At 45.9% G+C, this 137934-nt stretch overlaps 36 protein-coding genes across 36 annotated transcripts; 17 read left to right on the top strand and 19 right to left on the bottom strand.

Moving 5' to 3' along the window:
• Positions 1–1152: 1152 nt before the first annotated feature.
• AOL_s00117g36 (uncharacterized protein) lies at positions 1153–6683 on the top strand (the record flags this gene model as incomplete). Its single annotated transcript, XM_011127199.1, has 2 exons — positions 1153–5178; positions 5265–6683. 2 exons carry the CDS (start codon positions 1153–1155, stop codon positions 6681–6683), a joined length of 5445 nt encoding a protein of 1814 aa, XP_011125501.1.
• A 2417-nt stretch (positions 6684–9100) lies between these two features.
• On the top strand, positions 9101–13832 carry AOL_s00117g35 (uncharacterized protein; the record flags this gene model as incomplete). Its single annotated transcript, XM_011127198.1, has 3 exons — positions 9101–12668; positions 12752–12873; positions 12954–13832. The coding sequence occupies 3 exons, from the start codon at positions 9101–9103 to the stop codon at positions 13830–13832; spliced, it is 4569 nt and encodes a 1522-aa protein (XP_011125500.1).
• A 771-nt stretch (positions 13833–14603) lies between these two features.
• AOL_s00117g34 (uncharacterized protein) lies at positions 14604–15152 on the bottom strand (the record flags this gene model as incomplete). The annotated part of the gene is made up of 1 exon (XM_011127197.1): positions 14604–15152. One exon carries the CDS (start codon positions 15150–15152, stop codon positions 14604–14606), a length of 549 nt encoding a protein of 182 aa, XP_011125499.1.
• Positions 15153–18106: 2954 nt separating this feature from the next.
• Positions 18107–19976, bottom strand: AOL_s00117g33 (uncharacterized protein; the record flags this gene model as incomplete). Its single annotated transcript, XM_011127196.1, has 2 exons — positions 18107–18655; positions 18726–19976. 2 exons carry the CDS (start codon positions 19974–19976, stop codon positions 18107–18109), a joined length of 1800 nt encoding a protein of 599 aa, XP_011125498.1.
• A 972-nt stretch (positions 19977–20948) lies between these two features.
• Positions 20949–21855, bottom strand: AOL_s00117g32 (uncharacterized protein; the record flags this gene model as incomplete). Its single annotated transcript, XM_011127195.1, has 4 exons — positions 20949–21128; positions 21190–21485; positions 21554–21639; positions 21845–21855. 4 exons carry the CDS (start codon positions 21853–21855, stop codon positions 20949–20951), a joined length of 573 nt encoding a protein of 190 aa, XP_011125497.1.
• Positions 21856–23986: 2131 nt separating this feature from the next.
• Positions 23987–24960, top strand: AOL_s00117g31 (uncharacterized protein; the record flags this gene model as incomplete). Its single annotated transcript, XM_011127194.1, has 2 exons — positions 23987–24134; positions 24215–24960. 2 exons carry the CDS (start codon positions 23987–23989, stop codon positions 24958–24960), a joined length of 894 nt encoding a protein of 297 aa, XP_011125496.1.
• Positions 24961–26316: 1356 nt separating this feature from the next.
• AOL_s00117g30 (uncharacterized protein) lies at positions 26317–27190 on the top strand (the record flags this gene model as incomplete). The annotated part of the gene is made up of 4 exons (XM_011127193.1): positions 26317–26511; positions 26600–26722; positions 26782–26907; positions 26993–27190. 4 exons carry the CDS (start codon positions 26317–26319, stop codon positions 27188–27190), a joined length of 642 nt encoding a protein of 213 aa, XP_011125495.1.
• A 1381-nt stretch (positions 27191–28571) lies between these two features.
• On the bottom strand, positions 28572–30005 carry AOL_s00117g29 (uncharacterized protein; the record flags this gene model as incomplete). The annotated part of the gene is made up of 1 exon (XM_011127192.1): positions 28572–30005. The coding sequence occupies one exon, from the start codon at positions 30003–30005 to the stop codon at positions 28572–28574; it is 1434 nt and encodes a 477-aa protein (XP_011125494.1).
• A 3851-nt stretch (positions 30006–33856) lies between these two features.
• On the top strand, positions 33857–40036 carry AOL_s00117g28 (uncharacterized protein; the record flags this gene model as incomplete). Its single annotated transcript, XM_011127191.1, has 3 exons — positions 33857–34428; positions 34786–39397; positions 39455–40036. 3 exons carry the CDS (start codon positions 33857–33859, stop codon positions 40034–40036), a joined length of 5766 nt encoding a protein of 1921 aa, XP_011125493.1.
• Positions 40037–41184: 1148 nt separating this feature from the next.
• Positions 41185–43669, bottom strand: AOL_s00117g27 (uncharacterized protein; the record flags this gene model as incomplete). The annotated part of the gene is made up of 8 exons (XM_011127190.1): positions 41185–41855; positions 41941–42535; positions 42601–42684; positions 42741–43050; positions 43119–43146; positions 43201–43281; positions 43358–43506; positions 43581–43669. The coding sequence occupies 8 exons, from the start codon at positions 43667–43669 to the stop codon at positions 41185–41187; spliced, it is 2007 nt and encodes a 668-aa protein (XP_011125492.1).
• A 358-nt stretch (positions 43670–44027) lies between these two features.
• On the bottom strand, positions 44028–45917 carry AOL_s00117g26 (uncharacterized protein; the record flags this gene model as incomplete). The annotated part of the gene is made up of 5 exons (XM_011127189.1): positions 44028–44696; positions 44748–44820; positions 44877–44995; positions 45063–45604; positions 45680–45917. 5 exons carry the CDS (start codon positions 45915–45917, stop codon positions 44028–44030), a joined length of 1641 nt encoding a protein of 546 aa, XP_011125491.1.
• A 1231-nt stretch (positions 45918–47148) lies between these two features.
• AOL_s00117g25 (uncharacterized protein) lies at positions 47149–47967 on the bottom strand (the record flags this gene model as incomplete). Its single annotated transcript, XM_011127188.1, has 1 exon — positions 47149–47967. One exon carries the CDS (start codon positions 47965–47967, stop codon positions 47149–47151), a length of 819 nt encoding a protein of 272 aa, XP_011125490.1.
• Positions 47968–48529: 562 nt separating this feature from the next.
• AOL_s00117g24 (uncharacterized protein) lies at positions 48530–49834 on the bottom strand (the record flags this gene model as incomplete). Its single annotated transcript, XM_011127187.1, has 1 exon — positions 48530–49834. One exon carries the CDS (start codon positions 49832–49834, stop codon positions 48530–48532), a length of 1305 nt encoding a protein of 434 aa, XP_011125489.1.
• Positions 49835–49993: 159 nt separating this feature from the next.
• Positions 49994–50269, top strand: AOL_s00117g23 (uncharacterized protein; the record flags this gene model as incomplete). The annotated part of the gene is made up of 2 exons (XM_011127186.1): positions 49994–50059; positions 50147–50269. The coding sequence occupies 2 exons, from the start codon at positions 49994–49996 to the stop codon at positions 50267–50269; spliced, it is 189 nt and encodes a 62-aa protein (XP_011125488.1).
• A 229-nt stretch (positions 50270–50498) lies between these two features.
• AOL_s00117g22 (uncharacterized protein) lies at positions 50499–53763 on the bottom strand (the record flags this gene model as incomplete). Its single annotated transcript, XM_011127185.1, has 2 exons — positions 50499–53267; positions 53332–53763. 2 exons carry the CDS (start codon positions 53761–53763, stop codon positions 50499–50501), a joined length of 3201 nt encoding a protein of 1066 aa, XP_011125487.1.
• Positions 53764–54797: 1034 nt separating this feature from the next.
• On the bottom strand, positions 54798–56207 carry AOL_s00117g21 (uncharacterized protein; the record flags this gene model as incomplete). Its single annotated transcript, XM_011127184.1, has 1 exon — positions 54798–56207. One exon carries the CDS (start codon positions 56205–56207, stop codon positions 54798–54800), a length of 1410 nt encoding a protein of 469 aa, XP_011125486.1.
• Positions 56208–57599: 1392 nt separating this feature from the next.
• Positions 57600–59178, bottom strand: AOL_s00117g20 (uncharacterized protein; the record flags this gene model as incomplete). The annotated part of the gene is made up of 5 exons (XM_011127183.1): positions 57600–57626; positions 57708–57863; positions 57948–58781; positions 58976–59078; positions 59135–59178. 5 exons carry the CDS (start codon positions 59176–59178, stop codon positions 57600–57602), a joined length of 1164 nt encoding a protein of 387 aa, XP_011125485.1.
• A 768-nt stretch (positions 59179–59946) lies between these two features.
• AOL_s00117g19 (uncharacterized protein) lies at positions 59947–63494 on the top strand (the record flags this gene model as incomplete). The annotated part of the gene is made up of 8 exons (XM_011127182.1): positions 59947–60222; positions 60437–60529; positions 60614–60699; positions 60784–61409; positions 61486–61826; positions 61888–61973; positions 62032–62140; positions 62199–63494. 8 exons carry the CDS (start codon positions 59947–59949, stop codon positions 63492–63494), a joined length of 2913 nt encoding a protein of 970 aa, XP_011125484.1.
• A 1044-nt stretch (positions 63495–64538) lies between these two features.
• Positions 64539–66966, top strand: AOL_s00117g18 (uncharacterized protein; the record flags this gene model as incomplete). The annotated part of the gene is made up of 4 exons (XM_011127181.1): positions 64539–64889; positions 64951–65591; positions 65646–66192; positions 66256–66966. 4 exons carry the CDS (start codon positions 64539–64541, stop codon positions 66964–66966), a joined length of 2250 nt encoding a protein of 749 aa, XP_011125483.1.
• Positions 66967–67525: 559 nt separating this feature from the next.
• AOL_s00117g17 (uncharacterized protein) lies at positions 67526–73311 on the top strand (the record flags this gene model as incomplete). Its single annotated transcript, XM_011127180.1, has 11 exons — positions 67526–67828; positions 67943–68336; positions 68425–68583; positions 68648–68764; positions 68824–70306; positions 70364–71256; positions 71309–71577; positions 71640–71829; positions 71887–72344; positions 72412–72999; positions 73075–73311. 11 exons carry the CDS (start codon positions 67526–67528, stop codon positions 73309–73311), a joined length of 5091 nt encoding a protein of 1696 aa, XP_011125482.1.
• Positions 73312–73783: 472 nt separating this feature from the next.
• On the top strand, positions 73784–74591 carry AOL_s00117g16 (uncharacterized protein; the record flags this gene model as incomplete). Its single annotated transcript, XM_011127179.1, has 6 exons — positions 73784–73801; positions 73842–73865; positions 73994–74023; positions 74093–74146; positions 74231–74387; positions 74473–74591. The coding sequence occupies 6 exons, from the start codon at positions 73784–73786 to the stop codon at positions 74589–74591; spliced, it is 402 nt and encodes a 133-aa protein (XP_011125481.1).
• A 182-nt stretch (positions 74592–74773) lies between these two features.
• AOL_s00117g15 (uncharacterized protein) lies at positions 74774–79415 on the bottom strand (the record flags this gene model as incomplete). The annotated part of the gene is made up of 15 exons (XM_011127178.1): positions 74774–75505; positions 75564–75593; positions 75643–75735; positions 75788–75855; positions 75913–76488; positions 76549–77111; positions 77173–77411; positions 77471–77552; positions 77619–78313; positions 78379–78556; positions 78655–78738; positions 78801–78859; positions 78928–78941; positions 79040–79090; positions 79208–79415. The coding sequence occupies 15 exons, from the start codon at positions 79413–79415 to the stop codon at positions 74774–74776; spliced, it is 3672 nt and encodes a 1223-aa protein (XP_011125480.1).
• A 523-nt stretch (positions 79416–79938) lies between these two features.
• AOL_s00117g14 (uncharacterized protein) lies at positions 79939–81407 on the top strand (the record flags this gene model as incomplete). Its single annotated transcript, XM_011127177.1, has 3 exons — positions 79939–80164; positions 80270–80394; positions 80505–81407. 3 exons carry the CDS (start codon positions 79939–79941, stop codon positions 81405–81407), a joined length of 1254 nt encoding a protein of 417 aa, XP_011125479.1.
• Positions 81408–81750: 343 nt separating this feature from the next.
• On the bottom strand, positions 81751–83274 carry AOL_s00117g13 (uncharacterized protein; the record flags this gene model as incomplete). The annotated part of the gene is made up of 2 exons (XM_011127176.1): positions 81751–82443; positions 82510–83274. 2 exons carry the CDS (start codon positions 83272–83274, stop codon positions 81751–81753), a joined length of 1458 nt encoding a protein of 485 aa, XP_011125478.1.
• Positions 83275–85000: 1726 nt separating this feature from the next.
• AOL_s00117g12 (uncharacterized protein) lies at positions 85001–86806 on the bottom strand (the record flags this gene model as incomplete). The annotated part of the gene is made up of 3 exons (XM_011127175.1): positions 85001–85979; positions 86110–86348; positions 86417–86806. The coding sequence occupies 3 exons, from the start codon at positions 86804–86806 to the stop codon at positions 85001–85003; spliced, it is 1608 nt and encodes a 535-aa protein (XP_011125477.1).
• A 1220-nt stretch (positions 86807–88026) lies between these two features.
• Positions 88027–100090, top strand: AOL_s00117g11 (uncharacterized protein; the record flags this gene model as incomplete). The annotated part of the gene is made up of 14 exons (XM_011127174.1): positions 88027–88345; positions 88701–89155; positions 89246–89412; positions 89481–89962; positions 90057–90676; positions 91896–92030; positions 92134–94983; positions 95051–95699; positions 95756–96333; positions 96395–96778; positions 96842–96928; positions 96982–99680; positions 99752–99998; positions 100076–100090. 14 exons carry the CDS (start codon positions 88027–88029, stop codon positions 100088–100090), a joined length of 9687 nt encoding a protein of 3228 aa, XP_011125476.1.
• A 934-nt stretch (positions 100091–101024) lies between these two features.
• On the bottom strand, positions 101025–105127 carry AOL_s00117g10 (uncharacterized protein; the record flags this gene model as incomplete). The annotated part of the gene is made up of 5 exons (XM_011127173.1): positions 101025–101781; positions 101837–103683; positions 103745–104176; positions 104239–104371; positions 104988–105127. 5 exons carry the CDS (start codon positions 105125–105127, stop codon positions 101025–101027), a joined length of 3309 nt encoding a protein of 1102 aa, XP_011125475.1.
• A 422-nt stretch (positions 105128–105549) lies between these two features.
• AOL_s00117g9 (uncharacterized protein) lies at positions 105550–109329 on the top strand (the record flags this gene model as incomplete). The annotated part of the gene is made up of 12 exons (XM_011127172.1): positions 105550–105828; positions 105895–105945; positions 106014–106209; positions 106296–106648; positions 106706–106789; positions 106879–107106; positions 107172–107247; positions 107336–107753; positions 107807–107991; positions 108115–108159; positions 108269–109188; positions 109255–109329. The coding sequence occupies 12 exons, from the start codon at positions 105550–105552 to the stop codon at positions 109327–109329; spliced, it is 2910 nt and encodes a 969-aa protein (XP_011125474.1).
• A 605-nt stretch (positions 109330–109934) lies between these two features.
• AOL_s00117g8 (uncharacterized protein) lies at positions 109935–114870 on the top strand (the record flags this gene model as incomplete). The annotated part of the gene is made up of 4 exons (XM_011127171.1): positions 109935–110528; positions 110589–110682; positions 110734–114701; positions 114778–114870. 4 exons carry the CDS (start codon positions 109935–109937, stop codon positions 114868–114870), a joined length of 4749 nt encoding a protein of 1582 aa, XP_011125473.1.
• A 1259-nt stretch (positions 114871–116129) lies between these two features.
• AOL_s00117g7 (uncharacterized protein) lies at positions 116130–118203 on the bottom strand (the record flags this gene model as incomplete). Its single annotated transcript, XM_011127170.1, has 2 exons — positions 116130–116150; positions 116215–118203. 2 exons carry the CDS (start codon positions 118201–118203, stop codon positions 116130–116132), a joined length of 2010 nt encoding a protein of 669 aa, XP_011125472.1.
• Positions 118204–120525: 2322 nt separating this feature from the next.
• On the bottom strand, positions 120526–126192 carry AOL_s00117g6 (uncharacterized protein; the record flags this gene model as incomplete). The annotated part of the gene is made up of 9 exons (XM_011127169.1): positions 120526–120796; positions 120886–121178; positions 121277–122284; positions 122349–122630; positions 122683–124332; positions 124439–125249; positions 125310–125610; positions 125701–125804; positions 126008–126192. The coding sequence occupies 9 exons, from the start codon at positions 126190–126192 to the stop codon at positions 120526–120528; spliced, it is 4905 nt and encodes a 1634-aa protein (XP_011125471.1).
• Positions 126193–126524: 332 nt separating this feature from the next.
• AOL_s00117g5 (uncharacterized protein) lies at positions 126525–128327 on the top strand (the record flags this gene model as incomplete). The annotated part of the gene is made up of 1 exon (XM_011127168.1): positions 126525–128327. One exon carries the CDS (start codon positions 126525–126527, stop codon positions 128325–128327), a length of 1803 nt encoding a protein of 600 aa, XP_011125470.1.
• Positions 128328–128449: 122 nt separating this feature from the next.
• Positions 128450–130629, bottom strand: AOL_s00117g4 (uncharacterized protein; the record flags this gene model as incomplete). The annotated part of the gene is made up of 7 exons (XM_011127167.1): positions 128450–128701; positions 128770–129333; positions 129395–129595; positions 129653–130060; positions 130127–130281; positions 130371–130483; positions 130574–130629. 7 exons carry the CDS (start codon positions 130627–130629, stop codon positions 128450–128452), a joined length of 1749 nt encoding a protein of 582 aa, XP_011125469.1.
• A 384-nt stretch (positions 130630–131013) lies between these two features.
• Positions 131014–132975, top strand: AOL_s00117g3 (uncharacterized protein; the record flags this gene model as incomplete). Its single annotated transcript, XM_011127166.1, has 1 exon — positions 131014–132975. The coding sequence occupies one exon, from the start codon at positions 131014–131016 to the stop codon at positions 132973–132975; it is 1962 nt and encodes a 653-aa protein (XP_011125468.1).
• A 565-nt stretch (positions 132976–133540) lies between these two features.
• AOL_s00117g2 (uncharacterized protein) lies at positions 133541–134106 on the bottom strand (the record flags this gene model as incomplete). Its single annotated transcript, XM_011127165.1, has 3 exons — positions 133541–133669; positions 133739–133887; positions 133974–134106. 3 exons carry the CDS (start codon positions 134104–134106, stop codon positions 133541–133543), a joined length of 411 nt encoding a protein of 136 aa, XP_011125467.1.
• A 1077-nt stretch (positions 134107–135183) lies between these two features.
• On the top strand, positions 135184–135652 carry AOL_s00117g1 (uncharacterized protein; the record flags this gene model as incomplete). The annotated part of the gene is made up of 3 exons (XM_011127164.1): positions 135184–135331; positions 135425–135573; positions 135638–135652. The coding sequence occupies 3 exons, from the start codon at positions 135184–135186 to the stop codon at positions 135650–135652; spliced, it is 312 nt and encodes a 103-aa protein (XP_011125466.1).
• Positions 135653–137934: the final 2282 nt, after the last annotated feature.

Below are 137934 nucleotides of genomic sequence, written 5' to 3'. Positions count from 1 at the left end.
TACTCAGCTCCATATCGGCGCAAGGCTATGTTTAATTAGCTCGCGAAGTGCAGGATACAAAAAGTACCAAGAACTTTCTGTTAAAGCCGTCGCTGACTGGTCAATGTCAATGTAAACCCGGAATGTGTTGCCCGTGGTTGCTGTCCCTGTTCGCAATCATAGCGTGATGTTTGGACCTGTGACGTCATCGGGAACCACCAGCTCCAAACAAGATTTTTAGCGTGGAGGCCGGATGGCGATTCGGGAAAATGCCCACTCCCTGTTATGTTACCTATCCCGCCACCGCCAACCTCCATTCCATACTAACACCACCACCATCTACATCCTTACTCATCCCACTTAATTCGCAGCCATTATAGTTCACAAACAAGCGTCGATATACATACCCACAACCCCGTATCGGCATATAGATGTGAGGGTATACAGATACAAAAGAAATAACCGGGTCGGGCTTGGGACGGACGATCAGCGCCGGACTGGGTCTAGCAGCAATCCATTACCGCTGGCAGTCTCCACTTCTTTTCTATTTCTACTTCTATTCTCTTCTTTTCCCTTCGGCTTCAACTTTGCCCTAACTACTACATACTATGTACCTACGACTTGCCCACTTGCTTAACCTGGCTTGACCTGACCCGACTCCACCTCACCTGACCCGACCTGACCTGATCTGACCTCACCTACACTCGGCTCTACCCGGTCACAAAGTAACTATCCGGCGACGTTTATATATACCTCTCACGTGGATGCATCAACATTGTTCGCAATGGTCCACTCAGACCCCATAACCAATCCTCTTTCTGCTGTCAACGGCCATACGGTCGAGTCTCTACGCGAGGTAAGATACTTATCCATTCACTCACTCGCTCGCTCACTCTGTCACCATTTAGATCTTTGGTAGTATACCCTGTTTCTACTTACCATCCGATCATCTCCAACTGTTTTTTTTAATCTTGTCTCAAAAAATATTAATATTGTCTTCGTTACAAATTGTAGGCGTATAATTCTCACCTTCACTCCCAGATGTCTAGGCAACTCCCCTCCCGGCGCAAATCCCGCCTCGACCGCCAAGTTTCCCAGGACTCCCCACCTTCATCTACTCCTCCCAACCACCGATCCGATCCTATCAAGACCCCTTCCTATCCCTTTCCCAACATGGGCCGCTTCAATATATCATCTCCGATTACCAGTGTTGCCGCTGTTGCCTCCCCCTCCCCGTCCCTCCACGACAGAGCTATCCCCTCTGGTACCAACACCCCTGCCTCTGTCGCTTTTTTCCCCCCAGAGACCAATCCGCCAACTCCGTCCGCCTACGAAAACCCGGACTACCCTTCTCCCAATTTATACGAATTGGCCCTTCTCCTTCACTCCGAGCCGGGTATCGATGGCTTCTGGGACACGGTCGTCCGTATCATGAAAGAGTTTTACAAGGTTGAAAGGCTCTCTTTAACCATTCCCACAGACCTCACAGACCTCTCCAACTCTCCATGGGGCCAGAGAGCGACTTATAACGATGTCGATGACGAGGAAGAGGAGGAAACTTCCCTTTTGTTAACATATCCCGAAGAAGAAGAAGCCGAAGCTGGATTCCGCGAAGCAGGACGCAGAAGGAGAGAATCTAATACTACTAACCTTACCGCTACAAATGGCAATAGTTATAGTAACGGCAATCTTGAAGGACTTGATCTACCATCAGGACCTCACAGGGGTTTATCTCAGGAATCTGTGGAGACGGTCGTCATTCCCTCGGACACCGGGGGTCCCGTTTTCTCGCCTGTTACTGTCAACCTTACACAACAATCTCTTTCTCAATGGGACACTAATGACGCCGGACATCAATCTGATCTTCACCCAAATTACCCTCTGGACCCTTTGTTGCATATTGAAGATGACGACTCCAAAGGAAAGGTGTTCTTGAACCTACAACCTTTGACCTACGAAAGTGAACCTTTAATCGATGGTGCTGGAGTAAGCAGAGTATTAGAAAGAGGGAAGACAGTCGTTTTATCTCGAGAATACAAGGATATGCAAACAAAATGGGAACGATTGGCTGCCAGAAAGGAAGAGAAAGCTCGACTGCAAGATCAAAAGAAGGCAACCGAGCCCGTTTCAGAAGCCCAGCCGCCTCTCAAATCGAAAAGGAAAAGATTTCCCTTTCCGTGCGTCGAGGATTTCCAGCTCAGATATAAAGATACAATGCGACCTCGATCGCCAACGGGGACGGGAGGAGGGGGGGAAAGAGGAGCTCCTGCTTTTGAAGAATTTGAGCAAGCTGTTTCCTCTCCCTGGTCTCAATCGCCAGCCCCTTCACCTGCTATACGTGCCGACCCCACCGAAAACCCCTTCTTCGCACCTGCAAAAGTAGATGAGGAATGTTTCAATCCGTCAGCCGAGAGCCCCCAGTATTCAAGCGCCGAGCCCATCCATGCTATTGGTCTAGAAAACGCCTCCACGGTGATACACATCCCATTAGTACATCCATCTACTTCAATTATAAAATTTGGTAGGAGGAAGTCTGCTGGAACCGCTCTATCCGATGTTATTACTGAAAAAAGAACCCCAATTGCCATTCTTTCGATATTGTCATCTGTGATTCCATACCCTAAAAACTTAGTCCATTCGCTCACACACCTGTCCCCACTGATGGCTACTGCTTTCGCACTCTCGCAGGCTCATTCAAATGCTGCCCTTCAACTTTCACATCTACAGTTCCAAGGATCGGAAGTTGCAGCACAACGGAAACGGGGTGATGTCGGATCTTCTATTATGAGTGTTACCAGTCCGAGCGACTATACTAAATCCTCATCGAACACAAATTCTTTAGCAGGAACTCCCAACCAAGATCTAATCGCATCATTTGGAGATCCCAGCGGTAAGAGCCCCATGGGTTCACCTAGCCCCAGAGCCTTCAATGGCGAGGAATACTTTTCAGCGAGCCAAAGACCGCCGAATCCAAAAAGACGGACGAGCACAGGAGTTTACCATGTTCCCATGAGTCCTGGAGAACAACCTATACCGACAGTTACGAAACCACATCAATATAGGATTGGCCATCTGATCGAGGAAGCTACAGGAAGGCCAACACGGCCTCCCATGCCCAGAACTATTTCAGAAGTCATGGAACCAAGTCCTAAGAAAAAGAGAGACAAGCAAGCTAATACATCCGGATCGGACAAAACTTCGGATTCCGAAAGAGAGGGTAGTGTAGATATGCCGTCATCTGAGGATATGCAGACCCCCAAGGCTATCCTAACACCTAGAACAGAAGCAGGAAAACAGACTACTGGTTTCTTCGGGACACCAAAAACCGCTGAACTTAGCATGGACGCTATCTTAAATACCCCATCTGGAAAACCGCATTATATTTCTATTCCTACTGCGGACATGCTCCCCCTTACTTCTGTGCCTGAGACCCCGAGCAGCGTACCTTTGCCCGAGACTCCATTACACGGACCACCCATGGATTCAAGGGAGTTCAAAATACGACCTGGAACGCTTAGCAGCCCAGTCCCAGACCGCGGCGGCGCATCTACACCCGTCATGCCCAGCGCTACACACGACCTACAAGCGATTGAATCAGCCCTCGAGTCTGCGATTTATCCTCTCCCATCACCAAGTACAGAAGGTCTTAAAGTGGAGTCCTCGGAAAGTAAGAATGACTCAAAAAAGAGGATACCGCTGAGACGACACTCATCGCTAGCTAGTTCTTACAAACACCATACGAGGTTACATTCCCGCGGTGCGGATTTTGGAGCATCATTCCCTACGATTGCTAGTTCTTCAAACGTTCCGATGAGCCCTGGATTTGGAGATAAAAACCCGCTGAAGACGCCGCTCCCAAATCAACAATTTGAAGGAAGCCAAAAGAATATGCCGCCACCATCGAATAAACTTCTACGCACTATTATCGATGCGATACCCGTTCACGTATTCACTGCTGCACCGCAGACGGGGGAGACGACGTGGGTCAACTCGCGAATGTTAAGTTATCGAGGGGCTACTGCAGAGGAGTTCATGGCCGACCCATACGAACCTTTCCATCCCGACGATCGGACGAACTATGTACGATTATGGCTCGCGGCAGTTAGGAAGGGAGAACCATTTTCCTATCAGATACGAATCAGAAGATTTGATGGACATTACCGATGGTTTATGATCCGTGCTGTGCCCTTAAGGGATAATCGAGGAATGATAGTACACTGGTTCGGCACAAATATGGATATTCACGACCAAAGGATTGCAGAGGTGAATGCGGCACGACAAGCTGAGATGGCAGAGTCTGAAGCGAAGTATCGAAGTCTAGCGAATAGTAGCCCGCAGATAGTCTTTGCGGCTACTCTAAGCGCTGGGATTACCTTTGCAAATAATCAGTGGCTTGAGTATTCAGGACAGACGCTAGATCAGGCTTTACAGCTAGGGTTCATGGAGTTTGTACATCCAGCAGATCGGTTCAAATGTGCTCTACCGGGATTTAGAGTGGAGCAGATGACTGCGAAGGAGAAGGCACTCGGGGCGTGGTTTAAAGCGGTTAGTGGGGATGTAGGGAGGGATAAAATTCCTGAGATGATGGGGGTGAAGAAGAAAGCGGAGGAAGAAGCATCATCATCACCACCATTTTCGACAGAGTTGAGACTTAGAAGGAAAGATGGGGAATACAGATGGCATCTTGTGAGATGTGTATCTGTTGAGGCTTCGAATGTTGAAGGGTTGTGGTTTGGGACTTGCACGGATATCAACGATCATAAACTTCTCGAGCAACGGCTTAAGGATGCGAATGATGCGGCGAAAAAAGCGATGGAGAGTAAGACTCGTTTTTTGAGTAACATGTCGCATGAGATCCGGACGCCGTTGATAGGAATTAGCGGGATGGTCAACTTTTTGTTGGATACGCCGCTGAATGGGGAGCAGCTCGATTACTGCCATACGATTAGTAGTAGCAGTGATGGGCTGTTGATGGTTATTAATGATATTTTGGATCTGAGTAAAGTTGAGGCGGGGATGATGAGGCTTGGAGAGGAGTGGTTTGGGGTAAGGGCTCTTGTGGAGGACGCCCAGGAGCTGTTGAGTACGATGGCAATTTCGAAGGAGTTGGAGTTGAATTACTTGGTGGAAAATGGGGTGCCAGATGTTGTCCGCGGGGATAGAATCAGGTTGAGGCAGGTTCTTTTGAATATTGTCGGGGTAGGTATTCCCTTTTTTTTAAAGCCCATTTGTACTTGTTACCCATGTTTTGATAGACGTGGTGCTAATTCTGGGGGCGGGTTTAGAATGCGATCAAATTCACAAGTAAAGGGGAAGTATTTACCCGCTGCTTTGTGATCACGGATCAAGAAGTTCCGGCAGATAGGGTGGTTCTTGGGTTTGAATGCTACGACACTGGACCAGGGTTCGATAAAAAAGATGAAGAGCTAATGTTCAAACCCTTCAGCCAGATCGACGGATCCAGCACCCGAGCCCATGGAGGAAGCGGATTGGGGTTAGTTATCTCGAGACAGTTGGTTGAATTACATGGCGGCAAGATGATGGCTACCAGTAAGAAAGGGGAAGGATCCAAGTTTTGGTTTTCGGCAGTTTGCAAGGTCCACAAGAGAGGGGATGAACTAACGGCACTTACGACACCCACTACGGTACAGACACCAGTGACTACACCGCCTTCGCTTGTTGTCTCTTCTACATCTTCATTGGAGACGGAAGCGTCAGTTGGGACGAGTTGTGCAGGTGATGGGTTGGGAATTGTCGGCATTGGAGTGCAGCCTTTGAGTACAATTAGTCAAAGGGCGTTGGCGCACCCGGTGCCCTCGGCGCAAGACCCGAGTTCTATGCGATTTTCATTGCCTGCCGAAGTTCAGGAGAAGGTTGAGAAGGCTGAGAAGGCAGCCAGGGAGAAAGAAACAGAAGTAGTCGTTGCAAAAGAGGATAAGGGTAAAAAGGGTTGTTATGTGGAGAAGTTTGGCATATTGATTATTTCATTCATGCCATTCAGTCGGCTTGCAATCGAAAGTCATATCCGTACCGTCTTACCTAAAAGGATCCCTGCGGAGATTAAGGTTGTCAAAGACGTCGAAGAAGCGAGGAAGATGCTTCTCGATAGGAAAAACGGAGTACAGGGAATCTTTTTTTCGCATATCGTGATAAATGTTCCCGACTATGCGCAAATTGCGAGGATCACGAGCATCATATGCGAAAGAGAAAGATTTTCATCTACAACCATGGTTATTCTTACGACGCCCATTCATCGAACGGGGATTATCGAAGAGAACCCGAAATTATACGACAATATGGGGGCCAGGGTACAATTCATCTACAAGCCGATAAAGCCATCACGACTCAGTGTCATTTTTGATCCGGAGAAACAGTGTGATGCGTCAATGGATCGGTACAGACATACAGCTCAGCAGGTTGTTGAAAGTCAAAAAGCGGTGTTTAGAAGGATGGAGGAGGAAGTCGGGAACAAAGGGCATAAGGTGTTACTTGTGGAGGATAACCCTGTCAATCAAAAGGTGCTCCTGAGGTTTTTAGGAAGGGTCGGAGTTGATGTCGAGACTGCGACTGATGGGGAGGAGTGTGTGGCGAAGGTTTTGGAGAAAGGGGTTGGATGGTATAGCTTGATTCTTGTGAGTATCTCCCCACCATTACTGCCTGAGTATTTTAAGGGGGTGTGTATACACAATTTGATTGGAGACTAACGTACGAGTGGATAGTGCGATCTACACATGCCGCGTAAAGACGGGTTTGCGACATGTAGTGAAGTTCGAGCCTGGGAAAGGGAGAACGGAATTGGACGTACGCCGATTATTGCACTTTCAGCGAACGTTATGAGTGATGTTGCGGAACGGTGTAAAGCAGCGGGGTTCTCGAGGTACGTTAGCAAACCTGTTGATTTCAGGGTGCTCGGGGATACTATTAAGGAGCTTTTGGAAGAAGGGGAAGGGAAAGGGTGGGTTTGAAGATCCTCCCTTTTTTTCTTCTTGTTTTGTTATTTGCATGAAGATTTGCCCTACCCTTTTTTTTATTTTAAAATTCCCTTTTTTTTCTTTGGGTTATATATAAGGAGGGCACTATGCATTGCATTGAGCATGGCGTTTTATACGGGTAGGGGTTCTTTTTAAGGGTTGCTTTTTATAATTTAGCAGTTGTATCATGTTTTATGGGTTTAACTATGGGGCGTGCGACGGATAACTGGTTTCCCGGTTTCATTTTCTTTATTTTATTGTTTTATTTTATTTCCTTTTTTCTTCTTCTTCTTTCACTAGATTACCTTGTTTCATTATTTTTCTAGAAGGATCTTACTTAATCGTCGGAATGTTTGGATTACGGGATGTGAGATGCGGAACCGGGTACAGGAACGATTCGGAAGCAGGAAAGCAGATTGAGTGGCTCGGGAAGTTATAACTTCAGGAAGAGATCGGTATTATACGTATGTATGTCTGCATGCATACGTACGTACGTATTCTCAGATGGGGACTACAATAGTGGCTGTAACATTAACAAGGCGCCCTGCCCGTTTGTACAACTAGCCTATTTTAGAAAATAAAATAATATAAAATAAAATAAAAATAAAAATAACAGTAGAAATGACCAAGTCTAAAATAGTAAGACAGACTACTGCCTAGGTACTAGCTTAGTCAACCGAGAGACTGGGGATAGATTACACCGACGGAGTAACCGATTGAACGATAATGATGATGATATCTGTAGTCATGCTGTCGATAGAAGCTTTTTTTTTCCTAGTTAGGTTCCGGTGAAGAGGATGACAGGGATAAGGGGATACGGGAATACGAAGGAAAGCCCTTTGGTTCAATGTTCGGAAGCAACCGAATCCGAGATGGCGTTTAAAGGTGTTGCTATTGTTGGGATTTTTTAGGTTGTGAGACGTCATTAAGGCTGATGTTTCTTGGCGAGGTCTAGATTTGAGTGATATCGGACTTCGGAGGATAGATCTTGCGAGATCTCCGAAGAAGAAGAAGAAGAAGAAGAAGCTTACCAGTGATAAAGGCTGCTTTGTCACTAGCAATTAAGCTAGTTAGGTACTTACTTAGTCATATACATGTAGGTAAGAAGTAGTATGCATGGTTTTTTTCCTGGTGCTTCGGAATTTTCCTTTTCCTTAGGGGGCTTTTTGCCCACTAGCTTCGCCTAGCTGGGCTGGATTGGGAAATCGTTTCTTCTTTTTGCTCGGAGGAGAGGGGTCCCGGAGTATGTTGATGTACTCCATACTTGCTGACTTTACAACGTACGTATTTGTCTGCGGCCGTATTGGATTGTGCATATTATTCGTATCTTACGGACTTTTGAAGGGGACCTAAAAGACGAACTCGGGAGGAGACGTTTCCGAAAGACTCTGCATTATTCGCATTTGATACGTACCTTTTATTCTTATTACACTCTCTTATTGGATGATGTTCTTGACAAAACAAAAAAACAAAAGATGTGACTATTCTAAATTTGATTTCCTTCTTCCATTGAGATCCGAGAAGGCAATTGAATTGAAGTTGTATTGTATTTACCGTATCATGTATATCGACTTGGAGGACTGAGATTGGGTAACGGAATGTAGGAAATGCCGGGTGCGGGTTTCTTGGCCCCCGGTAAGATGAAGCCATTTCCTAATGCGAAAATACCACACGCCCTTTTTCTGCCATACATGCATGTACATTGCATTGCACGTTCTCTTTCGTGTCGATTCGTCCTGGACGAAAAAGCTACATGCGGGCGATCCTTTGCTGGAATTAATTAGGCACACACACTTGCATCCTACCCCACATGGGTTAGGGGCGGAAAGGAATTAACGCGGATTATGGGTGCGGCGATAGTTTAAATTCGAGGGAATGAGAGGATGTTGGGTGTGATGTTTATTTAAGCAAGAGGATCTCTCTCCTCTTTCTATCCTGGTTGTTTCTTTTTTTTTATTATTATGCTACTTATATAAGATAAGTTCTTGAATTTGAGGAAAGTCAATGGAGTTATAGTCTCTCTCTCTTGTTACTCTTTTTTTTACCTTTTTTTCTGAGAGAGACGTCTATATATACTTCAATTCATAAGAGTCTATTCTATAAGAAGTAGTAGTAGATACTTACCCACAGAGGAGAAAGACAAAAAAACCATGGCTTCGCAATCTGCGAAACCTACACCCCCGAAACTGGGATCAACAAGTACTACCGCAAATTCCGGTCTATCCTCACCTACAACGGCCACAAACATGGCCGAAAAACATTTCGAAATCGGTCCTACATCACCTACATCCCCGCGTTCGGAAAGCCACGCCCCATGGAGCGGCGACCAAGATGATAAATATGGTGTCTCAGAAGAAGAAGAAGAAGACCAAGATCTCGACCGAATTATTCGACAGATCTCACGGGTTCAATCTCGAGCCGGTGGACAAGATGGTGGTCCTGGAGGGTTAAAACGGGTTAATACCGTTGAAACCGTTAGTGGAGTTGGATTCGATGATCCGCGATTGGACCCTGAGAATCCTTCGTTTAATCGTCGGTTGTTTATTAAACGTTTCATCAGGGGTCTTGAGGAAGAAGGATTGAAGCATTCGAGGTGTGGGTTTATGTTTAGGAATCTTAATGTTTCTGGTGTCGGTGCGGAGATACAATATCAAGAAACCGTCCTGTCAGCGATATACGCCGGGCTTAGAGGAGGCAGTGGTGGGAAGGAGAAGGTTATTTTACAGAATTTCGACGGATTGGTGGAGGAAGGAGAGATGTTGATTGTACTCGGACGACCTGGTTCTGGATGTTCTACCTTTTTGAAAACAATCTGTGGTGAAGACCACGGATTGAATATTTCGGAACAGACAGAAGTGAAATACAACGGGCTTGACAGAAAGACCTTCTTGAAGGAGTTTCGAGGAGAAGCTGTATACAATCAAGAACAAGACCAACATTTCCCCCATCTCACAGTCCAGCAAACTCTCGAATTCGCTGCGGCAGCTAGAACCCCCAGTGCCCGTGTCGGAGGCTTCGGAAGGGACGAACACGCCAGGATGATGACGGGAATCATCATGTCCATCCTAGGCCTCTCACATACCAAAAACACCAAAGTTGGAAACGATTTCGTCAGAGGTGTCAGCGGTGGAGAAAGGAAAAGAGTCAGTCTTGCGGAGATGGCACTCGCGGGTGCCCCCATCGCTGCTTGGGATAACTCCTCCCGTGGATTGGATTCCGCTACCGCCTTGGAGTTCGTGAAGAGTTTGAAGGGTGCTGCTACTTTCTTCGGAGTTACTCAGGCTGTGGCTATCTATCAGGCCAGTCAGAGTATTTACGATTTATTCGACAAAGTTATAGTTCTGTATAAAGGTCGCCAGATTTTCTTCGGAACCACGGGTAGAGCAAAAGCTTACTTCGAGGAGATGGGATGGGAGTGTCCTGTCCGTCAGACTACCGGAGATTTCCTCACCAGTGTCACAAACCCAAGTGAGAGGAAACCTAGACCCGGGTTCGAGAGTAAAGTCCCCAGGACCCCCGAAGAGTTCGAAGCCTACTGGATCGCTAGTCCGGAGAGGAAACAGTTATTACGAGACATGAACGACTGGGATGCTGTGCATAACAGCGACGAGACCTACGGCGACCTTCGAGAAGCCAGGAACATGGCCAAAGCCGATCACGTTCGCCCAAAATCCCCTTATACGCTTTCAATTGCCATGCAAATCGGACTTTGTACGAAACGAGCTTACCAACGAATGTGGATGGATCTAACGTCGACTATCACACATGCTTTGGGGAATATGGTTATGGCACTTATCGTCGGTAGCATCTTTTACGGAGCACCATTATCCACCGCCAGCTTCTTCTCAAAAACCGGTTTACTCTTCTTTGCCATCTTGCTGAACGCCCTCGGATCTATCACGGAAATCAACATGTTATACGACCAACGACCTATTGTACACAAACATAATAGTTACGCATTCTACCACCCCTGGACCGAAGCCGCCGCAGGTATCGTATCAGATATCCCGGTCAAATTCGTTGCAGCCGTGGCATTCAACATAGTCATCTACTTCCTCGGTGGTCTATCCTACGAAGCATCCAAATTCTTCATCTTCTTCCTCTTCAGTTTCATCACAACTCTAGCCATGAGTGCCATCTTCAGGACCATGGCTGCCGCAACGAAGACAATTTCTCAGGCTATGGCTTTCGCCGGTATCATGGTTCTTGCAATCGTTATCTATACGGGTTATACGATCACGCCCCCTTATCAGAGGAAATGGTTTTTCTGGATTTCATATATTAATCCTATTCGATATGCCTACGAAGCTTTACTTGTCAACGAAGTTCACGGTCTAGTCTACGAGTGCGCGAATCTGGTACCACCCTACGGAACTGGTGATAACTTTGCTTGTGCGGTACCCGGTGCCACACCTGGTAGTCGAGTTGTCAGCGGTGAAGCCTGGGCGTCTGCGAGTTTCGAGTATAGTTATTCCCACTTATGGAGGAACTTTGGAATCGTGGTTGCCTTCTTGATCTTCTTCTGGGTTACTTACTTTGCGGCTACCGAGTGGAATTCTAAGAGCGGTGGTACTGCTGAGTTTTTGGTTTACAGGAGAGGACATGCACCCGTTTCCAACGGAGATGAAGAAGGAAGTGGAAAGGAAGGAGAAGTTGGAGATACTGGAGATAAGGTTGTTTTGGCGGAGCAGAAGGATGTTTTCACCTGGAGAGATGTTACCCTGGATATCATGATCGCGAATGAAAAGAGAAGATTACTGGACGGAGTATCCGGATGGGTTAAACCAGGAACTTTGACGGCATTGATGGGTGTTTCCGGCGCTGGTAAAACGACTTTACTGGATTGTCTCGCTCAGAGGATGAAGGTTGGGGTTTTGACCGGTGATATGTTGGTCAATGGTAGACCTCTCGCCCCAAGCTTCCAGCGAAGCACAGGGTACGTTCAACAGCAAGATTTACACTTGGAAACAGCAACTGTGAGGGAGAGTTTACGGTTCTCTGCGATTTTGAGACAACCCGAGAGCGTCAGCATTGAGGAAAAGCATGCTCATGTCGAGGATGTCATTAAGATGCTTGGAATGGAAGACTTTGCTGAAGCAGTAGTCGGAAATCCTGGAGAAGGTTTGAACGTCGAACAAAGGAAGCTATTGACAATTGGAGTTGAACTGGCCGCGAAACCCGACTTACTACTGTTTTTGGACGAACCAACCTCTGGATTGGATTCTCAGAGTTCGTGGAGTATTGTCAATTTCCTCAGGAAACTTGCGGATTCGGGACAGGCCGTTTTGTCAACTATCCATCAACCTTCGGCTATTCTCTTCCAAGAGTTCGACAGACTTTTGTTTTTGGCAAGAGGTGGAAAGACAGTCTACTTCGGTGATATCGGCCACAATTCTCTAACTTTACTCAACTACTTCGAAGGCCACGGAGCTAGGAAGTGCGGTGGCGATGAGAACCCAGCGGAATACATGTTAGAGATCATTAACGGTGGAGCTCAAGACTGGCCAGCGGTTTGGAAAACAAGTCAAGAAGCTAAGGATGTTCAAACCGAATTGAACCGGATCCACGAGACAATGGGACATCAAGAACCCAAGGCGTCCGGTGGATCAAGGGAGTTCGCAATGCCCTTGGGACCACAGATCAAGCATGTCACAGTCAGAGTTTTCCAGCAATATTGGCGGACGCCGTCTTATATCTACGGAAAGCTCTTGTTGGGTGGTAAGTTCTCCTCTTTCTTTTCTCCTCTCATATATTTGTTTCTTGAATATACAATTCTAATTATCATTATGATGATATTATAGTGGCATCGGCGCTGTTTATTGGATTCTCGTTCTTCCTTCCAAAGAGTTCGCAAGCAGGGACACAAAGTCTCATCTTCGCAGTCTTTATGGTAATGTCGATTTTCAGTACCATAGTCCAACAGGTATGCATTACCCCCTCTCCAATACTCAAATCAAGTAAACAATAGTTATGGATGGACATTAACATATTTATATAATCTAGATCATGCCACGCTTCGTAATCCAAAGATCTCTATACGAAGTCCGCGAACGTCCTTCAAAAGCCTACTCCTGGATCGCCTTCATCATCGCCCAAATCGTCGTCGAAATCCCCTACCAAATCCTTCTCGGCATCCTAGTCTGGGCAGCCTGGTACTGGCCCGTCTTCGGCCGCCACAACCCAGCCGAAGTCGTCGTCCTCGTTCTCCTCTATCTGATCCAATTCTTCGTCTTCGCCAGTACCTTCGCTCAAATGCTCGTCGCCGGTCTCCCCGACGCCGCTACAGCCGGAACACTCGCCACCTTGATGTTCTCTCTCATGTTGACGTTCAACGGTGTCATCGCCCCTCCGGATACTTTGCCGGGATTTTGGATCTTTATGTATCGTGTTTCACCGCTTACTTATCTCGTCGGAGGGGTTACGGGTGCTTCTATGCATGATCGAAAAATCACTTGTACGACCGAGGAATTAGCCATCTTCCCTCCTCCTTCCGGTCAAACCTGTGCTTCCTATCTTGCGGCTTACTTTGAAGCCGGAGCACCGGGTTACCTTCAACAAGATGATCCCAATTCCACGGTCCAGTGTAGTTACTGCCCTGTCACTGTTTCGGACCAGTTCTTGGCTGCGAGTGGTATTGAGTATAGTTACCGTTGGAGGAACTTTGGGATCGTGTGGGCGTATGTTGGGTTTAATATCTTTGCTACCGTGGTGCTTTATTATCTAGCTAGGGTGAAGGTGTGGAATAGTCCTGAGGCGAAGAAGAAGAGTGTTAAGGTTGCTTTGAGGAGGTTGAGGGATGGGAGGAGGATCGGGAAGAGGTTTTTTACGGATAAGGAGGAGTGTCCGTTGGAGAAGAAGAAGACTAATGATAGAGTCTTTTGATTTAATCTAGGAGAGGGGGACGGAGAGTATATTTGGTTATAATTGCGGCCAGCGACTGTTTTATGAGTCTCAGCACATTTAGTTATTATTTCACTTAATTATTTTTTAGTATTAGAAAGCTTGTAATCTGACAGTCTATACAAATTTATATTTCACTTCGAATTCGAACTTGATTTTTATTTTCACTTTACCGTACTACCTATTAGGCAGACCATGTTTACAGTGACAGGCTACTTAAGTAGTTACTTTGATCAAGTTCTTATTTTGAACTACGTATACATTTGACTCTATATTTAATGTACATATACATATACACCACCAGACAGCCATCACCATCCCCGGACTGAATAATATTATAGTCCTAATTAAGACGGTATCATGAGCTGACAACCTTCTAGTACACTACTTTTGGATGCGCCAGGACACGGCATCATCGAGGGGGGCTCAACAGGCCTTCCGTTATCCGTAATCGACGTTCCGTCGGGGGGCAGTTGCACCGGAGTCGTTGTGTAACGCCCATGTGATACCAAAATGGTCGAGACCCCTAATCGAGCCCGGTATGTGCGTGTGTGTTCATGGATTTCCGTCTTTGGGAAGAGGGGACACTCGTAGAGTCCCCCACAAACGAGTTATTTCTCCTCATATCGATACACGAGAGCCATACTGCCTAATAGCTCCAAGTTTGATTTTGATTTTATGTTGACCCCCCCATCCCAATCTCGTCTCGTCCTGAAGAATGTTCCGCTTCGTCGTATATGACACGCCATTAGATCATAGCAATGCCTTAGGTCCAACCATCGAAACCACATAAGGATTATATTCCCTATCTCTATCCCCATGGCCGTGACCATGGGTATGGGCGTGAGGATGTCTATAAGCCTGCGGTGGTGGCAGTCTATTACCATTCACCGGCTTAAACCTCACAATCTTCTTCGCCCTCTGTCCGGACAGCCAAATATCCACATTGTGACTAAGTCCCTGGTAATCCCTTTGCATACCCAGTACCCTAAGGTAGAGGGCTTCTGTGAATTCCGGTTTGAAGTAGCCGGCCGCAGGTCTTAGATTTTTAAGGAATCCGACGAGTTTTGTGGTGGCATCTGGGATGTTGACCAACTCTTGAGGTACTGGGAGACCTTCCTTCGAGGCTTTGCGGATTCTTTGGGCGACTTCGGTGGCGTAGGGGCAGAATTTATCGATGAGGACGTTTAATTGGGCGGTTGTGATTTGAGGTTGCTGCTGCTGCTGATGATGGTGATGATAATGGCCTCCGTCTGTGCTCTTTTCGGATACAGAGTATTCTGACATCGCGAGTGGTGCCATTGTGTCTTTTGTGATATAAGTAGTCGGAGGGAGTACTTGGGAAGGGGGGTTTGATGAGGCTTGAAGTTTTAATAAAAAAAGAATTCAAATCGAGATAGATACTATCTCCAGGAAAAAAAATTCGAATGATCCGTGGTTCTGGAATATTTTCAATCATGAGGGACGCGACTTACCATATATACTTATCATCTTACCTCCTCATCAGGTCATCAAGGGGGGGGGATGGGACCGGGAACCCAGCCGCTTTGTTTAGAACTTTGTACACTTGTTCAACCGTGAGTGAAGTGTTCGACAAAATTCCCCACAATCCTTTTTTTATTTTTCCTTTCCTTCGCCAGATGGGGACGCGCTTCGCTGGCCTCGTACAGCATTGTGACCAATCCCATTGAGAAGCCGTCCAAAAGTTGACCATCACATTACATCACGACCAGCGCATCCTTGCATAGAAAGTCGCAGTGGGTGTCTCACATCTCGGGGGGGCCCTGGGGTGCAACACGACGGCGGGTTCAAATTACCACAAACGATCCCTCGTGCCGACCGACCGACTTAGCTTTTCGGGTAGCTGCATTTAATTTCCCTGTCAACTTTATTTCACAAACTATCCATAAATATTCCATTTCAGTATTATTTATTTACTTTAAAATAACTCGAATTGAATGAATGAAGGATATCGACACTTACGGAGTTTACACTCGATCTTCGTCCTGGTCGTACTATGTAAGTGAGAACGAAGGACTTTGGGCACCGGCACCTGAAAATAGGGGCGATCCAACTAGACCAATTTGGGGATTTCCAAATCCTCTCTCCCAATTGAAATCCAGCAGCCCACACACACCCCTCAGTATCCTTTCCTCTCAATAACGCTGAATTCCCACGAATAGTTGATCCTCGAGAGCTCTCTCCACAATCTTGATGTTCTACTGGGGAGTGGAGAGCAATCAGCATGCCCCTCAAAGCGCCGGGTATCCTTGATTCAATGCCGAAGTCCCGTTCCCAAAAAGCGTGTCCGTCTCGTGTGCGATGGTTGTATCCACATCATGATCACAAAAAAAACCCCCCCATTGGATGCCAAGAACACAGAGTAGACCCAAGAAGGGTTTTTCTTGATATTTCCACTTTCGTCGCGTACGGATAATCCGTTTGCTCTCTCTGAATCCGATTGGAGAGTGTTTTCGAAAAATCTTAGGTCAGAGCGATGCCGAGGCTGAAATGTCGATGAAATTAACATGTTGTACAAAATCAATTCTGATATCGTAAACAAATTAATTAACCAATTGGCTCTAGCCTTAACGCCGGTACTAAAGTCACTGACATGCAATTAGCACAAGGTTTTAGGGTCCAGACCGAGGCTCTTACCGTAGTATATAAAATGACGATCAACCTATGGAAATGCATTTCGTAAAAGACACAGGTCCACCTTCTGCCAACTGTAATAATCGATTGGTGAAGAAGTATAGTTTTAGATTATGCTTCCCTTAAACGAAAGGCTAGCATCATCAAATAGTAACCAACCACAAAGTCAGTCCAAGCATAGACCCGGGTTCAAGCTGTTAATAATATATTCGTCAGGAAAGCAATCTACTACGTACATGATGAATGTGGGTTTCGAGGTTGATTGATACTGAGTATACGTACCTGAATACCTCTTACCAGGTACTGAGTAGATGCCAATAGCAAGCCTTAAGAATAATAACCTACCAGTAGTTGTCATCGTCATCACCGCCGAGCCCACATATATACACCCTTAAACGTCCCCCCACCCTTAAATACTTCAACTGCTCCTCTCAAATTCCGAGCTTGTTAGTAGCCCAATGGTACAAACCTCGACAGTTCGAGTAGGAACCTCCCGAGTTAGAGGAGGGATCCGGGGTGGTCCCGAGACCACCCCTATAATTGACGACGTGTGTGTTATGCCATTGCACGCTGAGGTAGGGGTTCGATTCATAGCTATACCGTTAAAGCTAGAACTTCCGGCCCGAGCTCCCCTTTTTTTTGCATTTTAATTAGTTCTTTTTTTGGGTCTTTGATGATAATAATACATCTTTTGAAGCTTTAGGAAGAGAGGGTTGGTGATGATTGAGAGGGGGGGAGGGGGGTTGTAGATGGTTGTGTGTTCGAAACATCTGTTGGGAGACATTCTCGGGATAATCTTTTTTATCTAATTTTTCCTGTAGTTACAACCCCCCCTTCCCATCTGCTAGGCACACCCACAGTCAAACAGCAGCAAAGACTTGTACCCCGCCAACCGATACTTACCAGACAGACTTATCAGCGCCCATCCCGAATGCATCCACTATTAGGTGGTACCCGCTCTAAAACTTACTTGGAGATATATATACTATTACACCTTTCACTACCAAGTATAAACTATACGACATATTGTATCATCGGGATCTGCTTGATGTACCTAAGTAAGTATATATCTTCCCCCACCATCCAAGCCGCAATATCTCGATGACTGTCCCGCGTTGTTATTGTTGTAACTTGTCAACATCTCGCTGAGTCAGCCTAGATATAAATATGCATATACAATATGTAAGTAGGTATTCTTCGAGGTCCAGCTAGATATAGGCCTAAGCTTCTGGCTAGATCTAACTAGGTAGTCCAGCTTGATATCTGGAGATAGCACAATATCAAAACCAGGACTATTTATAGATTAAAGCTGCGAAATATATAAGAACCCAAATTTACAGTATATGTACTTCTAGTCAAATGCCTCCCATATTTGCAAATTCTTGAACTATGGGTATATTTTCATTGGCGACTAGACTTCATATAACTAGCGGGTCTAGAAACACTATCATTGACCAGCTCAGACCCTTACACTACAGATCATGAATAGTAATCAACTCCTTCATTCTTTGCCTTTTATAATTAGTTGAGTCGGCTCGTAGACATCTCCATCCTTATAGACGCATTCATAATCTTAAGATTCAATCCCCTTATTTCTTCACTCAACGCTCAATCCATGCCTTCCTAGTATTCCCCACAATTACCTTCAAACAATCCTCCACAATCTCAATAACCTTCTCTCTAAACTCCCTATCCCCCTCTCCGTCGATAGGTACATACCACCCACCCCCCTTAGGAACTTTCCCAGTCCACCCTTCTTTATAAATCCTCTCCGCATGAAACCCATTAATGCAGTGGGCCAACATTGTTTTATGTACAATATTAGCGTATAAATCACACGCCCAGCAACATACTCCGGAGACACCATAAACAACATACGGCGTGTTGAAATTGTAGATACCATAGTTGTAGATGAAATTTATGATTGCGACTTCCGGGTGGACGCAGTGTTTGTCCGGTGGAGGATTGGGGGTCCATATGGTCCGTGGATCCGCATTCGGGTATTTTAATTTGATAGACGGCGGGCTGATTAGTAGTCTATACGGGGGACCCGCATATTTTCTTTCTATCCATTCTAGAATTTCGAGGACGGTTGTTTGTGGTGGTGGTAATGATTGATCGGGGGGGTCAGGCGCCTTCGGTATAAGCTCCTACTCATGCGCAGCCATTTAGTATACCCTCTGATAGTACTAGAAGGGGAAATATGTATAGATAACTCACATGAATTTCCAAATTCGATAGCATCTTCTGATATTGCGGTGTATATGCCCTCCTGATTATGAACTCCGCAGCCCTCGGATACCGTGCAATTTTGTTCACCCATTCCATTTGTTCATCCGTGAATTTAACCAGTGGTTCAAGTTCCGTCCTCTTTTTGTATATCAGATCGGCCACTCTCATATACTCCCACAGTTTGTCGTTATCTGTCTCACGAAAGTCTTTAGATCTTATAGCTCCAAGAAACGAGATAAGTCCCTGTCTGAGCGCCCTGAAGAACCTTCCTCGCTCCGCACTGCTCATTTTAGTTGGCATCAAACGTTTTAGGGCAGATGTTAACGCCCACGGCGGTGCTTCATCGTTGCTTATATATTCCCAGTCCATGTTTTCGTTTCGTACGTCTTCCTGGACCGGTTCGTTCCTAAATTCCGATGGCGAATGTTGAAATTGTCGATTGAACGGTAGCATATCATCCTCAGGAAAGCAATATATACGTCTCCTCCTATTCACCTCGACTCTAACCCACTCCCCCGGTTCATCCACCACTTCAACCTCCATATCTTCATATCCTTTTCTCGAATCCACAAACTCTGTCAACTTCGTATTCCCAGCCGCCAAATCAGCAATCTTCTCCCACCCAACCCCTTCACCATCCTCTTCGCACCGATCCAAAAGACTAACCCCACTATCCCACACCTCTGCAGCAAGCCCCTCAAATAACCACAAAATCCTATCTCTACACCTACCAACCACAATTATCATCATCTCTTCATAAACCCTCGTATGCATTACCTCCCGCCTCCTTCTCCTACCCCTAACTCTTATCCTTCCATATTCCCCTCTAGCAATACTTCTCACCATCTCTCCAATAACACACACATACCCTTCCTCTATAACTCTCAGCACCTCAGACGCAGCAAAAAATACAACCACCTTATTATATAGTGTATACATCGTCACAGCTACCTCGGAGTTTCCGGTGGTGGCGAAGAGTTGAGAGATCACGGTTAAGATCTGGAGGGTTTCTCGAGGGATGGCATGCCATTGGGACTGGTCGTAGGCCTTTTGGCGGGCACGGGAGGTTTGAGGATTGGGTTCTAGGTGGTATAGAGCGTGAAGAAGGAATGGAAGGTCGGTACAGCGTTTATCGAGGGATGGAGGTGGGTTAGATGATTGGTTTTGGTCCTGTTGTTCTTGATCTCGGTCTTGTCTTGGTCCTTGTCCTTGGTCTTGGTCTTGGGAATGGTATTCCATGACTGCAGTGGAGGGGTCTCGTTCGATACAGGAGGGGTGGGTGATCTATGTCAAGAACATAATTTGAGAGATACAACCATAAGATACGTTAGGGAGGAAGGGGGAGAGGAGGGTACCCGGGTATAGATTCGATATGCAAGATCCGCATTTTTGACTGGTTGTAGTTCAAATGCTGCATAATTCCCCCAACTTTGATTCGCGTGTCGTGGGGGTGTCGATAAAATGGATAGAAGCTTGTTAGTAAATGATACATATCCTCATACTTGTCCGGCAGATATCACAAAAAATATAATAGAATAGGTAGAGAAAGGTTCTGGGGTATATCCAATGTTCCTTGCATTTGAATTCTCTATGATCATTTCCTCGATAGCAGCGTGCATGCAACGAAATAAAAAGATAAAAGGTGTCAAAGGAGAAAACAGGGAAGAAAAACTAGCAATTTTGTTATAAGGCCCATCTAACACACGCAAGAAAACGATGGAAGACATGATAGTCTCGGGGAATCTCTTTTTTTTCCTCCTTTGCTGCCCTCCTCAAATTTCCTTATTTCTCTTAACCTTCAAAAATGAAAAGAACGACAATAATAATACGCATAGCACATACAACTGCTAAGTAAAAGGCTCCCGGGGAATAACTCTGGACTCCGGCCCAAGGGCTTTGATTCAAGTTTTTGCCAATTTTTTTTTCTCCTCAAGTTTTTTGCGCTTTCAATCCATATTCTCAGTACGGCATTTAAAAAGGAAAAAAAAAGAAAAAGAGAAGACGTGGCTCTGTCAAAAAAAGTTCGGGCAAAATAGATATAAAGGGAAGAAAACAAACAGCAACAAACCGCTGTTTAAATGCACTTTACGGTTACGACGGAGGTCGAAGCGGTCGATGGATCTCATAGGCGGTAATGCGGACGGGGCCGTTGCCGTATAGACGTTTCCTGATGGGCTTCGAGAAGTCAAACCGAAAGATCATGATCGGCTCCTAGACTAATCCATCATAAAGCGACAGCGCCGAGACGATAGTCTGATCCCTCTGGCTGCCTTCACGGAACTCCTCTAGTGTGAGACTGTTACTCTCATCTTTGTCCATCATGCGGAAGATCTTTCGAACACGCTTTTCTGGGGTGTCTTCATCTTCTGGTAATTTTACCATCGTGCCGACCTATAATTGCCAATTAGTTAGGTTTTTTTTATAGAAGCTGTGAATCTTTCCGAAAATATACCATCTTATAAATCGCTTCGACGATCTTGAGCATTTCATCGTACGAAATCTCACCGTTACCATCGATGTCGTACAGCTGGAAAGCCCATTGTAACTTGTCTTCCAGGGTCCCTCGCGAAGTAACGCTCAAAGCACAGATAAACTCCTTGAAGTCAATAGTTCCGGAATGATCGGAGTCGAAGACATTGAAGACGTAATCAGCGAAATTAGTCGGGTCGCCAAACGGAAAGAACTGTTTGTAAATTTTCTGGAACTCTTGTTTGTTAAGGGAGCCTGACGGGCAATCCTTCAAGAAACCTAGATTACGAGCCATAGGTTATTATCATTGGTCCTTAATGATACCTTGAGAAACAGCTGATATTCACCTTTGTACCATTGCTGAAGCTCCTTTCTATCGAAATGTGTATTTTTCTGGAGATCATCAATCTCCTGTTGGGAGAGTTTAGACTGACTGATAGGTGAAAACGGTTAGTAAATTACATATGTAAATGCTATGGGTACCTCTCCTCGGCCTTTGTCGGGATCGCGTGAGAGGAACCTGAGGCTGAATTGTGTCGGTGTTAAGGGAGAACCGAGGCCGTAGGCACAGCTGAAAGGAATGCCAAGGCGCAAAAAAAACCGGGGGGAAAGTCGATGGATTGAGGGGCAACACTCACTTCTTTCCCATATTTTACGGTCGGAGGACCCGAGCGAACGTTCCGTAGAGTGACAGTGACAGTGGACAGCGGAGGAAGTTTAAGTGGTGTTTGTATCGAGTGCGAGCGTGGAGATAGTCTTTTGGTGGTTTGGTGGTTGTGGGAGTTGTGGTCGTGGAAAGGGAAGCAGAAGAGAGAAGGAAGGAGTGGGATATGACCAGAGATATGGCGGGGGTCTGTTAGCTTAGCTAGCAAAAGTCACTTAATTAAACGGCTCGGTCGACTCGGTCTTTCGTCACTGCCCGACAAAACGATTATCTTTTCCCCAATTTCTTTCAAATTTTAATTTTTTTAAATAAAATAAAATAAAATAAAGCAAATACGTCGGAAAAGAGGCGGTTGATGATTGATCCAAGGGAGGTATTATATTGTATGTCAATATTGCCGCTGAGAAGGAACGAGCCGTCGCACGATCTGAGGATCGATGGATGAGAGGGGGATATATACGCCACACTGCACCTACGATGCGCACGTTTTTTTCTTCCTTTCTGTTCTATTCCAGAGCTAGATCGCACTAGTTTGGGATCGAGAGTATACTATAATAAGAACGTTGTAAGGGAGTAAGTTAGGGGACTGAAGTAGCGGGATGGTCGGGTTATATATATAAAGTTGTCAAGCTTGCAAGCTTGGGGACTTAAGCTTAGCTTAGCCTTTTTGTTACCATCGAACTGTGACGAAAGAGCTCGATCAGTCAATTCTAGTTCAAGATCCGCCACTGATATCAGATATGTTCCTCAAAAGTGGAGACAAACTGCGAATTTTCCTCTCGTCACGGAACATGCACAGCCTCAATGCACAGGGGTCCCTCAGCACATAGAACATTAGCTCCCCCATCCCTTCGGTGGTGCCCCGCTCAGCTGTTTCCTGACATACGAGCTACGGAGCACCCTCAGATTCCTTTGCATTCCATCCAACTATCGCATTTAAGGTTGACCGGGGTATCTATTTATTAGTCTAGACCGAATGAGGTAATTTTGGATTTTACAAATTTGCAACATCCAATGATATTGATTTGAGTTACAATATCAAGCAATTCGAACCCGTTATTATAAATCAAATTGAAATCATAACTGTTGCACTTACATAAAGCGTATACATACTCAAAGCGTGTATATCTATTCAGGCAGTATCGATACGTATCGATATATTGTATTGGCTTGGGTACGGCTCTGAGCTGAGCTTATCTTGATCGACATTTACTATATCGATTCGTCAAATGCGAAGGGTGCAAACGAAGGCTGGCATATAATACTAATCAAAGGTTCGGCCGGGTTTCATTTGTTGAGGTTGTTTGGCGAACATTTCCACCAGCATCATGATCTATGGCCATCGTCTCATAGACAAATATGCGAAACATCAGCTTCTCCTCGTATCTCTAATAAACCGATTTCTGAATTTGAAATCAAAATCTGTTCCCAAGGCCCTGCCAATTGGGAATTAAGTCCGTCGGGCAGACTTGGCATCCTTGTGCCATTGTGGCTTTCTTTTTCGAGCATCCGTGGCCAAATGATACTTTATGTGATATCATGATGTGAACCAGGTTTCCGGCAAGAACCCTAAATTCATGACGCAGATAGTTAGCCCCTGAAACTTGCTTTTGCCTCTGCAGTCTTCCCTGTGTCCAGAACTTGAGGTATAGTTATAGCTTGTAGTTTGTATAGGCACAAAAGCACATGCATTATTTACCAGATGTTCAAACTCACCACAGGTGCTGGAAACCCCAACGAGACCAGGAAACCCCCTTATTTGAGTTTAAACAAAAGAAAGAAAGAAAGAAAGAAAAACAAAAAGAAGATATATACTTATCTCGCGATCACCAAGTAGCCTTGTAGTCTTGTACAATATATGCACCTAGGTCCTAAGTTACCGGTATCGTTTGCTTTGGTTGCACGTGGATGAATAGAATGGATGTGCCAAGGCTGATGCTTGAACTGCAGTTCGGTGGAAATAGGCGAGGATCCAGAGCCCTGGGGAGCTTAGCTTCGAGACCCACAATCGCGACTTCTCAGATCCACCACAACTTCACTCTTCAATCCACCAGCTCCTCCATCATGAAAAGGCTCCGATAGCCTATTAATCCCCACTTATATTATACTTCTCCCAATGGATGCTGTTCTCAAGAAGTCACTCGAAGCAATCGAGTCCTCTCTCGCATCACTTCTCGAATCCGTCACTGTTGATGACCCATCCAGTGATGCCGCACTCGCCCTCGTCGCCGCCGATGACGACCTCTCCTCCAGTCTAGAGCAACGTACAGTACACAATCCTCCACCTCACCCACCCAAGCAAAGTTTATAAAGCTAAACTGTTCATTCTTTGATATCAATATAGTGGTAGTACACCAAACGAATCACCAAAAACTCCTGCATCTACGCGCCCTCTCCTCCGCTCTGGACTCTGAACTTTCAACCCTCCTAACCACCCTTTCCCAAGCACGTATAGAGCTACAATCGACCACCACAACCGTATTCCCTGCTCACGCTCGACAAGTAGAGTACGATGCTCTCCTCTCATATGCTACCAAAATTTCCAAATTCACGCGACCGCCAACACATCTCAAATCACAACCACAGCCGGCCGATCCTACTGCTTCCACAGAAGCATCTTCTTCAACGGCTTTGGTATTAAAATCTGCGGATGTGAATGGGAACAATGCAACCAAAGATGGTGGTGTAGACGGTTCAAGTGCGAATAATGCAGCCGGTGCCGGTGCTGGTGAAACCACCGGGAATGCTGCGACACGACCAACAGCAGAAGACATCGCCATGCTAGACCCGACGGCAGGAATGCCCTTCGTACCATGGCCGACCGAGGAGATCATGAGAAGAGGTATTCTAGCCAACATGGGTTCTATGGAAACTATGCCTGACGCTGCAGCTGGACAAGAGGCGGAACCAGGGGCAGCCGAACCAGACACGACAGGAGAAGTTGCACCCCCTACTGGTGGGAGCAGGCAAATGTCTGATGCAGACAGGGAAAGAGCAAGAGAAGAAGCTGCGAGAAGGGAAGCCGAGAGAAAACAGAAGGAACAGGAGGTATTTCAGGGATTGGACCTCTACGACCCCGACTCTGATTAGGAATCAACAGAGGGTTGAGTGTGTCGAGAAACGGATATTTAGGGAGGTCTGGCTATACTTGAGTATAGCCCGGTTCAGAAGTAGCATGGGCATGTCTCTTTTGTGTACTTAGAGCGTTAGCCTCCAGGCAGAAGAGGGTATGATAGTGCTATCCGCGTATGTTGGATCAGGGCACCACTCCCCAGACCATGCACCATTGTAATACTTTATTGTATATTGGCTCGATTTATATCTACCTTCTGTTTTCTTGGAAGATAGTTTCAATTCACGAACTCAATTTGATCTTTACATATCTCAAAGTTCTATAACCCCGGGCCTATAGTCCGCGCAGCCGAAGATTGATGGCCCGCCAAACATCACGACTCCACCATCAACATCCTGAATGTACAAAGTTCTGCTTGTATATCTGCTTCCTCTACTCTCACGGAAGAATAACTGAAATGGAGAATAGTGTTAGAAACTCGACGAAAGAGGATACAGTCTAGTCTGTACCTCAGAGTCCTCCAAAAGCCCAGTTCCTTTCAGATCCGATCTTGTGTAACATCGCTTTAAGCGAGCCAGGGGCCAGTCAGCAGTCTCAAAGCTGCCGATCCGGCTTCAAAGGCCAGGGCATCCGTCTTAAGTAAGTACATACTTAGGTATCTGCATACGACCTTGCATAGCACTGCAACATTGGTGGATACTTCTCATGTTCTAAGTCATCTAAGAAACTAAGTACTTCCTTCCTTCCTTCCTTTCACCTTCTCGCTCTTGTCGAGTGAGAAGATCTTCGTCCACAGGAAAAGCTGTTCTCTAAGGCTTTGGTTTGACGTTTGGATATACGCAAAGCTTAACTACAGGATCTATGCTATATCGACAGGCATATGACAGGCAAATAGGCCCTATACATCCATGCAAACTGGAGATGGCACTTGAAAACACATTAACTCAGGGAGATGAGACTGACGAGACCGAAACCCTGCATATCCCACATTCCAATGCAATATGCAACACGGCTCGAGACGACGCGCGCAATCGATCTATTGCGCGCCCATTGGCTAGATGCGTGATACAAGTCGTTGCCCTTGTGGAATGCGACACAAAGTCAAAGAGTTCCAGACCTATCCCAACCACCTGCTATACGATCGACATTCTATTGCCGGATGAGTTATCGATATCGTTGGTAGGATCCCCAGGTTTTCGAGTATATAAACTGTGTTCGGCCCTGATATAATATTAAGAGTCCACCAATTCGCATCCGAGTCTGTATTTTCAATTCCTACTCTGTAGAATAAACAGTTCCCAGTCGACATACATAAGACTTTCGTGGTCAACCCATCGACGAAGTTGGACGGTTGATATCCAGAATATACCACAATGCATTTCATCAAACAAGCCGTCGCTGCTACCATCTTTGTTTTCTCATTTCAAACAACCTTGGTAGCCGGTCAATCTGCATCTTTGGTTCGGTCGTACATCAAAACCGAGAAGAAGCTGGCGGAAAATCTCAGCCCGTTAGTGGATAACTTAGACTACCATCTTCAAGGCGAAGAATGGACCCCGGTTTTTAATGTAAGATCTCTACATAAATGCATTCATATCAATTATGCGACATATAAGTGGGAGGAAATCATAGTACTAACTATTATATGTCTTACAGAGAGTAGTAGCTGGCTTGGATGCCCTCACACGCGGGGTCAGGCTCGCCGAGAGGAGGTTTAGCCCAAAACTCCCGACGTTTAATGAGAAGGATACAAAGGATATAGAGAAGGATTTCCTATCTGTGGGTTCCCCGTCATATACTTTATTTTGATAAACTTAAAGTGCTGATAATATATTTAGTTCGCTGACGAAGCCATTGATGCCCTTGCTACTTTCACGAGAAAAACTCGACCGGCCGTGGACACTAAAGACGAGCGCTTTGAGACTGCATTGAAACCCCTCACTGGTCTCGAAAAATCTTTGAAGGTATCCCATCTATCTATTTTAATCTGCTAGTGAAAATAACTAGCTCTAACCGTTATTTATTCTAACTTTCTTCGTGTCTATATAGACTTATCTGCCCAAACTTTTGGAGACTATCCCATCCGCTTCCGAATCCGTTCTAGTCAGCATGCAATTGCTTCAAGATAGCGTTGGTGGGTTGGTACTTATCTTTGACGAACTCAATACTTCTGAACATGAAGAGGCTATTATTGTTGATAGTCATCGATATCGGGGTTCTGGCTCCGTTAGAATCATTATCAAATAAATAACATATCGATTTTGTTCTAATGGCCTGGGGAAGGAAGACTGATAGACTATATAGTACAATATACCCCAGACAAAGTGTAGTATTTATAATTTAGAGAAATTCAACTTAAGTGATTTATCCCAATCGGTTAAAATAATTAATTCGAGACCGTGATCGATTCCATACATGAATTCATGAAGTATTCATTCGCACATTTTGTACTCTTGCCCCGCGCTCGATCGAGCGCTGTTGTATGGTGCCGTGTGAGATTAGGGATCTACGCTTGCAATTATATTATGCCACAGCAAGGGCCTAGGTAGGCGCCCAAACACTTAAAAGAGAACATGCACAACCCTCCTCTTTATAAATTTACAACAACGTTGGTCTAAACCGCAAGGCAGCCTACACAAGATTGAAGGCAGCCATGGCCTCTAAGAGTGTGTCCCACGACCATCATTTTGGGTTATTCGAATATAAAACCCCCAGGATTTCTCCATAATGTATACCCTATTACCTATACACAATCCTTCAATCCTCGCTCTGAATACCTAAGTAATCAACTTGGGCTTCAACTTTTCAAAAGCATCTACCCCCGTCTCAAAAATACAAACTTAACCATGCGACTCTTCAAATTAATTTCGAATATGACCTTTCTAGCGGCCTTTTCCGTAATACAGACGACAATCGGAGCGCCCGCGTCTATCCCAAGCGTAGATGATGATATCGATGCAGCCCTCAATCACGAAAGTAAGGAGAAAGTCAACATATACACTCTGATCGATAAGATCAATGAATTTTTGGGAGTAAGTCGATATTCTTCTCATCCCCTGACCTTATACTCGCGTGCTTTCAGAATATAATATTAGAGCAATCACTAATAGCGATTTTTGATCTATGTTTCAGATTGAGATGTTAGAACCACCTCCAACGAGAAGATTTTAGCATTTGAAGCCCGGTTGCTTAAAATTCGAGCCTGGATATCGATAGTGTACGAAGTATATATTTTTTTTATCCAAACCTAAACAAAAACTCGAGATGCAATTAAGTTTTAGTGAACTGTATTTCTCGGTACATGGGTCCAGGGATGTCATACTAGGCTGTCTTTGCATGAAGGAATCGAAGAGAGTAGGCTACAGGGCCTAGCCATTTCCCGGGAATGAGGTCAAGACGTAAATTTGTAAACTACATGTCTTCCCGAGCTGCAGACAGATTGAACAATTCTGAGGAACTAAAATCAATATAATCGATCCTTCAAATGGATACAGAACTTAACATTTTGATACCACATGTGCGACTACCAACCTGCTATTCACAACATTTAGTGAGAACAACTACAAGCGTACGTACCTCTATCAGATCTAGAACAAAACGTTACAGTGAAGTAACCATACTATGAATTTCAAGTAAACATGCAAGTTTTCTCGTCATGAGAACCCGGGGGCGCTATCACTCCAGCCATGTGTCCTGCCGCCTTCCAATATAGTGTGAGAACCGGGCCCTCCCACATCCAAGACATACCGCTTTGAAAGAATTTTATTCCTTCAATCGGTGGCAGTTGCTGAATTGAGCCTGTTAGATGATCCGATACCTTCAAAGCACACCCATAGCAAACAGCCGGATCGAATATGCATAGGAAAGCTGCTTCCGTCATTTTAGCCACTTCATCATAACTCTTCGGCCATGATCCGATTTCTACACACGGTCCACGACAAACTTCTAATCCAGAAACCGGGTCGGGGTTTTGTAATATATCGTAGACCACGGGGTGTGATGGGAATCCAGTCCAAGGGCAATCCGTTGGTGTCGGAATTTTACAATGCCGGACGGCATAGCAGAGTTTCGGCATAATGTGGTATCGGCCCATTGAAAGTTGCCACCAAAAGGCTGCGCTCACATAGAGATTTACCAGAGGTCGTCCAAAATATGCGTCGATGCGAGCCGTCAAGCGATTGATCTCAGACCATATACATCCGGTTAGAGAGCAAGATAGGTCATGCTGTATCCGGGTGTTTGCACATTCGCTGTGGATTACGTCCGCGGCATAATCTGTAATATCATGTAGAAGTCGCAGATGATTTGAAAAGATTCCACTGATGCCGCCGGGTTTGATATTCCATTCCAAACTTGCAACCTGCGGGACAATCTTCGCATCCATGAGTGCGACTGTTGTCCAATCTGAGTAGTCCCATTTAGAGCAACTATGCCTTCTGAAGATTGTCTCAAACCCCAATTCGCAAAGTGAGAATGGGACGGTTCGCGCAATATCATACCCGTTACAGAAAGACCTTCGCGCCGATTCCAAGATTTCTTGATCATTGTGAAACATAGGTGGGTTGAATTTCTTCAAAAGGGTAGGTGTATGCCCCCAGTCTGAGAGTCCATAGACAGCAAACTTTGGAACAAACTCAGGGTCACATTGTGGAAAGAGAGGGGATACCACAAGGTACCATCCGTACCATACCCATATCCCCAGAATATGGTCGTTGCAATGCCATCTACGGTCTTCGGGGACGGGAATACAGCCATTGTGCAGCCTTTTGTTGCATAGCCAGAGCGGTGTACTATCTGACCGGGGAATTTCCTCCAGATTGGCCGGAACGGCCCTTTCAAAGCATTCGCCTAGGCGTTCCAGAAACTCATCTAGTGGGGCATTTGATATTTTGGGCCAAAGGGAATTATTGTTCAAGCGATCCGAAAGGGAGATACTACTGTAGTCTGTCTCGGTTTTGTTCTGAACGGTAGTGTTGAGGCTTTTCAGGTAATCTGCGAAAGTTTTTATCCATTGCTCGAATTCGGCTCCCGCTTTCGATACGGGCTCTTCAGCGGAAACCATTGTGGCAATCTATCTCGTAGACTATGAAATTTATATATGTAGTTGTAAGATTTGTATTGAAGTTGCAATGATTGACAGCCTTTCATCGCTGCTAGAGGGCAAATTTATAGATTTCCTTCCCCTCCCCCTTCTTTTTCCTTCCCCTCTTCTTTTTTTTGAACCCCCCTAAAAAACCGCCGCGCAGAGTCCACAATTGTACAAAGTTACCTATAGTTTCCGAATTGTTCCACAGACTAGAGAATCGATCAGTCGGCCGCCTGGTTGCAGGGAAGCTCATGTGCTACGACAGATTGATTGATGGCAGGCCGATTACTATCTTAAGATTTTCATGCATAAACTTACAATAAATGCTTAAGTAAGTAGTTAGATAGATAGACTCCGTGGGGTTGCGCAGGAGTCAAAATCCTTTGTAAACATGCGGATTGATTGATATTCTTCAAGAGACGGTTAACGGCTCTACCCCCATATGATATACCTGCCCAAACCCATCCAGCGCAAGTCGAAACCGATTCAAGATCGGAAAATGTCGGAAGAAGTTTCAAATTCTCAAGATCTTGCACTACGTCGAATTTGATCCTGCATGCGTTAATTTATGCAATGCTCGTATATACGTATGTCGTGAGATCCGTCTAATTGGATCTGATTGGAAGTGGACAAATTTAAGGTTTAGCTCGTTCTGCAGATAGGCGACGAAGGAATGTGAGTACAGGTGTTAAATGTGCCAGCAGTGTTTTTTTTTGATGTAACATGTACATGCTAACGAGCCCGCATAGAAACTTATGGATGGGCGCTATTGTTTCGATATATAGACATCTATTACACCGGTTTTTTTTTTTCAGATAGTAAGGGTAAGTTTAATTCATATCGGCGTCCGAATATATCCGCGAGAACAATAGTGTCTAATTTGAATATGTAAGAAATCCATGCTTTTGATTTGAATATTTCCATTCGATTAATGATACTAAGAGGATTCTTTTGTGGTTTAATAGTACCTGATTCGTATATAATTAAGTATCTAGGTATATATACTTACTTAATATTATGTAAGTACTTACCTATATAGATAGTGTCAGCCAATTCATATCATTCAGTAGTCTCGGAGCCAGAGCTGCCCCGTCATGGGCTCCAAATATGTGTTGTTTGTGTGGTGTTTTGCGCCTCGTCTTTCTTTGAGCTGTATCACCCACCGCTGGTAGGACCGCGCAGCTGCTAGGCATCTGCAGATACGAGAAAATGGGTCGAGACGGGCTTCGAATCATCTCCGGCTGCAGGGGTACTCGGGCCGTTGAAAATCCAGTGACCTTGGAGGCGCCAGGAAGGCTTTTTTTTCAGCGATCAGGGACCCTGGTTTGCTGCATCCCAATGCATCCGATGCAGTCATCCTGGCGACGCATTGGGGCCAGCAGTGCGTGCTGCCAGCCTGTCTGCGCTGCTTCGAATTCTCTTCTTGTCAATGCAACTTAACGACAAGCTACTCCGTACATGACATTGCATTGCGAGGTTTTATAATTACCTCTGCATGACTGCGAATAAAGATGACGCGACACCCGCCGCAATAACGATATATCATCTTGATCCTCATCATCCTGATCTGACGGACTAATTGATGGTTTCTGGTAAAGGTCAATTGATCCGGTCGGCCCCCAGCAAACCTCGAAGAGCTAGGACTTTCTGGAAATGATACTATGTGGTGGGGAGGCAGCATCACCCCAGCCGGCTCCTGCAGCGGGGGAACTTCAGCCGATAGGCAAACCGGAACTCTCACCAGGAAGACTCCTCTTGTTTCGAATCTCTTCTTTGGCAAATGGCAAAAAAAGAGACACACATCTGCAGATATGCAGCTGCTTTACAGCGTATCCGTCTCGTCGGTAACCTTTTTCTCATGATCGACAATCTCTGACGACCCGTGCCCGTGCCGTTGGTTTCAAAAGATCCCTCTCATGGTATATCTCATCTGCGACTTCATCCATTCACGCTTACCTTGCCTGGGGTGAGTGACGAGCCTCGGACGACAGCACTTTCATCTGATTGAGCAACGGGCATTGGCTGTTTTTTTTTGTCATATGCATCCCATCTGTCATCCACTACGATGTCGAGTTCTATGCACGGATCTCTGACAGGAGAGAAGGAGGCATGCACGTCAAAGGCTAAAATGACCGCCTCTCGTCTAGCAGTTCTCCTTCGAGGACTAGTCTCGTCTATCGACCGATGCCTACGCTGGACGGCTTGAACACTGCACCTGCGTAGACGATACTCCAGTGCTGCCTGAAGTGAGGCAATTGTCCGTTTTTTATGCACAATCCTGCAGAGCCTTGCTGTCCATACACAATCGCATTGGACAATCACGGGCAGCCCCCTCCACCCACAATCGCTGCCATTGCATCGTCTGTGCTATTGGGTTCAGAGCTTGGGATGTCGGTATTTATATCCTCATGTATGTTCACGTATGTATGTGTACTTGTGTACATACATACATTTGTCTGAACACCCCCAATGGCGCCCGGGCGGTTCCTTATTTCTACCCGATTCGTCGCAGCCATCATCGTCGGTGGAGGAGCATGTCATGAGGATGGGCGAGAACAAGTGCTAAAAAGCCATCCCTGTCCGGACCTGCCTGCTTTCTCCCAAGTCTCTTTTATACATGACATGGGATGCCGGCTGCTCACGAACAAGCGTGAGTGTTCCACGTCGCCCTGAAGAGCGTGATTGGCTCTTGCCTACAATACTTAAAGTAGCGTTACCCAAAACTCCGGTTCCTCCAAAATTTGTCTCTCTTTTTGCATTCTTCCGCTGGGGATCTCACGATATCTGTTGTCGGCGGACCAATAGTTTGCCTTGCTCTAGTCTGCTGGCCCGATTGTTTTGGTCATCTTCAGCTCACCACCACTACATTTCTCCTCCCTTACGATTGTCTCGAAGCCCCCTCTCAACCTCGCGCATAAGACTCCAAGACTCTCTGAGATCTCGAGAAACACACCGTAGGGGAACGGATCCTAAAACCATCCGCCCACTCAAGCGACGGCTCACCAGCTTTTCCCGTCCGTCGTCTATACTGCGTACTATTAGGCTAGGGAACTGGCCGTCCCCGTGCCTCGTACTCCAAATACCTTCGAAACGCGCTACACCGAGACACCAACATCTTAGCATCTCGTCAAAAGTACCGTGCCATATCGATACCTCATCCCATCTGCTAGCATCTTTATCACCACTCCCTCCCACAATGCGTCTATGATCGGTCCCTTTGGATCTTTCCTCCAATGGAGATCAAGGAGAGCCTGAGAGATCTCACGACCTGTTCGTCGGATCCCCCACCCTCTCCACCACGTGCCAACGGAAGTTCTCTCCTCGAATTGCCCAACTCGAACACTTTGTCACAGGTTTTGTCAGTTCACCGCAGATAGCCCGGTTTACCGAACACACAACCACCATTCTCCTTCCTAGTATAGAGGTCTTCGGCGCGATACTTTCGATTACATCCCTACCCTTTTTGATCGAACCTGGGAAACAAAATAGACTTCGGGGCTAGTTTAGGGTTACCATTGGTTGTTCCGGGGCTAGCAATTGGTCGAGTCGGAATATATCAGCATTGACGACTGTACGCCCTTTGCATAACCATTCGGGGGGCCACAGTCGAGCTTTGCCTCATACGTCGGGATTGCTGTGCATTGGAACCTCCAAAAATATATTTTATTTCGTCACGTTTTTTTTCTATCCGTCCATGAATTCTTTCTACCCTCGCGCCCTCGGAACTGGTCAACTAAGTTAAATAACACGCAGCGGAGGAATCAATTGCCTTGGACGGACGTGATATCACCGTCGATATCGACACCGACATTGATAAAGACATCGATATGACATCCCTCGATCAACCGCAGCGGCAGCCGCCGCCTATCCCTTCAAACAATGCACAGCTGCCAACCACAACAAGATCGCGGCAGGGGTCTTCTGCAACCGAGAAGTTCTACTATCCAGCTCCACGACGGCGACGGGGTAATTCAAATGCTTCAACAGTTATGACGACGACAAACGCTTCGTTACATTCCCATTCGAATACCAACATCCCATTGTCCTATGCTCCCTCGATACAGTCCCACGCCTCGACATCTTCCCAGGCTGGCGGGCCAACTCCTACCGGACAAAATAGACCTTTTCCTTTGACACCTCCTCGAAGACGGAAAAAGACAGTCACAGAGCCACCGGTGGTCTTGAATAATGTCGTACACAACATGACCAGCCTAGAACGCCTTCGTATGATGACACAATCGCTAAATAACGCTGCCGGGCCGCCAGACTTTGTACCTCCTCCTCCACCATCTTCATCGGGCTCGGTCTACAGCACAGCTCCGTCGTCTAGGAGTGGGAGTGGACATGGGCAACAGTTTACTGTAGCAAGCGTTGGAAGTAATGGAATGATGTACCTGAGGTAATCTAAAAACTTTCCAACATTTTCTATTCCTGCATATTTTAAAACCCTTTTATTTTCCCGTCGAGAAATTAGTAAAATGATAAAACCTATTCCTTTCGCCTGTCCCTCCCCCCCAATGTTGCGGTATCCTAGCAAATATATCTTGTATTCCATAGCTGCCTGTTTGGTTGGCACCGACGGTGTGTCGATTTCGCAGACCCGGTCCAGCAATCTGACTGCCTGCCCAAAACTGAACAAGGTTCTTGTACAACCGAAATGATATTATTCCAACATGTACAAGCATCTAGGAAGAAGGAAGTCAAGCTAACTGCTGGAGTGCAATTTCCTCTGCACATTCGATCCACCACCTCACAGGCCCGTTAATCGTCAGTTCCAAGACCCTTTCGTCGTCGCACCGGCAACTCCTCCAAAAACCGCTGATCAGAAACAGTCTCTGTCGGAACTCCGAGAAGCACCAGAAGAAGGTCTTCAAAGCCCAGCGATTCCAAACGTCGAGATTACAAACACCTATCCTCCCGTTCCGCCAATTCCCTTGACTATAGACACATCCTCGATACATACTCCGAAAACCCCCAAAACTGCATCTCCGCCTGAATCACCCACTTGGCAGGCGCCGTTAAAAGCGCCGCCGTCTTCGCCTCCCTTACCGAAAGTAACACAGCATCGGGCTAGGTCGTTGTCCATAGTAGGGGATCATGCAAAAGCACCCCAGGATAAATCAGATGGAGTTCCGTCGCGGCCTTTAACTGAGAAATTTGAACCTCCTCCTCGTCCTAGAACGGCGGGACCTGTGGAAGTGCCACCAATTCATTTGGACGTACCGATACCGCGGGGCACCCTCGGCTCGGCCAGCTTTTCGCCTTCAGGCACGCCTTTCATATTAGGATCCAGTTTGCCACAATCTAATCTGACAGAGGGAAGAAAAACGGGCTCGTGGGGAAACATGTACGGCGATTTGAAGCTACCATGGCTGTCTGTGCACGACAAAAGAAAACCGCCGCCAACGGCGTCTGGCATATCGTCCGCTATCACAACCGCTCTCCCTAGCCCGGTCGCCCTGCAGGCGTCTGAACCGATCATGGCCGGAGGCCTGCATAGCATCAGACCCTCTATCTTCGACAGTCTCTCCTTCATTCCGCTCTGCGACGACCCTTCAATTGTTCGATATGACGCTCGTACTCGCGATATCACTGCGGCAACTCCGCCACGAATCATAGCCCAGATAACATCAGCTGCGTTTCTCGATTATCAGTTTATGTCCGACTTCTTTCTAACATTTCGCGCATTTATGACACCTCATGATTTGGTCTTATACCTTATGGCACGTTTGAAATGGGCGATTGATCGTGGTGACGAAATCGGAAAAGTTGTAAGAGTGAGGACATTCGTTGCGATTCGACACTGGCTTCTTAATTACTTTGCAGACGATTACGTTCCATCGATGGAGCTACGAGAGAAGTTCGCAGGGTTGTTAAATGAGCTCTCAGATGACGTTTTCGCCCGACTTGGGATGGATAGGAGTAATATGAATATCATTGCAGAGCTCAAAAAGTGCTGGAGAAAGGCGGCTGTTTTATACTGGGACGGCATACCAGGTGGGGTAAACGACAATGAAGTGCAAATTGACTCTCACATCACACCGGGCGGAGAAGCAGGAACTCGTGAAGACCCGAGGTCACTCAAGGCAGCGTTTGAACAGGATTGGTCCCGTAGAAAAGGAAAAGGCAGAGCTAGGGATTCTAAGAGTAGTATTAGAAGGCTCCCTGCTAGCTCTGCTTTCGCATCAGGTGCGACGCAGAGGCTTATTCGAGATATCATAAACGCTGCACCTGCCGCACACCCTCTACCACGTCCAACACTAGCAAGAACCCAAGATTCGAGTAGAATTATGCAATCGAAGCCCAAACCGCGGCCAGTTAGCGATAGTAGCAGTCTCTACGCCTACAGCAGCTTGAATAGTACTACCGCAGCTGCTTTCCGGCCTGGCTCGCCTTCGAAAGGTTGGAAACCCCTCCTGCACTCCGGACATCGAAAAATAGACAAGCATTCATCCCACAAACGGAGTGGCTCTTATAACGAAACATCTCGCCAGAATTGGAACCCACCGAATCCTGCCGCATTTCGACAGGCGGTATCTCCCTATACTTCATACCCTCATGCTGGCGATTTAGTCCGCGGAAACTTGAAGCCCCCAACCACAGCTGTTGTAGAGCTGTTAGCCCCTTCCACACCGAACGACAGGATGAGCGTGGATCTCAAGATGAACGGGAAATCGAAGCACGGCCAACGGAAAGGTGGATTGTCTGGTCCGAGTGTAAAACGGCTCTTTGTAAATGTGAAGCGGGCATTTAGTGGGCGGGCAGCTCCACCCAACGATAAGAGCACTCCACCGCTCCCGACACATCGTCGAGGGCCTTCGGAAGCTCTCGCAAAATATGTCGTAGAGAAGGGAAGGAATGTCACATTGACAGGGATCCTCAGTCGGACCGAGTCGCTTGCCTCGGAGTCCCCCAGTGCGTCGGCAAGGATAGACCTTCTCGGTGCCGGCGTGGTAGAGGCTTTCCATAATGCACTGCAGGAAGAAATCAGGCTAACTAGCGTCACGCCGCTCGGAAGACCTGGTGATGTCAACGCCAGTAAGCTGACTCTGACCATTGGAAAGGCCCTAACAACCATGCAGGAGACCCCGAGTCCTAATGAATCCAAAGGTAAAGGACGGGAGATAGAGTCAATGGACCCTTCTTCAATTAGCGAGGAGGGAGACATGGACGGGGCTATAACACCAAAAGCAAAATCGAAGGGATTTTTCTCAAGAAGCAAGAGCTCAAGCTCGAGTACAGAGAACGGTAAAGACTTTAAGAAGGGCAAGATGAAGAGTCAGCACAGTAAATCCCCTTCAGCGGATTGGGAAATCAATGGAATTGCGATGCCATCGCCATCAAGTCCACTGGAAATTGAGAGAAACAGCTCATTCTCATACATGACGCTCTCAAAAGGTCCACCTACGACATATCAACCGGGCCACCTTCACCAGTCTTCTATTGACAGCTATGACTCTGCAGTCACGGGCAAGTTTGTGCCAAGGAATTTTTCACGACTCGGAAGTGTAATTTCAAGTCATATACCCGAATACGAACACCATATGGAGGATGAATCAGCCATCAGCTCGCCAAATCCGCAGTCTGTGGGCTCGCCATTTGCCCGACCACCGAATCGCATGCTCAGGCGGAGACCAGGCGGTGGCGACCTCAAAGGCGCAGAAAGTATCGGAGATTTAGGCAGTCATGCTCGACAACAGTCAGGAGCGACATTAGAAACAATCGAAACATTTTCAGATTCGACCATGTCTATTTGGCAAAAGCATCCAGAGACAGAGATGTACTCACAGCCAAACGCCCCACATGCTGGAGTTTTGTCGCTTGGCGCTATGACTATGAAACCTGCGCCGAAGCCTGTGAGCCCAGACCACTATGACGATGATGAAGATGATCACGGCCAGGGTGGGGGTGACTATGGTGAGGATGATGATGATGATGATGACGATGATGACGAGACCGATGACGGGAGTGAAGAGGTGACACGGGAAAACACTTTTGAGGCTGGAGTGCTAAAACTAGCTGAGATGTCTGATACTATGAGTGATGACGGCGGCGTCGAAGTCGCTTTAGCGAAGCTAGAAGGAACGTACAACCGGAAGCAGCTTGCACGGGCACTATCAATACATAGAGAACGGGAGGCCGCAGCCGCAGCCGCAGCCGCTCTCGCTCTCGCAGAGGCATCCTTCGAAGACGCTCCATTCTCACCGCTGTTCTCGGAAGCACCAATGATCCAAGTCCAGGAGGAAGAAATCGTGTCAGAAACTGAATCAGAAGCCGAATCGGAATTCGAATCAGAATCCGGATCCGAACGTCCAAATACGCTAGCACCACCAGAACGGAAGAAACAACGAAAGAGACAAATCATTGACAACGACACTTTCACACCGCTGCCTAGCTCTGGCGCTAATGGTTTGGGCATCGACGAAGATAGAAATTCTGGGTTTCCGTTTGGGTTCGAGCCGAAAACGCAATCCTTTTTAATGCTCGATCCCGAGCCGAAGACCCAATCATTCCTTCTTCTCGACTCAGACCCTGAGGATGAAGATGATGAAGATGAAGAGGAGGATGATGAAGAAGACGAAGAAGAAGAAGACGATGACGATGATGAGGATGAGGAAGATGAGGAAGATGAGGACGACGATGATATGACGGACAAGGCTGATACGCCTCCTGCCCGGATAATGTCCCCGGAGTCACATATGATGTCCATTCCGGATACCATTGATGACCATCAAACTATCAGCCTGTCCGACATCCAACGGGAACTCGAGGATTTCCCAAGCCCATCCAGACCGCGAATTGAGGTCTCAGCTGTCGAAATTGATTCCGACAATATGAGTGATCTCTCATCAGAAATTTCGATCGACCCAACTCATCATCTTCCCCCGCGGCCCATAAGCATCTCATCAACCGTGCTTCCGGGGCTCCAACCATCCGTAATGCTTGCAGAAGCCGGGGTCCCCTCGCACCCCATGCGCCACCCCCCAAGTCCACCTCTCACGCTCGATAGAGGGGCTTCAAAGTCTCCGGAACTTGAGCTCCCAACAGTTGATATGTCTACAATCATACCACCTGAAAGCAAGGTTGATCCACTTGCCATTAAGTATAAGCCAAACAAACTGCGCAAGATGGTAGAGTCTGGGGTCCATGCGACCTCAATCCACCTTCCTTTCATTCTCGCATACGATTCTGAGCTCCTTGCGAAACAGTTTACTCTGATTGAGAAGGACGCACTCACCGAGATTGATTGGAAGGAACTTGTGGAACTACGATGGAAGCCTACAAGCAAACCATTCAGAGACTGGGTCGAGTTCCTTAAGAACAATGACGTCCGAGGAGTGGAGATTGTGGTCGCCAGATTTAACCTTGTAAGTTGATTTGATCGTCGCAAACTTTGGGCATGACTAACAATGATGCCTTCGTAGATGGTAAGCTGGGCCACTTCGGAAATCGTCATGACTCGAGATATATATGAGCGATCTCGCTGTATTACAAAGTATATTCACATTGCCGCGCATGCCCGTCGTCTTCAAAATTTCGCAACTACCTATCAACTCGTCATTGCCCTCTTAAGTGCCGATGTGACCCGTCTCAAAAAGACTTGGAGCCTTGTTACAGAAGCGGACAGAGCAACGTTCCGAGAGCTCGAGACTCTCGTACAACCTAACATGAATTATCACAATCTCCGCCGCGAAATGGACCTCGTCACCGGCGAATCCGGGTGTATCCCCTTCGTTGGCCTTTTCACCCACGATCTCATTCATACTGCAACATTGACCTCCCAGGTAGCCGGCACCCCCAATGGGCCAGCTTTGGTAAACTGGACAAAGTATAAGAGAACTGCACAAATTGTCAAGAAGTTACTAAGACTTGTTGATGCGAGTGCAAAATATAACTTTTTGCCCATTGATGGGGTTTGCGAACGCTGTCTGTGGATGGCAACGTTGACAAAGGACGAGATTTCATCTCTGAGTTTGGAGATTGAGCCGCCGAGTGAGTTTAAGTAATTGTTATCTTTCATACGTCTATTAGCGGAATCTACATTTTCTTTGCTACTTTTCTTTTTCCTTTTTTTCCTTTTCTATTCTTACTTTTACGATTCGATTGGGATGGGTAGGAAATCTTTGTCCGGTCTACAAAAGGGAGAAGTATGAAGGCGGTTTTTTGTCCTTAGCAACTTTGTAATGGTCTGCTTTACTTTGTTTTCCTTTCCTTTCCTTGGTTCTTCAAAGGCATAACCTCGCATAGCTGTTTTTTTAAAGCTTTTTTTCCTTTGATTTTGACTTTTCATTATTCATTTTTTCTATATATCACCAAGATACCCCTTAGCCCTGTCGTTTCCATTTAATTTGTTAGAGCACACACTCGCCCAAAGATTTCGGGGGGAGATTTTCTACCAACTTCAGCGCCGACATCGTTTTCTGTCCTCGGAAGCCAAAAAAGCACTCATTTGACATTTCTTCCATATTAGCCATTTATATTTATCATCTTCAGCATCTATCATCATATTATCATCATCATTACTAGCATATACTGCCTTTTCCTTTTCCTTTTCCTTTTCCTTTCCCCCCCTTCCCTACATAATTTCTTCATGGTCATAGTATAACTCATGCACGATATTACCCTTCTTTCTATACTTGATATCATGCATGTTTACAAAACCCATTTTTCATGTTCTTTTTTCTTTATTTATTTATTCTCTTTCTCTTTATCTTTCGTTATTTATCGAGTGGAATTAGCGGGCGTTTATTTATATACTTTCAGTATATATCCTACCTCAAACCTATCAGTTTAAATATTAACATTCATTCGATTCTTAATCTTCTGTTTTTCTTATCTTTTTGGAGAGAAAAAAGGCATTGTGGGAGGACATGATCGATCCCGTTTCCTCTCTTGCGCGGGGTGTGCTCCAAATCTAGTGGTTTACCCAGGTTCCTAAAGTTCTATCACGAAACTATTTAAGAATCACTAACGAACGACCTTACTTTCGCCGCAAGAAAAAAGAAAGAAAAGAAACCAACGGAAAGGAAGGTCTATAGAATAGGAAAGGGCTAGTAATACGAATATGCCCTCTCAAGTACCCGTTAAACTTCTACAGCCGTTTTGTTGCATATGTACCAACCAAAGCCAATATAAAAAGAAGGTGCTAGGCTAGCTAGGCCGCCTCCTTAACGGTCTTAATCCTCCCTTCAACTTTAGGTCTAATCCCTTTACACCAATTCAACCCATGATGATCCCACCTACTCCCCAATTCATCCTTACTACTTTCTTCAGTATCATCCTTCAGCCCCCTCCCCAACGCCAGCCGTCCCCACTTCCTACCAGCTTTCCTCTTCAAATTATCCAAGATCTTTTGAGTCGCTTCATCAACAACCGGTGAGATCGGGCCGTTTTCACCATCTTGATCTCCCTCTTCGGCCCGAGAAGAAAGTGGTTCGTCCTCCAACATCCCTTTCTCTCTGTGTCTTGCTTGTAATCTTTGGAATCGTTGAGATGTGCAAGTGGAATGATGTAGCATCGACGGTCTTCTTCCGATTTGTTGGGTTTCGGGGTGTTCGATAAATGCTTCCGCGATGGAGTCTTCAGAAGAACTGGCGGATGCAGTATCATTAAGTTGTTTGTTCATTGATGATGATATCTGTGGAGAGGCCGGGTTGATTGCATCAAAAGTTTGTGGGTGAGTAGACCAGCTACCCAGAATCTTGAGGGATAGGAAATATTGGCGGAGTAGAGTAGAGAGGAGAAGGCCGGATTCAGCGTTTACGGTGACCTCGCAATCGGCCATCATTTCGTTTCCTTCCTTGCCTCGTTGCATGTAGTCTCGTGCTAGAATATTCAACCAGTTAGGTATCTCTTCTTTGCTCCATAGGTCACTCTCAGTGAATTCCGGAGCGAGAAATTGCGGACTTACTAGCCATGGTATACAGTTTATCCTTCACAAGCGGCTCATAATGCTTGGGATCCTGCGCACAGCCAATACTCACACTGACAACTCGTTTAAACGGCTCTGCATCGGGATCATACACAATCCTCATCCCAGATACCTGCGGGAACCTCCCTTCTAACGCTGGCACCTTACAAAACGCATTCTCAAGAGCACCAATAATCTTCTCCCCGGATATTTTAATAACCACACAGGGATCCTGAAAGGGAAAACAATCGAGAAGATCCTTGATACGGATTATCCCTGGTTCGTAGATTACATCTCCACGGATGGTTCCAGATGCCATGAGTGCGCAGTCGGTATTGTAGAAGTAACGCATGACGTCGCAGGAGAAGTTCCCAATGTTGGACTCTTTGGTGCGGACGACGGTGAAGCGGGAGTCGAGGGGTACGGAAGTTATGCCGATTGGTTTTTCCATTTTGGCTTTGAGCGCACCTGTTTGGTCATTGACGATTTTGGCGGCGTCCTCGTCTTCTTGGATGTCACTGGTGATATCACGTTTGAGAACGTCGAAGTCCCAGCCTTTCCCAGTAGTTTTGCGGCGAGCGGTCAGATACGACAACTAGAATATTGTTAGAATCTGATATTGATAAAACCAGGAATTTCCCACTATAGCCTTGGTCATACATTTTTGAAATCCGTTCCACTTCGTAGAATAGTAACTCCGTTTACTATCTCATGCGCATAATGGTGATCATGACCTCCCAGTATCTATACTCTATTAGCATCACAATACCAAATCTCAAGATCAAGAGTATAAAACCTACGATATCAACCAACCCCTCCGGCATCTCCTTCGCCAATTTAATATCATTCGGCTCCCTCGCATGAGAAACGCAAATCACCATCTCTGCACCTTCCTCCCTCAACTGGGGTACCAACTCCTTCGCCACAGTCGCAGCATCACGCCACTCCACATTAGGGGGTATACTGTTCACGGTAGCAATCCACTCTTCTTCAACAAGACCAATAACCCCAATCTTGATCCCGTCAGTAGTTGTGAGCATAGTAGTGCGTTTACAGTCACCAATGGGTTTCCCATCGAGGTAAAGATTCGCAGTTAACCATGGGAAGTTACTATTTGCAGCAAATATATTTAGAATTGAACAGACAAGGTACCAATCTCGAGTGCATATTATGCATACCATAGTTTTCCGAGGTGAGCAAAGTTCTCTACTCAGAATGTCAACATATGTTCGCCCATAGCGAGATCTCAAGGAAACATACCAGGAGAATAATCAAAGTCATGGTTCCCAGCGCAAGCAGCATCGATTCCAATTGCGTTCAAAATCGGTGGCATATGTTTTCCTAATCAATTATCTCCATAATTAACACCTACTAGCAACAAAATGAGATATGACGTAGACTAGAAACCTTATATTACCTTTGGTCACCGTGCTCTCCAGCGAAGGATTATACGCATCACCAGAGAAGAAAACTAACAGACCAGGTTGGTCTTTGAACTCCTCTGCATTGCGGTAGTGCTTTACCAAGCTGATAAATCGAGCCGCGCCGCCGACTGGTTCTCGTGAGCTTCAATTGCGCCATGAAAACATTAGCGTTACGTGTGTGGGTATATGTTGGAAATAGTGTGTTGTTTTCCTTACCTAGCTCCAATGTTGTAGACGTCGTTGAAGTGGATGAGCCGGACATCTGGCGGGGTATCTCGCCCAGCGGAATAGATTACTTCGCCCATTACGGTATTGATATCGGTAGGTTTAGGAGGAAGGTAAGCAATGGAGTATAAGAATGGAAATCCAGGACAGTGGGGATATGAGAATTAGAGATATATTGATATCGATACTCGAGCCAAGAGAGTGTGGAGTGCGGCGGATGACATTTGACAGTTTGCTGATTGGGGAAAGCGCAGCCGGGCTGAATGAGCTTAAATAAACCATCTCGATTCTGCTTTAAATTTCCTCCCCGCACACAAATTGGAATTAGAAGAAAGTGCAAAAGGCATACTTTTTTTAAGCGACTAGAAAATGGAGACGATGCATAAGATGAATCGATTAAATTCTCATGTTGTCTAAGCTACCGTGCCTAATACCCCCCTATCTCATATGCCACAGCTGTTTACGCTTCTGATTCTTCCCAACAACTTCCCATCCGACTTCAATTTCCAATTCTCTCGAATTGTCTGCAGATTTCCTATATGTGATCTCTCCTGTAACCTTCTGGCCGGTATGCAATAGACCTGCACCATCCTGTACCATCAGAACGCCCTGCCTCCAATGCGTTTCCTTCCCTCCAGGGCCTGTTGTGAAAGCTACACCCTCGCCAGTCCACTTCTCAGCCCTTGCATTTTCGCCAATAACGCTGTTTCTCGATGTAGCAAAGTAGTTATCAAAGTAGACAACAAAGGCATCCAAACTCTCCACATTCTCAGAAATCTCCAACTCGAATGATTTTGTAAATACCAATTCGCCAGTCTTGATGGTATGTAGCGGTAGGTTCAGAAATACTGCTGGCTCTGAAACAAGGCCGGTAGGCTTCAAGTGTGCAATGACGACGTCTTCCCTAATACGCTCTTTCATGGCAGACATACGGAAGCCATAGACATTGTTCCAGAAGTGAACGCTATCGTTCATGTAGTCGCTGTCGTGCATAGCTGCAACAAGGAGACGACATTCAGAAGGAACCATGAGGCCGTCTGGAGCAAGGTATTTATCGCGGGCGTAAAGAACGGAATCCAACATTGCTTCGTAAAGGAGACAGTAGCCCTAGTCCGGTTAGTATATGTAAATTTGAGCAAACTTTGGGGGTGTACTTACCATCCACTCAGAAACAATGATGTCAACTTTTTTGACAGGTAAAGTAATCTCCTCAACTTTTCCACGGAGACATCTAAACTACTGTCAGTAAACCCTTTGAGATAAAACCCTAGTCACAGAGGTACGAACGTAATGATCCCATCCAGTCCATTCTCAAAAATGTTCTCCCTGGCCTTATCGATAATATTCGAGTTGTCAACCGCATACACCTTCTTTGCACCAGCCTTTGCGCAGAACATGGACAAAATCTATTAATCCGTCAGTATACCCAATTCCCCCTTCAATTCAAAATTTTCTTTTTTTTTGAAAACTCACACCAGTTCCACACCCAACATCCAATATTGTCTTTCCTTCAAATACATGCTTATTATCATAGATGAAATCCCTATAAGCCTCGGTTCGTGTGGTATCCTTCAACATCGTCTCATGAATATCATTCCCAGAGTAAGAATTGAAATAATGTGTATCGTCATCCCTTTTGCCCTCCGGACGAGCCTCGGGCTTCTTATAAACGACGTTACTCTCTTCCACTCTTTTAAGGTAATCTTCTGCAACGGCGCCCTTGTACTTTGTGAAGTTTGTTTCGAGCTCTTGGAGCTGTTGTGTAAGGGTCTGGATCAATGCCGTAGCGGCAGCAGGGTCGCTGACGTCAATTGAAAGAGGGGCACTAGTATCGACTGCCACCCCGCCGTCTTCCTCGCCGTCGTCGTCAATTTCAAAGAGTAAAGGATCATTTTCAAGGACGGGGATAAGATTCTCCTCGGAAGCAAAGGATTCTTTGGTAATAGACTTGAGATCTGTGGTTGGGTTTTTACGGATGAAGTTGATAAGTTTGATTTTATCGTAGAAGTCGAGATCTGTATTCCCATTAGATTGGCAATTGATAACAAAGTTATTTTTTTCATCTTTTAAAATATACTATGAAGCCGTACTTAGTTTCTTGCTAGTAGCTTGCCAGTCGAAGCTGTGTTCTTTATTGCAATGCGCCCAAACATCTGCCACCCCACCGTCGAATTTGAGGTCGCAAAGCACACACTGAATCGGTGTCGTTTCGTCCTGGTCGTCAAGCTCATTTTGATCTTCCCAGCCCGAAGAACCAGAGTCGGATTCAGCATCGCCGCTCTCAGATGAAGGCGGCGACCTACGAATAACAGGCGCCTTTGTCGACATTTTTGATTTAAAGTCCCTCAAAAGCAAAATATTTTTTCTTCCCTTCTTTCAAAATTTCCAGATAGTTTACCGAATGTTGTAGGTTGCATCAACTAAAACTCTGCTAGCCTTGAATAACTTTCCCCAGAAAGTTAGCAGCAGCGGGTGGGGCTTTTTTCGGCTAGTTAAAAACTCGCAGCAATTGACCAGAAGATTGGTCAAAGCTTTGTGCGGCCTTGTGACGGGACTCTGACGGCATTTGCGGCACTTGAACAGGGCTACATATTCCAACATTTTCAACACCATTTGATACTCAGGATGACAGGGTTGTTATTGCTTCGACTCTTAAGGGTGGAGTCTACCTAGTTACATAGATACCAAGAATTTCTGTCTTACAAGAGACGGAGAGTAATAAACAGGTGCCAAAGCGAGTTCAGAAATAATTGATATGGCTGGTGGGAAATGGAAATCGAAAGAGTATTCAATTGCCAAAATTCCAGCCCGCATAGGCAACGAGAAATACCCGAGCTCAGCCCTCAGATTCCGGAATCGTGAACTCCTTGCAATTGAGACAAAGGAAGGTCAAATTACTGATGGCAGTGCTGCGACAGTGCTTGCATCTTGGAAGGTCAGGATTTATCTGGGGGGTTGGACGAATCCAGTGAGCTTGGTTTCGTCTTATAGTTATCGGTCAATCGGCTAGGATAGGTAAGAAAGAACTTACTTTATCGGCAGGGTGGGGGAGAGGATTTAAAATCTCTTTGATGCTCATTGCCTTCTTCGAGGCTTCTTTTTGGTTTTGACTCATTATGGCGAGTTACGTAGTTCGAGAGCTTTATAGATTCATTAGCTTGACTTCGGAATCATTGAAGCGGTGTATCTAAGGAATTTAGTCAACTGATCCCTACCTTCTAATGCCTAGATCTGATGTGATGAAGAAACGTATTAGTTTAGGCCGCTAGTTCGATGTCGTGGCGAGAAGTGTAAACGCAATATTGGTAGGTGGGAGAATGCTTTTGGAGGAGAATGTGTTTAAGGTTGAGAGTTCCAAAGACAATTCTAATCCCTGATGTATTGTGGGTTGTGATGATAGCTAGGCCTTGTGAGAAAGGACCTTGAAATCGGCGACTCACAAGACTATTTTTAACATACATGCATGCAATCGTTAAACAGAAAGGATTCTAAACATAATCCAATATCGAATTCAACACGCAAGTCAAGACATGATCACGAAGTTCCGAAGAAGTCCGTATCAGTACACACGAGGAACATATCTCCTTCCTTTCATCAACTTATCCCTTGAAATCGGCGTGTCTCTTGCCGTTTCCTTCTTCCTAACACTAGAAGCAGACTCATCCCATGCCTCCTTAAATTTATTCAGTAACACCTTTCGTTCCTTTTGTATTTCCTTCTTCGCCATCTTTTTCTCAGCCTTCGTTTTCTTCCTTTCCTCCGGTGTAGCCACTCGTCCCTTCTCCCTCTTTCTCTGTTCGCGTGCTCTTTTCCTTTCAGCCTGAGCCTTTTTCCCGGCTTCCATCATGTTTCTCATCGCCAATAACATCACAGGTTCCTCAGTGAGTACATCAACCTTCTCAGCTTCTCTCTTCAACGAAGCCTCAATCCTAGCCCTCATAACCTCCCTTTTCCCTTCCTCAACATTCTTCATGAACCTATTAACTTTCTCCTTATATGTCTTATCCTTCTCCTTCTCTATCCTTTCCATTTCCTCCTGTAATTGAGTCTCCTTCATCATCTGGAGCACCCTGAAATGAAACTCCTGTCGCGTCCTTTTCCTGAATTTCTCCCTTTCCTTGTGTTTCAAGGTTCCGAGCCGAGGGTTGATGTCGCGACGGATACAGATCCATCCGAGGGAGACGATGAGAATTGCGAAGAAGATTGAGCAGATCCAGACGATGAAAGTATAAGCTTTAGGGGTATAGTGCCTTTGCTCGTTGGGAGCGTAGATCCTCGCACCGGCGAAGTCTGGATCAAGCGGGTTTACGCTTTCGAGGATGGCCGATATCGATGTTTTTGAAAAGAAGCTACTGGCGGTTCTTGATGGGAATGACATGACTTGTGATTTCTTTTGGTATGGACGGTTTTAGAATAGCTGCGTGGTGTTAGAGGAGGATAGTTTATATGTGATGGCTCGAAGGAAACTTACGTGACTGAGTGACTGTTGGTTTGGTAAATGTGAGTGAGAGTTGTTTCGCTTGAGATATCTCGAGGATAGGTACTTAGATAATCGAAGTAAGTAAAGTAGGACTAGTAAGAGGGGGGAAATTGAGGGTGAATGGAGAAAAGATACCTAGGTAGGTACTTGAGGGACCACATGTACAGCAGGTATAGATTAGAACTATTAGAGGCTATCTTCACTTAAAATCCCATCAGACACGAAATCTCCAAATCAGGCTTATGGCACCAAATTAGTTTGATGTATTGAAGTCTACAATGCATTTACAATGTTATCTACTATACTCGCTATATATAATATGATACAAGTCGAAGTTTTCAGCTAAATAATTCCCACCAATGGCCCCCATATAGAATGAACGCCGTAATCCTACACAAAACAATGATAACCCAACCAGGTACAATATGCAAACGGAAACACCTCCCCTACTGCCTCCAGCCTAGACCTTATCGATCATGCTGAACACCCAGTACCCCACAAAGCATACCCCCACCGCCCCAGCACTCATAACATTCCTCCAGAAGTCACTTTCACTGTCCCTATGCACCCTTGCCGGGCCTTCCCACGTCCTCTGCTCTCCAACAACATTATCCCTCTCCTCCTGCGTCTTTTCATGGTACCCTCCAGTCATAGCATCCTTCCACTCCTGCTCGGTAATATTATACCCAGCACTTCGCGCCAAGGCCAACAGATCTTCATCAAGGATCATACCATCTCCATCAACCTCTACGTTCTGCACATTCCCCAAAAAGTCTGTGATGAGTACTTCCGATAGATTCCTTCTGAACAGATCCGTCCTAATCCCCGGTGTACTCGCAATCTTAACCGGATCATACGAACTGAACAGGTCTGCCAGTGTATGCTTCGAACTCGCATTTTTAACATGAGTTTCCAGGTATTCCAGGTTGAAATACGTGTATCGATCGATAACCGCCACGCCGACATCGTTATCCGCGTGATGCGAATAACTGCTCTGGTCTAACTCCGAAGACCCGGTAGCTAATATATTCGGACTGTAAAACTTTGAATACATAGTATTCGCCTGACAGGTATCGATCATAAATAGCATTTCGTTGTACCGTTTCTTCTCGAACATCTGCTGGAAGGCATCTGCGATATCGAACGCGGAGATTTCTTCCGCATCTTGGAATTTGAGGAATTCGTTCCCGCCATGACCAGTCATATAAATGAAGATGTTACTTCGGTCGTCGGTTAACAATCGTTTACTACGTGGTGTGTCGGGTGGTACACGGTCTGTAAGAAGACGGATGAAGTTCTCGACTGTGACTTCGTAGCCACGGTAGTCGACTTCAATATTGTCGCCGTAAAGATCGATTGCACGGTCTGCATTGTTATAAACAGTGCCCGGGAAAGTGTTTCGAGGGTTACAGGCAACATCGTCAGAGAGCATGAGAATTATCTGGGAGTCTGGGATGCCTAGACGTTTGACAGTACGGTACATGGAAAGAACATTGGCGAGGTGGCGGTAGTTGAACCAGAAACGCGAAGTGGAGACTAGGACGGCCCAGTTGGAGGTATGTTGCGATTGTGCGAGGCAGGCTGAAGGGAGAAGAGAGAGCAGCGCAAGGCTGCCCAAGGTCGGTAACTTCATCTTGTTTGTTTCGTTGATGTATAGATAGTTGATGTATAGATAGCTGATGTAGATGGGGACTTGAGAAGGTCGAAGGCAGTTAAGCAAGATCGGAGTCCAAGGACTGTCAGGGGTCTGCTTGATAAGCAGCATTCGTGGGCAACACACGAGCTGATAAAATACCACACCAAACAACTGAACTTGAAGAAGGATATCACGTGACTCTCGTAGACCAATCTTGAACGAACAATCCAACGCAAAGTCGTCGTCACAGAACCCACACCATAGTTATCACCTCGAGGCCCCAATGCAATGCCAGGCAGCAAGATCCGTCCCGTCGACCGACTAGCCCAGGCCGTCGCTAAATGCGGTGCAGAGGTACTTGTTCCTCCCCAGTTATGTGGAAGCTCTGAGGCGTGGAAAACTACTTAGCTAACCGATTATATACTGTACCTTCGAATCTAGTCCACAGCATACGGGAAATGCATTGTCAAAGACTTCAATAACGTCTACAAAGACAAATGTCTTGCTGAGTTCCAGGTCCTCCAGAATTGCGTTTTGGTATGTCTCACTTTTCTATGCATTTAGAAATTCCATGCTTTTAGGAGAATGCTTTTACTAACAATCACTCATAACAGAAACATATGGGCAAAAAATAACCTGGCAGGATAATACATCAGCGTGTATATAAAATTCTTCTTCATGGTTCATCCTCCTTGAAATGCTATCTTCGTGCTAGCTTAATCTAAAATCTACCTCAATTAGCGGTCTTTCCTCTGCTACAGCTATAGAATGATAGTATAAGTAAAACACCCATCTAAAGCTTCAACAATCTCAGCAAAAATGTAGCTCCCTGAATCTCCTGATCCTCCTCCATCAAAACCTCACCACCGCCCTCATCCTTCTCCACCTTTCTCCTCAAAACTTTCTCAATGGTTTCTTCCTGTTCTTCGAACACTCCTTCTAGTCCAATGGGGTCCTCTTTGATCTTAAACACCATCTTAACATCATCTGTCGCCTGTAACCCTGCCTTCTTCCTCAACCTCTGCACACGATTGATGATCTCCCTAGCCAATCCCTCACTTTGCAGTTCAGGATGCAAAGCCACGTCCAAGATAGTAAGTACATCTTGATCCGTATTCGTCTCGTGGTCCTGGCAGTACGGGCTTTCCGGATCAACTTCTCTGAACACCTTCAGATCCTCCTCAACAAGTTGGATCCCGTCCACCGAGATCTCCTTGTCGGCAACAAAGGCCTTGCAAGCTGATGATGAGAGGCTTGGTAGCGCCTTCTTCACCCTTTGCACATCTTTCTTCAGCTTCTTGCCCAAAGTCGGCCAGTCAGCTTGGAGGGTATACTTGACACCATACTTCTCCTCATCGGAGCTCAACACTAGGTCTCGGATGTTCAACTCGGATTTGATGTAGGATTGTAGACTCTCAACATCAGAAAGGTACTCTGGGTCCGGATGAATGACAACCAAGGTTTTCAGTGGGGTCTTGAGTCCAATAGCTTTACGCTCTCGACTAACTCGTCCCAAATCAATAACCTTCTGCATCCTCGCCACTTGCCTCTCCACAACTTCATCATATAGCTCTTCCCTCACATCGGGATAACTCAAGAAGTGAACAGATCTGTGGTCTTCTGGCAACATCTCCTTGGGGATGTGCGGTAGCAACCTCTGGTACAGGTTATCCGTGATGAACGGGGTAAAAGGCGCGAGAGCTCGGACGATTGTAAACAGAACCTCAAACAGCGAGTTCAAAGCGTGCAAAGTATCTTCCTTTCCATATTCGCCCTTTAATCTCTTCCTGTTAAATCGAATGTACCAGTTGGTCATGTTGTCAATTTGCTCGAGAATGCGTGGAACAACAGTATACAGACGATAACCGGCCATCTCTTTGTTGACAAAAGCGAGGAAGCTAGAGGTGCTAGCAAGAATCCATCGGTCCATCACATTCTTGCTACCACCGCCTTCGAGGTGAAAAATGAAGTCCTCGTTATGAACCTTCTTGAAAAGTGCTGCCTGGCCGGCGAAGAAGTTATAGCTGTTCCAGAGCGGGAGAAGAACTTTGGATACAACTTCCTTAACACCGGCCTCCTTGAACCGCAATGGCTCGGCTCTGACGACCGGTGAATTGATAAGGTACAAACGGAGAGGATCCGATCCATAGGCGTCCATGACATTTGTTGGATCCGGATAATTCTTCAATCGCTTCGACATCTTCTTACCATCCTCAGCCAACACGATACCGTTGACAATACAGTTTTTGAACGGTGAGATACCAAACAAATGGGTACCGAGGACTGTTAGTGTATAAAACCACCCTCTAGTCTGGTCGAGACCTTCAGCAATGAAATCTGCGGGGAAAGCATTCTCAAACTGTTCCTTGTTCTCGAATGGGTAGTGCTTGCTCCCGTAAGGCATACTTCCGGATTCAAACCAGCAGTCAAAGACCTCTTCAATACGCTTCAGATCGCCCTTGCCATTTTTCGAAGGGATAGTGATATGATCAATGGAGTCCCGGTGTAAGTCGGTGATACCAGTAACTCCAGAAAGTTCTTCAAGCTCGGCGATGGAACCAATGCAAACCATCTCCTCATAGTCCTCGCTAACCCAGATGGGCAGTGGGGTACCCCAGTATCTATTTCTCGAGATGTTCCAGTCTCTAGCATTGGCAATCCAATTCGAAAAACGCTTGTCCTTGACGTTTCCGGGCGTCCAGTGCATATTCTCGATATTCTTCAACATTTGAGGGATGATGGTTGGGATCTTGACGAACCAGGCTGGTACGGCCTTGTAGAGAAGAGGAGTATCAGATCTCCAGCAGAAGGGGTAGCTATGAGTGATAGTGCTGTCGACAATCAAACGACCCTTATCCTTCAAATGCTTGATGATCTTCTTGTCGGCGTCCTTGACATACATGCCGGCGAAGTCTGTGACTTCATCCGTGAACTTGCCCGCTTCGTCGACAGGGTTGGGAGGTAGTCTCTTGTCGTTGATAACACCGTGCTCAAATGCAACAGCATAATCCTCCTCACCAAAGGCTGGAGCCTGGTGGACCAAGCCGACACCACTGTCCTGAGTAACATAGGTAGCATTGAGAACTCTGAAACCAAATTCTTTGAAGTCCTCATAGAAATAGTCGAACAACGGTTGATATTTCCAGCCAAGCATATCCTTGCCCTTGAACTTCTCAACAACCTTAAACTTGGCTTTCTTAGGGTCCTTATATAGAGTCTTCAAGCAAGCCTCCAAAAGAATATAATTGTGCCCGGATTTCTCATCGAAGATCTTAATGTACTCGAAGTCCGGGTGAGCGGCAATGCCGGTATGGGATGGCAGTGTCCACGGTGTAGTCGTCCAGGCGAGTAGAGATGTTGTTGGATCATCTAGAAGGGGGAACGAAACGACAACGGCGGGATCCTGGACGTCCTTGTAGTTTTGTTGAGCTTCGAAATTGCTCAGTGGCGTCGTACAAGCAGTCGAGTAAGGCATAACTCTGTATCCTCTATAGACCTGCTCCTTTTCGAAAAGTTGCTTGAAAACCCACCAAACACTCTCCATAAACTCCGGTTTCAATGTCTACAGCTCTATTAGTATATGTGCAAACTCCCTCCTAAGGTGGTTTTAAGGGGGGAAATTTTACTTTATAGTCGTTCTGGAAGTCAATCCATCTTCCCAGTCTTCCGATGGTCTTCTCCCACTCCTCGGCATATCTCATAACGATAGCTCGACACTCAGCGTTATATGCCTTGATCCCCATCTTCATCACATCCTCTTTTCCGGTGATCCCAAGCTTCTTATCAATCTCATGTTCAACTGGTAAGCCATGGGTATCCCATCCGAATCGTCGCTCAACGTAGTGTCCCCTCATATGGGCGTATCGGGGTACGATGTCTTTGATAGTGGAGGCGAGTAGATGTCCATAATGTGGAAGACCGGTGGCGAATGGTGGACCATCGTAGAATGTGAAGGGTTTCCGACCCTCTGAGAGCTTTACAGAGGTTTTGAAGGCATCGATTTCCTTCCAGAAGGCGAGGATACGCTCTTCCTCTTTGGAGAAGTTAATGGATGCCATGGTGGGATTCCAGCCCCTCCGTTGCACTTAGATCTATTGAATTGTCTTTTATAGCGGTCGATAGGAAGACTAGATATTATGGCTATAGCGATGGCGATGCGATGGTCAAAGTTAAAAGGTCGAAGGTATGGGATGAAGAATGAATGCTGGGATGGAATGAGAAATATTTGGGTCTTAATAATGCAAGGTAAAAATTTAAGAGTCACTTCCAACCCCACCAAAGAGAGATAACAAAGGCTGTTGTTCCCCGCCGCATCGGCAACGCGGGGTTTCAGCTGCAGGAGCTTATTCCAACAACATCCGCTTATGGCCCAGCTCATCACACACACATGATCGATATCACTAACATATCACATCCATCTGCATTGATATCATCACACCAAACTCGAAGAAGAATAGTATAGTATAAAGGGTATGGTATTTTATTTCACCTCCTCACCTCCTTCTCCTGACTACCTAACTTCCTACCTACTCGCACCAACGACGCCAAAAGTAATCCTCCAAATGCTCACACAGGGGGTCAATATAATATGCACAGGGCAGAATATTAAAAGTAAAAAAAGGAGGACACCCGCCGATTAAAATAGAAACAAAAAGGACGAGCACGCTCAACATACTACTAGAAGCCGGCCTGCCCTGTGCGATCCAAACCGAGAAAAAGGGAAAAGAGATATTTAAGGAATGTAAGAAGAGAACAAGAGGGATATCAATACAACAATAAGCAGAATAACACGTGTAAATATCACGTAACAGCAAGATCCTTGACTCCATCCTAATCGCTAGGATGAAGCCCCCATCCCGGCCTGGCCCAACCGTTGAAATCCAAGGAGAGAGAGAAATATAGAAATTCATAGAAACATGTCTGGTTTAAAATAAAGAGGTATTAGGGGGGAAGAGGGTGTTGGATTTGGTAGAAGCAACGGGTAAGAGAGAAAAAAGCCTACCCAAGGATATCTTCTAATCCACGGTCGCATTAAATCATTAAGGAAATCTAAATGAGGGACGCCAAACCTACCCAAACCTATGCAAGTATTTTACATGGCATGGAACTGAACGTCGTCTTCCCTCTGGACTCTGCTAAGAGGGTGGGGCGGACGAGCGCTCATTGGGCTTTCTGGGCGGGAATCGGGCCCCATAGGTCGGCGTGGTGGACCAGGCATGCCTTTCGGAGACATCGGTGGACGATTGGGTCCAGGACTGCGAGGAGATTGAGGGCGAGAGCCAGGCCCGAAGCTGGGAGATTGTGGTCGACCGGCGCTAGGAGAATATGGGTGTGGAGGACCTCCTGGACCGCGGATACCCGGTGGTGGCGGGCGGGGCTTAACGGCTTTGGGAGAAAGGCAGGTACGTGGGCAAACACCTTGTTGGGTTCGGTCCATGCGAATGCAGAGAGCCCAACCATCGTCATACTCGTGGAGTAGTCTGACGACTTCACCTGCGCGGAGTTCGAGTTCATCAGCCATAGATGGCTTGAAGTCAACGGTGACACGGTGAACTGGTGAAGATGAGTTGGGACCACCAGTGGCGCCTTGGATTGGCAATGTGATATTGGAGCTATCTGAGAAAGCAGACAATGCTGGCGATGGTTCTGGGGTTTCGAAAGGGCCGGGTATGAGATTCTTGGGGTCGATGGATAAAGCTGGAGGAGGGGCCCTGATTGGTCTGTCCTGCGACCTCATAGTATCGGAGTTTCCGGCGGGGAAGAAGGAACCATCGAATTGGGTCATTGGTCTGATTTCAAGTTTTGGAGCAAGTGCCATAGCAGGCTTAGGGGTTGGAACTGGAGAAACTGGGGACGGTGTCGATCTGTCGCTGAACGACAGATGCTTCATGTTCTTCTCGTCCTCTGGCTTCTCATAGTTCTTATTATTACGCTTCTTGAGCATCACGGCGATAACAACGACAACAACCATGATGAGGGCCACACCACCACCGACAATACCAGCATAGGCACCAATAGTCAGACCTGCACTATTAGTAGCGGCATCGGTCTCACTTGGAAGAGCTGCCGATGTGGTAGATCCTAAGGTAGCAGCGACACCACCGAATGCAGTAGTACGGGAGGGGGTTGTGGTCGCAATTGTCGAGGACTCGACAACTGATTTTATTGATGCCGATGAGATGACGGATGACTGCGACCTTGTGGAGGTCCTCATTGTCGTCTTGATTTCCTCCTTTTCGGACTCCTCCTGCGGGGCTACACTTTGCTGCTTTGGGCGGGATGGCGATGAAGTGGGAGTCGGGTCAGCGGTCGCAGCCTCGACCGAAGTTGGGTCATCTTGCGGATTTACGGTCACAAATCCAGCTGGCTCGCCATCAAAGCTGGGGGGCTGAGTGACGAATACAACTTCGACGACCGTCTTTGTACCTCCTTGCGGTTCTGGCATTGGGACTCTTTTGCGAAGGTGATGCGCATGTCGAAGGATGTGATTGCTGTGGTCCATTTTGAAAAATTACAGTAGTCGTACACAAATCCGTAGGCAGTTGGTATTTTTTGAATATAAACAGTGTATATATGAGTGAGTGTGTGAGTGGGTGTGATTCGTATCAGGTGGATACTTCGAAATGATATGTGGATGAAGGAGTGACTTTGCGGTAGAAAGAGAGGCAGCACTGGCAGAAAGTCTGAAAAGAATGGCAGACCTTTAGCTCTGGCGAAACAACGTCGATTCTAAGGAATGACGGTGAGGTCAAAGTGTCTCTTCACAAAGAGTGAAAGATTGCATCGACTGTGAGGAAGCAGAAGATGGGGGAGAGGGAAGAGGAAGAGGGCGAAAGAACAGGGAAAGAAAAGGTAGCGTGCTACAAAAAGGAAGGTGCCTGGTAGCAACCAGAAGGGAGGTGGGAAACACTCTCAAAGGGCCTTGAGAAGGGTATCCTGAGTACGGACCCATGTCTGGAAACCTCTATCAAATGAACCGTCATCCCGCTCGATTGACTAGGGCGGGAAAATGATATCCATCTCAATTGTCTGTTGACAATGGTTGGGTCCTGCAGCAAATAGAGTGGGATGCGAAAGCGCCCTTTCCCAGAACGAAGTCCTGCGTCGAAGGTCCGTTTGGCTACGAGCGGGCTGGCGTTGTGTCCAGTCTTGCGCAAGCCCCTATCTCTGATTGGGCTGAACAAGATTAAACCATGTCTCTGCTCATGGACAGAGCGACACTTTACCCGATCTGGGCAAGGCACTGCATTCCAAAACGCTTGTGTAATTTCCCCTTTTCACAAGGATGGAGATTAGTTGGCGGTCATTGGCCCGCTAGTCGAGGTCTCAAATTGCAGTCAAAGTTTCGCGAACATCAGTAAACCGTCCAAATGACATAATAAGTGCACGTTGGCAGCTGCTGTTTTGCTTCAAGATGGAGCGAATAACGGCAAGTCGTGTATGAAAATCGACGGGGCATGTCGCCATAGACAGACAATCGTTTTGGCGGTAGTTTCTCTTCCAGCGAGGAACTCTAAGGGACTCTCAGGGGTTGGGCTTCGTCGCTGGTGTTCAGATGAAATTCAAGCGCAGGCACGCGGATGGGAGAGACATGTCAACTGTCAGTGGTTCTATTTCTGTCGTATTATGCAGTAAGCCGCGGTCTTCGAGAAGGTCTCTACCGCAAACAACCTAGCAACACAAGCCATGTTCACGCCACGATAATTTCGGGGAGAAATATTAATACAACGTTCCATCTCTCGAGCCCTCTCTTGACTTTGCAATGCAATTGCGATCCATGGAAACCCTAAATCGCTAATAAGAGATCGAGGGAGAGGGAAAGAGAGGGTACGTATTAGGAGCATTGGGATACGAATATATGTACGGAGTACATATTTATATGTACATAAGCCTTTCACTTCAAATAAGGGTGTTTCAGGATCTGTTGCGTCCCAAGGTCAGCAGTGGAACCATAAAGATATGTATGTATGCCAGAGGCTAGGTGTGCGTTTGCATGAAATACCTCGTCGGCTGAAAGCCTTTTTCCCTGGCTGTAAGTGACCATGTTTTTGATCAGATCCAGCACTTCAGGGCCAGAATTCGGAAGGAGTGTCTCCCATGACTGAGGGGGGAACTCATTGAAAATCATCTTGCTAAAATCTGGAAAATTGTTTGCCTCCTGGATAAAAAAAGATTAAGATGTTGTTTACCCCAAATTAGGATCGTATTCCCCTGATTGGCTGGAGGTATTAGATAGACGTACAGGCCATGTTTTCAGGTCCGGCGTCCCCAGCGATTCGAAAATGGACAGAATAAGCCTCAGATCGGTTCCCATCTCTCCAGGTTCGAAGAGTGGAGCGCCGTTTTCGGCCTCTGCGATAACACAACCGAACGCCCAGATATCGACTTCTGTGCCGTATTCTCGATAGCCAAATAGCGTTTCCGGGGGCCTATAACAGGTCGTTCCAATTTCAATTACTTTGTTGTCAGCTGTCTCATCCGGATGGTGGTCATTCAGCGCCCAGGCCGTCCCAAAATCACATAGATATGCTGGACCTTCTTCGGATTTCAACAAGATATTTCCAGGTTTAATATCTCGGTGAATCACGCCATTGGCATGGACGAAGGATAGAGCCTTCGCAACTTGCTTGAAGATCCGGGGTAAGTGGCTCGATCTCCCCTTCACCATGACATCTCCCAGGGTCAGCGGATAATAAGGGAGGACCAGGATGAACTCGCCGCGAAGGGTCTCCGTCTCCAACAATGTCAGAATGTGAGTTTCGTCTCCCCCAAGACGCTTCAGAAGTCGGGATTCTCGGTAGGCATCGTGGGGTTGGACCCATGTGGAGTTCACTTTCAAGGCGACAAGTTCTTTGGTGACAGGATCCCTTGACTTGAAGATTGTTGATGATCCGCCAATTGAGTGTTCTTTACAATTACGGTATCTGCCAAAGGAGATGTGGGTTAATTCATCCCCAGCGGCCTCCAATTGGGGAGGTTTGGGGGCAGAGTTGCCCGTTACGGCTGGTAGTTCCTGTGGGGCATCACTTTGAGGCTCCTCTGGCTCGAAGGCAGCGACCAGTGAATTGTAATGATCCTGCCATAGAAGTCAGCCGGCAAAATTTCAGGCCTCTAACCGTTATATCATATATTAAGATTCCAAATTCGGTAAACTTGAGTAATAGCTTTTATGATAATACTACTACCTAACATGTAGATGTAGATGTATGGGTACAACAAGAAAAAAAGAAAAGAAAAAAAAGAACCAAGTAAGAAAAAGATAAGATATACCTCGGAAGTTGCGAGTTTTGCAAAGTCCTTTTCGATGGCTTTAGCAAGAACGAGAGCATCAGCCGAAGAGATGTTGACGTTGGAATGTTCGATCTTGGCCGACCTGTTTCATGCAGGTCAGTTTAGTGTGCAGAATTGGAACCGCGAGCATGAGCATACAGCCGCTGGGTGGCCTGAAAACGGGCAGAAATGCTGACTACCATCCCGCCGGTGACGTCGACCGAACTGAACCTGGTGGTCGGTGCAGCGCCCTTGCTTAAGTCTTGATTTTTAATTGTCTCGGAAGTATGTCTACTTTCTTTCGTACTTTGAGGTGTGTATACTTCGTACAGGTACTTACTTAAGTAAGTACTCAAGTACCCAAGTAGATGCGAGTCAGTAGGGAGGTAGGATGTCAACGTTGCGGGCAATCAATCGTATCTTTCGTAGGGAATGTGATATCAAGATCAATTGAAGAAAGGAAGGGAAGAGAGAGAAAAAAAAAAGGGAACGTGTCTATGAGAAGGGCGGTCCAATACCAATGGACTGAACTAAGAAAGTAAACGAAGCAAGAACCAGATCTGATCTGACAAGTATTTCTGACGGATTCTGTTCTGTTCTGTTCTGTTCTTGGGAGATGTCGTGCCAGCTGTACGTACCTCTTAGTCCTGTATGTATGTATGGAGTAGTATGTAGGGTGTAGGCTGTATGTATGTATGGACGGGTCTACCTGCATGCAGCCTGGCAGTTGGCGGGGGGCATCGCCAGCGCAGGACTTCATGACATTCTGCATTCTCTACGAACGCGAGTACTCCGAGGGAATATATAGAGAATCCCATATCCTATCGATATTATCAAAATCAAATCTTTAAATTGTAACTACTACTGCTATTACTACCACTGCTACTATACTACTATAATAGTATCCAAAGAACTACCTGTATTGTATTTTATATTGTAATAAGCGGAGGGTTATGTAAGAATTGCTCGGCATGTGTCCAGCCAGGAACAACAGCCAACCCTCTTTAGCCATTCTGAGCAGCCGTTTCCACATTTACCCCCAAACGTTAACCCCAACTGGGACCGGCCGCCATTCTGGTCCAACTAACTCCAATTCGCTCTCATCCATCTTCTGGAAATCCTTCTCCAGCTTGCATCTCCCACTTCAACGGTCTGTCACCTCCATTAATCTCGACATCATCAAGGAGGATCAGATATACCTCCCAAGCACCCGGATCATGGAGCGCACCGACTACCCTGCTATTCCCGTGAGTTTTATCTTGTCCTGTTGTTCTTCCTTCCTTACTTCTTCCCTTTAATTTGAAATCCCTCGGCCTGGGATTTCCATGGATCCCGACCTGGACTTCGACCTCAATCTCCCCCCCTCCCCATTAACAAACAACCGACGCATGTAATATCTGATCTGGTCTGATCCGATCTGATCTGATCTCATTTGGGCTAACCCGCTTGACATGGCAATAGACAACCATCTCCCACCACGCGTCGCTCAATGCCCTCCGTGACCGACTGCAACGGGTCCATGTCCTCAACACCGAAATCGCCGACTGGCTTGCCGTAAGATACCCACCGCCACCCGCATCCCCCACCGACAACAGGGAGAATACTCGATCACTGATGCTTTAGAGGACGGTCTCTTAGGAGCGACGGAAAGTAGAAGAGGCCTATGTTCAGGGTCTTCAGAAACTATGCAAGCGTCCCAATCCCAGCGAGGCTTCGGAGCTAGGGTACTCACCCACATCCTCCACCCACCCAATAAACCAACTGATGTAAAAGTCAACTGACGGACCACTCCTGTGGTACTATCGTAGTCTCTTCCAAGCACCATGGCAGCGAATCGTTAGTTCGACGAACACTCTGGCGCACTCCCACCATGTCTACTGCCAGAAGCTGGAGCTGGAGGTCGAGCGCCCAATCCGAGAGTTTTCTACAAGCAACAAGGAATGGGCTAGTTTGAGAACAATGGAAGGGAATCTCAACGGCTTGGCTAAATCCATTGATACCAACGAGGACAAGGTCGAGAAGCTTAAGAAGAAGGGCAAGCGGGCAGAGCCGTCCAAGGTTGCAGAAGCTACTGCAGGTTTGAAGGAAGCTTTGACGAACTGGGAGAGCCAGTCGCCGTTCATTTTCGAGCAGTTTCAGGCTGTGGATGAGGCACGGGTCACCCAGCTCAGAGAATCCCTCACTCGGATGCAAACATTGGAACTCGACCAGATGGATCACCACAAGACCCTGATGGAAGCTACGGTTCAATCACTACTCGATGTGAACACTATTGACGAAATCAAGGCGTTTGCTCACCGTGTGTGCGGTAACAAATCTTCGGCAAGCATCGGAAGCAGGCCGCCTAGTCAGCGGGCCCCTCCGGCTATACAAACACCATCTATTGTAACAGACGACTCGATTAGTGTTCAGTCATCTGGTTCGGCGGAGAAAGGTAAGATTTCAAGTTCTATCCGCTTGAGAATGAATGGACCGAACCACACGCTGACACGGCCGTGGAAACCCTATAGCCAGCCATGGTTTAGGTGGTGGTTTGCGAAGGCTAGGAACCGTTCTCAAGGGCCGCCGGAACAGTTCCATATTTCCGTACCAGAACCAATCGCCCGTTGAACATCGAACTTCCAACGATCGCCTGGGCAGCTTCAGCAAGGCCCCTGGTTTCGGATCCCATTCGCCGAGTGCCTCCGCCCATAATCTCTCGGTTCCTGCTACTGCTGAGGTCAGTTCCACGACTCGCGAACAACCGGAACGACTGGACACATCTGTTTCTCCGGTTAGTCCGATTGCGCCGTCCCCAGCATCCCCGGGTTCGGCTGATGCGACAACGCCGACGCAATCTTCAACCAACCAGGTAAGCAATATATTGCCTTTTAGCAGTATAGACTAAGTACCTAACAAGACCACCTTTCTAGCAAATCACCAAAGATGCTGAAGGGTACAGCGTTCCGCCGCCGCAAAAGAGTCTGGTCGATGAAATCCCAGACATTGAGATGCATGAGTATGTCACATTTCACTTTGTGAAACCAAATATGTAGAGCTAACAATAGCACCTCTAGGCCCGAGCAAGCACCGACCTTCAAGCTCGAGATCAGAAACGATGTCATTCCTGAAGAAGAGGCTGAGGCCGCAGATGCTATGACTAAAGTGGCGACTACTCTCCGAGCGGTAAGTGCGGTGCTATACTCTACAATCTAGTGATCTAGAAAAACTAACGACGAAATAGCAACAAACCGTATCTAAGCGTAATCGCGGCCGTCGAGATGTTAGAAACACTATTTATACGGGCGTACCAGATGCGCCACCTGTTACTGCAATCGCGACAGTTACCACGAATACCCCCGCTGCCCCTCCTGCTGAAACTAACGGAACAGCCAAATCGCCTGAAACCATCGAAGCCATTTCGCCTTCCTTGACAGGAAATAGCGAGACATCCCCGTCTGTCGCTCAATCGACTCCATCATTTAGCCCTATGGCGATCGACACCACCATTCCTACGACATCAACACCGCTGGCGACACCCCTTACAGCATCAACCCTAAATCATTCACTAGCTTCTCCTTTCACGCCCCTGAAAATGGTCAGACAGTCCACATTAGCGTCTGACGCTGGATCGGACACCCAATCTATAACGTCAGGGCTGTCCGCTGCCTCTCAAGGAGCCCAAGCAATCATCAAGCATCCCTCCTTACATGAGCCTGGACTTTCTGCGTCGTTGATTGAGCATGTTAGTGCTCACTTCGAAGCAGGGCAAACGTCCAAGGTCACCGTTATTGGAGAAATCGCTCTGGCCTATAACCCTACCGAAGGCGCGCCTGTGCAGACGAACGAGTCGATGAGATTTGACCAATATGGAATGATGGATAAAATATCATTAAATCAGTCGCATATCACTCCTGGCTCAAAGCCTGGGGAGTATTCGGTATCGCTGGTGAACCTTAGGGGGACAGCGGTTTCATTCCGATACCAATTGAGGATGGACGAGGCTTCGATGCAATCTTGTCCACCGATAATCTTTACCCCGGCTTGGAAGATGGAAACCCATCAAGCATCACTGATCCTCAATTACAAGCCTAACCCATTATTCAACCAAAAACTTTCAGATAGCCCGTTCTCGTCGCCAACTCTACGAAACTTGGTGATTGTGACAGGAATTGAGGGCGCCCAGGCGACCTCGTGCCAGTCCAAGCCGGCGGCTACATTCTTCAAGGATAGATCGAGGATAGCGTGGAGAATTCCCGAGGTAAAACTTGCGGACGAGGCCGGCGGAAAGCTGATAGCCCGGATTTATACGGAAGGCCTGGCGAAGCCTACCCCCGTTGAAGTCCGGTGGGAAATATTTGGAAGTGACGACATCAGGAATGCGGGCAGCGGGGTTGGAATTGAAGTATTCAAAGCGCCCACTGAAGCCGAAAAGGATCCGTTCGCAGACGACATGGAAGATAATGCTGAGCCGAAAGGCGAATGGAAGGAAGTGCACATCGTCAGGAAACTTGTGAGCGGCAAATATGTCGCCGCCTAGAGATTCTTCTTAATACCTAATTACACTGCTTGACTACTTTTACTTTGTCTCTTTTCTTTGCCTCACTCCTTTTGTTTTTGTTTTTTGTTTTTCCTTTGTAGCTGTCGAGTTCTCTTTGCATATGGGTTTTCCTTATTGTCTTATTCTTCCCATTCTACACTCTGTACATTTTCGAACTGGTAGCATTTTCATTTCCTTAAAAGTCGGAGAGCTGCGGTTATATTTAGCTTTTTAGACACTAGTCGTCCTATTAGCATGTTAGTTTACTACAGAGCGAGAGAATAAGAAGAGAACTGGTTTATTAGGCTTTCGGGCCGATTGTTTGACCTATCATATCCGTTCGATTCCGCCGGTGTCATAGATGCATGATGCGTTGACCCGTCGCCAAATTGTCTAAATCCTGTCGCGTGTAGCTTAAAGCTCAACGTCGCGACTTCACACCCAAAAATCTCCAAAGCTTCGCCATCGCATCGCAATTAACCTCCCACGCGCTGCTTAACCTCCACGATGCGATTCCAAATAGAGTACGTCATAACTTCTAGCTCCACAATATGGAAAAGGCAAACTGCTAATCACTATCTAATACAGTGACCTCCCGGTCATCTTTCCGTATCCACGGATATACCCTGGTGAGCCTTCTTCATTTCGGCCAAAAAACGAGATGAGAGGGCAGCAGGAATTGGCTAACCGTTGGGGTTCATAGAACAATTCCAGTCAGTATTAAACTTTTTTACCCTCCAAAAAAAAACCAACATTATGATAAAGATTCTCGCCGGGATGGAGTGGCTTACGAAAGGTCTTCTGAATATATCTACGATGGACCGGGGAGAAAAGATACATGTGTGATTTGAAGAGTCAGTAGTCGGTTAATGGTCTTAATTGTGGTTTGGTTTTGGCGAAGAAGGAATCCTTTGCTAATTAAGTATGGTGGGGGGTTCTTTTTGCAGGAACTCTTGATGCTGGTGGACATTGTGTGCTGGGTATGATACATTTCATATCTTACTGATTTCTTTACGATAGCAATTGCTAATTTATCATATAGAAATGCCTTCGGGCACCGGCAAAACCGTTTCCCTCCTCTCTCTTATCGTCGCCTACCAACAGCACTATCCAGAACATCGAAAACTCATCTACTGCTCCCGTACAATGTCTGAGATCGAAAAGGCGCTTTATGAGTTAAAGGCGTTGATGGAGTACCGCGCGAAAGAGCTGGGCCAGGTCGAAGATTTCCGTGGACTAGGGTTGACAAGTAGAAAGAATCTATGTCTGCACCCTAGTGTTAAGCGAGAGAAGAAGGGAACTGTGGTCGATGCCCGGTGTAGGAGTCTGACGGCAGGGTTTGTGAAGGAAAAGAAGGAGAAAGGCGAGGAGGTGGAGTCGTGCATATACCATGATGTGGGTCATGATCTTATATACCGACGGAGGTTGAGTAGGGGGGTATGCTGACTCAGTGTAGAACTTGGACCTTTTGGAACCACACAACCTAATACCACCGGGTGTCTATACGCTAGACGGAATGCTGAAATATGGCGAGGATCAGAAGCAGTGTCCATATTTCACGGCAAGGAGGATGATGCCATATTGCAACGTCATCATATACTCATATCACTACCTTCTCGACCCTAAAATCGCGGAACGGGTATCAAAAGAGCTTTCGAAAGATTGCATAGTGGTCTTCGATGAGGCCCACAATATCGACAACGTCTGCATTGAGTCTCTAAGTATTGATATAACGGAAGACTCGCTGAGGAAGGCGGCAAGAGGGTGTACAAGTTTGGAAAAAAAGATTGAGGATATGAAATCTACAGATGCCGATAAACTACAACAAGAATATGCAAAACTGGTGGAAGGGTTACAAGATGCAAGCACAGCGCGAGAAGAAGATTCGTTCATGGCAAACCCGGTCTTACCGGACGATTTGCTGAAAGAGGCGGTTCCGGGAAATATACGGCGAGCTGAACACTTTGTGGCGTTCTTGAAGAGATTCGTGGAATACTTGAAGACGAGAATGAAAGTCCTCCATGTGATATCAGAGACACCACCGTCGTTCTTACAACATCTAAAGGATTTGACTTTCATTGAGAAGAAGCCATTGAGGTATGAACGAAAGTTAAGGTAATTCGAGTGCATGCGGCTAACGAAAGTGTGTAGATTCTGTGCAGAGCGTCTAACGTCGTTGATACGAACATTGGAACTATCTAACGTAGAAGAGTTCCAAGCCTTACAGGAGGTAGCGACATTTGCGACACTAGTGGCAACATACGAGAAAGGGTTCTTATTAATATTAGAACCCTTTGAATCGGAGACAGCTACAGTGCCCAACCCCATCTTTCATTTCACATGCCTCGACGCATCAATAGCCATAAAACCGGTGTTCGACAGGTTTTGGTCTGTGGTTATCACTTCGGGAACAATCTCGCCCCTGGAGATGTACCCCAAGATGCTGCAGTTTGATTGCGTGGTACAAGAGTCATATGCTATGACGCTTGCCAGACGGAGTTTCTTACCCATGGTGGTGACGAGGGGTAGCGATCAAGTCGCCATAAGTAGTCGATTTGAAATCCGCAACGACCCCAGTGTGGTGAGAAATTACGGAAATCTCATGATCGAGTTCTCGAAAATTACGCCGGATGGGCTAGTTATCTTCTTTCCGTCGTATCTTTATATGGAAAGTATTATTAGCATGTGGCAGGGAATGGTAGGCTTACTATTATTGGTTCCATCTAGAACAAATGTTTTATCATACTGATTGGATATCTAGGGAATTCTCGATGAGGTGTGGAAATACAAGTTGATTTTGGTGGAAACACCAGATAGCCAAGAAACATCACTAGCGTTGGAAACCTACCGCACAGCTTGCTGTAACGGCCGTGGCGCCGTTTTACTCTGCGTCGCCCGCGGTAAGGTCTCTGAAGGAATCGATTTCGACCACCAATACGGCCGAACTGTCATCTGTATTGGTGTTCCGTTCCAGTACACTGAATCTAGGATTCTAAAGGCCCGCCTTGAATTTCTTCGCGAGAACTTTCGCATCAAAGAAAACGACTTTTTATCCTTCGACGCGATGCGACATGCAGCGCAATGCCTTGGGCGTGTTTTGAGAGGGAAAGACGACTACGGGATCATGGTTTTGGCTGATAAACGATTCGGGAAGAAACGGAATCAGCTGCCCAAGTGGATTGCGCAAGCATTATTAGATTCGGAGATGAATCTTAGTGTGGATATGAGTGTTGCCGCGGCCAAGAAGTTTTTGAGGACTATGGCACAGCCATTTGCGCAGAAGGACCAGGAGGGGATAAGTACTTGGAGTTTGGAGGATTTAAATGCACATATGAGGAAAGTGAGAATCCAGCAGGAAGAGATGGAGAGGATGCAGGTTGATCAGGCCGAAGAGGCTGTGAATGGGAATGGGAGGGATGAGTATGAGATTAGTGACGAGGAAATGGACGAGGCTATGATGAAGTTAGGTTAAGTCGGTCTAGAGTAGGGCCTTTGCTTCCTTGGGTGACATGATATGAGATGAGATGGGACAGCACGATACTGCATATATGGAAGGTGTATCCGGATAGAATGGTATTTAGATCGGGAACTTGTAAATTGTACAGTCAACCTTATGGCCTTCTGCAACTTGTTAGTTAGCTACTTACATACTTACCTAAGGGTTTATATATTTTTCAGCGAGGGATAATCAGATACCTGATGTTTTGAAATCTATTTGTTATTACTTCTCGACTTACCTAACTACCTAAATACCAAGTAAGTAAATAGGTATCTGCTGAAGTAATCGACGGTCTAACATTCGGTGTTGGCGGGTGTTGTAAATGCAGCACAGCGTCATAGCTTGAGCGATTGTTCATAGTGAATTTAGAATGATTCGAACTAACCGAAGCTCAGCTATCAGTTAAAACCCCCACCAAACTCCACCAACCTTAAGTACTCAAAGTACTTATTATCATACTTACCCACGACCAAATCGAAGGGAAAAACCTCTGATCGGAAGAATTACCCAAATAGAAGGTCGACACACCCCGATGAGCAGCAAGAAGCGAACACAGGCAAGCAGCGCGAGCGCTGCTGCCGCTCTCAGCGGTAAAGCCTTTGGTGCATCATCTTCATCAGCTTTCGGATTCACATCTCGAGAACGAACATCGTCGTCACCGTTATCGTTCTTTACCGAGCCGCCGGATATTAAGTCTATCTCGACACCAGCTCAGGTAGTTGTATTTAGTAATCTGCTAAAGAGGGATGATACTACCAAGGAGAAGGCGTTAGCGGATTTATTGGATTATGTGACGGAGCAGGCGACCATTGAGAATGCCATTGTTAATTGCTATGTATGGATTGGGGGGCGTTCCTAAATCTCTTCTCTCTTTCTCCCGTTTTGATGGAGGAGTATCATTGGCTTATAGAATGGTCTTATTGGATTTTTCTTTATCAATTCATTTTAGGTCCAAATATACCCTAGACTTTCCTTCGAGAATACGATCCGTATCCGTCAACTCGCACATAAAGTCCTCGGCGGGATCGCAGAGAAAACTCGAAGAGCGTTCGTGCCATACCTCCCCCAAGTCGCAGGAAGTTGGTTGGCCGGGTTATACGACAGCGATCAATCGGTTTCCGCCGCTGCGACAGATGCGCTCCGACAAGTGTTCACTACCGACGAAAAAATCGGGTTGGTGTGGAAGACATATCAGATGGCTATCATGGACTTTTGTGGGAATGTTAAGGCGAAAGAACAAGTTAATAGCTTGAGCGACGAGAGAAATAATAGTCCTGATGAGATGGAAGCGAAGTTTGCCAGGGTCATGAAGGGGGTTATTATGGCCGCGGCGCATTTGGTTTGTATGCTGCCCTTCCTATAACCTCGACCGTTTTTGGGTACGGTGGCACTGAGAGTGAGGAGGCTATTGCTAATGTAATAATATTATAGCGGCCATGGCGAAAATGGGGACGAATGAACCGAAACATGACGAACCGTATTTATCATTCATGAATGAAAAGCGGTTGTGGACGTTCGCATATCACTCAGATCCATATCTACGGCAGGCGGTGTATAGTTTGTTAAGGACTTGCCTTGTAAACAGGAAAGGTTGGTGGTCTATAAACTTGCATTGTGGAAAAAGTAGACGGCCCATAACAGAACAGTGATTTAGATTATGTCGAACCGGCGTTACATTTTATCGCACCGGCAATGATCGAAAAGGCTCTGACGAGCAACCAACTCGGATCGAACCAAAAGTTCCTAGACACCTTGCTGACATTAAATGAGAGTATGTTGAATGAGTATAACCATTTTCTTAGGAGGCTAGACTAATTATATGTCAAATAGCTTTCCCTGGTTGTTGGGAAATCGCGGCGACAGTGAAAAAACCGACATTTAAAGTTGTCAAGAGATATGTCGCCAAAGGCAGCCAAGGTGCTCCATCGGAATTCTGGTCTAAATTTGTTTCTCTAATCGAGACCCTCCCCGAAAAGGCCCTGCCAAGTATCAACGATGAAGTCCAACAATTCCTAACAGCAATAGTAGATGGCCTAAGCGGCAGTATGGAGCCTAAAGACCACCGTCCCGAAGCTTGGTCCTGCTACTTTCAAATGTGTGCTTTCTTCCTCTCCAAGGACTTCCTGAGCGACAACATTAGAAAGGAAATCGTATCTGTGAATCTTGGAAATCCATTTAAAGCGTTCATTGAACCAAAGGAAGAATTGGCCACATGGAGAATAGGTCTTTCCGACGTACCCACAGTTCTTGCCAAGGCAATGAAGGTAGTGACAGATGTGGACACTCCGTTTGTTAAACAGCAGGTCGAAGGGTTGATTGGTGAGCTTGCTAAGCAAGTTGAGGCGGCGGTAGAAGCCTCCACAGTCGATGACGCTGCGGCTCTTGAGAAGAGTTTAGCGGCGGTGGATGCGTGGGCCCAACTAACGGCAGCGATGTATCACACTCTCGACAAGAAACATTGGGCTATTCTGGCATTGAACAACGGTGAACAGGATCTATTAAGATATTCGGTGAACAGCTCAAAATCTAGCCGTGGCACTAATGTTGCAGCGGCAGCTCTCGCAGCATCGATATCTAAATCTGCAAATAGCACCATCCGAAGAGATGCTAGCTGTAGGGTTGCTCTACACGGATATCTCGTCGAGGATTCGCAAACTTTGGTTGCTAGTCCTGCTCGAGAGCATTTTTTCAATACCTTATTTGCCTACCAAAAATATTGGGATAGCTCGAGTGGGCATGGAATTCTAGAGGAAACTGTTGATCTGCTAGTCATTTCGCAGAACAGGGAAGCAATCTTGCAGTTCATCTATAATTTTGAGAGGGCCCATACGAAAGCATGCGTTCAGTCTGCGAACCTCGATGGGTATTTACGACACGAGTGCGAGCAAGCTTTGACTGAGGCAGATGAAGCTTCTTGGAAGATGGTCATCGTTGCAATTCAGGCGCCCGAGTCGCTAGTATCCAGGCAATTAAAAGCAGATATGGCTGTCAAACTTGCAGAGAAACTGCACAAAATTACCATCGACAGAAGTTACGACGTTACCCTGACAGGAAATATTTTGACGGAGCTGTATCGTGTACCTGCGGCAGTTTTGGCGAGTATCAGTCAAAGCTTAAGACGGGAGCTTATCACTACTCTATTATTGATTTTGGAAACCGCCGGGGAAGATAATATTAAGAAAGCTGATATATTATTCGTCAAGCTCTGCGGTGAGAAGAGTTTGAATGATCCAGAGGTTAATCAAATTCGGGAGGGTATTGCGTCGACATTGGCTAGTCTGGTACTCGAACCAACTGACGGTAGTTTCATAAGGTATGAACGTGGGATCATGATGAAATATTGTTCTTGGTGCTAACTTAGTGTATAAAGTATCCGATTACTCGTGAGCAAGGCTTTATGTGTTCTATCACATGCGGACTTGTCGAGGGAAGGCGATCTTACGACAGCGATGTCATACAATGACGAAACTTGGAGGAAGCATCTGGAATTGGTGTTCCAGACTCGTCCGGATGCTTCGCTAAGTGCCATTAGGCCCCTCGGAGATTCTGTCTTCCTCGTTGATCCAGTTGAAGACTTCGAAGAAGCCGAGGAAGTATTGGATAGTGATAAACTCAGCGTCTCTATGCGTATGGCAACATTCATGCTTTCGGTGTTATCCAGAACCGAAGGTTCGACACCTGGCGATAATACGCAAAAGAGAGTAGCAGCTTCGATAGTTAAGATTTCACCGGGACTTCAATGGCCTTTCCTTAGGTACTCTTTGATTGTTGCCGAGGTTGTAGCCGATAAACTTGGAGTCCCAGATGAAAGCACACCTCTCAAGCGGACAGTACTCGAGGATCTTGCGAGTAGCCTCGAAGCCGTGAGATATGCTGCTGTTCAGGATTATACAACTACTCAGAAGCTACTGGCGGTAGGAAATGGTAAGAATGGTATCAATTTTGTGAATTCGACACTGCTCGGGTTGTCTGAGCAGAGTACGGTCCTTCCTGTCACCCCTGAAGCGTACTATCACGCTCGCGCGTTAAGGTCGCTTGTAGAGGTGTTACGCCATAAAGGGGTAACAGGTAAGGACGCAGTTCTATGGGTCGATAACCTGGAAATTGGGAAGAAGAAGGATGATAAATTCATTCTTAGAGATATTGCGGTGCTGGCGGGCTTGAGGGATGATACTTTTACCGTTACACCGCTAGTTGTTCAGCTCAGAAACAGGCTTGTTAGCGATGTATCTGGGATTGAAGCTGAAGATGCCATTGAGAAAGGTATTTTTCTGTTTCAACCTCATGGGGTATTAGCTTTCTAACAGGACTTTAGCATTCCCGAAACTCTCGCTTTTGAACGAGATGTGGACATCGGACCTTGTGGAAAATTCCACTGACGTTCCAGCCCAACGAGGTCTGTTACTTATGAAGAAGGTATTGAGTTGGCTGAGTGAAGAACTTCCTCCCGAGGTTTTGGCCTTGCAGTCTCCTGGTCTTCTGTGTGCTATCATGCGAATGTCGAGAAAGGTGCTCCCAGTTCTTAGGAAGCTCCAGGGTTCATTTTGGCATGATTTGTTTGCTGTGATGGAATATTCTTTCTCGGTATTGTAGCCAACAAATTTACTTTTGTCTATATCATACTAGGAGCTAATGACGAATTATAGGCGATGTATAACAGCCTCGGAGACACAGTCGCTACGTTGCTCTCCACTTTCTCTGTCTACGAAGTCATCAAGGAAATTCGAGCGACAAATCAAGAGGATGAGTTTGTCAATGATGACCTTTCAGATGCATGGGATTGGTTTCTTCCAAGATTTTATCGTATCTGGTTGACATTATTGACCGATGTTGCCGGTATGTCCGATAGCTTTCTAAGACTACTTCATGGGTTTTGTACTAATGAAGACACAGCACCGCTTCAAAATGAAGCGTTTAAGGGATATTGCGGAGCCCTCTCTAGAGCTCTCATGAATATGCCATTACACTTTCTTGATGATCCCGCAGCTGTTGGCCCACGCCCCACCGTTAGCAAAGAAGACAGGGACGAAGCCGAAGATTCACGCCCGAAATCTGAGCAACTATATCAACTGCTAGGAGGGAATACGGATGATGTTCAAGGGGTCGCATTTAACCTTTTACATCGCCGAATTCCGCAACTGCAGGAGCAAGTATCCATTGATGCTGCCCTGTCAAAGGATGAGGTCTTGGAGATTTCCCTGCCAGATGAGCTACTATCGCTTCTGCTTGATCCTCCGGTTGTTGAAGAGGATGCAATACTCAATCCGACATTGTTGGAGCAGTTAGAACTACAGAGGATTCAAGGGTATCTTAGTTCTTGGGTGTTGGTTTATGATCATTTCGTCAATTCGGTAGGCGTTCCCATTGCCCTGAACGGAAGTGCGCTATATCCCGGTTAATACTAACCATCGACCACAGTCCTTCCGTATCAAAGCGTCATATGTTGAAAGTTTAAAAGCCGGGGAGTATATTCATAAACTCCTAGACTTCATTTTCAAAATCCTAGGCCACGCACGTGCGAAACCAATTGATGGTGCCAAATACCCTGTCGCGGCATTTGATCCCACTTTTTCGGCGTATGGAGCGCCGGATTTGCATTACATCAGAACCTTGATGATCTACGTCTATTACCTATCCCTCCGATATTCCCCATCGCTGGTAAAAAATTGGTTCAGCGACTCGAATAACCAGGTGAAGGATAATGTTCTGCCATTCACGGATAAATTTATTTCACCACTTCTTGTCGATCTCGAGTTTAAAGAGGTTGAAAAATGGCTGGACGGCACGGATGAGAGGCCTGAGGGATTGGCTATAAAGATTAGTAGGACGGCAAGGGAGATTACAGTTACCTACGAAGTTGATGAGACGACTATGGAAATGATGGTTAAGCTGCCGGCCAGCTTCCCACTGCAGTTGGTAGAAGTTAAGGGAGTTAGGAGAGTGGCAGTTTCGGAGAAGCAGTGGAAGACGTGGTTATTGGCGTGTCAGGCTGTTATTGCGCTTCAGGTACTTTACTTTACTTAACCCCCAAAAAGCCGGCAGAAGTCCTCTTCGGGTGATGAAACTAACGAATTTTAATAGGGCGGATCAATCGTGGACGGACTAACGTTATTCCAGAGGAATGTGAAATTACATCTAGATGGGGTGGAGGAGTGTGCTATCTGCTACTCTATTTTGGCACAGGTGGAACGGACTCTGCCATCGAAGGCCTGCGGAACTTGTAAACGCAAGTTCCATGGGAACTGTTTGATGAGATGGTTCAAGTCGAGTAGTACGAGTTCTTGTCCTCTGTGTAGAAGCTCGTTCCAGTTTATTTAGGCCAAGGGGCATTGTATACAATTGGATACTTGCATACTAGTTAAGTGGGTAGCTAGCTTTAATATTAGCAATAAATCTTGGTTACTCTCCAGATCCAATAACTGAAGGGATACTTTGTATAATGAATTTGTTGTAATTTTTGCGTTGCCGAACTTTCAAGCTCGCTCGCTAATCCGACCCGCGATCAAGTAAGCTCCTTTTGAGCTTGCGACAAGCACTCTCGCGACTTTCCCCATCCTCCAATTCCCTCCGCATCATAAGCCAACGTCACTTCGACTGAAATCCCACCCCGAAATATACCTCCGAATGAGGTATCTCAATCGTCGCCTCCGATAGTCCCGTACCAGTAACAGCAGCAGCAGCAGCAACAGCCATGGTGCTCTCCTTCATTCTTATCCAGAACCGACAGTATGCTCTCTCCCACCACGGCAGCTAAACCCGGGATTTTAGCTACAATCTTAAATCTATAACCATGAAATTGGAGGGAAGGGTCGCTCATTTATTTTCTATTTTTTGATATAAATATATAGGGGCAAAACGCGACTGGCAAAGTGGTACGCTCCGTATGATGTACATTTTGCCTTTGCTTTTATTCCCCCCCATCTGTTTCTGTTAAGGCTATTTGGAGGGTTATTGTGGACTTTCTAACCGGGTTGGCGATGTTTTTAATTGGATTAATTAGGACGATGAAAAAGTTAAGCTAAAGGGCGAGGTGGGTATTTTTCTCTATATTACTTGTTTTATATATGGGATTGTACTAATATACTTCTACAAATTAAAGGTCCACCGCCTCGTTGCTCCACGAGATCAAAAATACCAATCAAACTTCGTCGAGGTACGGGGCTTCAAAAAATCACTTCTAATGTAAACATAACAATCCCCATGCTTATTTTCAACTCACCCGGGGTGGGAGGGATAGTTCCGAAACAACAAAATTGTCTACCGTCGTTACGCCGGTCTCTTCTTCTGCGTCTGTGTCGATGCGAATGATAACGAGTTAGCATATTTGGAAGCGATCCACTTCTTCGTCGAAGTACTTGATGCCTTTTTTGGGAATGTTTGTGAGCTGGATTTGGGTATGTCTTTCTTTTTATTATATCTATTTTAATATAAGGAGTGGTTGGTACGACGGAGGAGAGTGCTGATAGTTTGGGGGTTTAGTATTCAACTTCTATAAGGTCTATGCGATATTGGATGAAGTCTTCTTAGCGGGTGAGATTGAAGAAGCATCGAAGCAGACGGTGTTAACAAGATTAGAGCATTTGGATAAGTTGGAGTGAATGGAGACTCTCGCCTTAACCAACTTTAAACAAAAAGGGATATTAATAAATACTAGTAATAACCAGATTGTATTATACAAATTTTACCCAAAACTTTCTTTTCCCTTATCCTTCTTCTCTTGATTAGAATAAAACCCTATATATATATATATGCTACTTTTAATGCAACTTCGATAGATTTGTTATAACCCCCTCGCCGCTCTTCTTAGCGCATCCACTCGTTCCGGTAGGCCGCCGGATTGGCTTAGTCGTCTAACACCGGCTCTGTTCTCCCGATGTCGGGATTGTACCCGCTTTAACGGCTCCGGTATCCCATCCCCTGCTTCTCCGTCTTCAGTGTCAACATCTTGTTTCCTTGTCGAAGATATGATCCTAGTCAATCTATGATGATTTCCTTCTCCGTGCTGCTGTTGTTGCTGTTGCTTCTGTTGTTCGGGTTCCTCCTCCTTCGTAGGTTTTTGTTTCTCACCCGCCGGTGACAGTGACAGTGGCGGTAGAGGTGATGGGGGCGGTGCACCATCTATACCGCCGCCACCGATACTAATCTGCCTAACCCACTCTCTATACGTCGGTCTCGACAATAGTCCCACTCTGAATTCCGCCGCCCCTCTCAGTAACTTTGTCAGATCCACCAGTTCTTCAAGCCATTCTATAACCTGTTCTAACGCCGCTGACGAAGCATTATAACTCATAAACTCGACTCGGAGAATTCTTTTGGCGGTATCTTCGGCTTCTTGGGCTTCCGTGATGTTTTCATTGTTGTTGTTCGTAGATACTGATTCCATGAGGATCTGGCGGACACGATTGACCATACGCAGTTGTGCTAGGCGGGCGGAGGGGAAATATTGTGGTAGTGGGAGTTTGCTAGTTAGTGCTTCGTGTACAGCATATAAGGTTATTGTTATTGCGGCAGCCTGTTTGTGTTACTGTTAATTCGATGCCATGGGGATACCAAGGACTGGAGATACTTACCACATTACGACGGTACTTGTACACATAAACCTAAAAGACGTCAGAATTACTTCTTAAGGTCAGAGAACAAATATCTTACGTAGTAGTTTTCTAGAACCGCAGAACCAAGTTGCAGTCGAAGTTGTAACACGTTCTCCATCCTATCGATTATTTGATGAAGGACGTATATGATCTAGATTATTGTTCATTAGCGAGGTCATACGATAGTGGAAGTGCAACCTCACCTCTTTATATATCATCTTGTCAGTTGAAAAGCTGCCCTTAATTCTCGGCTCTTGCGTAGACACAGTCACTGCCCGCATATTAGTCTTTAAAATATTATGACATGACAAGAGAGACAAGAACTTACAATAAGCAGAAGCCGCAGCTAACGAGACATCCGCCTTCTTCCTAGCCTTATAAAATGCCTTGACCGCATTCTCATTCGCCAAATCCTCGATATTCGTGGTCTGGTCGACTCCAAATGCAATCGCACTTTCCATTTCATTGATTTTTAACACCGCAAGCCCAATCGTCTCCACGAGCTTAACTCGAGCTTTAACAGGGAATATAACCGTTTGAACAATCACTGCCGCAGACCCACCGATTATCATCGCTATCGCTCTTTTCAAGCAGTTTTCCAGTGCAGTACCCCGGACTGTGCCTGGTATGTAGTCTATCGATGTACCCACGGAGACGACAACCATGGAGATGGTTAAAACCATCCCGGCTTTGACGTAGCGGGTATTAAGTTGAATATAGAATGCGACCAGGAAGCCAAAGTAGAGCATTACGGCGACGACATATGGGTTTCCCCTTCCTGCACTCCAGGCAGCGTAGCCCCAGAGGGAGCCGATAATAGTGCCGACGGTTCTGTAGGCGAAGACCTGGACAGATGTGCCTACAGAGTTTTCGAAAACGAGGATGTAGATAACTATCACCCATACTATTTGTAACGACGTTTAGTTCACGATTGTAGGAGATTGGGCCGAGGAAGAAAACTTACACCCGCGGTAGGTATAGAAGAAAATTGAGAATTCGGGAACGAAAGCGGGCCAACTGAGAAGCATGGCCCCAATGGCGAGTTTGAGAGCGTAGTGTAAATGGGGACTTGTAACGACCCAATCCACAACGTCAGCCAATGCACCTCGTAGACGTGTAGGCCACGATTCCGGTTCTTCTCCTTCTTCTTCTTTGCCCCCTTTCCTTTCGGATTTTTGGGCTTCGGGGTTCTCTCCTTTCCCTCCTTTAGACTTTCCCCCCTCAGCTTTCTTGTCGGTCTTTTTGTCTGTTTTCTTCAGAGATCCTTTCTTGCTATCGGTCCCGGATCCGTCCTTTTTCTGCTGGGTAGCAGCTTTTTGGTCTGCATTTCCAGCTCCGGCAGTCTTCTGATAGCGAGATACGTTCTCCCTAGCATTAGTATCGAGGGTTTCACTCTGTTCTGCAGAACCACTGAACAGCCACTTCTTAGACTTGAAATCGGGCAAATGAAAACTTTTCTTCCCCTTGAGCCCATCATACTCTTCAACCATGTCCCTCCCTTCTTTCAGCATATCCAAGGTGGTTTGCCTATGAGTCCATATTCGTTAGAGAGAGAATACAACCAAAGAGCAGATTGGAATCAACCCACGCGGCAATCCTAAAGTTCAGCAAAAACGAACTAACAAGGAAAATCTCCTCACGGGGGAGAATATCAAATTCAACCTCTTCCTCCTCGCTGGCTTTTTCGGCAGCTTTATGCAGCGCTTCCCTTGTTTTCTTATCAAATTCCACAAGCGCGACTTCAGTAGCATTAGTGTAGATGTCGATCTCCTTTAGGAGAATGCCCTTCGGTTTTCGAGATTGGTTTTCAGGTGTTATCGGGACATCCTATAGGAAACTTAGTATCTTTCTATAACATACCTAATATCAGCGGGGTAAAGACGTACGCACGAAAATTCAATGCATGCAATTAAAGCAGTGATACTTTGCCGTAGAGTAGTCCTTATTGTTGTCAACGGCTCATCGACCCTACCATATTCATCGTTTTGTTAGCGCAAAATGTACCTTCCCGTAAAAATCCACAAAAGAACATACCTCTCAATCAAATGCTTCAAAAACTCCTCATCTGCAACTTCGGCCTCTCTTTTAGGTCGAATAACCTCCAGTTTCTCTTTGATCGAGTCCATATCACTTTCATCATCATCCTTCTTTTCTTCTTCTTCCTCTGCTGGCTCTTCCTTTTTCTTCTCCTCATTATCATCCCCCAAAATGATGTGCTTTGTCTCGCAAGCTCCTATTAGTGTAAGCGTTGAAGTAACAAGAGCATCTAATCCCTTCGAGCTGATGGGGTGAAGTTTAGCGGGGGCTAAACAAGAATAACCTATTTCGAAAGAAGTTTCTTTTAGGGTAGCTTTTGATGATGCAACGGCTTTTCGAAGTTTTTCTCTAGCGGAGAGGAGTTTTTTTAAGGGGTCTTCCTTTTGTTCCCCCTCCTCCTCCTCTTTGTCATCGTCTTTGTCGCTGTCTTCATCCTTGGCTTTCCCATTCTTCTCCTCTGTTTTAGATAAGGTCTTCCGAACTCCATCAGTCGGCGAGACGAAAAAGTCAGTAGCATCTTTGAGTGTCTCAAGCGCAAGCTCCAAACCCTTAACCGTCACAACAGCAACTTTTCCAGAACTGAATTCGGGAAAGACCAATATATTCACGAATGTGCAGATCAATATACCCGTTAGGAACGGATACAAAAAAGTAGTTGCGACTTTGGCACTGAATTGGAAGTTTGGAGTTGTCTATTTTCAAGTTATAATTATTATTTAGAATCCAGAAACTCGAAGAAATGGAGAGGGAGACTGACCATCTGAATAATCACCGTAAGTAAGAACAACAGTACACCCACAAATATCTTGGGGATTTTGCTGCGCAGATAGCCATGCACCAGCAGCGAAATGACGAGAATTATAACACGGAAGGCATGAGCATTCTCCACGTTGTTTCTATAGATTAGATCAGATACATAAGATGCGAATGTGACCCTGTTTTTACAATTCATTATCAGTAGATGTAATGTTTTTATTTATCTTGATATTTAATTTTTGTTTCTTTATTGGAGGAGGAGGATATGTGTAAATACCATCCACTTCCAACCAGGGCCCCAACCAATGCAAATACAATGGTCTCAAGCATCGCCCCGAGGTTTCTACCGGGGTGGCCGAATCTACAATTGGCATAATGGGTTAGAAAATCTTCTGAGAGTCCGGGATGGGAAAGGGGACATACACGGATACTATAGCGCCCAAGAAGACGGCAGGACCGTATTCCAATGCCACCGCTGGTATCTACCGATACATTAATATTTATTCCAGGGGGTTTATCGTCAATAAACTCAGAAAGGGTTTATACTTACAAGACATATTATCACTGTATTCCAATAATTTTATTATTTTAATTTCATAAGTTAATTCAACAACTTTACGAAGCTTCGAAGTTGGGATTAATGCTGAGGGAGGATAACATACGGGCACACTCCGTAGCAATCGAGCATTTCAAGATATGCTGCCAAAGACGGTCTGTTGTATTTTGAACCCGCAGTTAGCCATGCACGCCACATATATTATCCTGCATGTAAGTACTTAAGTACTTAGGCAGGTACTTTGAGTACAGCAGTAATAGATCCTGAAGCCAACCTTTTTTGAGGTCGGCCTTTAATTGTTTAAACCATTCTTTTACTTTATCGATCTGAAGGGTCATCCACGATTCTTTGTGCTCGTCGTCGCTCTTGCCCTTGCCGACGTTCTGAGGGTGACTCGAATCGCCATTTGCGTTCGCATTCGCATTGGCTTTGGAATTGGCTTTGGAATTGTCATTGGAAGAATTAACGTTGGATTCGAACATGGTCCATGCATCGAGTTATAATTATATCCCGGTAGAGGTAGTACACCCACCCTCTTGGCAGGGGACTGATTGATTGATCGATCGATTGAATGATTGAATGATTGAATGATTGTTATTGAAAGGGAGGAAGAACAATTACGAAGATTAGATTCCCATTTGACAATTTCATGAATTCGAATCGGCTATAGTAGCAGCAGGCTCGGGAACAACCCGGATCGTCCACAAGTACCTAATTACTAAAATCAAAACACTCCAAGACTTTGCATAGCATTCATTACCGGCCAAGTACCTAAGTAACCAGGTGCAGGTGGTAGACACAGAATTCCAAGTCCCAAATGCAAGTGCTGACTAAGCGAATCAACAACAACAACGCTTCGTCACCAACACGCGTTGAAGCATTAGAACAAAAAAAAATCCTACTTGATGAAGACCACGATCATGAGACTTCCACGATAAAAGAATAAGAAAAACAGGAGAATAAGAAGAATAGGAATACGAGTAAGAATAGGAATAAGAATAAGAAATGTCACAATACTCGGATCTCACAACCGACGATCTAATCTGGGAAGACATCGACCCGCCGCTGTCACCGCCGTCGGTCCAGCCGCCGCCCGAGCAAGAACATGCGTTTCTTAACAGTATTACGCAGCGGGTTACGCACCAGATTACCAACATCAGCCTGCACCGTTTGGCAGCCTATATCGAGCCTCTGCGCGATCGTTTACTCTCCGCCCTGCATTCCATTCACGGTACCTACCTACCTACTTCCACCCACTTCTTAAAAAGTCAACGGAATAACTGAAACTAAAAAAAAACTTCCTTCATTTTTTTTAAAAAATTAAATATTTATATAGTCAAGGATATACTACTCGAAGTCCAGAATAATCAGAATTACCAACTCGTCATTCTCGCCGTTTTATTCGTATTCCCGATAATCCTGCTCCTCCGCGCAACAATGGCCCCGCCTTCACCCCTCCTTGTATAACCCACACCCATCACCACCATCCCCTCTCTCTAAATTTTAAATTATATTATACTAATCAATTTTTTGAAATTTTTGAAATTTTTTTTATTTAAAAAAAATGATAGTCAAAACTCAAAGTCGCCCTGAAACTCTGCATCTCCCGCCTCCGAATGGTCCAACAAAAAGAAACAGCAATAGCAAAGATAAACCGCCGCGCTCTCGCTGCAATCATCGAATCCGGAAAAATAGAATCCGCCAAAATCCGTGTCGAAAACATCATCCGCGAGGATATCAATGTCGAACTACTGGAAATCCTAGAGTTATATTGTGAATTATTACTCGCCCGTATAGGTCTCATGGAAGCCAAGGAAGTCGACCCGGGTCTAGAGGAGGCTATTCAAAGTGTCATCTATGCTGCTCCTAGAACTGATGTTAAGGAATTACAGACCGTGAGAGGTCTGTTGATGGAGAAATATGGGAAGATTTATGCTCAAAGTGCCATGGAGAATGCGGAAGGAAAAGTGGCCGAGAGGGTTGCTAAGAAGCTAAGGGTCGAACCGCCTAGCCCTGAATTGGTCGAATTGTATATGCAGGAGATCGCGAAAGCATATCATGTGCATTACCCGCTCGGTAACCTGGAGGAACAATTAGAAGACGTAGCTGCCGCCGCTGATGACGACGACGACGATCAGCCGGGTTCTGGGGCGTTATTGGAGGAACCCCTCGTGGTGGAGGAGGAGTTATCGCACGCTGCCACCCCGCCTAGGAAGATCAATCTTGGTCCTAAATCACCGATTGCTATCGCGCCCGCTAGTCCGACAACGGAGAATGTGAGGCCACAGGTTAGGTTGCCCGATAGGACGGAACCGAAACCTGCTGCATCTGCATCTGCATCTACTGCTGCTCCACCCCGGACACCGCAGAAGAAGGTCGCCGCTGCTCCTGCTCCGAGGAAACCGGCTGGGGCAGAAGTTGATCAGGATCTACTAAGACGGTTTGCAGCGTTGAAGCAGGTACCCAAGGATTGATTGGAACCAGAGTTGGAATTGGAGACCACGGTGTTTTTTTTAACTTACCTTTCTTTTTGGATTGCAGCGACCTTTTTATTCCCAATGCTTCGCCACCTTTCTTTCTTTCTTTCCTTCTTTCTTTTTTTCTGTGAATGCGATCTATACACAATACGATATCCCGTCTAATTCCATGTTTGATGTAAAAAAAAACAAAGGTAAAATTATTACAGGAAATGTGTCCATATCTCTAATATGCTGGTTTACGCTTATACTACACGGGAAATCCAGATGGCAACCTAGCAAAAAAAAAAACCAAAAGTGTACAGTTACAGAAGAAGAGGAAGAAGAGGAAAGAAAGAACCTACGGCTTCCCTGCCTCAGGGCTCTTCTTCGCTGTCTTCCATTTCTTAATCTTCTCTCCCAGATATCTCCATGTCTTCACAAAACCCGTTGTAAAAAATCCCTTAAAACTCTGACTCGTACTTGGCCAATTTATCGTTCCCTTGATAACGTTCTTGACCTCCTTTCTTATATTCTCCATATCAGCTGCTATCCTTTGTTCGAACTCCCCGCCTTGTCTACCTTCCATCATCTCCTGCTCTTCCGACGTCCCCACCAGTTTCTCAAACTCCAATTGCGGGATCTGCCATTTCCGTTGATACTGGAAATATAACCTCTTCCTAAATGTCTTGGGTAACCTCCTCACCATATTCCCTCTTCTCACAACATCCATATCCTGTAACAATACCGTATCCTTTGGCGCGTTCGCGTGAGGATCATTTTTGAACACTAGATTTGGCAGGGTATCCACCAGCGGTGCATATAGTGACCTGAAATTCGGTAGTTGATTGGATACTATATTTGCGACTTTGTGGGGGTTTTCGGTGAATAAGTTCATCCGTGGGTCGCCGAGATACGAGATCCCAGCGATTGTATGATAGAGTTGTTGCTCTGTAAATTCTTCGGGGAGGAGGAGAAGAGCGACTCGCAAGGCAGAGAGAAGATTGGCCTGGTTAGCCAGACGTACGCGGGCATCGTCGCGCAGGATTTTGACCTATATTTCACATTAGCATCTTATCCTAATATTTGTTTTGTAATATAAAAAGCGAGGAGGAAATACCGGCTTGTGCATTCGCCCCGCGAGGTACAGCGTCTCCCAGTCTGCCAAATCCCTACAAAAAGTATCCAGATTCACGACGCCGTATTTGATCATCATCCCATTGACCTCAACATAAGTGTTAAAATAAACCCCAGCTCCGAACCCATCCTGGACCTTTGCCACTACCCCACTACCCATCTTCCCTAAAAAACTATAATGATCTCTATGCTCCGTCAAATTCAAGCTGTGCCAATGCTGAGTATACGTAACCCCGAAGATTAAATCGACCATGGGTTTGTCTTTCGATGATGTCCCTTGTGAGAATACACCGGATCCGTATGCGAACGCATATCGTATGGGAGCTTTGAATTCCCATAGAAGATGACGGAGGGACCGACGGAGGTCATCGTTGATGGACATGTATTGATTTGCGCCGAAGGATTGAGGAAGGGTACGGTAGTCATATTTGGAAGAGTCGTAGACGGGTTCTTGGGTCTCATATGTGAATAAAGAGTTATTGGCAGTGTCGGAAGAGGTAGGCGTTACCGATGATGATAATGATTCTGATGACGACGATGGCTTTTCTTGGTGGTAGGTCGGAGTCGAGACAAGGTTACGACGGTGTATTTGCGGGTGATGGTATTTTTCGGGATACGAGGAAGAAGAAGAAGAATTGGACTTGTTGAATGCGAGGCAACCAGGAGCTGGGACGAGGAGACCGTATCGGAGTACCGAAGCCGCGAGTAGTCGAGCTGCGGGCCGGGCGGCCGATGTCCCCAATGTCATTTTGTTTTATTCTTCCTGATGGTTTGATAAAATTGGGATGTTGCTGTTGGTCGTCAATTCAAATGCCGATGAGAAATGAAACATCAAAGCGACCTCAATTAGTCGTCATATCAGATAAGAACTGCCATATTTTGGTAGTATTATATAATATAAGACCTCCCCCCTGTACTTCTGGCTATGGCTGGTGGATACGATGGAGGAAGAATGACGTTGGAAAATCTAGGTGGGAGGGTTTTGAAGTCTTGGATTGTCCCCTGCTAATTGTTCGGCTAATCGTGGCTTCCCGTCTGTCCGTTAGTCAGACATATGTACATACTTCCTGTTAGAAAGCCCAATTAACAGGTCTTGTTTCCCCCCCTTGCATGTGTCTGGGAATCTCTCGGGCTAATCTAATTGGTGTGTGATTACTTACCAAAGTACTTAGGCAATGAAGCTATTGCTTACTGAAGTACCTGGTTGGGGAGGCTCCAAACTAGACATCTAGCAGGCACCATTGCGGCTTATGCATATATAGTACCTCAGCCCATACGTACTTAAATAAATACGTGATTTCCTGTATTGTATAAGTGTGTGTATGTATGTATGTAGGCACTTAAGTATGTATGTACGTATGTATGTGTGTATGTATGTATGTATGTATGTATGTGGGTACTTAGGTACTTATCTAAGTATGTTATGTATGATAGTGTACACCTTCCTTCCTCACTCAGTTATATAGTACAATTCCCTCCCTCTCCGAAATCTACACCCAGAAAGGAGCAGAAAGGAGTAGAAGGAAGTAATTCTCTTCTTCGAACCCAGTCGAATGATCGATCGATAACAATGCGACCCGGGAAAAAAAGAACAGGGGAAGGAAAAAAAAAGGGGGGAAAGGAAAAAAAAAAAAAAAACAATGGTATAATGGGAACTGCAATTGAAAAGAGTTTGAAAAAAAAATGGTATCTCGTAGAATCGAATGTGTCGAACAGAAGTGAACAGGGAAAGAAAAGTTACACAAAAGAAATAAAAGGGAGCGGGCAAAGAGAAACAGATTACGAAGGGGGTGTGGCAGATTAGAGAATACTCATGTCATAACACATCAAGCTGCGCCCTTCGTGTACAGGACACTGATGTTGCGCAACCGCTTAGCTTAGCTTTGGTTTGGTCTGATTTGGTTTCCAGGATTACAGGAGGTTGAAAGAGGAAGGAAAGAAGGGAAATACATCCCGGAAGCTATAACAGGATGATATGGAAGAGAAAGGGACGAGACTATAAAAAGTAGCACAGAGAGCTACATGGTTGAGGTTTGTGTTTCGACAACTGTTGTTAGTGCCTGTTATAATATTCTGGGCGAAAAAAAAAGAGCAAGTAAAAAAAGAAACAAGGGCCGTCCAGGATTAAACATTTGTTATTGTCGTGACGATATAATAATATCAAGAAAAAAAGTAGGTAGTAAACACCATTGACATGAAAACAAGAGGTTTTGAGAATAATAGAAAGAGTAAAAAGAATATATGGTCGGTTCCTTGGCGTTAGAAAGCCCGGTCCTGACATACGGGAAAACCTTAGTCGAGACGCACCAGACCTGACCTGACCTCGTCATAGAAAAGTTCCAAAGATTACCAAGGCTAGAAAGAAAATAAGCAGAACTCCGAAAGACTCCCCGGTATCCAAACAAAGTATGACAGGTCCTGCCACACAAACATGATATGAGCGAAAAGTAAGATTGGAATTCCGGTGAGATTATCTACAAGGCGAAGACTGCATGGGCGATGGCGACCATTCCGAGAGCAAAGACACTCGGTCCGACAAAGGAAGCAGCATTCTCCTTGGTTTGGCTGGGCGATGGCTGGGTCATATCTGCAGTTGAAGATGCACCGTTGGTGAACAACGAGGCATCAGCTGTAGCATTGGCCAGACCCTGGTTGACAGGAGTTAATGTCGGGGTGTACGCCTTGGTAGAAGATGTCGTATTATGAACGACGGGGAGGGAGTAGCTGATGCTAGTTGATGTTGTTGAGGATTCGGTGCTGGTACTTGTTGAGGATTCGGTGGTAGATTCAGTGGTGGAGGTCGAAGACTCCGTGGTGGAAGTCGAGAGTATCGAAGTCGAGGTGGAGGTAGTGGAAGTCGAGGTGGAGGTGGAGGTGGAGGTGGAACTGGGTTCCTCGGTGGTGGTGGTTGGGGGTTCATCGGTGGTAGTGAGCTCTTCGGTGGTGGTGGTTCCTTCCTCGGTGGTAGTGGTGGTTGGGTCCGGGGTAGGTTCCAAAGTTTGCGGGTCAGAGGATGGAAGTTCAACCTCGCCCACCGGAACAGCAGCAGAATCGTCGTCACCTTTCCCGGCGGGGAAGGTTACCAGGATGGCCTTGCTTCCCTTGGGAGCAGTGACGACGCAAAAGTTGGCGCCACCGGCACCATTGGTCGAGGAACCACCGTCACCATTAACTTCGTTGACGGCATCGGTAGCCGGGTCGATGATACAAGGGAGACCATTGCATTGCTTTCCTTCCTCGCAGACGATCTTGATACCCCAGTCCGGGCGCTCGTTCCTGAATGGAGTGGTGGGCTCGAGATAGATTGGATTCCAACCAATCTTGGTGAAGGTGTTGCCGTTGTCGTCAATGTTGGCACCGGCGACGTAAGGGGCCCAGTTGCCACGCGGATGGGCGGTCGATCCCCAGATGCAGCCTTCTTCCACGGATACACCGGGCGGGTTAATATAGTAACTGCGGGCGCGGCCAATCGTTAGCGAACGCACTACAGCCCATGCTGCAACCACGCTACAAGAATATAACGTCGCAGGATATTTATAAATTCAAAGGAAACGGAAACGGGAACGGAAACGGCAGAACTTACTGTGCAGCAGTGGCGCACCAGTACTCGGGGCCGGGGACAGCAAGAGTGGCGAATGATCCCGTATTGACGACGGTCGGGATTAACATGTCTTCTCGGCCAGGAAGGACGGTTTGACAAATGGCGACAGGTTGGGAGAGGAGGTTATTGGCGAGAAAGGTTCCGGCACCAGGATAGCAGAACTCCTTTTCAGGGAATGGGACTGAGATTTCACCATCATTGTCGCAGAGAAGACCACCGTTCTGTATAAACAATTGTAAGCACTTGGTTAATTGTCGCAATTGAGGATGATTTGAAGGAAAATACCAACCATGGATTGAGGGTAGGTGTATGTGACGGCATCAGGGTCCCACTGTCCCATGAGATAACCAGGAGGACAAGCATAAGGACAATACATGCCGGGTTGACATGGTTGATCCGGAGGAAGAGCCCATCCACCATTCATTTGACTCTTTGAGACAGCGACCATCCTGTTTTTGTCTGGGAATTGACAGGCCCGACCACCATTTCTTTTCTCGAGGGTTCCGGCCTTGTCGGTCTTTGGAGTGAGGTGTTTCCTTTGATGATGATGGGCATGTCGTCGATAGAGGGGAGCAGAGGCCGAGAGTGAAACCTCACCAGCGGAAGCAAGAACCGATGGCAGGATGATGGCAGAGAGAAGGCTTCCCTTAACGAGGGTTGAGGCTTCGAGTAAACGCATTTCTTCTTATCTTCTCTTTTCTTTTTTTTTCTTTTTTGTTTATTTGTTTCTCTTCTGCCCTGGGATACTATTATAGCTATAACTTGAATTGACGAAATCGCGAGAAGTTGATCGGTTTCAGAGGGAATGTATGTCTTGTCTGGAAGTCGGGGAACATTAAAATTGCGAATCCAATCCAGAATGAACGAATGAATGAATGAATTATAAATTATCGACAGTCGTAACAAAAGAGTGAAGTTTCGACCACGACAATAATAATCAAACCAAAAGGAAGGATATGCGACGACGGCAACGACGACGGCGACAAAAACGAAAAAGGTGGAGAGGAGAAAGAAGAAGAAGAAGAAGAAGAAGAAGAAGGGGCGAAGCGCAAGATAAAATAGGGAAAGCCCTTTTTTCTTTTGTTTGGTGACATCCAATGCAAGTGTGCAATACCATTATCGACTGGGGCAGGGACAGGGGTGGCTGTCTTTGGCTGTCTTTCGAGTCGAGTCCTCAAAGGGTGAGTGGGTGGAGCGAAATTGTGGTTCACAAAAGCAATATATATATATACTGAATCTTCACATTCACTTGTCCGTCGGTTTATCTTCCCCTATCGTGAGGTATCTTTGTTGACTTTACATTATATATTATATTATATATTATATTATATTATATTATATTGAAGCAGTCGAATACCTTCGCAAATATGTAAATACTTGGTCAGTTGTATAAAGTATAAAGTATAAAGTATCATGCAGGAACAAACAGAGGCAGCCAACCAGACGAAACGCGGAAATTGCGATCTGTCGTCGTCAAATCTCCCCACTCGGTTGCAACATTAGCTCATCCACCACTGTCACTGTCCATGTACTTACATACATCATGTGTATAATAGTTAGATAAAAGAAATAAAAAAAATATTTTAATTGGCTCGAATGTCTTTTATCTGGAAAAATGAGAAGCTTTTGACAGAACCTGCAAAGACTTTTTTTTTTTTTTTTTTCTTTCTCTCTCTTCGGTAATGCGAGACATGACTGATTGATTGATTGATTGATTATGTCTGTACCACGACGGCCTTCCTTGACTAAGACTGAGACTACCTAAGATCCCGACAAAATTGGTCCTTCTCTTTCCCTCTCCCTCCATCTCCTTCTCCCTTCCATTCAACTTCCCCATTTCCCACACACACCCCCCAGATTAACAGATTAACTTGCCCTCTTTGCTTTGTCCTGCCCATCATGTCTGATCCTGATATCACAAGTTCCCATTCCGACGATATCAATAATCACAATGGTAACAATAATGATAATGATGATAATAATTATGGGGAAGAAAATGACAGAACCTTGCTTCTTTCCCATAGCGGTTTACGCAACAACTCCAACACTCTCAATGTCTCATCATCCATCGCCAACAACAGCAATGGTATCGAAGACATCACTGATGAAACCGACAACAACCGTTACAACGGCCGCCAATTCACTCTTCGTGGGATTTTCGTCGGTTTCATAGTCGGCACGATCCTGGCTGCTGTCAACGTTTACTTTGGTTTGCAAAGTTAGTTAACAAATCAAAATTCCTCCCCTCGCATGAACTTGCCTCGTTTTGGACCCAAAATCTTTTCGGATACTCGATACTAATTGATACCCTTTTTTTTAAATTAATTTTGATTGGAGCTATCAGCGGGATGGATAAGCTTGATGCCCATGCCCAGCTCGCTTCTCGCTTTTGTATTCTTCAAAGTAGCGTCGGCCTCGGGCCTCTTGGGTTTCCCCTTCACCCCAAAAGAAAATGGTTGTACCCAATCCGCTTTCTCTCCTGGCTGGTATCATATGTGCATATACCATTTTAGCCGACTGCGCTCTGTTCTGACATGGTGTGTCTTGTGTCTTGTGTCTGCTGTGATCCATAGTTTTCGTTCAAACCGTAGCCGTCGCAGTCGGTTGCATGTCCCTCACTGGCGGCTTGATCGGCGTCATTCCTGCCATTGAAAAACTCTTGACAACAGAAGAATCGGGCCCCATTCGTCTGTCCACCCCATCCTTGATAATATGGAGCCTCGGTCTCGCCTTCTTCGGCGTCATTTACTCGGTGCCGCTGAGAAAGCAGCTCATCGTCCGCGAGAAACTAAAGTTTCCCAGTGGCACCGCCACCGCCACTATGATATCCCTCCTACATAATGGCCAGGCCGACATTCGCACGGAGGGCCTCCGTCAACGTAGAACTACTGGGTCCTATCGTCGTATCCGGGAAGATGAAGAAGAAACAGAAGACTACCGGGAAACACCATTGTCTTCTGCGCCGTATTATGACTGGAGATCCCAGACCAGAATATTAGGCATCGCATTTGGCGTTTCTGCCATCTATGTATGTTGAATTTCCCGTTGACTATATACCTAGGTATATATTTAGCAAAGTATTATGGACTCTATTAATAACTAGACGATTCCCAAATAGACCCTTTTGACATTCTTCCTTCCCGTCTTGCGGAATTTGCCAATATTTGGATACGAGGCCGCTCAAACATGGCTATGGGCGCTCAATCCGTCGCCAGCTTATATCGGCCAGGGTATCATCATGGGCCAGTCAACAACCCTGGCTATGCTCTTCGGAGCTATCATCGGGTAGGATATTCGTGCAGACTATCGCTTTTTTGGGGACGGCTTCGTGAAACTGATACCTTCATACACAGCTGGGGCGTGCTCTCCCCTCTTGCGAAAAAACAAGGTTGGGCTCCAGGCATTGTCAATGATTGGAAATCCGGGAGTCGTGGGTGGATTGTATGGATTAGTTTAGCTATCATGTTGGCAGACAGTGTGGTTTCATTATCCCTGCTCGCGGTAGATACCGCACTGCCCTTGATGAAAACACAGCTTCGTCGGAGAAGCTTCCTAAGGAGATACATTCCGATATCTATGGTTATTTCAGCGGACGACGACGGCGATGATCAGGATGAGAAGGAAGAAGATGCACCATCTGAAGAGCAGATCGGCTTCAAGACATTCATTGTCTCGCTGCTACTGACAACCTTGCTTTGTATCCTTACTATACGGTACACCTTCCCTCAGGTCCCAATATACCTGACTATCGTCTCCCTCGGTGTGGCTTTTGTCCTATCCGTTATGGCAGCGAGGGCGCTCGGGCAGACGGACTTGAATCCTGTCTCTGGAATCAGTAAGTTTTTCGATCCAATATCTCTCCGCTTTGTCGAGGATGCTTCTAATTTTATTTTTTAATTTTTAATCTTTTAATTTATATGGCGTCACAGGCAAGATCTCCCAACTTTTCTTCGCGCTGATCGTCTCCAAGACAACAAGTTCCGCTGTCCTGATAAACCTCGTGGCAGGCGCTGTATCAGAAGCTGCGGGGCAACAAGCGGGCGATATCCTTCAAGACCTCAAAACATCACATCTGCTATATGCCTCTCCGAAGGCGCAGTTTTACGGACAACTAGTGGGAGCCGCTTACGGGGCGGTTATTTCGAGTTTGCTGTATCGTCTGTACGACCATGTCTACACGATCCCTAGTAAAATGTTTGAAATGCCTGCAGCGATAGTTTGGATTGATTGTTCACGACTGTTATACGGTGAGGGTCTACCGCCGTACGCACAGCAGTTTTGTATCGCATTTGGATTGGTTTTTGCAGCTATGACAGCCATAAAATCACGGAGCAAAGCGAGTCGGTTTGCAGAATGGCTACCCGGAGGGATAGCGGTGGCAATTGGAATGTACAATACACCATCATTTACATTAGCAAGGGTGATTGGAGGAGTGGTAGAGGGGTTTTGGAGGAGGAGAGCGACAGGAGCGCAGGATATGAAGAATAGAGAGACAGGGTTGATTCTGGTGGCGTCTGGGGCTATTATAGGAGAGGGCCTGGCGAGCCTGGTAAATCTGGGGCTGACCATGCTGACAGCGTGACGGCAACATACCGCAGGCCATATCGATTGTCAGAAGGTAAGTAAGCATCTACTTAAGTATGCCGGGAACCAAGAAGAAGAAGAGGAAGAGGAAGAAGAGGAAGGGAAGAGGAAGAGGAAGAGGAAGAGGAAGAGGAAGAAGAGGAAGAATAAGACAGGGGCAATTCCGCATTCCTGCAGTTCCCCTGAGAGGACTGCATTTTCATGCATTTATAACAGAATCAGGTACATGTGTGCTTGCTGACATGTTTTGTATGTACAGGATATTTTAATATTGCCTGTCTGCATCTGTCGCATTTGTATTCTACCAAATACCCGGATCCAAAAGATCCAAAACCGAACAAGACCAAGCAAATGCGACCACCTGCAGAGTTTTCTCTGTGCCGGAATATATTGGATTCATCAGTTAATTAATTAATTGTGGCTATTTGGATTTTACCCTTTGTTTCTCTTTCTTTCTTTTTTTTTTTTTTCCCTTTCCCCTGGAGAGTCTCTGAATATCAATTCTGCAGAATGCTGGTCAGAGGCTCTTAGGCAAGTTTAAGCTCTTTAAGTAAGTAACCTAACTTACCTACTCCGTGTCTACTCCGTGTCTACTCTGTACCTAACCAAGTCCCTCAATCCAATTCAATTCAACACATCGGGGTAAACACCATCTTCCCTATCAACAGAATCGACAATGCCATTGCCATGACATGCTCCTCTCTCTAGTCAAAGGCCTTCTTAGAACCCTCCCAGTTTCTTCCTTTTCCCTTTCCCTCCCCCCTCCCCCCTCCCATCATCCATCCTCCCCCCCCCTCTCTCATCGCGCACACTCTCCTCCATACCAACTCTCTCTCTCCCTCTCTCCCTCTCTTACTCTCCAAGTTTAGATCTCTCCCGCTATTCGTCCCATTCCTTCCTTTCGCGTGCCATCTCCATCTTTTCTTTTTTAAAACCCCTCCCCAGCAAGGGAGCTGCTGGCTGGCTGGGACCATGGACGAGAACAAGCTGATCCAGACCCTCCTCGATCGGCTATCTGCTAAAGTACTATCGACCCTTCCATCTCCCTCCCTCTTATCGTAGTTGCAGCGGACTGCCTACCCAATTCGGTGGCATCTGATAACAATCCCATCCTCACCACAATTTCAAGCAATAGAAAGTAACAAAGAAACTAATAAATATTTTGCCTTTGAACAATCCAATAGCTTCCAAACCGCTCCGGTGATGAGATTGATGATCTCCGGCGAGATGAAATCGTTACTACCCTGGTTGAGCTTTCCAAAAGCCATATCGAGGCTGTCGCCACCGATTTAATCCGCCTAGTGGACACAATCACTCCTGTGCGTGCTTCCCTCCCCCGATGTCGCTCTTCGTTCTCTCCCACCCATATCGCTTCCCCTCCATTCTAATCGCGTGCCACGTTTTTATTTATATCCAATACAGCTGGACACCTCACGACCAAGACTGCCTCCCCTCGTCGTATTATCTCAAACCTTCCTCGCCGAGCTCCTCGCCGACTGTCTAGGTGCTCATTGGGACTCCAACGAAGAAGAAGAACACGGCCGCTACCGTAACGAACATGGTGATCCCCACCAAGGAGGCAGTAGCCCTCGTGTGTCACCTCTCACCGCTCGGAAGATCCGTAGAATCGGGCCTCCTCCATTGAATGAACATCTAGCTCAACATATGCTTGACTTGGTGCTAAGGTTGTCTCCGAACCAAGTAACCATCGACGAATCGGTCGCATCGCCAGCCCAACCAACTGCAACTGCGAGAAATGGACCACAGGGACAGTCCTCCGAAGACACAAGCTATGTATCCAAAGCTAGCGACCTGGATAAAGCTGTATTCGGCATCATGGAATATCTTAGCGCTTCTAATTGGTCGCTAGTCTTCCTAAATCTCCAGAAAGTTCTCAAACAATTGGGGCGGCCGGGCTCGGATGACGTCGATGCTAATGGAATACAGCTCCTCGCTCACGTATGGATCAATTCAAAACAGCTCACCCTGATCCTAATCGAACTCACCGCCGTATTATACCACGTGAAAAAGCAATACCAGCAAATTATTGCTCAACTACTACCGGAAGCTATTCTAAAATGGATCGATACACACCCGCAGGAGTTTGTAAACCTGCATCTAGGCCAGCGAAGGCTGGAGGGAGGTGCCGATGTTTTGTTTGATATCACTTACGCGATGGCCGATACAGTGAAGAGACGAGTAATATTCTGGCCGATGCAGACGACGCTGTTGCTGCTTATTCCGGAAGTCTTTCTTGGTTCTATGCTTGGTGACACCGCTAGGAATCCGAACACAAGAAGGATCAATTTCTTGGAGGGTCTTAGGAAAACTCTTCGTCTACAAAGGTCCGCCGACACCGCAGCTTCTTGCCTCGTAACAATTTGCCGCGCTGCAAGTTACTTTGACAATAACCCCGAGATCGCAATCCTGAGTTTCGCTTTAGACGTACAGAACGAAATGAAAGAGGAGATATTCAAGAGGAAATTCGACGAGGATACCGCTCTCGACAGGGATATTATGGTCAAAGCTTTTGTTTCTCTCTGTCACTTATCGAAGGATCAAGTTGTCGAAAACTTGCTCCCCCGCTTGTTAGATCGTGCTTCACATCTATCGTACAAAGTCGTCGTCTTCACGGGGGCAGCCATAATAGCTTCACAAGACCGTACAAACAGCTTCCTATCGCTCTACCAAACTATTTCACCCGACGTCCGAAACTTCTTATACACTGTCGGTAATGCAAAACGAAATAATTCAGTCAACAGCAATAATGGCGTTAGTCGCAGAGTTGACAATCAGTCGTCAGAAAGTTTATTATCGTCTGAGCTACTCCATCAACTACTTGAACTTTTGAAGATACGGCCCAATTTACTATTTGAGGGCGCGTCGAGAGAAGAAAGTTCTACATTTTTCGAGAAGACTTTGTCATGCATCCTAAACTGCGCAAGTGAAGACGATACCTTGATCACAAAGTTGTCGACCGAGTTCGCAAGGCGATTGATATCAAGGGAAACAACATCGTTGAGTCCAAATAATGCGGCCACAAAGACAGAAGCCGAGGTTCAAATTGAGTCCTGGAAGGGTGCATCAGCAACTTTGGTTACTTTTTCTCGGAAGCTTCTCGATTATGATCTTAGTGATCCCACCCTGAAGGTGATGCTTGGTTTGGTGAGAGATTATATGGAAACTAGGCTAAATTTCCTCAAGTCTCCACCCATGAAAAATCTCATAGATTCTGGAGCAGATGTTGCCGAGAGACAGATCGCGGGTATCTCTTTAGAAGTATCCTTCTTGGTCCTCCTCTGCTCGAGTGACCTTGATATTTGTTCTCTGATAACCAGTGCGATCAACATTCTATGTGAAGAGGGAAGACTGACCGAGAACATGGAAGACCTAGAGAGGTCGGGCTTGAGTGTCATGAAAAACTACGCTGTATACTCAGAGCTCTCCTCTCCGAACTTCCGTATGACCGGCCCGGTAGCCTTTCAAAAGAGGCTGAGGAAACTGCTAGTACGGATGATACGCCCCACGGCAGGTATCCTCACAGCTTGGGAGGCGGTTTTCACGAAATGGAAGACGCTCTGCAAGGTTGTCGTGAGCGGATCATCTTCTCGGCAATCCGCGGTTGATGAACGGACCCTCGTGGAATGGAGAAATTACTCTGGCTTCCTAGCTGCTTTGGGCGGTTGCTGTATCTCTCCTCCACCTCAAGAAATTCGACCGGATGACGCATCTGTAGCTGGTCTGAGATGGATTGATCGGTTAGCCCCAGACGGTGACCCCTACTCTCTCCTAGAAAGATTCATGCGCCAGTGTCTCCAGTTGCTAGTATGCAGTTCATTGAATGTTCGAGAGGCGATCCGTGAAGTTCTCGGGTCCGAAATGAACCCGAGGCTTTATGTTTCGTTCTTTAGGTCGCTAGAGATCGAGTTGAACAGTGTCTTCGAGAACAACCCCAATGCGATTGCACAGTCCGCTGACGGGAAATTATTGTTTGCGGAGCAATCTACGTCATTGCTTCGTGCAATCATTGACCGAGTCGAGGATACACAGGAGAGTTTGATCGCCATAGATTTTGGGGCTCTTACTCTAATCCTCGCGAAATTCTTACATAATCTCAAGGACGATGCATCGGCCCTTAGGGCTAAGGTTAAAATGTGCCAATTGGTTGAGGTCGTAGCTAGGAAAAAGGATCTGTTGGATCTTCGACAGGATATACGAGTTCGTAATAGTCTCTTGCAGATCCTTGTGGATTGGATGTCGCGGCTGGGCAAGGTGCGTAGTTACCAATCTCTTCCATCTGCTCCCCTAAGGTGAAATAAATAAACTAATACCATGTCAGTCCGAGCAAGCTGTCGGGACCACTGCAGTTCGTAGGGATGAAATCGGTCGTCTACGTGGGGATCTTGACAGAGCGGCTTTGAAGGCTCTTGTAAATCTCCTAGCTCGGCTCCCCCTACAACCCACCGAGAGCCACGACGCGGATGCATTAGATGCCAAATCGCAGCTCTTTTGCAACTACTTCACCACATTCCTCAACTTGCTAGAGAATAGTCAACATGAAGCTGAGAAGCGGCGGGATCAGAATTCTGCTGTGATCACCCGAGACGATTCTTCCTCAACGCTAGAGCTTGCTATCTTGGCATTGTCCAATCTCCTCAGTGCAAATGTAGATGTTGGTCTCAAGTTTTCCCTTGAGATTGGGTATCATGAAAACATCGAGATTAGAACGGCTTTCATGCATGTTCTAACTAATATTCTCACGCAAGGCACCGAGTTCTCTTCCTTAGGAGATTCTGCCATCGGGGAAAAGTATGAGAGAATGATTCAACTTCTCGTTAATAACTTCAAGTTTGTCCTTGCCTTGTGCCACTCCTGTCCCACGAGTGAAATTGATGAAATCGCTTTCGCGCTGCTCAACATCTTCGACTCTAAGGGGCTTGGATTGACTCTCTTGAAGGAGCTTATTGAGCAAGAAGTTGCTAATACTGGTAATTTATTTTGGTACAAAAGTTATACCTGCTCGATGCTAACCGTTTATATATAGAAAGTGAATCCGAGCTTCTGCGACGAAACTGCGTCGCAACCAAGATGCTCTCAGTCTTTGCCAAGTGGAAGGGTGCGAACTACCTCCGCCAGACCCTCCAGAAAGTTCTTGAAAAGTTATTGAATTCAGCAGACGAGCTGGACTTTGAGCTGGATCCAGCCAGAACTTCATCGCCGGAAGAGCTCCAGCGTAATGCGCTTCAACTACGCTTTGTCACAAACGTTTTCATTGAAGAGATATGCAAGAGTGTTCCGCAAGTTCCAGCATCCTTCCGATATATCTGCCACACAATCACAACGGCCGTCACAACAAGGTTCCCCGAAGCTAAATTTACTGCCGTCGGGGCCTTTATTTTCCTTCGTTTCTTCTGTCCTGCCATCGTGGCTCCCGATTCCGAGGGTCTAGTGAAATCTATACCCAAACGAGGAATGCGACGAGGACTTCTCTTGATTGCTAAAGTTGTACAAAATCTTGCGAACAATGTTCTTTTTGGTGCGAAAGAGCCTTATATGATACCCTTGAATGATTTTTTGACTTTGAATATTTATCGAGTTACAACATTTTTGCGTGATATTTCAGTAAGTCAGACTTCTAGATACTCCGACCTTAGTGGGATTAGGCTAATGAACATAAATCCAGAGCCCCATCAGTATTCCTGATCAAGCTGCGGCTGTAGAGGTTTTCGATTTTGGAAGCTGCATAGCTTTACATCGGTTTATGTACGACCATTGGGAAGTCGTGCGACAAAAGTTGTTGCATCCGCGTATAACGAGCCCGGTGGCTCAGAACAGTGCTACTCCGAAGTATACGGCGAACGATCTCAAGGCACCAGTTGCAGAATTTTCGGCTTTGATACCGACACTTGGAGCGCCGCCGTTAGATTTCTCATGGACTCGGCCGCAGTTACAAGCGACCATACAACCATCATACTACAGGTTTCAGCAATTTATGCTGCGGAACTCTGGAAGGAGTGTGGAACCTATCACCTCTGCTAGGATTGTGTATGATGGCGGTGAGTCAAAGGTATCAGTTCCCCCCCCCTCGCCCCGAGTCCGTCCAAGAATGCTTTCTAATTGTTCGTGTTAGGATGGTATGCCTGTTATCTGTATTATCCTCCGCAATATCAACGCAGAGACAATCGATATCGAACTACTAATATACTGTTTCCTTAAGGTACGTCTCTCGCTCAATTAGTACCAAAAGACAAGAATACTAACAGTCTACAGATTGCTGGTCGCATGTGGAGTAAGCCGTTTGGACTTCTCATTGATGCGACTTCGTATACCATTGGCAATGAGCTTCCTGACGACCTTCCCAAGAAAGTGGACGCCTTGAGTCCGCCAGAGATGTTGGCAAATATGAAGCGGTTTTACGTCTATAACATGAACAGTGCGTATAGGAAATATTTCCGCCGGATGGTCAGACATGCATATAAAGATGATACGAGTGGGTTCCATCCGAAGAATATCGAGTATACACTGCTTGGAAACTTGAGCGAGCTTGAAAGGCATTTTCATCTACCATCCCTTCATCTACCAAAAGATACGATGTCACTCGTAGCAGACTCCCGATTTGTGTTCCAGCCAGTCACACGCCTATCTAAGACTAAGGGTCGGATTGATGTGGTGATCAAGATCGGCAGCCAGTATATACAGATTACGACTACCAAAAAGCAGGATATTTTACCGGGACTAAGGATGCAGGCTGTAGTCAATGATATTTTCTCACTATCGGAGATCGAAGAAGCAAATGCGTCTTTCCACACAGAGGAAGAGAATGCGTTTGGCATCAAGACAGAGAACGGTAAGGTTGCAATGTTCTTCTCGAGCCCAAGGAGAGCCGATATTCTTCACCATATCAAATCAGCGAAATCAAAGTCGATGAAAGATAGCCGACCGTCACCGCTTAGTGAGAGAGTCATTCGACCCGAGGACGTCCCCGGTACACTCCTCAACATCGCGCTTATGAACATGGGAAGTGCAGATCAATCACTAAGGATTTCTGCTTATAATCTGCTTTGCGCTCTATGCCAAACGTTCAGGTTTAAGGTTGATCGACAGTTTGTTAGTGCAAAGGGGCTTAGCATACCGGCGGACTCGCTCAATCTGATAGTTGGGGTTAGCGAAAAGTTGGCTGCGAATGAGCCGCAATTGACTTTTGATTTCTTGACCGAATTCTTTGTCGGCTGGGCCAAGTCGCCGTTACAGCAGAGGCCTTTGAGTATATTGTATATGGCGCCGTGGCTGGTAAACCTTCATTCGCAGGTTTTGGCACTTGACGGTGATAGCGAGCGGGGTAAAGAGCGGCTTGCGGGAATCGCTCGAAAGCTGATAGAGATAACGGTCAACGAAACAATTCTCTATAGCAACTTCCAGCAAAATGCATGGTCGGTTATTAGCAGGGATGAGAGTTTGTTGGAGGTGTTCTTCGAGGAGCTTATTAAAAGCGCTATCAACTATGGGTTTGGTTCCGCAGAAGCCGAAGTGATCGGGTCCATCGCTGCATCGTTTGGGACGCTGACAATGCGTGGAAAGATCATTGCAAGGGTCAGGAAGGCCTTGAATAGAACCTCGCTCAGGCCCACAAGACACCTCAAGGATAATGTGATATGGAAAGAGATGTGCGTTCTTCTTCGAATATGCTTGGCTATCTCTTTTGACAGCAGGGCACAGGCACAGATGTTCTTGCCCGAGCTATTCCACATTATCACCATGGTTGTCAATTGCGGAAGTACAAACGTTAGAACTACAGTGCACAGCTTACTCATAAATACTGTCCACTCTATATGTACGTCTTTCCCGCTCGATGACGAGAATCTGGGGAAGCTTAAAGCAATTCTCGCATCCCTCTCGGAGCCGAAACTTGGACTCCTGTTCAGTATACACCGACAGACCTCACGGGATGGCACGATCGAAGAGAACCGGACGACGACAGAGAGTAATTCATCGACATCCTCCACGGAGACAATCACAAATCTGCTATTAGAGATTATTAGTATCGCTGCCCCTTCCGTTGATATGGCCAACATCTGGAGGGCTAGGTGGATGAGCCTTGTCGCGAGCACGGCTTTCCAAAATAACCCAGCAATCCAACCGCGTGCGTTTGCAGTTATGGGATGCCTGGCCCGGGAAGATGTCGACGACGATCTTCTTTACCAAGTCCTTGTGGCACTCCGTAGTGCTCTAGCAAGATTTGTGGAACAGGGTGATGCAGAAATGTTAGTCAGCATCATCACGAGTTTGACGAAGATGGCAAATAACCTACCACCTTCGTCAAGATACCTGCACCAAATGTTTTGGTTGGCGATGTCCCTTATCCGCGTGGGACCACCTTCGCTCTTCAATTGCTCTGCTGGGCTCCTGCAAGCTGTCCTACGAGTTATTGCATCATCGGATGAGTTCAAGGATGGGAGAATGGCCGTTGTGCTCATGCAAGGGAGGTTTACGGTAGAAGAAGCTGCCGCTGCGGTCGATGACCTCTTCGGTATCAACTTTGAGATGGCATTCTTTGCCTATTCCGCCTGCTTCTGTATCGTCAAAGGATTGTCCGATCCCACTACCCGGGCTGTGACCTTGCGCACTTTCACAACCTTCTTAGAAGTCGTCACTACAAACATTCCCGAAACTGAAAAGGGAGAAATGCATAGCTCTTATATCCCATACTTAAGCTGCTTGGTTCCTCGAGCGGCGAACGCTGATGATTGGAAGGATATATGGCTAGGTGGCGTACCAATGCAAAAGGCCGAGAACATAATGAATTGGTCGCAGTTGATACAGAGGATCATTGCAACAGACAAAAAGGAGCTGTTGCTTTGTCTTGCATTAACGGTTATTGACTTCCGAACGTCGGATGAGAGCATACAAACTGCTGGTCTGCAATTGTTTGAGCATACTGCCGCACATCGTCCGGAGGTGTTCATTCTTATGTAAGGCGGTTCCTCTCCCTTTATTTTTTACTTTGTGAGATGACCCAGTTAACAACCTTATTCTTTTTTAGGCACGACCGTGTCATGGCTGAACTAGAAGAAATCTTAGTATCTTCGCAAAGCCAGACAATGTTGAAGGCAACACACGAAGTAATTAGGAAAATAGCAGGCGACAGGCGGTTCTCTGACCGCCAGGGAACGCAGGACGTGTTGGACCGAATACTCGAGAGCATTGGATTCTCGGGTATATGGTCTTCGACGACATTTAAGAGGACATCGAATGATCAGGAACGGATGTGTGTTGACCGTTTAATTGAAGTAAGTCCAACATATCTAACCCACCTGCGTACCCAAAGACAAATTAAATTGTAAGAGGCTAACATTCTTATGAAAAGTTGATTATTGCGTAACCCGCCCTCCATACAGAGTAATATGTTGAAAGGTCTGATCGAGCACGTACCTACTTTGATATCCTTGTTTTTTCGCCTTGCAATCTTCCATTAATACATCCTCCGGGGCAATATCAGCTATCCCTTTTTCAACTAATCTTTCCATTTAAGTACTTATTTATACTTTGTTTCAAAACTCCTTCTACCCGCCTATATCTCTTTTTTCTTCATCTTCATGTCTATATACTAATATCCCCATACCCCCGAGTATCAATATATATTTCTTTCTTCCCATTTCCTTTTCTTTCTTTTCCTTTCTTTTATTTCACCCCTAGAACTATTTATGAATATGAACACTGAGACGGATATGTGGTATGCATCGTATATGTTGATAGCGGATTACTATGAGGCGAAGCAAAAGCGAAGGGCAGATTAAATACAGGACACAGAATAAGTTTTAAGCTTGCAACATATGAAGCAAAAGAAAAATCCCTCCATTCTGATGCATATTTGTAGTTAGAGAAAAATAGATTTCAAGAACTCAACATAGAGTAAACCTATCGAGTCATCTCATTTAATTTTGGATTGGTTGTGCCAAGGGCTGTGGCGTGATGTTAGCATTTTGTATATAAAGTCAGGTTAAAGCAGATTGTTATTTTTTTTTTTTTGTTTTCCTTTACTCCATAGCCCTCGCGAAAGAGTCTCCTTTTTAAGGTGGTTGCCTTGCTTCGTCAACTCTAGATATCTTACAAAAACTACGTATATGAATCATCTTGCGAACATGAGGGGAGGTAAGACAGACAAATTTGGACATTGCCGGGAAAGGTAATATCAAACTCCAGAATTGTCATCTCACCTCCGAAGTTTTTTCTTTCTTTTGTTTTTTTTTTTAAAAAAAAAAATGCAAGAATCCCAAATATAAGCACCCTGAAGACCATTCCATCGATAAATTAACTCATCCCATCCAGCTGTTATTTCCCCGATTATACCCCCCGCCGCCGCCCTGGCCGTGCCCTCCCCTGCCTCCTCCCCGATACCCTCCTCGACGATCTTGCTGTGGAGGTCGGCGGTCGTGTTGATTGTTACTGTTGTAATCACGACGTTCGCCTCCACCGCCACGTTCATAGGAGCCTCTTCTATCATCTTGATACCCACTGTTCCCACCTCCGCCGTAGTTGTTTCTATCGTTGTAGCCACGTTCGTAGCCACCACCCCCTCCTCCCTGATATCCGCCACCACTGCCACCTTGACGATTGTGGCTTTGTGAGCCCGAGTATCCTTGGTTATTCCCATAGGACTGGTATCCTGAGCTGCCACTACTACCTCCACCATATTGGCCATTCCCGTAGCCTTGTTGGGGTTGTTGATATCCCTGACCGTATCTGAAGTCGAAACTTTGATTTCCGGGCGGGGTCCATCCTTGACCTCCGCCCCGCCCTTGCTGATCAGGGAGTGTGTACCCCGCCGGTAAAGTAGGACCCCTAACACCCGATGGGGGTGCAATAGGATTGTTGTAATGATGTCGGCCGCCCCTACCTCTACCCGAGTTTGATCTGTCAAGATAGCCACCTCCATACCTGTTTCCATTTCCTTGCTGCTTATTTAAAATGACGTCCTTGTCCCCCTCAGTCAACGCTGGGGTTTTCAAGACGACGCCACGTAGAAGCATCGACTTATGTAGATTTTTCTTCTCTGGGAGCAAATATATAACACTACCGTTTCATTAGCATACGCCATAACTCGCGAAGGTACAAATAAGCGCCTTACCTCATAGATTGATCATCTTCGATGTCTCCGTATATATCCGATTTAACATTGGTGAATGGAAAAGAAACAGTGCTACGGGGTATGAAATTTGGGTCCTTTCTCACCCCTCCAGATAGGCCTTCGCTTAGCCGTGGGTCCAGTTCGTGGTCCCCATCAACAGCCCGCTTAGAGAAGAATTGGCACGCTAGCTCATCGTAAAGCGGATGCGATTCGGAAAATAACAAAAGCTCATTTCCCATCTCGTTCCGTTCCTTTTCTTCAGCTGGGATCTGAGGGTAGATCTTATTCATTGCGTCTAACAAGCGAGTTTCGTCAATAAAAGGAAGAATTGCGACACCCTGCCAGGCAAACTTTTTCCCATTGAGATCAATAGGAAAGTCTTCTGGATAAAAATCAATGATTTCGGAATTCTCCTCCGTCATTAATGGCCAAAAGGCTTTGGGGATGTTATGCTTGCTGGCGGCGGGAAGTACACCCATGAGCTGTTCGAATGGCTTGAATGGCTTGCCAAGTGTGAAGTTTATCTTAAGCTCCCCAATGTTCTCAAAATCTTGCGCGAAAGGCGCATAATGATATGGGTAGTACCAAGTCCATGAAGGACACCCCTGGAAGTAATAGAGCAAAACCCAGCAGAGCCCTTCAACGTAGGCATTTGCAACCTCTCTCCGGAAATTAGTATCAGAGGGTGGTCGGCCAAACTTTTGCTCATAATACCGGTCCCGGTAACCAGGCTCCCAGAGTTTGACTGTGTCAGCGTTTCCTTCCCCAGGAGCAGCCTCGATTGGGGTTTGGTTTCCCGAATCCGCTTGCATGGTGTCCAGCTTCCGCTTCCCAAGAACTGAGGCCCCCTCAGTTTCCGGCTGTGCCTCCGTCTCAGCTGGTTGCTCATCAGTCGAAGGATTTGTGGTGATCGTATTCTGTAGCAACTGGGCTTTCAACGCCGCCGCAGCACTCTTATTGGCGTAGTTTGCTGTCCTGATTTCCGCTCGGTTAACAACTACATCATGGTTGAGCTGCTTCGTCTTATCGGAGTGGTCATTTGGGGCAAAAAGTGGGATATTGGCCGGGTGCGCTGTCGGAATTCGCTCGCTTTTGCCTCGGTGCACAGAGACCTTGTCATTGCCGGAGTTGTTATTAGCTTCTTCTTGTAGCTTCCGCCGTTTAGCATTTGCCTCCCGCCTTTCCTCGACCTGACGGCGCTTCCTGAATATCGCATCTTCTTGTTTCGCTAAACCATCAAGAATAAACTGCGCCCGTTCGAGATTGACGTTTCCATCGGTCGTGACAAAGCCTTTCATTGCCGCAAGATTCTCCCTCCAAATTGACGTAAGTGTATCAATTCCTGCATCCCTGATTTCCAAACTGGGGAAGTGTGGCAGGAAATCATTGCCTACAAAAAAGCAAAGGAAAACCCAGTCATCAATCGCTCTTTCAAGGTCCCATTGAAACGAGAGCCCTGGCACATGTAATTCGACTGCCAGGTACTCTCTCAGAATTCCGACATCCAGCCAAATGAAGGGTTTTCGGGGGTTTGCTTTGGACTTTTCGTCAAACTCGCCTTCCTTTTCCCTCGCCTTCCCAGTACATTCTTCAGCTCGATGCCCTTTCTGGTTGCAGATCTTGCACACACGAGGCTTTGAATCCTGGGCGAAGACATCTTCTCGAAGGACTCTGAAGTGAGGCTCGTGTGTCGCGAGACCTAGCATGATTAAGTCCGCATCCAGTCCATAGATGACATGCCTTGTGTTCGGGTCATGTTCTGGGTGTGATCTCTGACCCCTGACAAACTCCATGATCTTGTGCTCGCCCTCCCCTGGTACAGAAGAATCCGATATTATAATTTTCAACTATGAATGAGATTGTTAGTTGATTGGCCTATTTTAAATATTATGTGATTCATCTACGTACCTTTGCCCAACCTGGGTCGGTATTTAACTTATGCGCAACCCAATATTTAAGGGCAATCGAAAGAATGTCCATGAACGGTGTCCCAGGTGTAATCGCATTGCTGTCCCACCCTTTTTTCTGCAGATTTGAATCGATATCTGTGCCCTTGGAGGCTAGCAGCTTCACAAATTCCGCTACTTGCTCCTCCTTTTCTTTCGCTTCCTGCGCAGATCGGAATCGTCTGGAACGCTGTTGATTCATCTTTGCACGAGGGGCAACACCATCAACGGCCATCATCAAGACTTTCCTAGGCCTAACCATTGCAACAACTCTCTCTGTGTATCTAAAAACCTCCAACATCATCTCCTGTTCAGTCTCCGGGGGTGGGCGGTCCTCGGGATGTGAGCACGGATGAACGATACCGTTCATATCGAGGTAAAGGTTGTCAAGCTCCTATAGATTTAGATGTGTCAAATTCGCCCCGTTTGAAGGAATTGAGCATTATACTTTCATACCTCGCCGTTTGGGTTTGGGCCCGTAGTATCGACCGGGATCTCGTGGCCATCAATTTCTTGGGGCAAGGCCTCCAGGACCGGGCTAATGATTTTTGGGTACTTTTGAGAAAGCCATCGGAAGAATGCGGGAACACTGAGTGTAATCAAATCTCAGCATGATTATTGGTTAAAGAAGGAATAGATTCTTACCCCATAGTGAACTACCCGGTCAGTGGACCGTACAAATCCGAGGCGGTGCCGGGATATTAACTAAAGAAAGTCGAATAGAAAGGCGCTGGCTTCGAAAGAGGCTTTTGCATCAGGGACCATGATCAGACGATAGCAAATATGGGGGGGGGTGCGATGACGGGTAAAGTGGTTGCAGCGACATCGAAGACATCGTGGAGGTGGATTGGGTAGTGTCCTTGAGCGCCTGTAAAACCCGAGGGAGAAGCATGAGAACAAGATACACGGTAAAACCGAAAGTTGTTTTCGTTCTTTATCTCCTCCCAGCTCCTCTGCATTCTCTCCTTCTTCTTCTTGTTACTCTTCCTTTGCTCCGTCTCCTCTTTTTCTTCCTCTATCTCTCTTTGTTTTCTCTTTCTCTCTCTTTCTCTCTTTCTTTTTCTGTTTTTTTTTTTTTTTTCGGCAAAGGAAGAGAGAGAACGCGCGAAGGGTGACAGGCGAACACTTAGGTAGGGAGACTTACCTTAGATAAATATACCACTAGTAGCATACGTGAACAGGGCTTCGTAGTCTGAGATACATACGAGAGCGATGGTGCGATACCGATAATGATGATTATGATGATGATGATGGTCGTGGTGAAGAAGGTTGGTGAAAGGTTGGTGACGAGACGGAGGCTGATGGGTCTTCTGAACCAGTCGCTTAGCTCGCTCGCATTGAACATTTTTCGGGCGAAACTCCAGAGCTACTTAAAGCCACACCAAGCACAAGCAGGTCAAGGTTCTAGCTTCCAGATATCAACACGCAAACACCCACCACCATTAATTAAGGACTCGAACCGTCACCAACTTACCAGATATGAACCTGTAGCCGCAACTGTCGCCCTTGCCATTGGCGTAATATTCTAGTCGAAAAGTTTCGAGATCCAGGTTTTTACTCTTCGGGAGCAAGTAGGTGTGTCTCACTCACTCACCCGAGCTCCGAACCGCCAGCCGCTAACATACCGCGATCTAGATTCAGAGGACACGCATTCCTCGTTGGCGGTGCTGTCAGTTTGTCGCATACAAATTTCACGTCTTCGGAGGCATCCACAACCCCAGACTCGATGCAAGGGCTGCTTTGAGCTAAGCATGCTACATATCAAAAATGTTCTCAGGAATCTTAGCCAATCAAGCGCCGCCTAAACAAACGGCGGCAGCAACTATCGCCACATTATGTGACCGATTGCTCCATGCAACTTTGCTGGAGGATCGTAGGGCTGCTGTTCAGGGACTCAGGAGTTTCACCAGAGAGTACAGGGAATCAGTTGCGTCAGGGGGGTTGCGAGGGCTCATCGGGACCCTTGCCAAGGATATTGAAGATGTCGACACCGTAAAAGTTGTTCTCGAAACGCTCATCAATCTATTTGCCAGCGATAGTCAGAACGTAAGAATCAGGTTCCGGTTACATTGCCCTGGTTATCACCGTTCTAATATTGGCGATGCCTATTAGTCCGATACACCCGACGATATCGCCCTTTGGCTCACAGACGAGTTTACCCAGGTATTTCTTTATCACAACTATAGCAACATAAATATATATCGTGATTGTTCTAAACCAAATGAAAACAGAAACAAGAAAACATCAATCTTCTTATCGATTTACTAGACAAGAGCGACTTTTATGAACGCCTTTACGCCCTGAGAATCTTAGTCGCACTTCTCAGAAACAGGCCGGACCGAGCTCGTGATTGCATTTACACCGCCCCTGCAGGCATTGAAAGGCTAATCGCGACCCTAGACGACGGAAGGGAGATAATCCGAAACGGTAAGAATCCCCATCTCTACCTATAGCAGTTTAGAGGGGCCTCCCAGTGTTGAATTCGCTGTCTCTGATAGTCCGTATATTTGCAGAGGGGGTCCAGCTCTTGATCGCTCTGACAGAGGATCATGTGGAAATTCAGAAGTTGGTTGGAAACCTAGGCGCCTTCGAAAAGACCTTTAGGATCATTGCTCTCGAGGGGGGGCTAGCTGGAGGTTACCTGGTCCAAGATTGCCTGCGACTACTCACAAATCTCCTTGCCTTCAATGTTTCCAATCAAAATTATTTCCGGGAGACAAGCGTACCCGAGCTTGTCAAGTTGTTCGGGGATGATATGACTGCTCATGACAGCCCCTCAGAAAGTTCAATGAAAAATATCGTCAATCTTCTAAATCTATGCAAGGTCTTTGTCACATTCACCGGCCTCGCGACAGAAAGGAACCAGGTTTGTCCTCAATTTGCGGGCTCCGTCTAGATTTGAAGCTCACTCACGTCTGGCTAGAGCGCTTTCTGGAAAGCAAAACTGACTCGTAGGATCATCGACCTGGCATTTTCCCCAGCATTAGTGCCCGAAGTCAGAGCAGAGGTAAACATATACTCTATTACTACTTCTCGATAAGACTTTTTCCCGTGTCCAAAAAGATGCTAAATTTTTACTTCGCTAAACGAAGCTAGGCTCTCTCCACGATCGGTGATATGATACGGGGTAACCCGATCATACAAGAGGGCTTTGCGATGGAGCAAGTCAACGCCTTAACCCTTCCAGGCTATGCTAGTTGGGAACCCGCTACAAAGGGAGAGGAGCCTACCGCCTATATTATAGACGCTTTGTTGGATCTAGCCCTCCTTGATAGTGACTTCTCGGCTTTTAATCTCAGGATGGCTGCTGTCAGTTGCATTGAGGTACGAGGCTGTTTTATCCGACAACCAATAAACTTGTATACTCTCCAAACTAACGAATACTCTAGGGCTACGTAGCTAACAATCCAGCAACCCTTCTGCACTTCTTAGACAGAGCGGTAATGGGGTTTGCTAGCGGGGAAGGTAATTATGGTCTAGTCAGTTTGAATCCATTAGACCTCACACTAACGACAAGCAGATGAAACGGCGAATATATTCAATGCTCTTATAGAGCTAGATAGTGACTCTCGGGCCGATCCCTACCGGACTTGGTTCTCTGGGGCTATTTTCATGACCCTCATTTCCGAAAACCAGGAGGCTCGAGATATCGCCATGAAGTTAACCAGCGGTGATGTCGAGTCTGGAGAGGAAGTAGTAACCGCCATACAAACATTTTCTGGAAACCTAGTTGCCGCGCTGGACCACAGCCTAGATCCAAGAATATGTTTAACATTCTTGATGGCTCTGTCCGTCTGGCTTTACGAGAACCCACTCGCTGTCAATGACTTTTTAAACGAAGGCGCAACAATTGAGAGTTTGTTGAGGATAGTCAATGACCAGAGCAATAAGGATGTGCTTCTACAAGGCATGTGTACGTTTTTAATCGGCGTGGTGTACGAGTTTAGCAGTGCAGACTCACCTCTGTCTCGGTAAGTAACCTAGGTAATTTGTCTAGTATGATAAACATGCTGAAACAGCAAAGGGATGCTCTCAAGGATCGTATCGTGGCCCGAATAAAGAAAGACCAGTACTTCTACAAGCTTCACAAACTTAGACAACACCCTGCAGTCCGGGACTTTGAAGTCACAGCGAACTTACCTCATGGAAAGGGACTCCCCAACGTCTATTTTACAAACGGTTTTATCGAGTTCTTCAAAGATAATTATAGTACGTTTCGATGATGACAACCGCAAATTCTTTTATTTATTTTTATTTTTTATTTTTTTATTTTTCTTCTCTCTTTTTTCCCATTTCCCTCTCGTTATCAAAGCTAATGCGCGCCCACACCAGGCCACATATTAAGATCCTACCCCGGAGAACCGTTAGGGCATCATGGTGAGTAATTCTATTCAAATTCCGACTTGATCCTCACTATTTTCCGAAGCTCTATTTAGCAAAATATCTCTGAGCGGGCTGGCTAATTACTCGCCTTGATTTAAAATAGCAAACGGGGCACCTAATACGGGGTCTATGGAATTACTCCGAACTGCAACTACCCAATTGGAAGCCAAGGAGGAGGAGCTCATCGCACTGCAAGATGCCCATACGAAGCTCAAGCACCAGCTAGCTCAAGAGCAAGAGGATTCCAGACGGTTCAAAGATCTCACGGTCCAAAGGATTAAAGATGTTGCTGCCCGTGAAATTGCAAACGCAAGGGATGAAGCACAGCACACCCAAGAACAAGCGGAAGCTGACATAGCAGCGGAGCGGGAGGCACACCGCTCTGAAATGCAAGAATTAACTCTGCGAACCGACGCTGCTTTAAGAGAATCTCGGGCTGCAACCGATAAAGTTATGAAGGAGACCTCTGTTGTCATTTCGAGATTAGAGGCGCGTATCTCTCAGCTAGAAACAGAACTCAGCGTCCTCCGGGACGAAAAGGCCGCGCATATCTCTCACCTTGAACAGCAATTAAGGGCTCTCCACGATGAAAAGGAAACCAATGTTTCCCAACTCGAGAAAGGGCTGGGCGCTCTTCGCGACGAAAAGGCTGGTCTGGAGAAACAAACAAACGACATGAAGGGTACGATTTTAAAATTGGAATCGCAACTAAACGACCAGTTTGACAACTCGAAGAAACAACAGTCCCGCCATGAGTCAGAACTTGAAGTTCAAAGAAAATCTTCAGAAAAGAAAATCGCAGATATTAAGAAGGAGTTGGAAGAACGACTTCTAGCAGCCACCAAGTCTGCTAGTGAGTCGAAAAAACGCGCGGAGAAGGCTGAAGCCGAAGTAGCAAATGTGAAGGAAACAGCTGAGAAGGAAAGCAAAGAAGCTGAAGAAAGCGCGGCGGCTACGCAAGGGGAGCTAGACGACCTTATGTTAATTATGGCAGATCTTGAAGAAAACGTGAAGAAATATAAGGTGAGTGACCCGAAGTTACACCCATTTACGGAGCAACATTCGCTGACACTGTTCGTAACTGTATAGCTCCGACTAAAGAAGCTGGGTGAGGAAGTAACAGATGACGAAGGTGATGAGGAGGATGAGGATGAGGACAAGTAGATATGTGGACCGTAAGATGTAAGCTACATAATATTTAACCTGGAGTACACAATATCAAGCATGCGCACCTACATTATCATGACCCCAGCTCCCACGTGCAGTAATGCCGCTGTGAGACTCGACTCGAGACATCGACCCCAACCACAACGCAGGGCCCTACCTTTCCCAACGCAATGCAACGCCGATGCTCGGACCAGGTTAATTGGATAAAAGGTTTCCCGGAGCTGTTTTAGTTCGAGTCAGAATTGATTGATATTTAAATTTAAGACCAACAGCCTGTCCAGATTATGCTGCGTAACTTCATTAAATTGCAGGCTTCTTCATCTTAATTCTATCGCGACATCTTTAACTCTCACCTTCGTTTCAGCTTCGGTTGAATCATAAATTCCCAGTCTGTATCGACGTACCACCTCTAGCGTATCCCATCTCAAAAAAGCATCACCCCGAACCCCGTCAAAGTCACACACACCGGTCCCCCATATATATCACGGATATCGATACATCAGATCAAGTCACATCTTGCCAACCGAAAGTTTCAATCTCCATATTAAATTTATACCGGCTTTATATTATTGGTCCAACACTGTAGAACGGCATCCGCCAACATGCCGACCTACGACGATATCACCAAGATCTCCATTCTCGGGAATGATAGCATAATCGTCGGCTATGGGGTGCTAACCTCCTATATTGCCAAGGATGTTGTCTCAAGCCTCAAATCATCTACCTACGTTATAATCACCGATACGAACCTTGCCCCGCTCTACCTGTCTCAATTGCGAGATTCGTTCCAGAAAGAGCTAGTGGACTCTTCCAATGATGCCCGATTATTGCACTACGAGATCAGTCCAGGCGAACAATCCAAATCTAGAGTAACAAAGGCCGAAGTGGAGGACTGGTTGCTGTCGCAAGGATGTACCCGCGACACTGTTATCCTTGCTTTGGGTGGCGGGGTAATCGGCGACATGATCGGGTTTGTCGCTGCGACTTTCATGAGAGGTGTCAGGTTCTGTCAGATACCCACCACACTATTAGCGATGGTAGATTCGTCAATTGGAGGGAAGACCGCAATTGACACTCCTTTGGGGAAGAATCTCGTTGGGTCCTTCTGGCAACCGGAACGGATATTCGTAGACCTAGCCGTCCTGGAGACGCTCCCGGAGAGAGAATTCATCAATGGCATGGCAGAGGTTATCAAGGTACGACTGATTGCCTTTCACATCATGTTGATAGCATCCTAATTTTGTACTGGGTTGTAGACTGCGGCTATTTGGGACGAGGCAGCATTCTCCAGGTTGGAGGCCAACTGCGACTCTGTTATGGAGATTATAAAAGCTAAGCCTACCGGCGATGGTTAGAACTCCCATCCTCAGCCTTCTATGGTCATTTCTAACATAATCGTAGGCAAAGGGCGGTTCTATGCTATTCGAGATCTTCTCATGGATGTTGTAGTAGGTTCAGCCAAAGTCAAAGCTCATGTTGTTTCGGCAGACGAGAGAGAAGGCGGTTTACGGAATCTTCTCAACTTCGGCCATTCAATCGGCCATGCCTTTGAAGCTATTCTCACACCACAGCTTCTTCACGGCGAGTGTGTTGCCATCGGTATGGTGAGAGAGGCCGAGTTAGCGAGGTATCTTGGAGTCCTTAGCCCAACAGCAGTAGCTCGATTGTCAAAGTGTATCTCCGGATACGGTCTGCCTGTTTCCCTCGAAGATAAGCGTGTAAAGCGGCTTTCCGGAGGCAAGACCTGCGACATTGACCGTCTACTCGAGATCATGGCCGTGGATAAAAAGAACTATGGGAAACAAAAGAAAATTGTTCTGCTTTCGGCTATAGGTCGCACCCATGAGCCCAAGGCCAGCACTGTTGCTGACGAGGCTATCAGAGTTATCCTTTCTGCCAGCCTGTTAATCGGCCGTCTAGAATCGACAACTCTGGATCTACAAATTACCCCCCCAGGCTCCAAATCTATCTCAAATCGAGCTCTAGTGCTGGCTGCTCTTAGTTCTGGAACTTGTCGTATCAGTAATCTCCTACAATCCGATGATACACAATACATGCTCACTGCGCTCAGCCAGCTTGGCGGCATCAAATACTCCTGGGAAGATGATGGAGAGGTACTAGTCGTTCAAGGAAATGGCGGCAAGCTAAGCGCATGCCCTGAGCCACTCTACCTTGGGAATGCAGGTACTGCTGCACGCTTCTTAACCTCTGTTGCGACTTTGGTCTCCCCAACATCAGAGTTGGATAATTGTGTCTTGACTGGAAATGCCAGAATGAAGCAACGCCCAATTGGGCCTTTGGTGGATGCTCTAACATCGAATGGTGCTGGACTCGCCTATTTAGAGTCTCAGGGCTGTCTTCCTCTTCGAGTCAAGTCGACAAGTGGGATGAAGGGCGGACGAATCGAGCTCGCCGCAACCGTTTCCTCTCAATACGTTTCGTCTATTCTAATGTGCGCCCCTTACGCACAGGAAGCTGTCACATTAGCTCTTATCGGCAAACCTATCTCCCAGTTGTATATTGATATGACTATCAGTATGATGGCGGCCTTCGGTATACAGGTAGAAAGATCTCAGACCGAGGAATACACCTACCACATTCCCAAGGCGACATACAAGTGCCCCGCTGAGTACGTTATTGAAAGCGACGCTAGCTCCGCAACATATCCTCTAGCTGTCGCAGCAATTACCGGAACGAAATGCACAGTCCCCAACATTGGATCAGCCTCCCTCCAGGGCGACGCTCGATTCGCGGTCGATGTCTTAGCCCCGATGGGTTGTAAGGTCGAGCAAACCGCTACAAGCACGACCGTTCAAGGCCCACCTCGTGGATTCCTCAAGGCCCTACCTAATGTCGACATGGAGCCTATGACTGACGCTTTTCTTACTGCTTCGGTTCTAGCAGCAGTTGCGACCGCTAACTCGGAAACAAACACCACCCGAATATACGGTATCGCAAATCAACGAGTCAAGGAGTGCAATCGCATAGCCGCTATGAACCATGAGCTTGCCAAGTTTGGCGTGACCTGCCGGGAATTCGATGATGGTATCGAAATAGACGGCCGGGATATGTCCTCGCTAAAAGTTCCAGAAGGCGGGGTCCACTGCTATGACGACCACCGTGTAGCTATGAGTTTCAGTGTTCTCAGTGCTATCCTTGACGACCCAATCTTACTTCACGAGCGACGCTGTGTCGAGAAGACATGGCCTGGGTGGTGGGACATCTTATCCGGACCATTCGGTGTTCCTCTCCGCGGCTACGAAGTCAGAACGGAGAAGGTCGCTACGAAGAGTAGGAACAGCAGTTCGATTGTGCTAATTGGGATGAGGGGTGCCGGCAAGACAACAATGGGCTCGTGGGCATCCAGAATACTTGGGCTCCCTCTCATTGACCTCGACACTCTACTTGAAAGGGAGAGTGGTAAAACAATTCCTCAAATCATTGGGGATGCGGGTTGGGAAGAGTTTAGAAAGTTGGAACTTGAACTCTTCGCAAGAGAAATCAAATCAAAACCAAAAGACCATGTCTTTGCTTGCGGTGGTGGCATTGTAGAGACACCAGAAGCCAGACAGCTTCTCAAGAAATACCATAGCGGTGGCGGCATTGTTATCCATATCCATCGAGATATCGAGAAGGTTATAGACTATCTCCAAATCGACAAAACAAGACCAGCGTACGTAGATGATATGATGGACGTCTGGCAGAGACGCCGGTTATGGTTTTCAGAGTGTAGTAACTACCAGTACTACAGTCCAATCATCGCTTCAGGGGACTTAAATATTCTGAAGCCGGACTTTGCTCGATTTTTATCCGTCATTAGAGGTACAGATACGGCGACAGAGGCGATATCAAACAAGCGATCAGCCTCATTCTTCGTCTCCCTCACAATGCCAGATCTCGAGAATGACCAACAAATCATCGAGAAATCCGTCGAAGGCTGTGATGCAGTTGAACTTAGGGTAGATCTTCTACTAGATCCTAGCCAAAAGAATGGTATCCCTTCTCTGAAGTACTTGAACGAGCAAGTCGCCTACTTGCGATCGAAGACCAAGCTTCCGCTGATTTTCACGATTCGAACGGTCAGCCAGGGTGGCCGCTACCCAGATTCGGCCATTGAAGAAGCAGAGAAACTATACGTAGAGGCTTTGAAGATGGGATTCGAATACTTGGATTTGGAGATGACATGGCCGGAAGACCTTCTCCAGCGTATCACATCTGCCAAGGGTTTCACCCAAATCATAGCGTCCCACCACGATACAAAGCAGGTACATTCATGGGCAGATGGCTCGTGGATCCCCGTTTTCAACAAAGCTGTAGCGCATGGCGACATTGTCAAACTGGTCGGGATCGCCCGAAGTCTCGCAGACAATTATTCCCTAGAAAAATTCCGGGAATGGGCTGTCTCGACGCAAAAGGTTAAACTGATTGCAATCAACATGACTAGCAAAGGTCAATTAAGTCGCGTATTGAATGGATTTTTGACCCCGGTATCCCATCCTGCCTTGCCGTTCAAAGCAGCTCCGGGGCAGCTTTCCATCACAGAAATCAACAGGGCGTTGACGTTGTTAGGCGAGATAACACCAAAACAATTTTATCTGTTCGGAAAGCCGGTTTCGCACTCTCGATCCCCAGCGTTGCATAATTCGCTCTTTGGGAGGTTCGGGCTACCTCATAATTACGACCTCCTCGAGACGGATATTGCCGAAGACACGCTAGGGAAAATCAGAGCAGACGATTTCGGCGGTGCCTCGGTTACCATTCCCTTGAAACTATCTTATTTCGACTACCTTGACGAAATCAGTGACGAGGCACGAGCGATCGGGGCGGTAAATACAATTTATCCCATTGGGCTAGCTGATAATGGCAAAAAGATTTTGCGGGGTGATAACACTGATTGGCTCGGTATCAAGATGGCCCTCGAAAGTGGCGGATTCGCTAACAGTGGTGGACCCGGCTTGGTGATTGGCGCGGGGGGTACATCCAGAGCAGCCGTTTATGCCCTTGCAAGCCTAAAGATCTCACCGATATATATTATCAACAGGACTGCCGAGAACAGCAGGCAGATGGCAGCATCCTTCCCAGGGGATCAATATGATATTCAGGTGATCGAAACCGTAGAAGAAGCCGCCTCCAAAATTTCTATCCCTCTTGTTGCGGCCGTTTCGACAGTTCCCGCAGATCGTGAGATTGACGTCAAGCTCAAGGGCATTTTGACAGCTGTACTAGGTATCGGATCTACGGGTAATGGTGATAGCGAGAGGCCTGTGCTAGTGGAGATGGCTTATAAGCCCCAGCATACGGATATGATGAAATTAGCGGAAGGGTTGGGATGGAAAACTGTCCCTGGTTTGGAAGCATTGACCGGTCAGGTGCGTCACCTTCTCGAAAGACAAATTCCCCTGACACGTTTTCTCAATCTAACACATATTAAAAATAAAACTATAGGGCATCGAACAATTCAAACGGTTTACAGGGTTTTCCCCAAATGTTCAGGTAGCGAGGGATGCCGTCCTTGGTATTGACGAGAAACAATCATGATTAGGAGGTTGGATCGAAACAGGAAATCGATTTCCCCCAAGTTACTTCAGTATTCTATCATAATTTCTGTGCTACCAGCGGTTAAAAAAGACACCCATCGCAGGTTACGTTTGTTGGGGAAAATATCGTCCTAGTTTATACCTTCATGGGAGAGCTACCTTCTCAACAATGAAGTTGTCCCTTTTTCCTTTTTTTCTTTTCGGTCGCATAGTTTTTCTTTCTATATGACATCGATGTGATAAAATAGCATCAAATCATGAAACCCTAACTAGCTATCTACTTACCTACTGCAAATTGATCAATGGAAATTAAAGATTGACTACAATACTCTCGATCCTGAGGGATCCCAAAATGCAACCTTGAAAATGAATACCAACCAACGTTAAAAGATTTTTGGTCAGATCACATATATCGAGGCCGGAAAGGCCCGTGCTCGAAGAAGGGTTAGAGATCGGAGGCTGTCCAGTTAAGCTGGGACAATTCCTATCCGTTTGTCATTAAAATTAAAGTAAGTTTCGTGACTTTCTTTGTATGGTTATCAAACCAATATCGTCATATCTTATCGTACATGTATACCATACAGCCCGCAGAACCTTTTCAAAGCCCCTCCCCAAACCATGAAAGAAAAACTCTTTCATCAATGTAAAGAAACTCGCATCATAAATCATACAAAATTGTGTATAAATATCAAAAGGGAGAAAAACAAGAAAGAATAGAAAAAACCAAAACCACCAGACCCTGACGCCGTATATAGGTTCTGAATAACATTTTGTAATATGGGACGGGAAAAAAAATGAAATGCAAAAAACAAAAAGAAAAAGAAAAGAAAACGATGACTTAAATAATAAAAGAGAGGTGTAAAATCTGTTTGAAAGTACTTTTGCGGTACAATGCTGTGATGATGGGATAAAACGCAAGCAGGCATTTCCTTTAATCATGATGACGAATAAAGTCGATCGCGAGGCCGAAAACAAGAAACAAACGCCGCAGCAATGATGTAGAAGCCCCCCGAAAAATCGGGAAAAACAAAGTTCGAAAATGCTGCGCATCTTTTATTTAACCGATAGGTGACGTCATGTGCGACCGCAGGGTGGGTTTTAGTTATGCAGGGCACTGCTCGGGTAAGGCCCAAAAAAGGAAACTTTCCTCATCCCACTTTTTTTTTTGTTATATTTTTCTTTTCTTTCTGTGGAGAGGTAATCGTCGGATGATTGGACAATGACAGTTGAGGAAAAATGCATGTGTTGTTGTCACACAACTTAGTGGATACCATGCTTCACCTATATTTTCATTTTAGTTAGTCGGATCCTAGATACTATGAGTTATTGATGGGGATTGGCTTACCCTTCTGTGACGCACCAAGGCATCACTGCGAGAGAAAAATTTGTCGTCATCACAAATTTCGCACCTCACTTTCGCCTTGGCTGTATTATGAATCGTATCTTCGTGCCTTGTAAGGTCGTAAGGCCTGGAGAATACCGTGTTGCAAGGCTTCCCAGTTGATGGGTTGACTCTCATGCAGCGATGAGGGCCGGGTTGTGCATTCCTGCAGGCAATAGCGGCTGCGCTAGAAACGCTGTTTCCTGAAGGAATTGATTTTCTATGCGCCTCCCGTCTATGCTTTTGCAACTTTGTGGAGGTTGTGAATCTCTGACCACAGCCAGAAAATGTACAAGTGTAAGTACCGGTGTTAGCCGATGTATCCAGTGGGCGTGTGATAGGATTTCTTTGCATCTCTTCCTTGAGGTAAGCACTCGCTGCGTCGCTGAGTGGCAATGACGAAGCCCCAAGGGAGTTTGCATCTGTATAGTAATATGGGTTGGCAGTAATGGCTTCAAAAGCAGGCTGCTGCATGTAACCGAACCTAGGCACATCCAAATGCGACGAAACTGTCGAATTTGCCATGCTAGCCCGACGGCTTGTGGCCATGCTCTGGAAGTCCTCTAAATCCGACCCGTCATGTGACGATGCGTGTAAGCTACCACCGTTGCTCATTGAGTCATCCTGAGGACCTATTATGCCGGTATCCTGGATTTGTGTGAAGAGGCCCATCTGAGTGTGTTGGCTCTCTGGCTCTTGATATTCTAGAAGGGATTCCCTCGGAGAAATCGTCTTTGGTGCGACAGTTTGCTGGGCTTCTTTTCTCATTTGCTCTCCAATAGCCAGAGCCATAGCCAGCTGATTTTGGTCGATGGCATGTGGCATGCTAGAGTGATTCGTTGGGTGGAATGGCGAGTTGTGGCGAAACGGAGAGCGGTCCCGACTGCCCAACTGCTGAGGTGAACCATTCTGAGAAAAGACTTGCTGGTGTTGCTGCTGCGCCTCATGGAACATGTGTGGGAAAGAATGCTTGGAGTCAAGAGACTTCTTCTGAGGTGATGCCATAGTTCCTTGAGAGGTATTGTAGGTATCACGGGTTTGTTCCGGATTGTACAGCTCGTCTTGGATGGCATCCGAAAATGTCCGGCCTAGCTTGGGCATAGCGGAATTCAAATCTGAGCCCGGTTGTAAGTATTTTTCAAGCCATGTATTTATGGATAGGTTCTGGTCCTCACAAGTGGAAGCTCCGGAAGGATATCCGGAGTTTGCCTGACGCTTAGTTGGAGAAAGCGCTGGGACATTTTCAACAGGTTCGACTTCGTTGTTTAGTTGAGAAGATGTAGATCTCTGCCTAGGAGCCGAGTTCTGGTTGTTGGAATAGGATACCGGACGAAGATATCTAGTATTTGTTTGAGGTTGTCTTTGCTGTGGTGAAGAAACAGGTTGATCCTGGCCGAGAGTGTAAAAGCTAGATGTAGTATCAGGAGCCGAGTAGTTACCCGAATAACTTCCATACATTGCAGACTGTGGGTAGTTTGAGTACGGAACATCGTGGGAAACTATTATCGGGAACGCACTTGGGGCGTAAGTGGTAAGGGTAGCTGGGTTTTCGGGCATAGATGAAGAAGCAGACACTACACCGAGAGCGGACCGTCCTTTGGCAGAGTTGGCAGCATTGACATCTTGGGCGACGGCCATCATCGCATCATCAAACAGGGTGAAGTCTGTATTTGAGGCAGTAGTTGGCATATTCGTCGGCCGTGAAGGCGACGGCGAAGGAGTAGAATGAGAGGAAATTGTTGTGGCGATTGTAGCAGGTGAGGCAGGTTCCGAAGCTCTTTGTAGGGAGATATAAGGAGGAAGAGTTCTGGGATTTGCCTGCGAAGTGGCGTTCGAAGGAGACCTATAAAAGCTCTGAGATGCCGCTGGCTTGGACTTGAGTAAACTGGTGGGAGAAGCTGAAGGATGGTAATGGTCGTAATTTGAGTAAGACGAAGGTTGGCTATAAGTCATCATTATCGGTCGGCGTGGAAGCCGGAAAGGAGGCGGGGCCTGTGGTAGTAGCGGTGGTGGCAATACGTTAAGCAATGTCTGAGACTTTGTCTGTGATGGTGGTGGTGGTGGTGGTGGTGGTGGTGGTGGTGGTGGTGGTTGTGTTGCGAAGTGTGGTAATTGGTAATTGTAGTTGCGGGCAAAGAACAGGAGAATGTGTTGTTGGATGTGTTGTGTTGTGGGTGTTGAGTGTTGAGTGTTGAGTGTTGTTCGGAAAGAGAAGGAGGGAAATTTCCAAGTGGCGAGAGAATTATATATATAAAAAAAACGAGCTTTGTTTCCTGATGGGATGATTATATAATGATGAATGAGTCCTTCGAATGGAATGGATTGGTAGACGGTAAAGGCTTAAAAGAGAAAGAAAGAAAGAATAAGGTGATTCTGATCAAGCCTGGCTGCTAGCTTGCTTTCCTGCTTTTCCTCTGCTCGCTAACTGGGACGACGTCACTGAATTTCTTGGCAAGCCCGGATCTGAATTCAGGTCGAGGAAGTTCTGCTGATGACAAAGCCTTGTTGTACTTTAAAAGCCGTGCTCTGTCTCCGTTGGATTTTCGAGTCGATATTGATATTGATGTCAATCAATATCCTATCGACGGTCGTTCGGTCGTTTCCCTACTTCTTTTGCTTTTGCTTTTGCTTTTGCTCTTTTTCTTTTTCTTTTTCTTTTCTTCTTCTTCTCTTTCTTTCCTTTCCTTTTCTTTCCTTTTCTTTTCTTCTTTTTCTTTTCTTTTCTTTTCTTTTATTTTACTTATCCAGAGCAAATGGATTGGTTGGTCTTGCTGACCGGACCGGACAATGGGGATGGAGGCAAAATCCGGACTTGTCGCCATACTATATATATTCTCGTCAACGACCTCTCTGGACATTGCTGAGAACGGTTATTTCCTCGGTCCCAAACCGGAGACAGAGGAGCAGCAGCACTCTGTAGAACGGCTACACCGAACAAAGCCCGACCCTGCTCTCACTAATCAAGTTAGTTCCGATTGTGGTGGGCATGGGGCCCACCATAGCCTCTCTTCTCTTCCCTGGCTAGCCGACCGACCGCATGGTTCCCTGCATGAAAATTTTTTTTAATCTGTGCTCATGTTCTAGAAGGTAGTCGCACCTTCTAGCCTATTGCCAAGTCCGCCGGCCGTTGTGCAGCCAAGACACCACGTTTTTTCTGCTTGACAGGAGGGGAATGGAGAAGAGCGAATGCAATGCAAAGAAAAGGGAGAAGAAAAGTAAAAAAAGAAAGAAAAGGAAAAAAAAAAAAAGGTGTGTCGGGCGATTCCGATGGAACCGCTGGACCCATAATGGACCCGGCATTCTGGGTTACAATCCATCACGGCCAGCTTCGCCAGCGTCGGCCTGAGCCTAGGTCAAGTTAGTAGCTAAGAGGTATATAAAAGTATGTACTACGATTTGACAAAAGTATCCAAAGAAAGAAATGAAAAGAAAAAAAGAGAAACAAAGGTCGGCCGAACACACAAGAGGGATTCGGAATGCACATGTAAAGCTGAATTATAAATTGAAAAGAATCATTCGTACGTATGCATACAGACATACATACATACATGACATGACTCTGTTGACGAAGGAGCCGGCTCGAGGTCCTCTCGTATGGACTGACGGAGATATGCAATTCCACCGAGAATACGCCGCCGGTAAAATGCAATCCGCTGAACTCCCTCTCAATCTCTTTCCCCCTTCCATCTCCGGCTGGTTGAAGAGCTCAGACTCGACATCGCACGAGCCTGGCGGATAAAAAAAATAAAAATAAAAAATAAAAAAATCTTTTTGTTGGGGCCTGAAATTCCATTTCCCTCCTGGGAAAAAAGTAGTGATTGAACTGGGATTGGTCTGGGCCACATGCAAGCCGCCGATCGCTGTGGTACCACTTGAATGGCAGCCACGCTGGACAAACAATACTCCAAACAGTCTGGATCTGGCCAGAACCAAGAACAACCGTTACATGGTATGCACATATGCATGCATATTTAGTACATGTAAGTATGTAGATGTAGAATAGGCACGAGCGCAGGTCTAGATTGGCTGCCACGCTACATCTGCTGCCTAAAAATAACGAATAGCAAGGGATCTCCTCGGGTGATAAGAAGAAGAAGAAGAAGAAGAAGAAGAAGAAAGAGATGTATTCTGCATTCCATAATATACCCAAATGCTTTCTAATATAATACATAATACATAATACAATATGTAGATTTTTGTTTCTCTCAGCCGCTCCTGCTACCCACATGCATACTGTGTAAGTAAGTAAGTTAAATCTGTTTCGTAATATCCCTCTTAAGCGGTCGGGACCAGCACCCCGAAGGACCCAGTTCCAATGTTCTGCAGCCGCCCAAACACTATCCTGGCACTTGGGCTCCTCAAATCGTCGCAATCATAAGCGAGACTCGCTTCTTTCAGGAAGTTGCATGTTGTCTCGAAGCTCATCTTCATCAACGGCGAAACAGCTGCTGCGAGTCCTGTCCGGTTGAACGGCGAGAATCCGCCATTTCGGGTCATGATATCCGCTATCAAATTCAAATGCCGCGTGTCCACTGCGATACCGTGCCTGATTATCCCCCAAAGTTCTAGTCAGCTACACACTCCTTCCGATTCTTTTTCTTCCGTCGACGATCAACCAGCGGAACTCAGACTTACCCTTTGAACACAGAGCCCATCTCCTGAATAATTGTGTTGCGTGCACACTCCACCCCGTACACTCGCAACACAGCTGCGATATCGTTGGAGTGGATCGCACTCGTGTCTATCACGTGAGCGTAGTCCCAGATGGCGTGGAAGTTCACCCCGTCCACGCTCAGCTGCTTCTTCTTTTGCATATCGTCTACTACCACCTCGCATGTCTTGATTCCAGCCAGGTGATGTATCACACTTTCCCGGCATACTTTCTCCACAAGATTGATCATCAAAATTTTGGGCGACTCCGCAGCGTACTGCCGAGTTTAAAAAAAAACAAAAACGAAAAAAAAACTGTTAGCGGTTCCAGGCGACAAATCTCAACCCCACACACACACCCCTATAAGCGACTCACCTCTAGCTCAATCTGGCACCAACTACCCCCGGCACGATCAAACGAAAAAGCTGAGAGCTCGGAATGATTTGATCTCAACGTATCAAATGCCGAATCTACATCCTTTCGACTGAGGTCCCTCTGCCCGCCTTTCCCATCCCGCCCATCTGATTCGTCATTTTCTGCATCATCACTCTCCTCGTCGCTAGACGAATCATCGTCGTCTTCTTCCTCTTCGGCTTCGATGCCATCCAAAATACCTTTTTCGTCGTCATCAGGCTCGTCGTACGCAGTAGCATCTGCCTTCCGAGAGCTTTGTTTTGCATCTTGTTCGCCATCTTCATCATCACTATCAACCACATTTTGATCGTCATCGTCGTGGGCATCCATTCCGGCCTGGCCGGTTTGCCCGTCGCTAATAGATTTGGAAGCGGCCCCGACCGTTGGTACAGAGTCCGTATTGGATGCCATCTTCTTAAACTCCTTTCCAACTTCCTTGCAGAGTTTCGGGATAAACATCTCCTGGATTGACTGAAATATCTCCGGGGTTGTAGTACTGTATTCTTCTTCATACTCCTCTGATGGAAAAAACTCTAGCTTGACCTTATAGGTCTTTGCCTGAGCATGGCCTCTCCCTTCCCCTGTCGTTTCAGTAACTGTTACATTCTTCACTACCTCTGATAAGCTTAACCTGCTGATACTCTTGGCAAATATCGCTGCTTGGTCGGGGGAGACGTGATCGTTCAGTGTCAAGGTCATCTTCGGAGTCGCTATTGTTGCTGAGGCAGTCATAACAATTTCACGTAGGCGCGGAATACCTAACGTCACGTTCTTTGCCGCGTGCCCTGCCAAATGGAAAGTGTTTAACGTCATTTGGGTGGACGGTTCGCCAATGGACTGCCCAGCAAGAATTCCGACAGCTTCACCAGGGCTGATCAACGAACGTAGGTACTTGAGGTACATCAAATTTTTGAACATTTTCTTCTCCCTCTTGTCCGAGAGGCACTCGTCTGGGTTCTCCTTGACGAACTAGTAAAAGACAATTCATGTTAGCAAGGTCGGCGGTAAGTCACCGCAATCTATGAGGTTGTACCTTTTCTAAGTCGCCTGAGAACTGTTCCGATACGCTGCCGACATATCTACCAGGAGGGAACACGGATATCGCTGGATCCATAGTGATCGGTGATGATCCCGCCTTGCGGAATTTCTTAGCCACCTCTTTCGAGTAATCCATTGCTGTATTGAAATCAAGTCTATCGGTAAGGTTTGCACATCCTAGTTGCTCAATGTATGTCTCGTGATTCTTTGCATGGAAAGTGAAGTCGCTGAGGTGAGCATGTTTTCCGATATCTATACCGTCTTCCCCGTACAAGAACTGCACGACATATGTTAGAAGCTGTTGCATGGGATACTGGAGGTGTGTTTACCTGTACGAGGGAGCCATCGGAATCACGAACTGAACTATCATAGTGCGTTCGAATACCCTCCATTCCCTTGATCAAACATCTCTGAAGATATCCGGAACGGCTTGTCTTGACGGCTGTATCAATGAGACCTTCTCTTCCAGCCATAGCGTGGAAGTAGTACTCTTGAGGACGGATTCCCGTTAAGAAACGGCCTGTAACGTAACCGCCAGCACGCAGACCAGGGTCAAACGGAGCGAAGCTAGGAAGTGTCTTTCCGCTAATCATAACTGGAACTCTTCGGCCTTCAAGAACTTGCTGTCCGAGAAGGCAAGAGATTTGCGATGCATTGACATCAGACCCCTTGGCACCAGAAACTGTCATGGCCTGCATCTGATTTTTTGGGAAAGGTTTGACAAGGGAGTTTGGTAGACAGAGTTTGATGACTTTGGATGTTATCTCATGGCCCTTGGAACCCATGAGACTATCAAGCGTCTGCTGCTTAGTATCGTTTCGTAGAACCTCCTCGAGTTTGGATGATAAAATGATAGAACTCGGGTCTACAAAATCCTTGGCCAATTCAACAAAACCTCTAGCAACCTCAGTTCCAGCAGATGCGGCTAGCTCAAGAGTCTTCCGTCGGACATGGTCACCTTGTGGAGCAAATACTAGATCCTCCATACCACAGGAAAACGCACGCATGTGTAGAAGTTTTGTAAACAGTCTGCCAAGGATACTCAGGAAGCTTCCTGCTATAGTTGGACCGTAAAGTTCATGGACAGAGTGAACAATTCCATAAGCAGATGCACCTACTTGTGACTTGTCAAGCACACCGCAGGCAAAATAGCCCTTAGAAACGACGACTTCTCCTTCCTCTGATTTCTCAGCCCAACTGGATCCTGGGACCTTTGTCTTCGAAGTGAAAGAAATGGCGGTCGTTCCGGGAGGGCGGATATTCTCCAAAATCGTAGTCACAATCTGTTTCCCTGTCCATAGCTTTACAGGTTTCAATACAGTAGGGGGTAGAAGCTGGATCCTCTCAGCAGCCCCCATTTTGTCTTCGGGTCGAAGAGAAGCATGTAAGAGCTCTTGGTATTCCCCCCTGGTAAACAAGGAGTCACGTTGAGTCATATGTAGTGACATAACAATATGATCCTGAATCAAACCTCGAAGAGGCTTTCCCGATGTCGGCACGAGATATTGGGAGTCAGTGTTGGCGATATACTGAGCCTCAGCTCGGGCATTCTCATTCTGAGGAAGATGCATATTCATTTCGTCGCCGTCAAAATCGGCGTTATAGGTATTGCAATTGGCATAGTGCATACGAATTGTGTTTTCCTTTGGGAGGACACGAGCTTTGTGTCCCATCATAGAGGGCTTGTGGAGAGTCGGCTGCCGGTTCATAATCACCATGTCGCCATTCCTCAGATGTCGATAAACCTTTTTATTGAAGGACTTAAGAGTAGCCTCAGATGGTGTAAGCAACTGGTTCGCGAGAGCTTTTCTGCTCTCAGCGGACAATGGCAGGCGCTGCAGTCGACCATTTTCATTTTCAATGTGGGTTGCTCCAGGCCAGATATTAGGGCCATTCATGACAGCCTGGCGCATTACGTCGACATTGTGAGGGGTAACAGGCTCCGGATATGTGAGCTTTTTTGCGAATACGAGGGGGACCTATAAAAAGATTGTCAGGTCTCTATCTCTCTATTCTTTTTAAAGGAATGGAGGAAGGGAAGTGAAGGGAAAGAAACAGAAGGGTATGGAATGCAGATAAACTTACACCGATCTCGTTTGTTTCAATATTGGGGTCTGGTGAAATGACGGACCGGGCAGCATAATTGACACGCTTGCCCATCATGTTCTTTCGGAATAGGCCTTCTTTCTTTTCTAGCACCTGTTTGATACCGATGATAGCGGCAGCTTGTCTAGCGCTAACGGCTCCGCCTCCTTTAGTAGAATCAATAAACAAGTTAACGTTGTCCTGTAGATTAATGAACTCTCGAATAAGCTTTCCGAATGCAGAATGTTTATCAAGATCGCTTCTAGCTGCGTCATTGATATCACGTATTCTAATTGAACTATCAAGAATCTTCTTTAGGATAGAATTCTGGGGGTTCTCGTTCAATTCATTTCCAGCAAAGCTCGGGGCACGAAACGGGGTCGGAGGAACTATAACTGCTTGCAAAAAGAACATTGCGGCATTTCCGTCTTGAGCCTTTCGGCTCCTGCTGTTCCGGTAGATTAAGGATAATATCTCCGACTCATTCTTGAAGAGATGGGTAAGCCGCTGGAGAACTTCCATAGGAGGCAAAAATGTTCCGGACTTTGGATTTTCAGGCTCCTCCGATAGAGTATCTACCTCTTCCATTTCTACATCCGAATCGTTTGCTGCCTCAACTATCGGCCGGGTTTCGGCGTTCTCCCCCCCCTTTTGCTTCTGGGCCTCTGAATGCGCAGGGTTCTGCTTTGCCAACTTTGCTAGACAGTGCTTCACCTTTAAGCCAAGTAAAGCCATCTGTTGCTGCTCCTTATGCGAGAGTGGGCGCTGGAAGATCTTAGAGTAACCATCCTTCCGGTATGTTGGTGATACTCTATTGAACCCATTAGCATTTTAATTTTTGAAAAATTAAGTTATAGCCATGAAACTGTACCCTTTACACGAACTGCACCTACGACCACCCATCATGTCCTTTAGGAAGGCGTGAACCAAGGCCCTACGAGCCTGAGCAACTGCCATTATCTGCGTAGAACCTAGGCCAACCTTGCGGTTTAATTTAATTGCCTTGTATACGTATCTGTTTCTTTTTCTTATGACGGTCTCCGTATCCTCTTCCTCGAGGTCTTCAACAACATCCCCAACATCAGTCGTAGTCGAAAGACCATGGTCCGAGCGGTGAAGTTTGGTGGATCCTATGAGCTCGATGTCGTCACTCTCGTGAATTAAACCTGCATCTATTAACCGTAGTTTGCATGTATATAAATTGATCTCTTGCCTTGAGAGGCGGAGGTGGTGACAGTACACGCAGGTACATCGTAACAAACGGTACATCTGATCGAAGAATACAGGATGGTAAACCGGTGTCGGGAGGGAAATGTGGCCGACATGACCAGGGCAGTTTTCGTTACTCAGATTACAAGTCGAGCATCTGTAGAATTCAGAAAGAGGTAATATTAGTGAACCACGCTCTGGGATGTGAATTGTGGCGATGAGGAGGCATCTAGATGTTCCCGAATTGATTCTTCTATCTTTTATCCTTTTTTTTCCCGTTTCCTTGCTGTTCTTTTCTTTCTTTCTTTCCTTCTTTCCTTTTTTGTTTTTAGAAAAAAATATAGGCGGGAGTAAACATACGCTATTGATCGCCCGAATGGTCCAAGGGCAGGGTCGTAAAGACCTCCATCTACAGGATTGCCATTCACATCGAAAGTCGAAGGGTTGACAATTTGCTTAACAGATATCGAGAGTATGTCCTTCGTGGACAGAAAACCGAAGTGAACGGCATTGATTTCTGAGGATATCGGATTCGAGATATTCATTTTGCTAGACTTTTGACGGCAATTGAAAAATCTGAGCTAGAAGCGACAGAAGACCGTATGTGATCATCAGCCGTTGTTGTTTGATTTATGAAGTCGCAAGTTGAAAGATGCGAAAAAGAATTTGCCTGTAAATTTTTTGGAACTTCCCGCTTTAGCGCACCCTGTTTCGAGATGGCATGGAAAAAGCAAATAACACCACTCCACCTAGTCATCCATCAACCCGGCATCAACCAACGTCAACAACACTACGGAGTACAACCTCAACATTGCAATCACCGTTACAATCATCAACGAAAACAATACCGGCGACCTTGACCGTATATACGGCCGTGATGGCGTCGCATGGTTCCCTCAAGCGGCCCCCGCCGCAAGATCCAATCCCTGGCTCTCCTACTAAGAAACCACGAGGCATGGACGCGCCTGGCTCATCCGCAGTGTCGGCGCAAGATCAAAAGAAGAAGATGGTGGAGGAGGCTCGAGCTCGGGCAGCTGCTCTTGCTGCGTCGTTAGGCAATCGGGCAGGCGGTTCAGCTACATCTAAACCATCGCAAACAGTGAGCGCTTCATCACATGCTGATCGGGTGGCCGCCCTACGAGCCCGAGTCGCAGCAGCAGTTGGTAATACCGCATCGGCAACATCAAAACAAGCACCGTCGCTCCCAATAGCCATCCCTAAGGAACCAATGGAAATGCCCCAAGACGGTGGCCGAGGAAGAGGGGGGTTGGATATTGGTATCCATCCTGCCCTTTTGGCCGACTCAGTAGAAACATCAACTGGTGTTGGTCGTGGGCGCCAGGCTATGAAACCGAAATTTGCGACAACCATGGCCAACCAAAAACCCGATCCTATAATAAAAACATCTATTTCTAGCAAACATAAAGATGCAAGACTAGTAGGGGGGTCCAAACCGACGGGGGAACAATCGCCCTCAAAGAATCCCTATTTCGATCCTAATATCAATTCTGGGGCCGGAGCACACCAGAAGGCTCGTGTGCCAAAAGGTTTAGTCTTCAACCAGAAAGGCAAGTACATTGAACAAGCCAATGCGTTACGCAAACAGGCGCAACTAGAGGAGCTCAAGGCTCGTATCGCAGCTGCGGCTAGGCGGGCTGGTATAGAGGAAGACATTGATACGGATAAATTGTTCCTAGTGAGTACAATACCTATGCGCATACGAGATGACGCTGTCACTGACCACAAGCTACAGCGCGATAAACCCCCAGAAGTCGAATGGTGGGATCAAGGTCTATGCAGCAACGGGACATACGATGACGTCAACTCCAACAATCTGAAAATAGACAGTCAGGATTCAATTATCACCGTTTATGTCCAACATCCCATCCTCTTAGACCCTCCGATGGAAAAGCATATACCACCAGCAAAAGCTCTCCCACTGACGAAAAAGGAGCAGAAGAAAACGAGGCTCCAAACAAGGATGGCCAAGCTTAAAGAAAGCCAGGCGAAGGTGAGGCTGGGTCTCGAGCCACCGGAACCTCCGAAAGTTACGTTGAAAAACATGATGCGTGTTATGGGAGACGAAGCCGTTAAGGATCCTACCGCTGTCGAGGCGAAGGTGAACAAGCAAATCGCCGAACGCCTGGAGAAACATCTCACTGCAAACGCGGAAAGAAAACTCTCAAAGGAGCAAAGATTAGACAAACTACACCACAATCAAGAACTGGACCTGGCAAAGGGCGTGCATTGCCTGGTTTTCAGAATCGAGAAACTCACAAACCCCTCTCACCAATTCAAGATTTGGAAGAATGCAGAGCAACTCGCCCTCACGGGCATATGCATTAGCAACCCAAAGTTTAATTTAGTAGTCGTGGAAGGTGGGGAATGGGCTATAAGCAAGTATAAAAAACTTATGATGCAACGGATAAAGTGGGATGAGAATGGGATGGGGGTAGGGTTAGATGCCGAAGGGGATTCGATGGTCGATGAGACAATGGCCCCCGGAACAGAATCAAATACATGCACACTAGTATGGGAAGGTGATCTGAAACTCAAGTCGTTCAAGAGATTCACTACGAATAAGTGTGAGTCGGAGAGCGAAGCCAGAAGATTGTTAGAACGGAACAAAGTCGAAAACTATTGGACGTTGGCCAAGGCGAAAGGGCCTTCGCAGGCATGATGAATCATGACCAACTCTTGAGAACGTCCCCAGTAGATTGAAGGTATCCTGGATTACACAATAGCTAGTATCTACCTATTCATAGGATTGGACTTTGACATATTAATAAGACAATGGATAGACTAAGTTACCCTGTTCTGCTTTTTCTTCAATATGCAATATTCCCCCCAGACTCTTTGGTCTTCGTAAGCTAAGCTCGGGAGCCAAAGTGCCCGACTTAGGAAAGGAGTTTGTGCAGCATCGAGGAACCTATGGCATGTTACACGGTCCCAATTCTCGGCGTCTAGAATATAATTTGGTTCCAATGACTCTGCTTGCCTTCCCGTACTGCTAAAATAAGAGTCGACTAGGTAGTCACACTCACCAATCGGGGTCTGCCACTTAGATAATTAATGGAACATCTTTCAACCCTTTTCCCGGCCATGGGCGAGCATAGACTTACATATTTAGAATAATCCTCCTGATTAAGGTCGTTCATATTCTGAGGTACTATCCATGTCCCATCTCTAAAAGGTGTATTAGTTTCCTCAAACGCCCCTGGCAAAAGGCCTGTAAAGGCGCTCTTGATGAATCGTGGTCTTGCTCCTGAAGGAAGAAAGTAAGATGACGGAAACCTATACCATTCTTTCCCAAAACAAACATTCCCAGATATATTTTGGCCAGATCGATATATAGTTTGCGGTGCACTATAAGCTGTTATAATGGCGACAGTACGGGATGTCGATATAAGAGCCGACATCGCCAGTACGCCAGCGATGAGGGATGTCCCCAAAGCACTAGCGACTTTAGCTTGGATTTTTAACTTAGTGCCAGAGAATAAAATAAGGCCCTTCACCCAGCTCATTGACATTGCAGCGTTAATGCAGAGTGCTGGGTACGCAGGGAACATAAAGCGTTCCTCTTTGTGCGGCTGCAGTGAAAATATGCCGAACCAAAGATAGAACGGGAGTAACAGAACAAATTGCAGTCTAGTGACACCAGTTGACAGGATAACCGATGTTATGGCCTATGATGACATTTAGTAGCCTTCATAAGTTAATTATTATAGTGTGGATAGGGATACACACCAGCACAAGGATACTCGCAAGGGCGGCCACAGCCATTATGTTAAAGTTCAAGGACAGGTTGGCAATATAGTACCACCAAGGCTCCGTGCCATAAAGATTCGGTCCTCTTTCTGAGCCACCAAAGACATTATATAATATAATATTCAAAGGCACGAATACAGGTTTTCGATAAGCCAAGGAGTCAGCGCCGATAACAATTGCCTAACTCTGTTACTAATCTTGCAAAGGGAGTAAAATTCATAGAGGCATCGTACTTACTAACACAATAAGTGGCGAAAAAACGCTGCAGGCCATACGCCGAACCATATTGATGCTACCACGGGCCCTCCCATCGTCGAAGCCCCATAGTAAAAGTTGTGGCACGACAAGGGCGAGGCAAAATGGCCATCCAAGAAGCCCAGCAACAGCAAAATATGTAATGGCCCTCGATAGGAAGACCGGCGTTTTGAGAAACTCCGCGATTCCGAACATAACAAAGTACATTGCGAATGATGATGGCAAGTAAGCTGGTATTGCTTGGAACATACCCGCACTTGGTACGGATATCAAGATAAAAAACAGACCCACCTCGGGGTCAACAGATCGAGAGAGAGCGTCATAAAGCTCGGCCTGAGATACCGAGCCGATTCCTGCCAAGATTGCTCGCAGAATAAAAAAAATATGATACTATTCAAAATATTAGGTTAAAAGGTGTTTGAAAACTATGAATATCATGAAAACGTAGTCAAATACCTTCTGGATATTGGGAACAAGCGAAAACGGTAAAGTTAAGAGGGAGTGAACGCCCACGTACAGCCAACTTCTGATAGCATAGACCGGAGAGTATTCCCATGTTTGTAATCCATCGCCGTAAGATAGATAATGTGTGGGTTCCCAATAATTAAAGACTAATAAGATTGAAACAACATTAGGCCCCTGGACTTTAAACTGAAATTTAGACCACAAAATGAGAGAGCAGTGAGTAAGTAGATGATACCTTCATCGCAATCTGAGATTGTTGCAAAGGCAGCGGATATGAGCCCAACACTGAAGATGACTGATAAAACGACATGGTAGGGTATGAGCGGGCCCTTTTTTGTAGTCCTAACGCTGGTTTACATGTTTTCGGGGGCAAGGTTAGTATAATTTACTGCAATATCGAGAGACGTTATACTTATCTTAGATGTCTTACTGACCTACCTTTCGATTTTCTGGGTAGCGGCCGCCGCCAACGGCACTTGGCTTCGTGGAGACATCTTGCAGGAACAATACCAGGACAATTGGTCCGGGCCGCCTACCATGAAGATTGATAGCGCGTCTTTTTGTTATACAGGTAGGTGCTAGTTAGGTGCGTAGGTTAGAATTACCTACTTAGAAGTAGGTAAAATTAATACCTAAGTACCTAGGTAGTACTTCTGTGTTATTATGTACAAAGCGGAAGAGTGGCGTTTTGCCTGATGCCAAGAAACACCATGCCTTTTCTGAGCTATCTCCATAGTAGTAGGCCGGCAAGAGAAAAAAGAAGGAAAAAAAAAAGATTCTTCAAAACTGCGACATCCGACAACCGACAAAATCAACCTTGATTCTGTTAACTACCTCCCAACGCTCACAAGTCAACCTAAATTCAATTTCATGAAAATATGGACAGCGACCCCATTATCTATGGCGATGCGCCAGAATACGATCACGATGACCAACCTCGGCCCAAACGCCCCCGTCTCTCATCCGAAGGTCCAGACGACGGAGCAGCAACTTGTTCATCAAACAACAACAATTGTAAACCCTTTGACCCAAATTCAGAAACCAATACAATACCAGGGCTATTCCTAGCTACCGATTGCCAGGTAGTACCCGGTATAGGGCTCAGTCCTAAGAATAATGCACCGGACCAACAGGCATTAAATCCACCACCACCAACAGCTGCTTCCATCACCGAAGAGAACCCAGAACTCGATGGCGGTAACGAGGGAACATCTAGCCTACCTCTCGTCAACGATGAAGAGGACAATGAAAAGAAGTCTAAAGTTGAAGATGAACTCATTATCTACGGCAATGACAAGACAGCAGACCTTATCACCCCGAATCCCGACGAACCTGAAGTTGAGAAAGACAACATCGGGGTCTTCCGTGACAAGGAGGATTTTATGGAGAAAGGGATGGCCAACATGGGAAATCCAGAAGCTGAGTGGCAATTGGATTCTTCGGCGGAAGAAAGCGACGATGATGCGAATGAAGGATCCCATAATTCCTCCCCGTCCTCTGATGATGGCGGCAGCTCAACAAACTCTGGAAGCGATGACGAAGACGACGAAGGAGAAGACGCCGTATTTTTGGATATACAGAAAGAAGCAAGACGATTAATGGATGAGGATGCTGGCTCGGACGACGAAGCTAGCGGCGGGGCAAAAGGCCGTGTCAGTGGCCCCTTGAAAACGAAGAATGAACTCCCAGAGGCCAAGTTAGCGTCCACCCGTCCCGAAATCGACATAACCGCAAGCACACCAGTTATTCCACTAGGGGTAATCGATTCGGTGGTTGACGACTTGATTCTTGTCAAAGCAAGCGTCTCCGGAGAATACCAAGTGTTAAATGAACGATCGGTTTTATGTTTCGAGGATCGGTCTTTACTCGGATGGGTACAAGAGACATTCGGTCGAGTGGAACAGCCTTTCTATACCGTGCGATTAAGGGATGCGGAGGAAGTGAAACAATTAAAAGCTACTGTTGGCCGAAAAGTTAGCTACATTCCCTCGCATAGCACATTTCTATTTACGAAAACAATCCGTGCTGTGAAAGGTAGCGATGCGAGTAATTTCTTCGATGAAGAGGTGGGAGATGATGAGAGGGAGTTCTCGGACGATGAAGCAGAAGCAGAGTTCAAGAAAAGACAAAAGGAAGAGAAGAAGGCACGAGGAGCTGCTCTCCGGTTCCAAGGGCAAGCTCCACCATTAGCACAAACAGCCACTCAGAGCCAAGCAGCCGATGTCATTGATGAGCCTTATGTTCCTCTTTCCCGCCCGGCGAATCTACACGAGATGTCCGCCCCGCCGAGCCAAGCGAACCAAAGACTTCCGCCCCGAGATTTCCAATCCAACAGAGGCTCGAGAGGATTTAGAGGACGTGGTCGGGGTGGCCGCCAAGCCCCTCAAGGCCGACATGATTTCAAGTCCGGGCCTCGCCAACAAAACCAAAGCTCCGACCATCATCATCATCATCATCATCATCATAATCATCATAATCAAAATCAAAATCAAAATCAAAGTCGAGATCAGCCGCAGCAGCATCAGCAGAATTTACAGCATACATCCAATCCTCCTTTATCTCAAGTGCCGCTGCCTCTTGTTCCTCCGCCAGCCTTTCTTCCCTTTTTCGCACAAGGATGCACAATGCCGCCAACAGCATTTCCCTCTGGACCCCACATCCCCCCAGCATTCTTCCCCATCCCCCCAAACCCTCAGCTCCAACTACCTCATCAGTTGGGCCAAATACCCCCACTCCCCCTTAATCCTACCCAAATCCCGATGCTCCAAACGCAGCCACCTCGTCCGCCATCGGTCGAAGATATTCTCCACATTCTACGCTCACAGGGTCATAATTTGTGAGGTACGGCTAAGTGTTCTTCGCTTTCTGTATCAACAATACAAGATTAATCTCGTGTATTGTAATTTATGTTGTATTTCCTTTAATAATTTTGATTAATCTACAAGAGACGTATGTTGAAACTAAGGCGGCGGTTCTCGGCTTATACATAGCATCATCAAAAGAGTTTTATGTTTTCACATTCTACGTAAGGCAATGGGAGCACGAGATCAAGATGGTTATATGAAGTGTCAAACGGCAGGGTTCATTGCTTCGTCCCGAAAACATGAGAAAAGTCCAGATATGATACAGCCCATTGCGACACCTGTAAAGCAAACCCGTGTAGTGAAAAACAACGCATGCCCAGACCCTTAAAACAAGGAAAGAAAAATATAAGACTGAAAAGGGACAAAGAGACGGAATATCAACCCGTGGTCTTCAGAGGGGCGGCCATATTTATTCGTTGACAAGAACGTCAACAGCTAGTATATTAACGTTAATGCTCAACAGGATGGGTGTTGACAGTATTCCGGGGATTAAATTGTATGAAAGGGTGTTCTTTTCAAAAACGCCAAAGACAAGGCAGGTTTACGATCGCTCTCCACGGAGACGACGAGCCAACTGGATATCCTTGTTCTGGATGGTAACACGCTTAGCGTGGATGGCGCAAAGGTTGGTATCTTCGAAGAGGGAGACGAGGTAGGCCTCGACGGATTCCTAAAAGGGTGGCCAAGTTAGCTCCGGACTTAACGCGCTAAAGGCGTGTGATGAATATATAAAACGTACCTGAAGAGCACCAATGGCAGAGGACTGGAAGCGGAGGTCCGACTTGAAGTCCTGGGCGATTTCACGGACGAGACGCTGGAACGGGAGCTTTCGGATCAAAAGCTCGGTGGACTTCTGATAACGACGAATCTCACGAAGAGCAACGGTACCTAAGGGAAATGAAACACGTAAGAGGTGGTTCTGTGACGCGTAGCTAGGTTTTCATCTGAAGGTTTCAGTATGGTGTAGAACGTACCTGGCTTGTACCTGTGTGGCTTCTTGACACCACCGGATGCTGGTGCAGACTTGCGAGCAGCTTTGGAAGCGAGCTGCTTACGAGGAGCCTTGCCACCAGTGGACTTGCGAGCGGTTTGCTTGGTACGAGCCATTGTAGATGTGTGTGGATTAGATTAAAGGGGAGGGTTTTGTTTTAGTGTATTTTTCTATGAGATGTCGATAGGTTGGTGCTGTTGTTGTTGTTGTGTTGAGGGATGGGTAGGAAGTAGTAGGAGAGAAGGAAACAAGAGCAGGATTTGGGGGGGACGTGGTCCTTATAAGAAATTTGGGGAAAGCGCTGGATCACTGTGGAAGAATATTTTTAAAAAACAGCTTCTGAGAAGTAAATAAAATAACCCAAAGGCGTCAAACACCACACGAAAAGGAATGACGGTTTTGGTCCAAGAAAAAGTGCTGGAAAGCAGACGGTCAAACACCCCAAAAACCAAAAGTTGGTTTGGTGGAGGGAAAATCGGCTTTCAGAGCGAATTCTTGCCGAAACGGTGGCAAGGTGGGCCCGAGAGCTGGTTCAGTTTAGATCCTGCCTGACACAGCCGCTGCTCCAATCATCCACCCTTGAAAGACCTGCACACACGCGCCGAAAAAGCAACCTTCAGCCGACTCTACACTGTATGTACTGTGTGCTTACATAAGAAGCACGTACGTATTATACGTATACTTTGATTTGACTTGGGCCAAGTACATAAGTTGGTACTGAGATTTACATACACTGAGATTTACATACACCGAAGCAAGTAAGGATATACTTACTTACTTACATGGTATACATACTTAGTATACGCGAGTTGAATATTCCGTTGTATATCCATATCCATATCCATATCCATATCCATATCCATACCCATGTCAATGTTTTCTTTCCTTTCCTGGGATGGAGGTTGTTATGTCCTACTTACATACGTGTTGGGTGCGCGTGCATGCTTATGCGCTAGCAGGGGCCAACCCAAGAAGAAGGTGGCCCTCTATTTTGGTTGATATCAACGCGTCGCGCAGAACATTCATAAGCGCGAGTTCACCCCAAACGTTTCCCTCTCCTCCATTCATCCTCCATCCAAGCACCCATCTACCACTCAAGTCTCGAATACACATCCACGTTCACCTAGATCTTTGATTTACCACCGAAATAGAACTCCTCCTTCTCCTACCTTTATTTCCTTCAATCCTTCAAAATGACCGGCAGAGGCAAAGGTGGAAAGGGTCTCGGCAAGGGCGGTGCCAAGCGCCACAGGAAAATTCTACGAGATAATATCCAGGGAATCACAAAGCCAGCCATTCGTCGTCTCGCACGTCGTGGTGGTGTCAAGCGTATCTCTGCAAGTATGTCCTTTGGCAATTCTATCCCTTCCAATGCAATCGATCACCAAAATATTCTCTTTTGAGCACTTTAAATTAATCCTCCTCCCCAATTAGTGATTTATGAGGAAACTCGTGGTGTCTTGAAGACTTTCCTTGAAGGTGTCATTCGTGACGCTGTCACATACACAGAACACGCTAAGAGGAAGACAGTCACATCGCTCGACGTCGTTTACGCCCTGAAGAGACAAGGAAGAACTCTCTACGTAAGTTACCTAAATAAACACTGAATTATATCAACCACGTACACTAACGAATCGGCTCATCCAGGGTTTCGGTGGTTAAATTCATTGTGTCTGTTTTTCTTTTTTCCTTGTTTTTTTTTCTTTCTCTCCTCTTCCTTTTTGCCGCCTTTGCATTGTCTTTTATGCACTGAGGCGTATCGGTGTCCGGTCTGGAGGGTTCTCCTACGGGTGTGCATTTTGTTTTCCTTCCAAGTTCAAATGTGCATATATAATGCGAGTTTGATAATATTGAATGTTACGATATGGGCCGACTTGCCCCACTTAGCGACCATGTCTTGGAGATGGTTCTAAAATATTAGCTTTTAATATTTCAATCCGTGAGACCTTTCCATAATCCATCAACCCGACGGCTGAATGTCTTTTATTAATATTACTCAACAAAAACAACGCGAGCGTAGCATCATTCTCATATGACCGGGATTGTAGTCAAGTCGAGCATATCCCGCTTGTAAAATAGTCGATATCAATATAAACGATATAGCCAACTTTGAAACTGGATGTCAACAACACCACTGTTAGCAGTTATGGTTCATGAGTACTTAGAGAAAATGGTAACTAGAAAAATACAATAAAAATAACACATCGCAGTAATAGAGGTTATTGATTAATTATTGAATGATTATTAATTGATTATTAAACAATTATAGATTGATTATGAATTAATTATTATAATCTTTATTATACAAAAATATAATAAATCTGTTTAGATATATTTTATTTTTTATAGTACTAGGTCAAAAGTATTTACTTTTTTTTTTGAGAAAAAAAAAAAATATATTAATGACAAATGTATCTTTACAAAATTAATTATTTTTTTATAAATAATAATTGAAATTTTTTAAAAATTAATTATGTTTAAAAAGTAATCTTTAATCTATTATTTATATAATTTTTAGTATTTAATATATTAATTGTGTGTAATAATTATAATTTAAATTCTTTTATATATAGATTTAATAAATTTTTAAAAGTAATTATTAGAAATATTTTTTTATATATTAGTTATAACTTTTTTTAAATAATTTAAAATAATAGTTTTATTTATTATTTTTTTAATATTAGGATATATTTTGTGAAGTTGATTTTTTTAAAAGTTTCTAGGTATGTTTAATTGAATTTAAATTTGGAGAATATGGTGATTATTTTAAAATAATATATTTAACGTATTCCACCTAGTTTGCGCGCACACCTAGTTTTACCGCAGTTTTCAGAATCAAATATCCCATCAAAAATCATCACCAAACCTTCAACCTTCTTATATTTTCTACATAATAATACCCAACAATATATATTTCAAAACAGTATTATTTTATTATATTATAATAATTTTAAACCTCAAAAAGCCATAAAAAAATATGACTATAAAAAAAAAAAATTAAATACAAGAAAATATTATTTAATACAATAATATTACTTTTGATAAATTTATCTTTTATAATTATAATAATATATTTAATATATTTTATCCTTATTATTCTTATCTTTATTTTTATTTTTATCTTTATCTTCTTTTTTATTTCCATCTTTTTTTTTATTTTTTTTATTTTTTCTATTTTTATTATTATTACTACTATTATTACTTTTATAATTGTAAAATATAATATTAATTATTAAAATTTTTAATACTATAATATAAATTTATAATATATTAACTTCTTGTATTATATTAACAAACTGGATCATTATTTTTTAAAATAAAAAAAAAATTTTCAAATTATGCTAGTAAATAATATATTACTAAATTTAATAACAAAATTATTTATAATATAAAATAAAATTAGTATAATATAACCAATAATAATATTAATATTTTAAAGTTTATTAATAAAAAAAGTAAAATTATTTAGAATAATAATAGAAATTCTAGTTCTACTATTCTAAACCATAAAGTTATTACTAACTAAATTAAAAAAAACTTATTTAATAACTAAACAAATAATATTAAATTTAGAAGAAATTTGGATTTAATTAATAACAAAATGGGTTATACAAACTAGTACGCCACTAAATGCAAAAATTCAAAATCAATTACTTGCAATATTTAAAAAAATAATTAAAAACAAATTAACATAATAAAATTAAAAAAATAAATAAAAATAAATATTTATAAAAATTCCTAAAAATATATCCCCCAATAAAATTATAAATATTATATTATTTATATTAAATTTTATAATTATCTTAATACATATAGCATGTCTAATCATATTATAAACAAAAATTATAAAAAAAGTTGACAAATCTATCTAAATTAATAATATTGAATTCTATAGTATTAATATTATTAATTCTTAAAGCAAACATATTGAAGAGATAAAAAAA

The sequence above is a fragment of the Orbilia oligospora genome, assembly GCF_000225545.1.
Source record: "Orbilia oligospora ATCC 24927 unplaced genomic scaffold scaffold00117, whole genome shotgun sequence".
NCBI lineage: Eukaryota > Fungi > Ascomycota > Orbiliomycetes > Orbiliales > Orbiliaceae > Orbilia > Orbilia oligospora.
The sequence above is the reverse complement of the archived record's forward strand: the minus strand, read 5'-3'. Positions and strand labels throughout refer to the sequence as shown.